The sequence below is a fragment of the Myiozetetes cayanensis genome, unplaced genomic scaffold (assembly GCF_022539395.1).
Source record: "Myiozetetes cayanensis isolate MyiCay16 unplaced genomic scaffold, myiCay2020 scf3, whole genome shotgun sequence".
Classification (NCBI taxonomy): Eukaryota; Metazoa; Chordata; class Aves; order Passeriformes; family Tyrannidae; genus Myiozetetes; species Myiozetetes cayanensis.
In genome coordinates this window covers 7145154-7249869 of record NW_026087521.1, presented here as the reverse complement: position 1 = coordinate 7249869, position 104716 = coordinate 7145154, and the positions used below count along the sequence as shown (strand labels likewise).

The following is a 104716-nucleotide window of genomic DNA, read 5'->3' as shown; positions in this document are numbered from 1 at the left end:
TAAGGCAGAAGCTGCTTATTCAGAGCCACCTCAAAGCTTCTCAGCAAGATAAACAGAAAAAACTGAGCATTGTGACTGCAAGAAGAAAGGGGTCAGGGCCAGGCTGGGTTGGTTTTGCACTAGGGAGGGGATGGGGTAGCAAATACACATCACACAGCTTTCTTTTGGCTTTTAGGTGCTGTTACAGGACCAACCTCACAGGACATGGTGAACCTTTGAGAATTCTTCCTGGTGAGATCCCCCTCTACAGATCCAGAGGACCAGCCAAAAGGCAGTGGCAGTTTGTGATCAACTGATCAACTCAATTCTTGTGTTTCCCTCGTTCCTGCTGCACCAATTCAGTGTGGGCACATCCAGCCAGGGATGTCACTGTACACTGTGGCACCAGGATAAGCCTGACCTTTTATTTCTGTTCCTGCCTCCTTACATGATTTACAAAGCAGAACAGTTCACAAGTCTTCAACAAGAAATAAAAACAAGGGGATTCAGTGGAAGAAGTACGCAAGGGGAAAGACTGACAGAACACCACGAAAGATAAGCAAGATAACACCACCAAAAATAACCCCGAGAGGGTTCTCTTGGGGCTGTCACTGAGAAGAGAAAGCTCTGGAGACAACTCATTGCAGCCTTCCAGTACCTAAAGGGGGTTCATAAATAGGCAATGTTTTACATGGGCAGCCAATAATAGCACAAGGGGGAATGGTTTTGAAGTAAAATTGGACATATTTAGATTAGATTTTAGGAAGAATACTTCAGTGTGAGGGTGGTGAGGGAGGGAGGTGAGTTTCCTGGAGAAGCTGTGGATGCCTCATCCCTGGAAGTGTTCAAGGCCAGGCTGGATGGGACTTTAAGCAACCTGGTCTCATAGAAGGTGTCCTAGCCCATAGCAGGGGAATTGGAACTAGAACATCTTTAAGGTTCCTTCCAACTCAAAACATTCTGTGATTCTATGATCATTCCTAGAATGTTACATTATCTGCAATAGCTATATTAAGTTATGTTTCGTGATATGGACCAACAACCAGCAGCATTCCTTGTCAAGGAGAAAATGTCATCCCCATTATGTGTCAGCACCAATTGTAGCTGCTTCTACTCTTACACTGAAGCATTTATGTTGACCATTGCTGGACAAGAGTCAACAACCACTGGCTCCTAAATGGCAACACCTGCTGCTATCTGAATATAATTATCTTGATTTTATGCATACTACTGGCTCTGGTAGGACAAATACTGTAAACCTTCCCCTTAACTAACAAAGAATCCCTGAACCCATTTTTCAAGACCAAAAGACAAATCCTTTCTTTGAACAAAGATGACAGATCATTGAAGCTACTCAGTAACTTCCCACTGTGGCTCTAAGGCACTTAATTTTCCCCAAACCTTAATCAATCGTATTATATATTACAAATGTCAACAACATAATCAGAGCCAAGCTCGAATCCATTCTTTGCTCATTTCCCCCCTAGCAAGCACTGCCAAATCTGAGACAATAAAGTTCTGCTAATTTACCAATAATTTATACAGAGAAACCCCTAAAATGGGCTTAATCCTCAAAGAGATTCAGTTGTTTGACTCCAGATTTCAAAGAAAAGCATGCAAATGCAGCGATAAAATGCATTCCGTTTAATCAAGTGAACACTTAACAGACTGATTCACATTGTTTTATGGCATCAAATAACAGTTTCTGATGTGATTCCATGTGGGAGAAAAGGGGGAGGTTGCTGTAAGTATATTTTGGCAGAGTAGTAGAAGAGGTCACAAACAACTGATTTCTTAATGAAGTGTTAAAGGCTTCCAAAATTCATCTTTTAAGGGAAAATGGAAACTTCTCTCTACTACAGCTTTAACAGAAAGAAAGGAATAGCAGAAGTCAGATAAAATATGCCAGTTTATACCTGCTTAATGGTTGGGAAATGCAATTTTCTTATTTAAAGGTAAATAAAGTCTACAGTATCGGTTTGCATCCCATTATGTCAGCACTGCACCAGATACACTATTAGATTGCCTGGGAGAATGTTCCATATCATGACAAACCATTTGGAAGCAGAGCTGAGAAGAGTCATACAGCAAAGTCTGTCACAGCTGTCAAAAAAATCCAGTGTATTTTATTTGGAAAATAAAATGGAAAAAGAAGGAAACCAAACTAACCCTTTTTAAGTCAAATTAAATATAGTTCATAAAAATTAAGGCATTTTTTGCATTACAGGGATTTAGGTGCAGTGATGAAAAAAGAAGTGGTGTTCTGGAGAATGAATTGTAATTTTTGCTTATTAAACATATGGACAGAGAAGGGAAAAAATTAAAAAAGATGTAGACAGATGCAGTTTGATGGCAGTGAAAAGCTCTACCCATCACTGCAGATCCGCAATGTTCAGGAAAGGCTGCAGTGCCACCAAACATCTCAAGTCCAAAATTTCAAATATATTTTCACTTTATTTTATGAATGTCCATCAGATATATATCTTTGATGCTACAACACACTAGTTGAATAAAAATCAACAACATAAAACCCCTCATCATAAAAGATCCAAGAAGTGAAATCCCAAAGCCATAACCATTTACTCTGTGAGCATATCATCTTTGACAACCATATATAAATGACATCATGACAACAAATACAATGTACAATAAGTGTGCAATGGTACAAAATATACAAAAAGGAATGTGTATTTAATATACATTCAACAATACCCCATAAAAATCTTTTTTTGGGAAAGTGAAGTGCCTTCTCAAGACCAACAGAAAATGTACACCACTTCAGTTAGGATGCCTGAAGTATGTCCCATCAAAAGAGTAAAGCGTGTGTTCTTTGATGGGAACTATAAAATAACTGAGCTAATAAAAAAAAAAAAAATCTAAACTTCATAAAATTTTTGTCCACATCTATAGTATAATAAAATATTTAGAGTGCAGAAAATTCAGTTTAATTTAAATTTTACTTAAAAGTGGGCCCTCTTTTATTGATAGATCTAGCTCAGTCATATAAAATCAAAAATCTATATTCCTTATAGTAAAAAGACCATTTCTACCCATGTGTCTTTTCTGGTTTTGATGCATTCCACAATTCACACAAATTTGCTGTAATGGAAATATGAGTCTGACCAGAGGTCAATACAAGAATCATTCTTCATTTTCTCCTGTCTCTATACAAGTCTTGCATAATTTTACTCAAATATTTTTTTGCCTAAGTTTCAGATTCCTTTGAGTTCAACCTCAATGGGAATTTCAGGAAATTATTACTGTGGATATCATGGAGGTCACATGCTTATAATGTGGCTGATTTTATGAAAAAGTCCACCTAGCCTCCAGTTTTTGAGGCACCATTTTGTGCCCTTCTTCCAAAACTGGTACTTGCACTGACAGCAGAAAGAATTTACATGCTGGGCTGGGCAAGTACATGACCCGTACTCAGCTCTGCTGGGCATCCATCCTCCTCCTTCCATGGGTCCAGGAGTAAAGGTGGCTGAGTATTTCTACTAAGCCTCCCAACTGACAAAGCTGATCTCTGATTTCCAAAAGTAGCAACTCCTCCTGTACCTCCACAGTTCAGGATTTGTTGGTTCACAACCCGGGAAAGGTGACATATATGCAGCCCAAGGGAGGACACTGGATCTGCCAAAAGGCTTGTCTTGAAAGGACAAGCTTTCACAGAGAGGGACAAGTGCAATTTGCACTGTAGGTACCACTTTACTTCTCTTTACAGAGTTTGAACCTGCTACTGCCTGTAAACCTGTGGGCCCACACCTACAATTCATACAACAGCAGTTAATACATCTAAATTTAATAGCACTAGGTTTTACCCCAACCCTGATGGCCATAACTTAGGCGTCAGAACGGGTTCAACTTGCAGGTGCAACACCATTCCTCTTGTAATAAAGGTCAACACAGATCATCTAGATCTCCAAAGCAATAGATCAAAAGTATTTTCCAAAGTTCAAAACTCACCTGAGGCTCATTCTGAGTACCATTCCCAATTTTGATTTTGAGAGAGACTCATAATTATGCTAGTAAGCGACTAGCAGGAGGTTGCAGGCCTCTCTGAAAATCATTTCTTGGGAATATGCGTAGGAGGAGAGAGAGGAAATGAAAGGTACCTATAAATCATATGGCATGCCTGAGCAATGCCCAGGTGAATGCAAAAAATTCGTGTTATTTGCAGTATGTGTATCTCTTCCTGAGTTGAATTTCATTCCCAGTATGGAATCCAAGCGTCTGCATTCTTTTTTTGGCAAGATACTCGATCACATGGTAAGGCAATCCAATTTTCTGGTTTGCTTCCTCTCTTCTTTCTTGCTAAATGGCTAAGCATTTCTCACCAAGATCACCATTACAATGTGTGCCAGAATATGTTTAAAATATGGTCCTGTAAAAATAGAAATTAGGTTTGTTTCTCTGAAGGCAGCATTAATTCTTCATATATTCTGTGATCTTGAAGATTTCAGCTGAACAGATTCAAAATTATCTTCCTTTTCCTGCAATAGAAAAGATAGGCTCTTATCAACTGGCACTCCTCAAATTCTTACCATCAGTTACCACAGTCACTTCTCTCTATATCCTTTGCCAAAAACTTTATTTTTACCACAGTTATTAAGTGCATAGTTTGACCCTTTAATACTTAATAACACTTCCAATTCTGTAAAAAACTTGCAAACTTAATAAAATTATGCTACAGATATTGTTCATGTTACTTATTTTAGAGGGTACATGGAAAGTTTACATTTCATACTCATAGTTTAGGGCAGGTAGTCAGAGCTGGGGAATTGCAAGATAATCATCTTTATGGTTATTATCACTTAATGTGTTTCCTACAATTAATAAAATGTTTGGAGCAAAATCTGTGACTGTGAACATCACAGCCTTGTTCTTGGATTCCAACCTCAGCTCCTCCTCTGGGAGGACAAAAACAGTCTACAAATCCTCTGCTATCTTAAAAATCAGGGTTGAGTTTTCTTTCTGTTTTCATTTGCTGGGTGACAGCCTAGGCCATCCGGTCAGCAGACATCAGGGTGAGAAATGTGGACATACACATTACTGCACATGTGACCAACCCAAAGGTCCAGGCAGAAGCAATGAATGAAGGAGCTCTAATAAAAGTACTCACTAGAAGATGCTGGTTCTTGCTTCACGTGCCCACCTTTTATACATGTTCATGTACACAAATAGTTTGGAAACTATGCAGAGCTAACTTAATAGTCTGATTTTTAAAGCCATTTCAGTCAGATCAGGACAGCCTGGTGAAGAGGTGAGAAAGAAGGGGAGAAATTGTCCTGTGCTAGTCTACTGCAGAGTATGTGTTCTGAAGAACCTGGTATTGTTATGCTGGAGGCAGCAGATGGAACTAGAACAGCCTCCAATCTGAAACAGGTTTGTAGTTCTTTAGCTTCCATATTCTCATTAAAAATAAGACACCCCTTTCTATATTACAGGCCTAGTCTCAGATTCCTTGGGTACTCAAAACAACTCATATCTTCATAACATGCTGGCAGAAATCCTGAAGCACGAACATAGAATTAGGATATTGCAGATTTTTCTTATATCTCATTTTACATTTCTCCTTTTTTTCTCCCGTTTTCCTCCATATATTTTTTCCATATTTGATGTGCATATGTAGCAGGAGATGAATTTCCTCATCTTTTGCATAAATGAAAAATGATGCCTATAACATTTGTTTTCAATAAATTTATATTAAATTCATGTTATCTGCAGGCATACAGGACACAGAGTTCAGTAAGCTAATGAGGTACTGGAAGCTGGGTTTGCCAGCTATGATTATCTAGCAGTAAAAAAGGAACAAGCTTAGAAACATCTGACAGGCTTGTTTAAAAAGGAGAGGATACTCAGGGAAACTGCTACAATGGATATAGGAACATTAAGAAACTCCAAATAGGCATTCAAGTTGTCTGAGTACTGAAATAACCAAGCTTACTTTAAAAAGGAAAAAAACCCACTTCTCACAGAATCACAGAATGATTCTATGAAGGGACCTTAAAGATCATCTCATTCCAACCTCCCTGCCATGGGCAGGGAAACCTCCCACTAGAACAGGTTGCTCAAATCTGCATCCAGCCTGGCCTCGAACACTTCCAGGGATGAGGCCACGTCTTCTATGGGCCTTCCAGAGCTTCTCTTGGCAACGTGTGCCAGTGCCCCATCACCCTCATAGTGAAGAATTTCTTAATGTAATAATATCCAACAATATCTAATCTAAACCAGGAGTGAGCCAGTCACTGGTGTTGCAAATAGAGTTAGCAAAACTTTTGCACTTATCAGGAGTCCCACAAAACATGACCCTCACCAGCAGCACTGCTCACTATGCTCAGCCACAGCCAGCCAAGGCACTTCTTGGACAAAAAACCAACATCAGTATTTCAAAGTTAGTCCCTGTAGGATTCAAAATGGAATCAACTTTTATTTTTGCAACATCACCAGAAAATTTGATGTGATTTGATTTTATTTACATTTTCAATATTCTCGATATTGAATTAAGATTTAATATTGAATTTCTGGCCCTTGCCACAAGGAACAATATTGATTTTGCAAGACAAATAGCCAGGCTAGGGTCAAAGGGAAGTTCTGCATATTGTCTGTGCAATGGTAACTTCTCCTAGGAGGGATATCTGGGGAGAAGGTAGAGTGGGAAGTGGACATGAGTCCAATAAAAAAAGTAAAAAAATGAAGAGAATAAGGGAAAAGAAAGGTAGCACGCAAGTTTTAATTACATTGCACTCAACCACAGAAAGAAAAAAAAAGAATACAAGAAAAAAATCTAAAATTCAACATTCTGAAATATTATTTGGACAATAAAGAAGGGTGTGATGTTTTAATATTAATTTTTATGATGACCTTTTAGGAGAACCTTCCTATGAAGGTTCTTCCTTTTAAGAAACTTTCCTAAGAAACTCACCTCAGCAAAACTCTTTGAAAGGGAAAATTTCATTCACCTTCATCCTGATTATATCAGATGCCTCAGCTGGACTCCCTTAAAGACAACGCTACCCTACCTATAGCACAGAATTCAAGCCATTTGGAACAAACACCAAAGTGCTTATGGGACCTACCGTGATGGTCTGGTCTTGCTCTTCTCAGAAATGTTCAAAGGACACCAAAGATTTTTGTGCTATCAATTCAGGCATGCAACAATCCACATCACATGTGCAACAGAAAAAAAATGCTTTTTGGTGTTGCTTCCCACTGAACTGGAGGAAGTTGTTGTATTGGGCAACAGTCTGAGTCTGATGCCTCCTCCTCAGCTTAATCCTTCTAATGGTTCTTGAGTCAGCCATGAAGGAAACCCAGGTGAGCTGCAAGAGCTGGTGGTGGCTGTGTTCCCAGGGTTAATTTTTAATATCTTTAATAGCTGTGTTTGCCTCAGCAATGCAGGTGTCTGGCAGGACTCTGGGTAGAGAGGTTCTCTCAACCATTAACTGCTCTTTTCAGGTATCACCCATACAATAAAAAATGCTACTGAAATCTCTCTATGGAGGAAGGAGCATTTACTCAATACCCTGCAACATTTATTAACTTTATCCAGACTGTGGATCTCAGCAGATCACTATGGACTGGATGAAGTGTCTGTGGGAGGCTGCACTAATGTGCAAATTACCATCACAGACTCATCACATCCAGTAATAAATACATGTAAGAATTATTTTTAGTATTAATATTAGAAATTACTACTCACCTTTGTTGCCAAGGATTTGAGCTTGCCCAGCAGTGACTGCTTATTTGAATATACTATTTCTTCTTCATTATCTTCTCCTTCCATTATAGCACAGCTGTCAGCAGCTGGCAGTTCACACTCTTTTGAGTTCGTTGTCATCACTAATTTGGAATATTTATACTCCAACCTGAAGATATAAAGCCAGACAGGCATAGATTTTTTTACAAATGTCCCACACTCAAAGTTTTTGTAATTTAGGTTATCTACCAGTCCTCCCACATAGTAATTTCTGAGGTGTTTACTGGAAATCAGATCCTTTTCAATCACTAAAAATATGTAATAACCAAAATAGTATTAACAATTCATCAAGCTCTTGTTCTCCAGATTAGTCCTCCATCCTTATAAAAGAACCATGTTTCCCCAAAAGACCACAATTAGGTCAAGAGGGCTTCTTGCATGAAGAGGTGAGACCTGTGTGCTGGTTGGGGCAACAACTAAAGTAGAACTAAGCAATATATAGTCAATAACCTTATTTTAACCCACCTGAAAGGGGATAGTTAGGCTAAAGATATCCTTTTAGCCTTCAGACCTTGAAAAATCCACATTGCTTCAGAACCTAAGGTCAACTTCCAACTCTCAGGTGTTAAAAATACAGTTAATTCCTATTGGGAAATTATGTCATAAAAATTTACTGTGGATTTTCTACACTTTCCTCATCACTGTAGGCAGAAGAAACATCAACTTGATGTATAAACAAGGATATATAAACAAGGATATAAACCATGAATCAACACGGTACTTGTCACTGATGCTGTCATAAGGTCAGATCCAGGAAAAGTCTTTCTGTTCACTCCATCAAGCTTTCAGCTTACTTTTATATGGAACACAATTTGCAGTACTTACTTCTGGTTCTTCTTCCAAAAATAGCAAGTCAAGGCTATGAGCAGAACAGCTGTGAAAGCACCAACACCAGCTCCAACTTTAAGCCAAAAATCTACTGTTTCACAAGTGCTGGTCTTTTTTTCTGGCAAGGAAACTCCTTTAATGCAATGCTTTGGTTCATTCCATACATACAAGGTTTCCTTTCAAACAGAAAACAGAAAACACCAAAAAGTGGGATGCTTGTAGGAAAACAGAGGACTACTTAGAGTTGCAGAAAACAAGCTGTTCTGAAGTAGAAAGGTCAAATAATTTTTCACTGAAAGCAAACCAAAATAGGTACTTCAGGTTTTCAGACTGTAGGTAAAGTTTTATTGTCTAATCAGTCATCCCCCTACTTGTGCCTGAAGGTTCAGGCATGGCAAAAAGATTTCCTCTTCTGTAGGGCTCTTCATGTGACACAATATGGGTTAGACAGCTATTGGGAATCAGTTGTACCTGCATTGGAGCTGGTGATCAATAGGAGAGTTTGAAGCTGTAGAGGGACTTCCTAATATTTGACTAGAGAATGCAGCAGTAAAACTATTGCAAGCAAGGTAGGATGAATTTATAAACTGAAATTCACAACCCTCTCCTAGCCTGCCCCTGATGTTTATGGCTACCGAGAATTGGACTCATTTGGGCACTCCATCCTTCATAAATAACTTGCCTGCATCTATGAATCTGTAGAGAGTTCACATCCTTACTCTCACAGCTGGTCAGCACAAGCCAGGTCTACTCCAGGAACCACACTGCCTTTGGCACAAACATTCCTGAGTCTCAACACAGCACCCCAGTGTGGTTGCACCCAGGCAGCTCAGAGCCTGGACTCTGCCTGCGCTGACACACCAGTCTGCCCACCAAATTTCAACAAAAGTCTGAGTTATACCCAAACAAACCCATGTGGAGACACGGGTCCTGTACCTGAAATCCTTTTTTGCAGGCTCCCTCAATCTCGTGGTAGTCTTGCTCTGTGCAGAGAGGACAAGCTTCTGCACTTTCCCAAACAAAGTAGAAAGTGCATCCATCGCAGGTGCCCGCAGGGCATGAGCTGGGAGGAGAGCAAAGCTTAGTGATCAGTTATTAAACACTCTGGGGTTTGCATTCTCACTTCACATTCTGCTGCTGAAGACTGGGAATGGGAAGTACAGGAAATGGGTAAACATCCATCAAGTCAGCAGATGGAAAAATCTGGGGAAGAATTTTCCCCAGTTTGTAAAATGCTTTTCTCAAGCAGATGTTGAGCTGTCAAAGGTCTAAAATATCAGTTCAGTTCCTGGCAGGGAGTGGTACTCATGCACAGAGGAGGGAAGGGAAGGAGAGGGGAGGGGAGGAGATGAAGATGAGGAAGAGGAGCAGAACTACAGCAGTGTTTCACCAGCATGGGCTAGCCCAGCACACACCTCTATCGCTGTTCTCCTGCACTGGGTGATGTTCCACATGAATGCTGCTATCTGGTTCCTGATATTGTTCTAATGATGCCTGGGTGATTTAGTCCATATGGAATGGACTTGTCCTGTCATGGTTAATTACTAGAAGGGTGTTCTCAAGTTAATGAAGAGATAACAGCTTCCCTTAGTCTAAGGAAAACTAATGGCCTATTTTGTATTCAGCTTGCAGAAGGAAGTTGTATTGGCAATGGCAGGACATTCACATAGCTTTTGTTATTGACAATCACATCAGGTCTAACCGCAGCAATGGCCAAAAGTCTGTGCAAGAAGCTCAGTTATGTAAATATGAAATATATTCATACCAGAAATGCATTTAAAATTATTTTGTTCTATATCATTTGGAAACCTGTTATCCTGATCTGAAGCACTGAAAAATCTCCAGCCATAGCAGCCCATTCTGGTTTATCCTGGTTTGAATACCTGACAACTCTCCTCTCTGGACTATGGAACGTTTTTCAAACTACATGGCAAGAGCACTGACAGACCTTTCTCCTCAAGTGCTTTCATCTTATACTGTAGCTTCCTGTGATACTAAACACTGTGTCTGAAGGATCAAGGAGTTACCTGCTGTATTATTTGACATGTATCAGGTACCTCACTGTGTGAAAACTGCTGTCTGACTGCTGAGCTAATCAAAGGGGGATAGGAAGAGAGAAGTCAACACAAACTGAGATAAGGTACATATGTCAGCTGTGTGTCATTTCTGCCCAGTCTCATACTTTTAAAAGCAAGATAGATTGTTCTTCCCTCACTACTGGTGAGTTATCACAGCCCACATCATGCTTAACCTGTGACATTAGGAGAACAGCTGGAGGATTTTCACACAGCAGCTGATAGGCAGTGGCTTATTGCCCAGTGTAGTTTGTAGTGTGTCAGGTCCCTCAGAAACTGAGTAAGTATCTCCCAAGGTGTTCAAACATCAATCAATCATCCATCACCTGTGAAGTAGATGCTGCTTTGCCTTCATTCAGCTGAGCATGGTTCCTCTGTCCCAAGAGAGACAGGGATCAAAGGATCCCACACTTCTCACACTTAGGAAGAGGACTTAGCTTTTGGGAAGGGGGATGAGTGATAGGGCTAACAGCAGATTTATGGTAACATCCAGACACCCTAAGATGGCCCTTGACAACCCAAGAGGAGGGTCATCACAGTTGAGGGGAACTTCTGAAGAATCACAAGGTGTTGTTAAAGAGTAATAGAATTAATTCTTTTAAATTAAAAATTAATTTTTTTCTCTGTAACTTCTCAGTATGCTTTAAGTTATGTTTATACAGGCATAAACAGGACTTTGGAAGAAAGACACTTTTTGAAGTCACTTGAATCAGAGAGAAGGGAAAAGGTCAGGCAAATTAAACACAATTGGTACAAGGGGGTTAGGATGCAAACTGGAGTGATGAGACACATAAATAAATACATCTCAAACTTTAACTAGGCAGAGTTCAGGGCTCACATAAGCATTGCCACTACTGTAGATCAAGGAAGAAAAACTACCTCTCAAACCCCTGACCAGGCAGTTCTAATCAGGAGGCCAAAGATTAAAATAAGGAACTGAAATAAAGGAGAAGTGAAGACGAGAAAACATCACTAAATTTTCTTTTGCCTTTAAGCTCAGAACAACCTGCCTGAGCTCTAATGTCTCTCATCACACAGACTAAACACAAATGAGTTTGTCTGCTGGGAGGTGATGGACACCCAGGAAAAACAAGTGAGACCTCCTGCATGGCTGATAAGGGCGACAGCATTCCTCACTGCTGTTAAAATTACCAATGAGTTTTATAAAGATTACCTGAGTAGCAAAGGTTTTTTGGCACTACCAAGATACAAACACTCAAGTACCTGGGCACAGAGAGCTCTCCTTGGCCTGGTTTGTTGGGGTTGCATCTCATTGTCACAACAGTTGCACGGCCATTTTCACAGGAGGTTGTCACTGTTGAAGACCTAATGTCAAACAAGAGGAGAAAAGTAACAAGTTTCCCACAGTAAATATGTGTTGCTCTTTCGTGGGTCTCTGTCCGTTCATGCAGAGCCAATACTGATGAAATAACCCTTTACCACAGCACTTTTGACTTTGTCAGCTGAAAAAATAAAGGAGAAACAGAAGCAGGGTAGGTTTCACCACTTCATCTAAATCTCAAAGTGCTCTGAGATGCCACTCAGGGAACTGCTCTGGTTCTCTAGCTAGTTTGAAATCTGCTGAGTCAAGGAATAAACTTTCCCACAAAGGAGAATAGAACAACTGAAAAAAAGAATTACAGGTGCTGTGGTTGGTGTGTTACTCTGCTGGAGAGCTTATGATGGCTCACTCCTCACCTGCTAATCTGAGAGCCACACTGTCCTGAACTACCCCAAGGAAAAGTGGATTTAAAAGATGGACCTTATTCCAGTGTGATAGAACTTGTAAGCCAGGTTCATAATACCCTCAAAGTGGGGTCATTGGTGTGGAGTAGTTCAGTTTGCAGAATCATAAATGTAATTTCACACATGCATGAAGTGCCGATATCCAAAATCCTACAGTCAGTTAAGATCTGTCACTAAAGCCAGCACAATCCAGAGAGCCAATCAGCAGGACAAATAGAGGTAAGTGCCTTAAGCTGAACAGCCCCAGGGGCTCCAGAGTCCCAGCTTAGAAAACTAATTGCCATGAAGACACCAGCGTGTAAACATCTGGACTGAGATGATCTTCATCATCTTCTCCACTTCACTCTTCTCCATTCTTTTTGTGGAGAAGAGTGAAGAATAGGAAAAGCATAGTAGTAACTGTGCATGTTCAAACAATTACTGTTAAACTTGATTGGTTCTTTTTGGTAGCATCAAAGTAAATGCAAACGAAAGTGAAAGAAAATATGCAAAGGGAAGTGGACATATCAAAGTCATATATGAGAAAATACGGAAAGAAACAGGACACTGGAAGTGGCTTCTGGATGAATCAGAGCTCTGGTATCACTTCCTACAGATCAAGGGTAATTCAGATTTGAGTAAACAGTGTTTGCCGACTTTATAAGATGTTCTTCAACATGCCAATCAATATCAGCCAGATCCTGATTAAAGTGGTAAAGTTGAATTACAGATCCCCCCTTACAGTTTTAATTTCCTTTAAACAAATGAAGAAATTTGACATAGCAGTAAACAGTATTTTTTACCTACTTGTAAAAGAAATGCACATCTGGTATTTTGCTTGGAGAGGGAGGAAACATATCTGCCTTTATGCTGATATTTTCCAGCATTGTTTCAACTGTAGCTCCTAAAATTTAAGGGGAAAAAAAAGGAGCAAACTAAGAATGGATCTTTGATCAGTTAACATGTAATATTTTCTCAGTCTGAAAGGTATATATAGCTCACTTAATAGTAATTAATGCTATTACTATACATTACAAACTTTCTTTTATTCTAACTAAACCTTGCAGATTTATGTGTTCTTCATACAGTCTGATTTGCTCACATAGACATAGCAAAACAAAAAAATTAGTAAAACACCAGTGTAATTATTTTTAGTCTTTCATGTTGATTTACAGCAGTCATTGGATATTAAAGAATCATAAAATAATGTAGGCTGGCAAAGGACTGCTGAAGATATCTGATCCAGCCACACAAAGCATTTACCTTGAATGTATAACCCTCACACATCATAGCCATGTAATGACTGAGCAATCTGCAGTACTGTGTGAGATCCTGCAATGTTTCAGAAGAGGGAGTTGTACAAATGGGAATGCATCCTTCTAGGGAGGTGAAAAATTGCTACAACAACAAGAGAAAGCAGTAGAAGTCAGAAACTGGTGGAAGGATGGGTGTCATGGTTTTGCTGGTTCTTGGAAACTAGGCAGGAATTTTTCCCTTCCCCCTGCCCACTGTGTGCAGGACAGTCAAGTGGGCACTTAAGGAGCACAAAAGAAGCTGCCTGCTGGTTAATGGCTCAGAATCTCGTCCCTGGGAAACGGGGGGAGGAGTTTGGGCTTACTGCAGAGGCTGGAACAAGGTTGGTGTGGAAGCACAGTGGGGTTTAGTTCTCAGCCTGGTTGCCAGCTGTGGATCCTACTCGGATTTTTTTCATCAGAGAGGAACTGTTTGGGAGTTCAGGAGTTCTTTTGGTTTTTTTTTTCTTTTTCTCTTCCCTGTTCCTGTTTGTTTCTTCCTTAGCAGTGGTTCTTGTGCACATCAAAGGGAGAAGGAAAACTATATAAACAAAATTCGACCAGCCGAACAGAGTGAGTTTTTTCCCATTAGAGAGGACTTTTTTTGTTGTTGTTGTTTCTCCTCTCCTCTCTCTCCCTTTTTCCCAGTGTGTGGGGGAAGGGAAATCCATTTTCAGTTTCTCCAACACATCCTGGAGGGTGCCACTCCACGTGAAAACGACCAGTGATTCCACAGCACCCCCTGCTGAACAGCATAAAGAACTGCAGGCTCTGCCTTTCCTGTGATCCAACAGCACCACCTGGTGACTGGCACAGGACACTACAAACTCTGCATCTCCGGTGATCCAACAATGCCCCCTGTTGACTGTGGTAAGAATTGTACCTAAGGGCGCAACTGAACTGTTTACTTTTTTCCTTTGCTTGTTTATTGGTTTGTTTTGAAGGTGTCCCTACAATGGGCAAGGACACCTTCCACTAGATCAGGTTGCTCAAGGCCGTATCCAACCTGGCCTTGAACACTTCCAGGGATGGGACATTCACAGCTTCTCTGGGAAATGTGTGACACTGCCTCACCATCCTCACAGTAAAGGATTTCTTCCTAATATCCAATCTAAAACTACCCTCTTTCAGTTTAAGGCTATTGCTCCTTGTTCTATCATTCCGTGCCCTTGTAACAAGTCCTCTTGTAACCCCTTTAGGTACTGAAAGGCACCCTAAGGTGTCCCTGGAGCCTTCTTTTATTCAGAATTAACAACTCCAGCTCTCTCAGCCTGTCTCCACAAGAGGGGTGATGCAGCTCTCTGATCATCTTTGTGGCCTCCTCTGGACTCACTTCAGCAATTCCACATCCTTCTTATGTTAGGAAAGACAAACTTCAACCATTCAAAAATATAGCAATCAATACAAAGAAAAGCCAGCAGAAGAGCTTGATATCTTTTCTCTGTATTAAGAAAAAAAGTCAGGAGTATCTCCTTGCTTTCCAAGACAATGACTTGAACACCTGATTCCTTCAGTGGCAGGAGAGGATATTGATATCTGCTTGGCATACCTGCTTATGAACTAGCAAACCCATACCTCGAAGTGACCTTTAACAGAGCTTTTAATGACAGTGAATTGTCAAAAGACTCATAGAGGGGAAATATGGTGACCCAAATTACAATGTAGCTATCAGCATGAGGCAAAATAATGGTAAATGAAAATGGGTTTCAGTCCATGGACAGGTACACAATGAGTGAAAGTCAACTCTTCAACAAATCTGTTCTCATCCCTTGAATGCTGATGAATTTGGTTGCTAAAAAAAATTATGTAAATTTATCAAGTATTTCACTAATTACCACATGAGATTCTAATTAAAAAGTTAGGAGTGTAATAGCAATTGAGTGCACATTCTGAATTAAAAACTATTTAGCTAAGTAATTAAAAAATTATCTGGCCATGGGAAACTGTCATGAAATGTGGTATGTCTCCAGGCTTCTCTAGGCATTGATATTGAAGTGCCAAAATGCAAGATTATTGGTAGGGGTCTGCCAGTAACTACATAGTCACTGTTGGTAAAGTGTGTAGATGAGATAAAGATTAAGAGGAACAATAACAAAATACAGAGCACTTGGTTCATTTGATAAGATGGTCCCAAACAAAACTAAATATATTTTAGTGAAGACAAGTGGAGCAAGGCAGGCAGGCTAGTCTTAAGGAAGAGAATTTTTCCTTTGGAAACTCTAACTCTGAAGAAAGATCCAGATCAGAACCAAGAAGCCATCATGAAATCCCTTGAGTCTGGAGAAAGAAGGACTCAGGGATTACAAAGACTGAAGTGATTTTTATTGCCATCATAGTGAATTAAATACTGGAATAGTGTTCCATTCTATGCTTTAAGAAAATAATAAAGGTTACAGAACTGTAGAAAGAGCCTCAAAATTATTCAGTTGCTAGAGATAAATACATGATAGTGAGAGACTTAGAAGAACTTGGTCTACTTAGTTTATCAGAAGAGCACACTGGGGATGGTGTGAGGATTCCAGTATACAAAATATTTCTTCAACAAAGAAAATGTGAGTGTGAAATGGAGAAGGAATAGCAAGAAGTAAGAGCTGAAAACTGAAGCCATGGAAAGTAAAATAGGAAACAAGTCTGCTTTAAAATCACACACAGAGACAGTCTTTGACTATTGGGAAAAAAATACCAGTGACTGTGGCAAAGCTTTTATTTCTGGCAGTCTTAAAAGTCCAGCTTGAATGCTCTTCCAAAGATGTGCTTTTGTCAAACATGAGATTCTGGGCTCAGTGCCAGGGAGAATGTACAAGCACTCAGTGCCTGTAATGGATAGGTGAGCAGACTAAATGACTTCATTGTCTAATCTGGCCTCACACTCTGGGAACTTGGGAGCCAGACCAGTGTAAGACTTAATGATGTGTGCGGCCCCATGCTGCCCCAAACCTCTTCCTTTCTTGACTAATTATGTCCCAACACCAGTTTCTTCTTCTGAAATTGCCCAAGTGGGGTCTTGGCATGGGCAGAAACACTTAAACTAATGTGACTACCACAGTCACTGGTCTTGCCCTGAGCAGGGTGGGCAGGAACCATGAAAGAAAACCCATGCTTTTTAATTACATTATCCAGATCTATGTGCTGAAGTTCTGTGCAGCATGGGACCCACCAGGCCAAGCTCAAGGAAGAGTGAGTATTATGGACGTGGAAAACAAATAATGGGGACAACCTTTAGTCTTCTCCTCCAGCCACCACCTGAACTGAAACATCAGTAGAACACAATGGCACCTGCAGGGATTTGCTTCACAGCTTATGAACCATCTGTAACTGAATCTCAGGCTGCTCCTTCACTCTTCTCCCAAGGTAATGCTGAGCCCAGAAAGAATTTACTCTGCAGCCCTAAATACATAAGAGTACATTCATGATAATAATACACAGAAGACAAACCATATACCTAAGAACCTGTCAGCAAGGCTGTTGGACTGCAGAGCCAGGGCTGTTCGGAAACCTTTGCTGTCTGACGGGATGATGGTGGACTGACAGACAAAAGCACCCACAAAATTGGAAAAATCTTCTGATTCTGCAACCATGTCCTTCAGAGTAACGTCTGTGATGTTGTCAGTGCAAATTGCCATCTTCTTCCCCTGTGGACAATCAGGAAAAAAAGGGGGAAGCTGTTGGTTGTTGATAAGATGTGAAAAAAGTTTGGGAAAGGAAAGATTGCAAACTTTCTGATTGCGAACAGGATGAGATTCATTACTTTACCTTATAACAACTTGATGTCTCTATGTGTCTGTCATAAGAGGGACAAATTGCAGCAATAAACTGTGCCATTGTGAAAGCTCTGATTAAAGCCTTGTACAGACTCAGAAACACAATGTCACCTCTGGCATGTGTCTTATCAGAAATCTGTGCTGTGGAGCACTCCTCTTAGTTTATCTTGACAGCACAGTGTTTACTTGCAGAGCATAATAAAATGGCTTGCAAAGGAAAACCCTATTTCCCTTCCCTTCAAATAATAGAATGTAGAATACCTCTTTATTTGGGATTTAATCCTGACAAAATATTTTCAAAGCACAAATACATGAAATCCCTAAACAGATATATAGCCTTCAAGGCTGTCTTAATGTCACATCTCGAGACCAGTGCTAGAATCAGAGCAACAGCAATGAAAGACAAATCACCAGACTCAGTTTTACTGACAAAATGTCAAGCACTCACCACCTAATCATGGTTGGTAGTACTGTAGTACCATCATAGTAATTTGGGAAAATTAAGACCAGATCCACAGGGGAGTCAGCATATCTGCACTTTTGTTGATCTAGTTGTCAGCAGCTCTAATCCAGGTGGTAGTTAAACACACATTCAAGCCTAAAAGTATGTAGAATGCTGTAAAGAAATGTGACTATTCATCTGTCTCAACTCATGCAAATCCTTTGGTACATGGGAAAAAGACTTCAGAACTTTACAGGGCTGAACATCAACGTAAACTACATGTGCTGGTTTTCATGGGACAATGCACAACACTGATACTGCTCTGAAAGGTCAATTTATGTATGTGACAACAAGCTCTGGTACAGTCCAAGCCCCAGAGATAGGTCTCTTGACTCTGGGACAGAGACTGTTTGATTCATCAACTAAACACATTTTTCTACCACTTTCAAAGGATGCTGGTCCAAGTCAGCACTGGGAACCTTGGCCACTGGCAGACAGCAGGATGGCCAGGGGCTCTGCTGACAACATCTCCAGTCAAGTCATGAGGGAAACATGGAAAGAAGTTGTCAGGTGATAGACTCAGGCTCTTCACTTGAGCTCCTTGGTGGCAGCACACAGAGGTCAGGGTTGTGACCCAAGTGACTTGAAGACACAAGAACTAAGAAAAGGCAGGGATGTGATACAGGTTTTCTTCTGAGAATTGTTTATGGCCTAAAACTTTGTAATCTCTGCTCTGGAAAATAATTCGGCTGCTCAAAAGTCTTCTTGCACTGCTAAGCAAGATCCAAAGGGAAGTGTTTGCACAGTGTTGGTTACAATTCAGCTGAAGGGGAGTCCTTGTCCTGCCTCAGTGTGACCCCAGATCATCAACACAGGCAACAAATTGGTTCATCCCCCCAGCTCTCAACACCAGCTGAGCTCACCTCATTCCCACACAGGCTGATGTTAAAGAAGTGGAAGAACTTGGTCCCTCGGGAAGTGAAGCTGGGTCCGCTCATCAACGAGCCCACCCGGCTGAGGTTGCTAAAATTGTAATTCAGGCTCTGGTTATCCTTGACATAGGACACCAGGCAGTCACTGAAGCAGGCAGTGTGGTCCTGTAAGGAAGGAGAGGCATCCATTAAAGAGCAGTAATGGAACAGCAGCAAACCATTCCTCTGGGAGTTAAAGCAAGCAGGTGCAGACAGGACTGCTTTCCTTGTTAAGGATGAAGGGCAACTCTGTCCTATTCCTCTAATTCATCTTTCCCTTGGGAGAATTCCCATTCCTGTTTCAGTCCCTTGCAATCACATATCAGGACTATAATGTTCCCCAAGCCTGTTTGTCCTGCTGTTTGCTGCATTAGCCAAGAAAATGTAGTTTCTTTCTTTGTTTTGTTCTGTATGCTTTCAGGATCCCAATGTTCCAGCTTAAAGCCCTGTAAACAGACCAGAACATGCCCTTGGTTACACTTGCATCTTGCAAAGGAAACACAACAAACAGTCCAAAACAGAAGGACTGTATATGAACCCAGCTGAAGTCAGGCAGAATATGAACAAATTGAAGCAGTTTTTCTAGTACCTGTGCAGCTCCTTGCATGTAATAAATGCTTACCCAGGCTTAAGGGCAATTTCACATAAGAAGAACTTGTTAGAGGTTTCCAAAGGCACAGACACATCATCCAGCAGAGAAAGTCCCTGAGTTTAAAACAGCAGGTGTCTGGGACAGTTTTAGGTGGAAGCAAGATATATGCTTGCCCTGTTTGTACATGTCCACAGCTCCTTGAAACAAACCCGTTTTTTGAGCTGATGTTGTCAATTTTATCTTATTACTGCATGTTTGCAAACAGAAATTAGACTAGTGACATCTCTGGAAGAGTGGGCTCACTGGTTATATCTATACTACACTGCTCACAAAGCACATACCTGTAGGAAAGCACTAAAAGTGGCCCTTTGAGGGTTTATAGCCCAAAAAACCCCTGTCTGCCCGTCACTCAGGAACACTCAGTTCCTGTACCTTGGTGCTCCTGCTGCCAGGCCCACAGGGGATGCAGGCCTCCCTGCCATAGACCTGGTGGATGGACAGGAAGGTGTTGGCCGGGCACTCCTTGCACTGGCTGGTCTCCTTCTCGATGTAGTGTCCCGGCGGGCAGGGCACGCAGGATGAGCCGGACTGCTCGGAGCCCAGAGCACAGGCCCGGCAGGAAGAGGCCACTCCATCCACTGCGTTGGTCACCGTGATGGAGTAGATCTTGGCCATGTCATTGATGAACTGTCTGCTCTGGAACGAGAGCCAAGGAAACCACCCTGGTGTCACCACACCATTGCGTTTGGACATAGATGGACAGACCTATCTATGCATCAGTTCAGGCATCAGCTTATCCATGGCTCTGTCCCTCCTCATGGATCTTTTATCCACAGCTGCCTCCCCAGGGCGGCTTTATGGTGAGAGCCGCTCACCCCTTACAGGAAGCCTGTGAGCTTCAACAGAGGGTGAGAGCCCTAGGGATGAGTGTCCAAGGAAAGCTGTGTTCTAAAGACCTGTATGTAAAGAAGTACTTACATCTTGGCCCTCATTTATTCTCTGAAAGGCCCAGGTGAAGGTGAAGGAAGCATTTTTGGAGATGATGTGAGTGTAGGATTGTTTTTCTTTACTTCTTTCCCATGATTCCACCACATTGGTATTTTTTCGATTAACATCCTATAAAATAGATATATTTTGAAAACAAACAAACAAAACACACACACACACAAAGTGTGGTCATAGTACACTAAACATCAGCATTTTATGATATAAAGATTAGTATATAAAAAGGACTTTACAATCACATTTAACAATTAATATAAGAGAGCAAACATACTTATTCTGTTTTCCACAACTGGCAAATTTTTAATTGAGAATGGGTGTCCATCTCAAAAGATGTTCTGATTCATATAAGAGCTAAGTTCAAAGTCCTGTAGTAGTTTATAGCCATTATGAGGACAAAATCAGCACAGTGGTTCTTTCAGATTTGAAATTTTGTTTGTAAAACAAAATGAATGTAAAACTTGCAGGCACAGGAGCACAGAAAGGGGAAGGCAAAAATTCAATGGTAAATTGTAGTTTCTGACATCTTCAGATACCCACTTTGATGGTGTCTCTTGTGAAACAGAACTAAGGCCAGTAATACAGCACCAAGATTTACATGACAAAACTCTGCTCAATCTATGTCTATATTTCTTATTCTCTATTGGCTTTAAACGTTCCAGTGAAAGATGCTTTTCCTTTAAAACAGATTCCTTTACATTAGCACTAAAGGCAGACTCTTAAATTACCACCTAATTTCCACTCAATTCTCTTTAAATTAAGAGCAGATTCCTCTAAAGAGCCACTAAACACAAAAAAGGACCAGCATCCCCTTTCACTGGAAGGGGCAAGGGAACTGTCACAGATCCAGTTACTTTCCTCAGCTGATGGGCTTTCAATAAGCAGACCATGAATGTAAGTAAAATGGTACTTTGCTTTCACAAACATCTGCCTGCTGCCCTACTGATCCCCCCAGGTCATTGATAGGATCAAGTCTAAACCTCCAAACTGTCCACTTCCCATCCCTCCATCCCACATCTTGATTTGTAGCTCTGTCACTAGAGGCCAACTCAACTGCACAAGAGACACTGATAATTTCATCGCTCGGTTTAACAGGAAAATTTGGCTCTTTAGTGTCCAATAACTTCTCTTAGAATAAACAGATAACCAGGAATGGTTCATAACTCACAGGGTGGAGGAATTTCTCTAGGTCATTCATTAAATCCTTCCTGCAAGGGCACTGCAGATACTAAACTAATGTCGTAGTTAATCTTAATCATAATAAACCAAGTGCAACTAATCACACCTATGTAGAGGTATTAGAGCGACATGTGGAATATCAGGCTCAGTCCTCAGTCATGGAGAAAGAGGTCTCACTTACTGCCATAAAGTACAGCACACAATCTGCTGAACAGATGGTCTCAAAAATAAAAGTAATCCGTCCTAGTTCTGCCCCAGTTGCTCCTGTCACTGATGTCGGAGGTCTGTTTAACAGAGAAGGAACAAAACATTTAAACAGTGCTCTCCAGACAGGCAGCAGTCAATCCTTCAAATTCCTTTTGGGATGTTGAAACTATCAAAGTCCTGTCACAGAAAGCCTGTCCTTGCAGAACAGCAGAGGGCAGGTTTCACAGTGGCTCTGCACTGGGTGTCAGGTGCAGCAGGGTCATTTTTTGAGTGTCTGAATTCTTTATTGTACAGTCCCCTCCTTCTAATGAGCACCCAAATTTGACCATATTTGTAGGGAGTTTCCTTATTAAAATGCATTGCATGTTTAAAGTGATTTTACACCATTGTAATTGCATCTACCCTCTGCTGATGGGGGATGCTTTTCAGGAGTTTCAACCAAATCAGAAGTATTCAGGGTGCTCTCCTTGTGAGGCCACACATTGAATACTGTGTCCAGTTTTTGGTCCCTCACTACAAGAAGGACATTGAGGTGCTGGAGCATGTCCAGAGAAGGGCAATGGAGCTGGTGAAGGGTATGGAGCACAAGCCTTATGAGGGGTGACTGAGGGAGCTGGGTTGTTCAGCCTGGAGAAAAGGAGGCTCAGGGGTGACCTTATCACTCTTTACAGCTGCCTGAAAGGGGGTTGTAGCCAGATGGGGGTTGGTTTCTTCTCTCAGGTAACAAGTGACAGAACCAGAGGAGATGTCCCCAGGTTGTGGCAGGGGAGGTTTAGACTAGATATAAGGAAAAATTTCTTCACTGCAGGGGTGGACAGGCATTTGAACAGGCTGCCCTGTGGTGGAATCACCATTCCTGGAAGTGTTCAAAAGGCATGTGGATGTGGCACTTGGGGACTTGGTTTAGTCCTAGGTTAATAGTTGGACTCAATGATCTTGGAGGTCTTTTCCAAACTTTATTATTTACCTTTAATTTAATTGCTGCTTGCCCATACTGTAAATTAAAAATCAGGGTTTGCTCAGTGGGTGTAAGAAGTCACCAACTCCTTCAGCTGAAATTCAGTGAAGGAAGGCTGATGTTCCTCTTGCCATACCTTACCTGTCTCATTATTTTACACCAGTCTGAGCTAGTAGTCTAATCTCACTCTTTTGACAGAGACACAACCACCTCACCCTGTCCAAGGGTTCAGGACAGAAGGGATATCCCATTCTCCTGCAGTGCCTGCATCTCCCCACTGGCTCCAGGGGAAGCACAGACTGTGCAGGCTGCCTGGAGCCACAGGGCAAAGTAATTTGAATTTCACTAAAATACTGCAAGGGCAGGCTCCAATATCCACCCCATGGCAGGTTTAGCTGGTTGCTTTGGAACAATTTAAAACCAGAGGGATAGGAGTATCTCTTCTCAGGTTCCAGACAACCAAATGTCTGGTATCGTAGAATGAAACAAACACTGCTAAAAACTAAAGTCTTACACACTCGTCTGCCTCAATGGACTGACTGGGCACTACTTGGAATAAAATCCAAGTTTCTTCTTGTCTCTCATTCATTACATTTTTCCATTTCAGAAAGGAAAACCCAGATAATTTCAGGGGTAGTGTCAAATAGGTGTAAGAGGCAGAGATATACAAGAAATATATGGAAAAAAAAAGAAAATAGTTCCTTACTTAAATCCCGGGATGTGCAGGTTCAAGATAAGATAGTCATTGTCAGAGCCTCCTGCCGCGCTCTGGATGTGATCACCAGCCACCTCCCAACCTTCATAGGACAGAAAAAGAACAAAATTTCAATAAATGGATAGCGAAAAGAATCTATGTTCCCATAATTTTTTAAGCAATTCAGTACTTCAGTGTATTTTAAAGATACCTGGTATAAACTATAGAGCAATATTATAATGCTTTTCAATGAAAAATTTTAGCAATTGTATGAACTGCTGATTATACAGGCAATTGTCACCTCTGAAATCAGCAAAGCAATTGCAATTCCCTGACCTGTGCTGTGCAGCTCAAGGTGGATGATCCATCTGATATCTTCCAGCCTTAAAACAGATGAATCAATGAATCCGTGTGCTAAATGTTAAGCATATACTTCAGTTCCCTTCTGCTCAACACACATAATTCAAAGCTCGAGTTACATCGGTCTGACACGGTGGATCAGACAGGAAAATCTGTCAGAGGAGGCTGGAGGTGGAAGAAGTCCCAAATGGGATCATTTTCACTGGTGAGCTGTGACTGCTCTCTGCTGCAATTTTAACACATGTGCAGGGAGAAAGCTCTGAGTGCTAAATGAACTGAATCACAGACTTTGATTAAGTTTTGCAAAAGAATTATGTATAAGCTTGATGAGCATAGTTGTAACAAAATGAGATAAGCTAGGGAGAAGTCAAACAGTGCTTTTTTCAATATGAAAGCATCTGAAGATACATTGAAGTCTATAGTGGGATAGGTCCTTGGCTGAGGGGACTTCACACAGGCTGCAATTCCTGCCCTCTTCTGGTGTACGAGAGATTTTTCATTTCTGTTTTGTGATACTGTGACATTGCTTCCTACAGGAAATTTCAAGCCTAGTGCAATTAAAGAAAAGGGGGGGAAACTGTGTTGTGAGTCATGCAGCAAAGAGCACACTCATTTTGATGGGTGCTCTGTTACAGCAGTGATCCATGCAGGAGAAAGGCAGGCACACAGCAACACAGGGAGCCGGACTCACCGTTCATGCCATCGCATTTCGAGTTGCCAACATTGAAGCAAGATGTCTTCATGTTGCCTGGCAGGATGTTCCACCACTTGTACTCAAACCCAAGGGCTGGTTCAGTCCCAGCAGGGCAGGCTTTGCACTCTGCAGGCCAAGAGGGCAGGAAAAGGATATCACATGGCCAAAGCTCATCTCAGTGTTTTAAAGAACATAGGTACTACTTTTTTATTCTCTGGTGCAAGTAATAACCAAAGAAAATAATTTAATTTTTTTGTAATTAAACAGTCAAAGACTTACGAGGACCAGAGGAGTGGAAATGAGACCAGCATTTTATAAATTGTAGATCATAAGTTCATTGTAAGTAATTAGCAGCTGCTCCCTAAAGCTACATTTCCTTTTTAATGGGTTCAGCTGAAGGTTTGATCATGCTGGTAAACAAGAATTCTCACTAAATGCTGTAAGGGACCACTGAGCTAATACATCTCAGAATCAACAAGCCAGAGTTTAGACTAGACAATGTTGTCAGGCTATGAATTTGACAGTGCTTATAATGAGGTTTTCACAGGAAAGAACTTGGCTTGGGCAGAAGAAGGGGTAAGGAGGAATTACTGACTGTAAAAATTCTGATTCCCTTCTCAGAATCCCTTAAAATAACTCTCAGGATGTTTATATCAGCAAAGAAATGAATCCAGAACACAGCAGGTCAACTTAGAGCAGCAATCCCTGATAAGAAAGGACTTCTGAGAGAAAACAGATATCCAGCTCCCTCTCTTCAATGTCATTTAACAAGTATTTTGTGCAAAATGGACTCTGGTTTGTGATGATGTATCATTTAAATAAGTCACATGCAATCAGACAACTGCTTTTGGGGACACATGCAATTGTTTTGCAGACTCCTACCCTGTGTCCCATCCGAAAATGTGCCTGGCGGGCAGGGAGTACAAGAAGATGAGGCATTGTTGTAGAAGCCAGGATTGCAGGGTGGACAGTCCTGCCTCTCTCCAGAAGGAGGTAGGGTCAATGCATCAGGGAGATCCTCTCTGCAGATCTTGGGTTCAATCCATTTGTACATGATCTGAGTCTGGAATGAGAAGACACTGAGCTCACACAGTGTGCCATGAAGATTTAGGACTAGATGCACCAAGGTCCCCCTTGTAAATTAAATCAGGGTTTTCCCAATGACTGAGGCCAAAACAAGACATTGTACATCCAGGACTATAAAGGGGAGGATGGATAAGGGAAACAGAAGTAATTGGGTTCATGGGAGATTCCAAGATATCAGACCTTAAGTACAAAACAAAAATGTGAAGCTTAAAATAATTACTACTGTTCATTCCTATTTAATTAGTAAATATCCCCATGGAGACATTTCTGAGGAAAGTCAGATAAATAATTCTAATGACTGCATAAGCAATCTCTGCATTTTTATTGTAATAACACAAAATACACCTTCTGCATCATAAATTGGGAAGGTATCTGTTAGAGAACACCACAAGTTCTTCATTTTTTCTCCATACTGACCTGTTCTTTGAAAAGTCCTCAATTTCTCTCCAACCATTTTTCAACCTACTAAGCAAATGCCAAAACCATGCAGGAGCTCTCCCAGCCCCCCTCCAGTCCCTCTGCATCACCTAAGGAGCCATTTATGAACACCAGCATGAGTCAGTCCATGGTGTTACCATACACAGCAGTATGGCCTCTCTGTCATCACCTCTCTATGAGGAGAGGCTTTAGGTGAAATCCATAACCTGTGAAGTTGGGTTTCAAATTTCATCTTGCTTTGGGTCTATCTCTGAAATATCTCTTTATATCTCAAGATGAAAATTAGTTGAATTGCATAACTGAGAAACCCATCTGGCAAGAGTTAAACCTGACCTCAGCTCTTGCTCTGGGTACTTCCACCCTTTGGTCCCAGCAGTGCAATCAGGGATCCTTAAGGCCAGCAGCTCAGGTAAGCAAGGTTTCACCTTATGAATTTGATCCAGACCCCCTGTCATCCTGGGCATTGAGCTGCTTGCGCTCAAGGTTAGCCCTCTGATAACACAGAGCACTTCAAGTAGTATCGATCCTCTTTGAAACTGTTTCAAAAAATAAGCTGGAAGGAGCTTCAGTTCAGACTCAGGCCTTGGCTCCTGGGAGCTGCAATTAAGCTGAGGGTTTCACACTTCATCCCTGCCTGTACTTCTTTGCAGCCCTGCCTGTACTTCTTTGCAGCCCTGCCTGTGCCAGGTAATGTACCCTGGCTGACCCACACACATCCTGGCAGTCCCATGGACACAGTGTCCCAGCTTCACATGGGTCGTGTCTCATCTCTATGGACTTGTTTGGCCACCTTGGCTCAGTTTGGCCACTGGATCTGCTTTGCCCACTTTGCTCAGGCACTGAAGGACTGCTCCTGCTGTCAGAGTGCCACCCGTTCCTATGGATCCAGCAGCCCAAAACCCAAACAGACTGCACACCACAGGAATCCTACTGTATCTGAGCAGGGAGAAGAGGGTCAGAGGGTCCCTGCAGCCATGGGGTGAGGATCTCTGACACTGAGGATGAAGCACTCAGCCTGGGATTTTGAAAGCAGCAGGTAGATGAAAAGTCAAGAGGAGTCAAGTGCCTAAATCTCCTGAGTCCCCTTCTACACGTGGAGTGGGACAGGAGGGAGACAACAATCTAATCTAACGTCCAGAGAAAATCCTGGCTTATTTTAGTAATCTATGGATCAGTAGGCTGGTTCTTTACAGCCACAGTTCACCTGAGATGGCCTGCACAGTCAGACCCTCTCACTGAGCTGCATCACATGGAGAGATGGATGGGGGGCATGGCAAACCTGGCCCAATTTTCAGAGCTTCAGAGCACTAAGCAGTGAGAGCCACGGAAAGGGTCAACAGTAGGAACCTATTTAGTGCCAGGGAGAGTTGGATCCCACAGAGCAGTGACAGGGTAATCTGCAGGAGGCTGCAATTAAAGCAGTACCTGGGGGTGTAGCAGCAAACACCACTGCTAATTTCTCAAGTCATTAGAGGCAGTTTACAGAGCACGAATCAGTGAGTCAAGACCAGGTTGCAGAGCCTTCCAGCTCTTGGGCTAAACAAACTGATGCTTCCTTATTAAAGCACTCAAGATCTCATCTGCGTTTTGGAACTGGCTGATCAGGAGACTCCAAAATACTCCATCCTGCTAGCAGATATAAGCCAGCAACATAGAGGTGCTAGGGATTTTTACTGCTTGCAATCCCATCCAGATCTAAGGGAGATGGGTAAGGAAAGAGGCAAAAGAGGACTGACCTTGTGTCCACACCTCTGTGAGCTTCTTATACCAGTAAACAGGAGTTTCTTCTCCAAATTCCACCAAAATTCCCACTTGATTGCTAGGACAAAGGGCAGGAAAGCTCCAAATCCAGGTTGCTCTACCAGCAGGTCCTTCTATGAGATGATATACCCATTGGACCTAAGATCTCTGGGTGAAACAATCTCCTGAGGGTCCAGGTGATATGAGGCATGGCAAGCACATCACCAGCAGCTAAGCTCTGCTGCTGAACACAAATACTCCCAGGCTGTGTATACAACATTATTTCAACAGATCACGGGCCCTTCCTCGACACTAAAACTAAGGGACATAACATCCATCATACCTATGCAGCCAAACACTCTTCCACTTGAAATAGGAATGGTCGTATCCAATGATCCTGTGCCCGGGCACTGCTGGGACAGGGCAAATTATCACAAGCTCAAAGTATGCCAGGAAAGATTGCTAACAACCAAAGAGCCAGGTTTATTCTGGGACAGTACTTAACCTCTGCTCCAACCAGCATGGAAGCATGAAGGTAGCACCAGTGACCCCGTCAGACTCATCACAAGTGCAAGGAGCTTATCATCTCACAACAACAGATCCCTTAAGCAGACCCATGACGGGCAGATTCTTACAGAGGGATAAAGGCTGGAGAGAAGGCAGCTAAAGGACAAACCCTAAGCCTCAGAGAGATTCAATGCTGGAAGTAAAATTGGGAAAGTAATTGGGAAAGGGATTCCTAGAAACCCTACCTTGTTTTCAAATTCCGAGGTAGCAGTAAGCTCAATGAGCATAAAAATAGTATCATGCCTTCTACTTACTTTTCCTTCCTTATCACATGGGGTATGGATCTGGAAAAAGTCTTTGCTTGTGCATGGAGGACGCTCTATACATGCGCTAGATCCCTCATCTAAAAAGAAAAGGTGACAAACAGGATATTAAACTATCAAATGATCCCTGGAAACAAACATAATGAGCTTAAAATATAGAGATTAAAATGAGTCAGCAGAAAAATACAAAACAAGAATGAAAAATCAAGCTCTTAATGGAGTCTGCATGAACATTCCCCCAAACTGAAGTGTCGGAAGAGGGAAAATACCAGCTATGCTTGTGCTGCCACAAAGAACTTCATTGATTCAGTATGCCCAGGGAGAATTATTAGGAAGAAGTTCTTTACTATGAGGGTGGTGACACACTAGAACAGCTTGCCCAGAGAAGGTGTGGATATCCCATCCCTGGAAACAATCAAAGCCAGATTGGATGGGGCTTGGAGCAACCTCGTCTAGAGGAAGATTCCCTGCCCATGGCAGGAGGGTTGGAACTAGATGATCTTTAAGGTCCCTTCCAACCCAAGCCATTCTATGAGTTACCAAAACCCTCACCCCAACCCTTCACCTTCAAGCAGTAATTTGTGCAGTTTGCCACCATGGGAATATGTTCTCACTTGATAAGGAACAAAATTACTCCAACCTGTTAGAAACTTCCTTACAGCACTGGCCCAGTTTTTCCTCTTCCCAGATATTTTTGCAATATTTCCTTTCCCACTGTGAGTACAGGCACATGCCCAAGCATTTGCCATAATCGGTGATAGTGGGTCCTATGTTTGGTAACTTATTCTTCAAGAAAACTACTACAAGGGAGAAAACTACTACAATGGAGAAAACTGAAGACATTTTGACAGTGAAGAATAGATTAAGACCATGTTATTTGATGGTCACCAGCTAACCATAGCTGGGAATGCAGAGGACTTTGGGACTAGGTTTTGCAACTGGCTCACCACACCTTCCAAGAATAGCCGAGGCAGGGACAAGCCCAGAGAGAGTATTTGGAAAGGACATTCCTCAAAACGTGTTAATTCTGAAGGAGTAATGAAGCAAATGCATGTCATCACCAACCAGTAACACAAGTTACCACGAGAGGGCACAGCATGACTGTTAAATCCTTCAGAAGAACTATTGCCTTCCAGGTCATAAAGATCTCCATCCCTTCATGTTAACGTGGATGACCTTAGCCAAGTTCGACTGTGGTCTGCTATGTATACGTACCCTCTGCATATTTTGGGAAGTCCCACGTTCATTTCCACCTTTCATATCAACTGGAGACTAAACTTAGTTGTTGTATACAACCACTCTCACACCTCAAACATCCGATGACCTCACGTACTCAGACCCTCCTGGTTTTGCTTAACCCCACTTGGTTTATGTACCTGCATAATACATTTCTTCTTTACACTTGGTGCACTCTTTAGCTCCTTTCTCAGAATAAGTATTTCGTGGGCACACCTGGCAGCCAGATGCACCTGGTTTGTCACTGAAGGTACCAGGCTTGCATGAAAAGCATTCAGACGTGTATGCAACTCCTGTAAATAAATTAAAACACTGAAAGAGAGAGGTACACTCCATAACTGCTGTCTACCTGCTCATGGGTGAGAGCAAGGCAGCTGCATAAAACAGCATAAAACCCACAGAATTTCACCACTTGATTAGACACTTTGGCTTTGCTGACTCATAATTTAGGTCTTTAATCTTTGCTCCTCAATGCAGGTCTGACCCACCTAGAAACCTTATATGACACTTCAAGTTTGATTACACTTAGAACAGGACTAAAAAAGCAACCCCAGATGAAATAAATAATGTAAATTATATTTAACTGTCAATGCTATGATATATATCCATTTATCATTGTTGAGAGGCTTACCAATAACCATAGTCTTTTTATACTACACTAGAGAAACCCTGCTTATTATTTTTCTCTTTCTATGTGCTAAGACAGTCTTCTCCACTAGACGGCGTCATTTACCAGATAAATTAATTTTTCAGCCTTTTCCTACCAGTGTGAAGTTTTGCTGTTTCTGCTCTTTAGAGGAGCAGACAGGGGACAAAGGACTACACAAATCTACTTCAATGCTGTAGGCACACCAGTAGAAATAGACTTGGCAAACACTATGAAGAAAGAGTGAGATAAGACCTAAAAGACAAATAACTCATACCTTCAATTGTGATGTTTTTCACCAGAACTGGTTTTACTACTTTGGAGCCCATGAGAATCCCTGTTGTTCTCCAGTATAATATATTGCTACCTGATTTCAGAGTTACCTGCAATAACACATGTGACAGTTATCAGACATCCCCTCATCAAGACATTGTTTTATTTCCCACTTCCACTACTCAGATTTCTTGCATCCTAGCAGTGATCCTGGCTTTTCCTAAGCTGCTTAGTGAGTCAAGAGGAAGTAGGGAGGTGCTGCACAGACATCTCTGAGGAGTGTCAAAGCAAGCTTTGTTAAAAAAGTTTCTCAACACCCAGTTTTACGGAAGAACACCAAGAGCTGTTTCTGACCTTGTTGTAAGCAGAATTTGGAAAACGCTGTTCCTGCCCTTATCCATCTACCCCCGGCACTCAGAAGCTTTTATCTCTAGCTCTATGTTCAGAGATAGTCAATCAGTTTGTTTTTAAAGCCTTGAGATACGCTTTCATAAAGAAACTCAGCATGACCCAGAGTTTAAAAATGCAGGCTCACAAGAGAGTTTTGTTTAGAGGCTTTAAAAATCAAGCTCTGCCTGCATCTAACACTACAGCATAGTGATCGATAAGCCAGGCATAAACCAGAGCTGTCCCCAGCAGCAATCCCAACCTTCCTGCTCATTTCTGACCCCAAAGAGCAGATGAAATGCAGAAAACAACCTGTTTTCCAGTTACCCTGGCCTACTTGTTTTTGTGGAGTGGTTCAGTAAGTGGCTGCACGCCTGTGCTGGCACGGGAAGGGTGGTGGCATCATGGTTGGGATGAGGGGCAGAAAGAAGGCAGAGAACTTCTTTCAGCAGCAGTGTTGGTGCCTTCTGCCTTCAACTCGCTTATGTAACTACAATGCCACTCTCATCAATAAAAACAGCAGGTTTACCAAGTCCCTACCTGTCCTGAAAAGCTGTATCACACCTACTAGCCCAGTACAAGATGCCTATTGCCAACACAGTGATACTGGCCTGAAGGTGCTGCATTTTCACACAAGAAGAGGGTTAAACTCTACCAGCATAAGAGTCCAGGATAATGTGATATATAGCAGTGCTGTACAGGTCTGGCATGACCATGATTTTTGTTCACCCAGGTTAAAGAGTTCAAAACTTCAGCAAAGTGAAAATACAGCCTATTGTATCTCCCACACCCAAGCAGCTACTACCCAAGGGGGCAGAGGAGAGCTGAGTTACCACAGGTAACTGGGATCATACTGAGCCAAACATTGTGTTGTGTGGGGTAGAGGCACCCGACATCAGCTCTGGTGCAGCAGGGCTCACTTGCTGAGAGCAGAGGCTGCAGCAACCAGAAGACTGAGCTCAGAGAAGCCACTGTGACAGGATTTTCAGCACTCAAAAAAACACTTAAGGAGCGCCAGAATCATCATCTCATCTGGCTCACTTGCCTACATTTCAGCCAGGCATCTCAACAACCTTCATAGCCAGGGAAGACACCTGCACACCTCAGATGATGAGCTCAGATGGCACCATCTCCCGTGAAGACTCTGTCTACACCCCTCAGCTCACCCAGGTCCATGTCCTGGCTTTGGATCTATGGCATAACTCATGACCCTCATCCCTCCTCACCCAGATCTCCAGCCACCCAATGTAACTTGCACTGGTCTTGCATCTGAGCAAAGAGGCACTGCCAACCAGAGCTGGCTCAGGAATATGGTTTTTCCTCCAGGAGGACAAGCAGACCGTGGACAATGAAGAGTATGCTGCTGCCTGTGCCCATAAAAGCCTTTTTCTTCTGGCATAATGTCACCTATGCTGGGCCTTTGCTGATATGGCTCTGTGAAAAAGAGTATGATGGTTCAGTAGAAGCCAGGCCTCAGCTAATGAGTTGGTCTATGCATGGTCTGTCATAAAGCAAACTCAGCCAGCTGGGTCATGGGCCAGCCAAAGGGCTCCTGATCCCAACATGGACAGGCTCATATCCGTGCTGCAGGAGCCGCCCTGGTGCTGCCAGCTTGTTTTTCAAATAGGTAAGTCCCCAGAGAGCAGAAGCTGGATGCAGTCCAGCTCTTCTGCACACACTTGAGAATAAAATCTGTCCTGCTTGTCCCCACGTACACATACCACGTCCACTGCTCTGCTGAGGGAATAATCTTGTGTTCTCGTGAGTAAACAACTGTTGTAGAAGATTTCAATTACAGCCGTGCAAAGTGACTGTGGCGTGTGGATTTGCATAAATCTATTTAACTTCATAAAGCACTTGATTCAAAGCCGAGGGAAATCAATACAAAGTCTTGCATCTATATCATTTGCTTTGGGATCAACCTCTTGGGGATCTCTGTGACTTTTCCCCTCAGTACTAGGGAAAGCTGTGCTTCTTCAAATGCATTCCCAGGAGCCAACCCGTTTGGTGTCTGCCCAGAGGAAATCACATACATTTATAAATGGAAAAGAAACTTCCTGAAACAATTTTTCGTACACTTACAGAATGAGAGCCCCACTCTCCGTTGTCTGTGAGCTTCACCCACTTGTCTGCTGTGGACTCCATCTCTTTGCACTGGTCATTTTGTATCTGATAATAAAAACACAAGATCAGTGACCACAATCAGGTGCATCTCTCTGTCAGCATAATGACTGATGGGAATTAAAAGACTCAGCTTTGTTCCTCTTGTCAACATATTTAGGACACCACCTGTGGCAAAATAAACTCCCAACTTTCAAAATCTGCTAAAGCTTAATAGTGCCTCCAGTGACCACCTCTGACATAGATGACAAAAAAAGCAGCAGGAGGAGAAGAACTCAGAGTTATCCTCTCACTGTCTGGTCAGACAAGAATGCTGAGCATTATATCTTGCCTGCTTCCTCCTTCTCCTGAGCCCACCAAGACTTAATTCTCTAAAATCCAGAGGCCATGGACTTCTAAGTCAGAGGGGAAGTAGGAATGGATGGGCCAAAGCTAGAAGAACTGCTTTCTCTGCAGCCAATATCTGCTGTGTCTTTGGTCCACTGCCACCTGACCTAGGGATGAGAGTAACATTATCAAGGGAGAGGCAATATGCCATGGAGAGTCTGTCCTGGCAGAAGTGTGAGATTGGTTGTCCCTCACCCAGGTCCAGGGCAGCTCAAAAGCCTTTCCTTACAGCAGCATTTGGGACACTTCTTTCTTCTTATAACTCTCTTCTCAGACGGAAAAGTCTCATGTCCCTTTGATGCATGAGATCACATACTCAGCTTTTATTGCACCAGGGAGAAAAGCCAATTCAACACTTTCAGACACTTGACCTAGAGTCAAGGATCCTCCTCAGAGCTGCTCCATGTCAAGTCTGAAGTTGCGTAACCCCACATCCTCCAAAGCATCTGTACGCTTAATCTCCACCTAGATCAACAGCACTGAGGAAAAGAGGTGAGAAGAAGCACCTGTGTAGAAGGTAGATCCCTAATTCTTTCGTGGAACATGAGCTACAGCATCTTTGTGTCATGGTTTCCATCTGCAAAAAGGAGGTAAGAATGTATAGTCTCTTCTCACCAGGTGTAAAGGGCGTCAATACGTAAGAAGAGCCAGAGAAGGGAAGATCATACACTTCACCATTTGCCACTGAAGTGCCACTGTCCAGAGCTAAAGCACCATTGTTAAATATATTTAAGCACAAAGACAAGCTGGGAGGGAAAAAAATTTGACTTTTCAGGAGTGTTAAATATGGTTTCCTTGAAATACCGAGGCTGACTAGGAATTTATGGGCAGTTCTATAATGGACTGCACCACTCTGCAGATGCTGCTTTTTGAACAGGGAATGATAAATTTAGAGGAGGTGAATGAATGGCATATGGATAAAAGCAATAACCAAAAAGCGACTTTCAAAGCCAGCACTCAGAGAAACAAAACATTTGCTCCATTGCAGGAGCAGATCTGTCAGTCAGTCAAGCAACTGGAGCTGGGATTCATAATCCTGGCACATTCATGTGACAACAGAGAGTATATTTGCTGCTTTCTCCCCATGAAAGAGGCAGGATAGTCTAATATAAAACTCAAATGGCTAAATAGCCTTGCCTGCACCATCTGTTATCAAAGTGCAATAGCAATCTATCACACTGATGTAGCAGCAAGAGGGTGCCTCCAATAGGTAATGTTTGTCCTCCTTTCCCAGTTCTACTAAGGGTAAGGATACTTTGTACTTTTCTCCAAACTTCACGAAATATTAACCAACATCAGCTAAGACTTCTCAGTCTTGTGAGGTACCATGAGCTATGTTTTTCAGGTAAAAAAACAGAGCTCGTCAGACAGATACAGAGGCAGTAACAGAGGAAACAAAATTTTCAGCCATCTCCCTCTCTGAATTGCCCTCCCATTACGTTTTTTTCTCTCCCAAATGACAGGTACAGGTGTCAGTGGAACCTTCCAAAGCATCTCAGTAAATTGGGGCATCTACACCACACTGCAGATACTGGTGCTGGGAACCCTACAGCTGCCTGGACCACAACCAGTCCATCCACGTGGGCAGAGCAGGATCTCCTTCCCCATTCTGGTCGCTGCTGATCAGACTGTTTTAGCAATCTGGGTGCAGCATGGTGCAAGCCCAGCCAGGCTGCTCCCAGTTCAGAGCTAATGATCTCCGTCCAGCCCCTTCGTTTCACAATGCAGATGCATCGTCAAAATCTAATTCCCAATTCCCACTGAAAGTCATCTGAACTTCTGCTTTTCTTTTCATCTTAATTACTAGGACACAAATTCACCTGAAATCAGAATTAAGGTTTCCACATACTACTACCCTGGAAGAAGTCTTTTTAAACACTAAGTCCCTTTTTGACATCTCAAGTCAAACACCCCCAAACTTGAAGCGTCTCTCACCAATAACTGTCTTGCAAAAGGCTGGACTAACTGGGGCAGTCATGACCCCTAATGGAAAAATCCCAGCGCATGGCAGACAGCATCAGTTCTGCCTGAGTTTTGAAGATGAGATAAATACCAGAAGACAGCATAAGTGACAGAAGGGGAAGAAGATTTTTTTATCTCGTTCAGCCATAACAAACTATGGGCATACAGGGGATGTAAAGGGAGGTAAAGCTGCTTCTAATGGTGTTTTTCTGGGTTGAATTCTTACAATGTAAGGTTGGATTCACCATATAAAAAGCCTTACAAAAAATTCAAAGAAGATGTTGTTGTCAATATACTGGTATTCGAAGAAGACAGAACCGGATTTCTTCAGGTGCACAGCGTAGATGAGGGAAACTGTACAATCATCCCTGTTCGACTCGATGTAATTCCCTCGAGGCGTCCATGAGGAGCTGATGAACATAAACAAAACAAACCTCAACTGAGATCACAGACTCTGAGGTGACTATTCTTACACTACCATACAAAAACATGTTACATAATAAAGAACCCAGAATGCCACAACAGCTAACTGCAGTGAATTTATAAATTTATTACTGGATTACCGTTTATTTTTCAACTCTAATAGATATAATAGATATAGTAATTGTATTTTATATCTGGTTTTATTTTTATATATTACATTAATAATATAAAATCTAATACTTTTCATTAAAACGGTGCATGTGAAAGAGTATGGTACAAAAAGTTGATGACCCAGCCTACATAAGAAAGGTTTATTATCCACTGGTTCAATACACCTTCAATTATACTCAGAAACAGCCTTCTGCAACCACCATGAGTCTCTAAATAGGCTGTAAAAGGACCTTTTAGCCACATTTACTATGTCAGGACCCTGGAGCTTTACAGCTACAAATAAGAGCACCTCCAGGCTGGTGGTAGACTGGCTAGCTGCTGATGAGCCCAAGGAGACCATGCCGACAGCAAAGAGATGGCTACAAAGTTCACCTCCCAGCCACTCTTGTTTGCCATTAGCAGGGCTGGTTACCCTCCGGGGAGCTTAGATGAGTCATTAAGCAGCTTTGTGCTGCTGAGCTGTCTCGGGTTTACCCACGGCTGTGTAACCCAAATGCAAACAGAACTTCTTACTTGTTGCAGCTGTCGGCCTTGTTCTCAGATGAGCCAACCGCCGTGTCCATGAAAGTCGCCACGTTGGAGAATCCTGCTGGCAACTCATCCCACTCATCAAATTTGATCCCACTGCCCAGTGAGTAGGTCCCCTCTGCACACTTGCTGCACACCTGGTTCTTCATCTCGAGGTACTCACCAGAGGCACAGGAGAAAGCTGGGGAGACAATCATTTACAACTTGTGAATGGATACATTAATCCTTGTTAATTTCCATTATTTTTCTGCCACTTGCTTAATTAAGATTGAACTGCCACTAAAGGCAACCAAACAGAATGCCCCGGTCCCAGGAACACAACAGCTGAACTACCAGCTATCAGCTGCAAAACTGAGATGTTCACCAGTTTTTATGTGAGATTGTTTTTCACTGATGTGGCAGCACTGAAACCAAATCCCAAATGATGGCTCCTGATTTGCAGCTTTTCTCTATTGGCAAAACAAGATTTTAGAATCAAAATCTCTCTTGACAGGCTCTGTCTAAAAGCACTTTGCAAAAATGAGGACTTATAATGCAGTTGTCCTCAGCCTTGCTCACCCAACCATTACACCTTGAGCTTAATTAAAATCACTGGTACCTGAGAGCCAGAAAGGACTTATCTCACCCACTTGTATGGCAGCTAAGAGGGATGTCTGCAGCGCACTGATGGTAATACAACACTACAAACCTTGGCTGAGAGTAACAGACCTAATCCGAGGATCTCTCCATGTTTCTGCTCACATGAACTGTATACAAAGCCTTGAACATCTTGCCTGGTAGACCAGGTGGTCTTGGAAAAGGTCACCCATGGGTCTTTGTCTAGCAGATGAGGATCTTTGACTGGGGGGACATTACATGCTGAGAAAATAACCACTGGCTGTCAGCATAGCAAAGACAGTTTTCAAAACCTGTGTAATTAGGGGAAGTATAATGAGAGGTATATTCACAAAATGTCTTTTTTACTGATGTCTCTAAAATTATTTCCTCCAAATAACTGCATGCCCCTTATCCCCCTGGTTACACCTCTGCCTGCCAAGGGAAGATCATTCTCATTATGTAGAAGAAACCTGGAGCAGCTGAATTCCTGTATGCCCAGAGCTCCCTGCCTGTGCCAGGAATCCTAACTCCTGCCTGGACACTCATTTCACTGGCAGGCCATCCCACTTGCCCCCAGTAAGTCCTCTTTGAGACTCAACATCCTGAATGGAGAACAAATGAGCACTTTCTGCAGCACATAGTACTTCCTACATTGCTTGCAGATTTTTAAATTTAACTCTGCCAGTCTAGCCAAAGCAGAATTCAGAGCAACACACACAACTCACATCCCAAGAAACAGTGGGTTTTCCTACTGTGTCACACATGCCACGTTGCACATTGACAGATATTTCATACACCCTCTTTGACAGACATAAACTCATTAGCCTGAGAAACTGCAGGATGAGACCAGACTGCCAGTCAAAGTGGTGAAATGGCCCAAAACAACTGACGCCAGCTGCAGTCCCAGCAAATGTGGTTACACAGATGTGTTGATGTTTATCTGCAGAAAAACTTCTTTGACTGTAAGTACTTTGATAAACTCATGGCTGCATAACACCATTTCCCATCTGAATCCAACCAACAGTTCAGGCTTCCATTTCTGTGCCAGGTCCTGCAGCATTTTCTCGTGTAATTGCCCTTGACGGGTGGCACTGGAAAGCAGATAAAAGGTCCATTTAATGGAAAGATCTGCCAAAGGGTCATTTTTCCCTGTTGCTCATACCAGCATACTCTGAATTTGAACCAGTGGACTTCAAGCCAACTGCTTTCTGAGCCTGTTGCTCACTGGTGAGTGGACCAAGAAGGAAAGTGGGCAGAACTCAGGCAGGGACAGGTGCTGGGGTGGGGATTCACAAGGAAATCCTGCTGCAATGGATTTTATGAAAGACTGACACAAAAACATCCACCCTCCCTGAGGGCAAATAGTTTTCTGTAGGCAGTGGCACATGATACAGCAGTACAGCTAACAACCCATCTGAGTAACTCTGGGACCTCAGCTCAAGCCACAGGATATACCTGCAGCTGGAGTCAGAAACAGCTTTCTCCAGAGACTCCGAGAAAACCAGTGAGCACTTTCCTGTGTGTCTGAAGTAAGGCCACACTTTGTACAGCTTTTCACCTTAAATATGTAAAGGTGTCCTGTCTCACTGCTTTTGCATTATTAATAAACCTTGATTTTTTCCTTTTGAAGAGTGCAGAGAAAAGCCATCAGGAAGGGAAGTAGAAAAGTGAGCTCTCTCCTGACATATTTGAATTTTTCAACAGTCTGAACATTTTTTTTAAAGAAAGCTAAATAGCAAAAATTAAGAGCACTGCTTACCCATTCCAGAATCGTGAATTTCAACTGAGTCAAGAACCATGAGCGATTCACTGCCATAATGAAGATGCAGAAGGCAGCAGAGCCTCCTATTTCATTGCAGTGAGGTTGAGCAGAGATAATTACTTTAACTGAACTAATACATTTTAACCCTTTTCAGACTGATCATTTGAGAGAAATAAAAGGGTATAAGAGACCAGACTGCCTGCCACACAGGACATGTCCTCCATCTCTCACCTTCCAGGAAAGAGATGAGCCTTTTTCTTATTCAGGTGGGGAATTACCTTCTTTCCCTCTTCTAAGAATTGTATTTATAAGGCAGCAGCATTTCCCATCAAAACACATCGGGGCTGCAAGCAAACTGGCTCTGAGCATGCCAGCTGCTTGCCAGGTTCAATTTGGGGCTGAACGTGGCTAATGGCAACACAAAACACTTTCGACATTGGAACAGATGCAACGTTTGGTCTCGTTCCAGGCGGTCGGGAGCGGCTGGAGGGGGATGGGGAGGAAATACAGCATGTGATGAGCATGGAGATGGTCTCACAGTGTCACACAACCTGGTCTTCTAGCAAGGAGACAAAAAAGCCAGGGTGAACCCTCTTTAGTCTAAGCAGCATCAGTTCAGGAGGTCATCCCAGCTGGAGATGGGCAGGTTATGGCTTTGTCCCCACAGTGGGTCAGAGGCACTTGTGGTGGGACAGGGCACAGACAGATGATCCATCTCCAGGCACTGGCACTTCGCCTTTTTTGTGGCTGCTCCATCTCACTAAGAGGTAGCTGAGCACAGGTGCAGCGCTGGTCAGTGACCACAGAAAACAGTTGACATTATTGCAGCTCTGCCGTGTATGTGGGGGTGACACACGCAGGATGCTGCCAACAGGAAGGACAGCATCACAACAGAGGAGGTTAAGGTGTGATGTGAAGTTTCAGGAATCTAAATCCTGTATTTTAGATGTGTGCTCTAATTTATCCTCCACTAAACTCTCCCTCTTGCTTCAGACTCCAGAGGACAAATTAGTTTCCTGTATAAGAGGTAGCCTTCATGATCAGCCCTAAACCCCTGAACCCATTTGTTTAGGCATTTGATACTTAATTTTCAGAGAACACAGCTCTGTTGAATAACTGGACATCACTATTCTTCTCCCTCTTTGACTGCAAACTTTATTATTACACCTTTCAATATTAGTTAGGGTGCTACACACTACACAGAGCAACACACACTGTGAAGACAGAATGTGATCTTCTTTCTTTCTGTGAAGAAAACTATGATTCATGCATGAAAAGGTTTCATGACTTGCCCCATCATTGATATTTTTGAAATTGGAAAAACATTTTCAGAAGCAGTTAAGAACAGCGTGACACACTGTGGTGTTGGATACCCTGATGCCTTCAGTAGATCTTTGGAGCTGATGCAACTATTGGTGATTCGTAGCTGTAGCTTCCTTACATAAATAGAGAGGGGGAAAAAATGCTGTGGTTTGTACAGGTGACCAGTCTTGCTCACAAAAAAGATGCTGTAAAGTACTGTTACCTAGACACTGCCACAGCAGCCACACACATTCATACACTCACGTGATAAAGCTGACACCAGATTCACTTCATAAAAAACTACCATGAGCTACAGAACTAATACCCACTGAAACCATTGTGTAAGTCTTGTCAAACGGGCCTCATTTCATTCTTTAAAAGGATTACAATCACTTGATAAAGGTGACGAGTGGGTGTAATAGACTTAGGGTTTCTAATGCAGTTAGCTGAGTTTTGCATGTCACTCTGATGAAGAAAGGTAGTGCTGCACAGTACCAGTAAGGCACATCTTAAAGGGATTGAGAACTGCCTGAGTAACAGATCTCAGGCAGGGCTGTCAATAGGAAACAGGGAGGAAGGGGGCAGTTCTGCCAGTCCAGGACTGAGTTTGATGGCTGCCCACACTTTTATCGATGATCTACAGGCAAATAAAACAGGAATGGCATTTAAGATTGTCAGGTGAGAGGCTTTTGCCAAGACTGAGTCCACTCAAAGTCAGTGTGTTTTAACAGAGTCAAAGGTAAAGACAAGCTGATGAAGGCAACGAGTGCCAGCCCTGCCTGCAGAGTGCTGAAACATGTCCTGCAGAGCACCAAGCCTGAGAATTGGAGTGGACCCACTATTCAAGAGCTTCCACTAGCAAGACATCCAAAAAAGGCACTAGTGAGATCTCTGGATATATTTAAAGGTGGAGGTAGAGATGTGTAGGACAAAACGTGTGTATTACAGGGAAGAAGATTGTTGCAGTACTGCATATAGTTGTGATTTGGCATTTTTGAGAAGTCAGTACAAAGCAAAAGGACTTTAAATGGTTTTTAAATTAGGGATAATGTCTTGCAGTGAGAGATCTAAAGTGCTTAGTCTATTTAGTTCATCACAAGAAGACTGAGAGTCAACTTGATTAATATATAAGCACCTCCAAGGGGAAGGAACACAGGATCCTGCTGCACTCTTTAATCAAGCAGAGAACTGCATAAGAAGAGCTACCTTCTGGAAGCTGAACCTAAACAAACTCAAATTGGAAATAACGCCCAGATTTTTAATAGGAAGAATGACTGATTGCTGGAACAATCTGTCATGGCATGTGATGGACCCTTTGTCTCTCAAGTGCTTCGTACCATAACTGGACACCATATGGAAGAAAAGCTCATGCCAAATACAAATTATCAGCCTCAGCATCAGCCTAGCTTGATGCATTTTAATGGCCTAGGAGGTCAAACTAGGAAATCTAATTAAACCCCCACCTCCTAAACTCTGTGAGTCAAGATCAGTGGTATCTTACCTCCCTCCTGGGACACACCACTGAAGATGTGGGGCATCCTGAAGGAGGAGCCCTGCCCACTGTGTAACCACTTCCAAGGAGTGCTTGCAATACATCACTTTGCAGATCTGACTGCACTTTACAATCACTTTGCAGACATGGAAACAGCTCCCCAGAGGGCAAAACAGACCACAAACAAGCTTGCCTCATTTGCCCTTTGACTGCAAGGCTCCAGGGTCACATTCTGTCTTTTAGTACAGCTGTGGCCCTCCTGGTGACTTAGGTGGACTGGGATCAATATTAGTTGGCACATTTCTTTTCTGGTAACTGACCCAAACAATCTCACATTGCTTAACTCTCTGATGCTGGGGGTCAGGATGGGATTATCATGAGCACAGCTGGACTAACAGAATAGATCTTCACATGTATACGGCTACTCAGTCCCTCCTGAGGTCTGAAACTTTCCTCTGGAGTGTTTTCTCATGTTGATTATCTCCCAGATACTGCCGTGCTGTGACAGAGATCGGAATATTTGAGATTTCACCAGAAGATTGACCAGATTTCAATATCCTTCATCTTATCTCAGTATCCTGCATCCTACAACACCAATTTATAATGTATTCAGTTGTCTTCCTCCCTTATGCAGCCCTGGCCACCCAGTCTTACCCCTTCCCTCATCTAGCTTCCCATCCCACACCAGTTGGAGCTGCTGCTTCTACCTCCATCACTCTTCCCAGCAGACATTTGTCTCCAGACATTTCTTACTTAACAATACCTAAAATTATTTTAGGTCTTCTGTTTATTCTGTTGCCAGTGAGCATGTGCACATTCACATGTATCCTGCGTCTCCGTGGATCTCGATGTATTACAATTTAAAAAAAAGACACAGGACTGGATTTTACCAGACTGTAACAACATTATGGGATAGCAATTGAGCAATTCTACATAAACCCATGAAAATACAAAGAAAAATAATCTCAAACACTGGTTTTCCATCTCTGCCCTCTCCAGTCCTATGTTGTTCATCCAAAGCCTCACCATCAAAGATTCAGATGAGATGCTGCCATCTCCTGAAGGCAGAGTCTGGGCTTAACTGTCTCAGCCTCCCATGGGCAGAGGTAAAAATTGTAGGTCAGAAAGGAAATATGAGGTTGGCAACATCAGGGAATTGTCCCTCTGAACAGCTGTTGTGTGACACATGGCAGAAGCCTGGAGGGGAAAATGTGGCCAAGGACAAGTACATAGAGGCTGTTCAGTGACACTGTGAGCCATCAGGGTCCACACAACGTGGATCCAAGGACCAACCAAAAAACAGAATGCGGAGAGATAAAAAAAAACAAAGCCAAAGGATGAGAGGAAATCATTGCTTCATTATTAATGTTTCCTATAATCTCGCCAGCTTCAGAATGTCTTCTGTGAATAATTTATACGAGGCTTCTCCAATAGACTGTGAATAATTGATGTTCGTTTTCTTCAGTCATTATATCCCAATGTGTTAGTAGGAACCAGACTGAATCTTAATTTAAGGAAAAAAAAGTCTGTCTAGGCTGTTTAGGTTTGAAATGTGATCACACTGAAGTCTGATATAACTTGTGAAAGAATACCTTGTGTGGAAGAAATCCTTCCTTTTCTTAAGAAGAAATAATTTCTCCTTTTATCCAAAAAATTATGAAACAGAGCAACGCTTTTTCCAGTTCACCTTTTTCCCAGCTGGCCTGGCATGTAGGACACTTTTATTATCACTTTACTGCATCATTTGGACACTGAAAGGTATGGATTTGGAGTAGGAATATCAATCAATTCATGGCAGTGGGGTGTAGAGTGGAGGAAGGTAGCCATCACCAAGGGGTTGGACAGCACATTTGCTGACAGGGTTTCAACAACCATCCTTGTGGCTCGGCATTGGACATGTCTGGAGAGTTGACCCAATACAACATGGCAGGAAACAGACCTCGAGGAGAGTGAGCAGCTCTCCAGGTCCTACTGACTCCATCAGGCATATTTTGATTACTCATCAGGCAAAGTCATTGGTACAAATGGCTTCTAGTGCCGTTTGATATGCCCTCTGCACACACACGAACACACAGTCCTTGCCTCTCGTCCTTCTACCAAGAGATAACAAATCTCAAGGTCTTGCCAGATGCTTCCCCATTGAAAGAGAGATCAGTGACTCAGACGAATCTCTCTTTAACTTATTTAATTACATCGTGTACACAAACAAGGTGAAGAATTCATCAAAAGACACTAAGGCCATTCTTTCTCTTGAGAGTCTCAATGCACACATCAACTTGCAGTTCCCAGTAACTCTTCTCCAGGAATTAAATTCTGTGGGTTCAGTGCAAACTCTTTAGCTTTTTTAACTATTTACCTAAAAGAATCTGTGCTTCAAAAAGCCAATAATGGGACTTGTTTTGCAAAGACAGTGTCGTGCTCGTGCACAGAGTAGAAATTCTGGATAAAATACCTGTAAAACTGGGGTATCTCTCAGGGTATCAGTCCACATTAGGAATACATCCACCTAGAAATGCCATGGCAAAATGTGTCCTCAAGCCTCAGACCAATGAGAAACCTAATGCCATCAATAAGACTGACCCACCTGACTTGAGTTAGGAACATGAATTAGCAAGGACAGGAACAAGAGGAACAGGAATAAACATCTGCTTGAGTGCTTTGCTAAATCACAGCCTTTTAACAGCAACTCTCAAACAGTGCCGTGCACGCCACTGCTGCCTGAACAGCTTTGCTACATGGCAGCCCTCCATTAATTCCTCAGCTTCACAGTGTTCCTCAGAGCAGCCTCTGCTGCTGTGTTCTAGTGCCCTCCATAGTGTGCTCTAGTGGGAGAGCCTTTCCTTTTTCTTTCAGAAAAGACATAAAAACTTTTCTTGGGATACAGAAAAACACAGGCAAAATTGAGTTGGCCAGTCCTGCAGGCCACGCACACAAAAGTGACCTATAAAAAGTGCCTATGACTTTAAAATCTATTTCTTGGACATCTCGCAGTTCACATCAGAGGAGGTTCCAGAGCCAGAGTTTTATTGTGTTTTTTACTATAAGACATCCTTAATAGTTTGGTAATACATGACAGGCCAAGGGTCAAACCTATAGCATATCAAGAAATCCTCAGATTCCCTGGATTTCCACTTTTTTTGTATTAGTTCTGAGAGAGCAACCTTCTACATATGACTCTTACATGTTGACAGGCATCTTCATGGAAGCCATATGACTGTTCAAAATAGAGGGGAGAAAAGAAGGTGTAAATCAAAATGAAGAAGGAGACCAGTATATACCTTTGAGTGAGCAATCTCAAGAACACAGGAATGAAAGGGGAGATCTTCTGCATATATTTTTTGAACATTGTCTCAAAATAGTACTTTCCCACAGCTCAGGATACCCAGAAGCATCAGTCACCATACATAAGTTTATCTATGTGCATGTGTCACATCTAAATGACACAGTTAAACAGCAGCAGCCACGAATAGCTTGACCTCATTGTTTCTTCCAAGGTGAATACCCAAAGAGAAGCAATGTCTGAATAACATTAAAAATGAAAAAAACCTTAGTATATCAAGGATGATGAAGAGAAGATCCAGTGCTTTCAAACCATGGTAAAAAAAAATGAGAATGAACACATGCTTGTCCTCAGAGCTATGCTGATCACCATACTTCCTCTCCTCAGTGCAAACAAAGAAATCCCAACTATTTCAAAGTCTGCTAATGAGACCAGAAGTAATCCTCAGTGAACATCAAACAAAAAAGGAGAAAAATCCTCTGACAATATGTTAGGATTCACATGTTTGCTTCAAGAGGCTGTAACTCTGAACTGACTTAAGCCCTATGAAAAATTGTTCTGACATGCATTCATATATGAGTAGAATGACACTTTGGTGATAATAACATTTTCTAATTACATAACAAACCCTTCTGAGATAATATAAACAAATGTGACTGTGTAATAACTAGCACCATTCTCATGGAAGTATTTGCATGTATATTCACATCTACATGTGCAATGATGCAAACATTTAAGAAACTGTTAAAACATATCATTGATATTTTCTTCAGCAGCTAAAATTTCAAAATCCTAAGTAACACTCCAGAAGAGCCAATTCTTTAGCACAAAGCCTACACAGAGTTTGCCTGAATGCAAATCTAGTTGACAATGAACAGATGTAAACTTTATGTCAGAAGGCTGTAACACAAGCACACAGGTTTTGCCAGACATGTAACATTCATTTTGTATTGTACATCTAAAGAGATATGTATGAGAATAGAAAATTTGCAGATGCCCACTGACCTCAGGGGAATTAGGAGCAGGCCCACTCCTTTCCTGACTGGGATACCCAACCTTACCAGGGACTGAGAGAACATCAAACTCAAAACCTTCTACTAAAGTTTTCTGTTATGAAAGCAGAACGTTTAAACTCCTGCAGATCACTTAAATTGCCTTAAAGTGTTATAAAACCTACAGACTTAAAAAGGTCATTTGCCCTAATTGTGTCTGCAATTAGCAGGAAGATCTATATCTCCTCCTGTGGTATCCTGGGAGCAGATTACACAAGTCAGAATACACAACAAACACAACTCAGCGGCAATAAACCAGGTCAAATATTGCTCTTAGGCCCCAGTAGAGCCCATTGTAATTAAGGCCAGTCTATTTTCTGCAGCCAGTGGAGCTTTTCACATGCTTGCCATGTGGTACAGACTCACAAAACTCACTTCTAAACTGAAACACATTTCTGATTTCAAAGGGGTTGGTCCCCCCTTAGTGGCATGAGGTAAAGGAGCACTTTACCGAGCAGAGCCATTAATAACTCCATGGCACCATACTTTCAATCATAGAATCACAGAATCATTAAGGTTGGAAAAGATCTCTAAAATCATCGAGTCCAACCATTAATGCAGCACTGGCAAGTCCACCACTAAACCATGATCCCAAGTGTCATATTTAGACCTTTTCTGAACACTTGCAGGGGTGGTGATTCCACCACCTCCCTGGTCAGCCTGTTCTAATAATTTGATCAAGTTATTTCATATTATCAATATTTTTTCTGTCTCCCTTCCTAAAAAATCTTCTTGATCATAATTATAATTGGCATTTGGATGGTAACTATAGCAGTGACTCTACCTGCGCTTTTTCCCCTTGAACATGGCAAATTCAACTCCTTTTAAAAATGCTCTATTATTCTCACTATAGTTCGTTTATGGACACAGACCACTGAAATGAACAGATATTTATGAGATAAAGTGCAATCTAGTCTTGCTTAGGATGACAAAAAAATTACCTATATTCTCTGGAATAAGAGTAAACATTCTAAAAGAATTTGAGGTCAAAATGTGAATCCTTTAAGCTCTTTTTGGTCACAAACTCTGCTGAGATAAGCATATCAGTGCCCGTGGGCACATCAAGGGCACACTCTGAACCAGGTATTTGGGCTGTACTTGAGTGAAGGAAGATGGAGAGGAAGGAAAGGAGACAGGGAAGGAATGAAGGCTCCAAATACAGACTTTTAATTTGAGTGTAAAACAAGCAGCATATGGTCAGGCTGGCAGAAAAGCCTGATGGTGGCCACCGGAACAGATTGCAGTGCAGTGTCAGCGGGAGCACGATGCCAAGTGCTGTTCCCACTGCCAAACCCCAAAAAGTCCCCATTAGGCACTGCCTACAGCCCCACACCAAAGCAGAGGGTTTCTAGAGATAACCAGCCATTAGGGGGTGCAGGGAAGGGCTTAGCCCAGAAAGCAAACTGCTCCCTTGGACTACCATCAATGTTTTCCATTTAAAAAGCCAAGCCACTGCCCTGATGGCAGTGATCCTTATCAGTTAAATTCCCTTCCTGTTATCAGACTCATGAGGAGATCAGAGGGAGATCTGTGGTAATTAAAAATGAAGGAGACCAAATTAGTAAAGCACATTCCCGACTGTCAAGAGTGATTCAGAGGTCTGGATTCTGCTGAGGGAGGTTCTCTGTCTGCCACCCCCGCCTCCATGTATGTTCCCTACCTCCAGAACAGTGCTGGGAAGATGCCTGGAGGGGACATTTTAAATGGGAAGCAGAGCTGAGCCACACAGAGTAGCTCTAGGAGTAATAAATATTGCCTTTTTCCTAGCCAAGATCTCTTCTGCACTTTTAATGTATCACTTCACAGGAACCCTTGCGACCGTGATGTGGCAGCATCAAAGATATGACTCAGTTCTGAACAAACACAAGCCTGAGAGATGTCACCAGGGAGTCTGGTGTGGCTGTGCCATGGCCTGTCCAGAGAAAGCGTGGCCTCATGGGCACTGAGCACTGAGGTATCACACCACGCTGCGTGGCAAAATGCAGGCTGACAACCTGATGCAGGGTCTGGAAGTGGTGATGGCTGCAGCCCCACAGAGCAAGGAGATGAGAAAAAAAGAAGGAAGTGAAATATAGAAAGGGGCATGTTGTCTCAGTGCCTTTCAACTGCAAAGCTGCTACTGCAGCTTCCCTCAAATATCTGGGACACTGCACTGCATGACACAAACATGTGTCATGTGAGGTTCCTTCCTTCTTGCCACCTACCACCTGGATAGGAGAGATGTGGAGGGCAGGGTAGTAGGAGGGGACAGTTGGTCATCCTGCTGCTCTGTACTCATGGCAAGATAAAGGCAAAAAAATCCCTTCTTCTAATAACCAGGTCACAAAGCAGTCAAAATATGACAGCCCTGTCTACTATGAACCCCATGACTATTTCTCAGAGGACCCTGTCTTCCCTGCAGGTAAACTTTTCTGATGAAGTTTTTGAAGAGTCAAAACAAAGGGCAGGATCCTGCCAGGTTTCGGAGACTGCGGCTGTTTCGGGGAGTGTTGGCAGTCATGCTCAGCGGGTCACAGTCAGCTGTGCTTTGCAGGTCAGCATGCTCTCCAAAATGCAGCAGAGCACAGAGGTATCCAGCATAATTTAAAATGGGTTCATTCAAATGAAATGCAGTAAAACACAGCATCCTGAAAATGAGGACATCTTAAGACACCAACTGAGCTCTGATGCCACAGTTCAATTGCTCCAGAAGGACTTGAGCTAACGTGTTTTTAGCAATCTCAAGTGTCTTTCCACTCCACTGGAGACCACAGTCTGGATGTATTTACAGAGATGGAGACATGTAACATATTGTTATACCATCCTTTGAATTCCTGGTTCAGGCACGACTTAAAGAGAATGACTGCTGAGCATTTGGAAGAAGGAGAGGTTGGCACAGTATTTTCAGGATTCAAAATTAATGACAGCCTGCACGTCAGTTCAGTTTTCAGGGAGCAGTAAAGATCAGTGGTAGATATTCTCAAGTGGCAGGCATTTCTGAGTAGATGAAAACAACTGCAAACATCAGCAGTGATGGCAGATACGTTCCCAAAAGAAACACTTTCTCATACAGATTTCCCCATATCTGATGTGTCCTAACAGCCACCAAGGACAACTGAGGGCTCTGCCAACCTCAAGAAGACAAAAAAAAAAAAAAAGCCATAAGATCTTGTACTGCTATACAACTGCAAATGCTCTAGAACTGCAACTGTTGTACAACTGCAACCCTCTCTTAAGAGCAGCGACATAGTTGGCTCTGGTATGTCTCGGACATAATAGATATTAATCAAGGCTTCTGAAGATAACAGATTTCTAATGTCAGAAATCATCCTACCTGGGGTAGTTGCACCCTGGACACTTGATTCTGCAGGCTGAAGGGCTGAAAGGGTTTCCTTGGGTATCCAAGGAAACTCCAGAACTCTACCAAATGCCATACGTCCTGGCATAGGGTAGGACTTAGAAGACATAGGAGAATCTGAAAAAAAATTGTAGAATGTCCAGAAAGACTCACCTCAGAGGACATGGCATAGTTATGGCATTTCTTAATAAACTTTGAGATAAAATAGCACTAGGCCTATGAGAGAAGGAAGACATCTCAAGGAGCCATTAATGTGAGATGTGTATGCAACCTCTGGCCAGGTTTGTAGCACAAATCTCACTCTGTACACAATCCACTGAGAACGTGAGTTGTAGCAGCCTCAGATGCAGAACCTTTTGTATTCCTCAGGCTGACGAAATTCAGGTTTTTAGTATAAGATGCCCTTCATCCAGCTGCTGTGTGGTCAGATGAGACAGAAGCCACCAGCTTAGAGAACATAATAAGTCAGTGAGGGGATATCTGCCTGTCAGCGTTTTCAACGCAACTCGTCATCAACAACAGATGCCCATGTGAAAAATCTAGAGAGCTGCAGGGCAGTCAGTTTTCAAAAACCACCTCTCCCGGCATATCCCACCCATTGAAGAATGGACTGTCAGCCAAACTCTTCACTGGTTCAAACACTTTGCAGTAAAAATCACCATGTCAGCAAAGCTGAATGGGAGAGGTGTTCCCAACACATTCCTGCAGTGATTGACTGCTGTTGACAGATGCGTGTTTTCAGGCTGAAAGATTGGTTGTTCTTTAAGCAAAAGGTGAAAGACTAAGAGATGAGAAACCTAAAATTACTTTTGCCATCAGAATATAGCCAGACAGCCCCTGAAGCCAGTTAATCTACTACAGACACAGGAAAAAAAAAAAAAAGTAGAACTACATTAACACCTCTGCACTCACAAGAGCCCAGAGAGATAAGATCTGAAGGTTACAGTAAAAAAGTCAAATATCTGGTTGCTTCTCAAACAAGCTGAATTTCCATGGGAATTAACAGCAACACTCCAAGGAGGAGAAGCATCTCCTGAGATGAGTTTTCCAGTGTATTTAACAGAATCCTGTACTTTGATGCATAATATCACACACCATATACTGGGAAAAGTTTTCACCTTATCGACCAGGGGGACAGGTGTTGAGAAGCCAGAAATTCATCTATTGTTATAAAACAGCTGAAATCTCATTGGAATTGATCTAAGACCAGAAAGACACACAAATAAGAGGAGATGAAGAGGGAAGTGCACCATTTGTCGAAGTCTGTAACAGAAAGTCCAGGAGAGTGTAATATTGCTGGATCTTAAACCATTTATCACAAGATTTAAGAGGAAATAATGTATGTCAGAAAAAATGAGTTATACCTATGTACTTCAGGGTACACCAAAAGTGGTTGTGCAGCAGAAGAAATAAAACTATCTGCTCCTTTACAGTACAGGCAGCAAAAAGTAATAGGTTTGAAGTATAACGAGAGATTCAACAGCAGAAAAATCTTTAGCAGGAAGGAAAATGAAAAGAACAAAATAGATGAGCAAATATCTGGAGAGCTTCTGGGCTCTTCATCACAAGAGATCCATGAAAACAGTCCAGCCAAACATCAGCTATGAATGACACAGTCACTGCCACTACACTTCTTTGGGCTGGAGGATGAATTATGGTATCACTAGAGGTGCTTCCCAGCTCTATATTTCTGTAATTGAAAAAGCACATCCTAAGGATATACAAAGATTCCACATTTAAAACCTCAGAAACTAAACCCAAATATCAGGAATGACACATTCTCAAATGATGAGAAAATAGGTCAGATATTAGGAAGAAATTTTTTTACAGAGAGATTAATCAGACACTGGAATGGGCTGCCCAGGGAGGTGGTGAATTCACTGTTCCTGGAGGTTTTTAAAATGAGACTGGATGTGGGACTTAGTTGCCATGGTCTGGTAACCATGGTGGTGTTGGATCAAGGGTTGGACTTGATGATCTTGGAGGTCTTTTCCAACCCAGTTGATTCTATGATGCTTGCAAGCAGTCAGAAACCTTCCAGTGATCTGCTAGAGAAAAATTTTATGTGCCTCACACTAGAACATATGTCATAAAGAAATGAACAATAAACCTTTAGAGGAGGAGTGGAGCTGAAAGGTTGTTGCCATTTTTCATTCTATTTGTCAGATGCGACAATTTATAGCCCCTGATACAAATTACTGCTAGGATCTACTGTGGAGAGAATTAGTAGAGCAAGGAAGTGTGATGGGAAAGAACATTCAGCCTGGGAAGCTACAAAACAGTGAGGGATGTGTTTGCAGAGCAGCAGTTCACTTATGTTCCCAGATGCAAAGGAGTATTTCAATGTTTTGGAAAAAAAAAAAAACGCAAAACCAAGTGATATGAAAACATTCCAAGTTGTTAAAAATAAATACATAAATAAATAACATGCAGGAACTTTGTCATGAAAATAACTCAGGCAAATAAGACATCTACCATTCCTTATGCATGCAGTTTATTAATTAGCTAAATGATGAAGGTAACAAGAATGTGGACACTATGCAAATATAATCTGACCACTCCTGGTCTCCATTTTTTGCCAATACAGCTACAAACGAACTGGAGAGCTACAGAACTTAAGAACAGGGCAGCTCAAGACAAGCAACCACATCTTTTCAAGGGGTGTTGTCATAGACATGCCTTGTCTGTGAATTAGCATACAAAGGTGCCTGTAGCAGACAATGAGCTGCACAGCTCCACTGCAAAGACAATCCCTGCTCCACAGCTCCAGGAGACAGGAGGATTGGAGGGGAAGGACTAACTCAGGGACACTCAGGACATCAGTGACGGAGCTAAGAAGCCCTACAAGGGTAAATAGCACAAAAAGCCAGTAACAGTCTGTAAAATGAAAAGGCACAACGTACTGCATTCCTTCCCTTTCACGGGGTCAGGTAGTCCAGAGCACTCCACTGACGGATTCGGGACAGCCACCCTCCATCTGGAGCCACTGCTGTCGCACTCTGTGTACTCGAAGTGGTAATCTGTCTGCAAGCAATTACAAAGAGTTTCAGTTTCATCATAACATTTGCATATTAAGCTCATTAATCAAGACTTGGGAGCAGCAAACTCAGTGATAATTAAACCAGAAAGGAAGTAGTTGTTGTGGAACATACTGTGCAGCGCTTCTGCCGCTTTGATGATCACCCTGTATCATCACAGAGCAAGCACAGAGCACACCAGGTGCTGTGCAGCACACATGCGAAGGCAGAAGGTGGGATTTGCAAAAGCGCTTGAGAGACAGGACACAGATTCCACTAGATTTTTTTTTCCCCTGTCTCTTAGAGCAGGATTGATCCCAAATTTCTGTGTCTGATCTACAGTAGCCGATGAGGCTTCTGCTTTGATTAATGGAGCAAGCCACACTCAGAGCACAAGTCATCCCAGGATAGGCTGGATGTCCAAGATGGTTGAGATGATTCACCTTCTGAGAGTGCCCTTCCTTATTCATCAATTTCAGAGGAAGCCCAAGGCAAATTAGGGGAGATAAACCCAGTATTGGGATACCTCTGAAAATGCCATCCAGTGCTAACTCTGAGGATTACCTCTAGTCAGAATAATGGTGGGAGGAGAGATCAGTCCCTGTGACCGAGATAAGGGCTGAGCAGACTAAATGAAAAGCAGTACAAAATTTCCTAGCATTGGCTAGGAAAGAATATTATTTGTCTTATTAATAGTATTGATTCATATCCCACATACAATCTAGACTCACATTTAACTACGTTTTTAGTTTTGTGCTTATGGCTCTGTTTTCAAATTCATAGCCCAGAATTTTACTATTAAAATAAATCTCAGCAACCTCTCATTCTTTAAGCAGCTTGCTATCAAGAAAGAGTTTGGGTGAAGCTGGCAGAAATGGTGATTATCTTTCTTTAGGGGGAACAGATCTATGTTAAAATGACACATCCTGGCAAGCTCCATGAGATGTCTTCATGTGAGCAAGGCCACCTCTAGCTCCCTTTGCAGTCAGTGAAAGGAAAACATTGTCCCTGTGCCTATTTTAGACACCTTCTGCAGAGGGGACAAGGAGATAATACATCCTAGAAACACTTCTTCCTCTCCACTGGCTACAGAGGGAAACTAGCCACTTAATTTGGACAGAGTCTTCTCCATTTCCTCAGAAGAACCCCACCTCTAACTCTGCACATCCCTTCATGGCCCATAAAAATAACACACAGAATCATGGGACTGAGGAAAACTTAGCCACAGGCTCGGTGTTTATGAAGCTTTGGGGCAGACTGGTGTGGTGGACCCATAAACTTTGGTTGGTTCCTTTCAATTTAACTGTCCTCTCCTGGCAGGGCTGGCCATGAACCAGGGAGTGGGGAGGCAGTGGACATGTCCACAGCCCAAGGCACAAGCAGAAGAGCTCTTTAGCTGCCATAGCTCACTCTCACTATGTTTACTTGTAGAAAAGCAAACAACACTGAGTTTAATACTTCTCCTACTGTTACCACAGCTCTCCTGAGACATTCAGATGTTAATAAAGTTCTACCTAAACATCATTGAAGCCTTTGCTATTTTGCATCCCAGTGCAAATAATAATCTGATTTCTCTGGAATTAATATTTTCATGGCTCAATAATTGTCTTTGTAGCGCAGTCGATGGTTCAGAGACCTAAGTCATAGCACAGTGGAAAGCAAAACTATTTGTCTCCAAAAATAAGAAAATCAAGGCAGTAGAAGATACTGTCAAACCCAGATCCACAAATGAAATATAACACGCTCCCAACTCTACAAATAAATTCAATTATAATGCATATTTCCCCCCTTTCATTTGATTATGCAATCTTCTAGGAATAGGAAAAAAACAAAAACAAAATAAAAAAACAGTCCTGGATCATCATGGTATGAAGTGTGCCTAAAAGGCAACCAGAATATATAAATGAAACAGCTGTAATAGATCCATCTCATAGTTCATATGACATAAGAGACATAAGAAAAAAAAATCTGTTAAATTAAATATACAAGAATGAAGAAAAGGAAAGGATATTGAAATACTCTGAATCTGACTCATGTTAAGATCCATTTTCCATCTAATATCAGGTCAAAAAAATTACAGAGAGCAGTTTGGTATCAACAGTCCAGGTTGCTCTCGTAGCCACCCTCTCAAAACACACTTTAGTGATGTCTAGCCAACATTCAATCCCTCTGCAGCCAGAATGGGTCTCCGAAGGGGTGCAGCTGTGAGGGACACATCATGCAGTGCAGAAACAATCCCTCTACTGGTTGGATATCTGTCAACTATCACTGGAGATTCAAAATTCAGGACAGTAACTAAAATTATGAAGGATAAATGTGTTCTTCTCTCCTTCCAAGCTCAGACAGATGAGTCAGGTTTCCATTCCTCCATGGAAATCTCTCCAGCTTTAAGCAGTCAAATCAGGTTTCTGTAGTGATGGACCCAACACATGCCCTTCCCTCTGACCACCCCATCCCTGTATGCAGCCATATCCACAAAGGAGTCACAAGACTCACAAATGTTGTACAGCAGAACTAGAGTTATCACACAGTCTCTTTCCATTACTTTTTTTCCCTGCTGTGCTCAGTTCCCTTCCAGAAGAGCAGAGGGGTTTTCTTCGTTTTTCATTTTCTATCTGACTTCTAACTCAGCTTTATGTCTGATAATGGTTCCATGGACTTGGTTGTTCCTGTGGTAATCAACTGTACTGAACACTCTTCAAATTAATTTTTGCCCTTGGTCACACACACACACACACACACACATACAGCTCCAAAAAGTTCTGCCAGCTACCAATGCTATAATCTTAGAATCACAGAACCACAGAACCACAGAATGGTTTGGGTTGCATGGGACCTTAAAGACCATCTTGTTCCAACCCCCCTGCATGGGCAGGGACACCTTCCACTAGACCAGGTTGCTCAAAACCCCATACAACGTGGCCTTGAACACTTCCAGGGATGATGAACCCAGAGTTTCTCTTGGCAACCTGCTCCAGAGCCTCTCTCCCTCACCCTCTCCCTCTCTTCTTCCCTTCTCTTTTTCTTCTTCTCCCTAGAAACTCTTTACCTACAAACTCTTTACCTCTTTACCTAGAAACTCTTTGTCACACAATAGTGATAGGACAAGTAGTAATGGGTTCAAACTGAAAGAAGAGAAATTGAGGTTAGACATACATAAGAAATTCTTTACTGTGACAGTGGGGAGGCACTGGCACAGATTGCCAAAGTTGCCCAGAGAAGCTGTGGATGCCCCGTACCTGGAAACATTCAACATTCAAGGCCAGGTTGGATGGGGCTTTGAGCAGCCCAATCCAGTAGAAGGTGTCCCTGCCCATGGCTCAGGGTTTGGCACAAGATGATCTTTAAAGTCCCTTCCAACCCAAACCATTGTATGGTTCTATGAAAAAAATGCTGAGGGCCCATCTGCATCCATCCTTTATAACCAGAATACATCTGTGCTGGATCACAGGCATGGCAGGAGCACAAACTTCAGCTGCACCACTGGCCAGCTTCAAATTAACCAGCACATGAATATAACTTCATGAGGCTCTGGTTCAGCTGAATGATCCGGCATCTCAAGCTGGCTTAGCAGCCAGGGTGATGTCCTCAGCAGCCAGTGTAGCTCAGGTCCATCCCTATGAGCTGGAAGCACGTCTTGACTGCAGCACCAGCACCTTCAAGCACACATGATGAAAGCTGGCCCTGGAAGCGCCCATTAACTCTGTCTTACTGGGCTCAGCGCTTCTTATCTGCATCAGGAATTTGAATTTCCAAATACAGAAGGCTGGCAGTGGAGCCTTCTCAGCACCGTGGGACACTTACACCACCTTTGCTTCTCATGGAAAAATGCCATTGAATTATGTTGGGATTGCTTCACAGAATCATAGAATGGCTGGGGTTGAAAGGGACTTTAAAGATCACCTAATTTCAAACCTCCCAATTGAGAAATTTCTTCACCCACCAGTTCTCTGAAATGAATTTCATGTCAAATCCATTGCCAGATGTTATGTGTTGCCAGCTACTACTCTGATTTTGTTTTCAATGTTTTTTCCCACTATCATCCAGACATGCAGTATCTATAAATTTGGCCACAGACCTGTTTTAATTTTAACTGTAATTCTGACCCTGTTTTAATTACTTTTCTGCACTTAGACATGATCTTCTAAACATGTCCCTCCCCTAGTTCAGCTCTTATTTCCTATAGCATTTCCTTTCTTATTTCTCGTAATTCCTAGGCTTTGGCAAAACTGGTTTGAATTTCTGATCCAGAAAGTAAGTTTCCATTGGAAAGTGTCTCTCAGGAAAAAATTAACAACATCCCATATAGGGTTAAGTTTGGAAAAAAAGTAGTTTTGTAAATGGAAAATTGATGCTGTTCCAAGAACAGGACCAAGAACTGCTCAGGATCAATATGTAGTCCTCAGCATTAAATTTCAAATGAAAGGTTAATAGTAACCTGAAAAATGCCACCAAAAAAATGAATGTGCATTTGCCTTACCCTGTGCTGAATTTTGCTTTATTGTTCTTGAAGAATTAGTGAAATCACACCTGCACTACTATGCAAAGCTGTTGTGAGAAACTCTCTGACGTACACACACTCTCTTTGAAGGGCACCGTGTACAAAAGCAATGCCCTTGTGTCAGCATATGACATCAGAGAGGTGGTGCACTGGTCACAGCTCTGCCAGGGGTAGGAAAAAGTGACAGAATTTTTCCAGTGTCCTATGTTCAGAAAGCATCAATATGGGATCAATGGTGTGTGTCTGCCACCCTCGCATGTGTCCTGTGCCAACCTCCAGCAGACACCTCCTGCCTCCCTGGGGACACCCACACCTCCTGCCCTGCAGCCCTGCTCCAGCTCCCAGCACACCATGAGCTGACAAAGCAACACCTCAGCAAGGCACGTCCTACCCACTGTGTCCTCCAGCTCCAATGCCCCCCCTTCTCATACAATCTTTGTCTACACTTTAAGTGGTACTGACTCCTCCTCCTTTCCCAGGTCCCCAGACCCACCCATGTAATGCCAGATGATTCCAGTGCAGACCTCTACATCTGAGCTAGGCATCTCATGGCCTTTACAACAGTTGGCTGACTGTTGTCAGCTGACTGACATTTCCAGGGCACAGAGCCTCTGTCTTAAAGTAAATGCCTATTTCACGGCATTTCTGAAACTCTACAAGTATTATTTTCCTCTCCACTGACTGGAGGGTTTTTTTCCAGACAATCCCCTGTAGAAATGAGCTTTTTCCATGGCACAGAGCAACACCCTCTTCAATGCCTTTCCTAATTTTCTACACCAGTTTTTTCATTCCTTTCTTTCACCTACATGGGAGATGCCTTGCACTCCTTCCCACTTAATCAGAACTGAAGAGCAGAGAAGGCACAAGTCCTTACAATCAGTTCCCAATGCACTGAACACTCGATCTGAGCAGAAGACATTGGAGGAAGCCCAGGAGCAATAAACATTTACCATATCTGTTGTGAAATACAATAGCAAGACTCTCCTGCAATTTAACAGCTTGCTCTACTCTTCCTATTTTCCAAGCACAGACATCACTGAGCTGAAAAAAAAAAATCTTCTGAGCAACCTGCCACAGTATTGGTAACCAGCAACTCTAAAGAGATCTGTCACTTAATCATTTTCTGAACTTGGACTCCTTGTTCCAGTGATACTTTTGCTTAACCCGATTAACTGCACCCAATGCTATTAAAAGATACCACTTGCCAAAAGGGGCATCCATAATCTTTACAGACCTATGTGCTGTCTATATTTACATGTACAACAGGGATTAGCTGTGCATTTATTTAAAAAAAAAACCTCCTCACAAACAAAAATCCCTTTAAGGAAAGAATGAATACAGGAAGAGATAAGAAGGGAATCCAACCTCACTGTGATCCCCCCAGACTAGTCACACTGAAAATGAGTCAACATTTTCACTTCCCTGCTACACCAAGACACGTTATCCCAAAAGACAGCAGCTGCAGAGACATGGCAAACTCCCAGCGTGGCTGTTTCCCATGTCTGGCATCCATAGCACTAACACACTCAGGGACTACGCTTTCAACACTTTGAGACTACTCCAGAGCTTTCAAGGGCTGTCTATCAGTCACTTCTACTTCAGGTTCTGAAAGAGGAGATGCAAGTTCCCATATCTCATTAGTTTTGGGCTTCTAGCCCTTCCTCCTCTTTTACCACGCTCATTATTTCCAATTATATGCCCAATATCCCTGCTGCCTCTCTGTGCTCATATCACCCCCAGCCCATGAGTGAGCAGCAGATCTGTCTGTCAGCAGGGCTCTGTGACATCACTCATTCAGACCTAATGCCCAGCTCTACACTTCTCCCCAACAAGATCACAGTCCTCTTTAATCTCCTTTGAAATTACTTATATCAGTGATTTTCAGCTGTAAACTTGAGCCAGGCTTCCTAAATCCCCAGATTCCTAAAGACATTTATGTTTATTCTGCCACATTTCTCTTTCTGGACTCCTAATTCATTTGTGGTTTTTTTGGCAGTGAGAATCCCAGCCCTAATTGCATTACTTAGAACTTCACAAGGCAGCTGCACGTATTCAGACTTTCTGAAAATCAGGCTATTTGCATCTTGAGCCTAATTCAAGCACTAGTTTTCAAGCACCAGAAGCTGAGGTTGGAACACTGCCAAAACCATCTGCAAATTAAAGATGAACTGAAGAGGTTTCCTGAATGAAAGCCAGAATTCAGCAAAAGTATATCATCAATATTTGCAAGGAATCAGAAAAAAATTATATTTTCTTTAAGTTTTTTATAACCTGTTTAAACATAATTACCAGGATTCTAACCCAAATGTGTTAAAACAAATGTCTAGTCCTACCCAGTGAACGAAGTGACCTGCAGTGGGCAGATCTCTGCAGAATGATGGGTGAAGTTCAGAGAGCCATGAGCAGCTCTGTTAGCAGGAGGAAGATGGAGACAACCCTTAGCAATATTTAGAAAAAAACAGCTGATGGAAAAGCGTTTGGATGAATATTGTGTCCCACTGGAAATGAGAAAGGTAGTGAGCTCTCATACTAACCAGGTCCAAGCACTTCCTTTGCCCTTGGTCAGCAGGCTGCAGCATGGGATGATAGCCGTGAGAGAGATGACCAGGAGCTGTTGCCAGCACATCTCAGATGTTCAGAGTAGGGCATGTGAACTGCATCCCTTTCTTTCCTCCACAGCTCCAGAGTCTGAACACACTCATTTCCACACAAGCACCTGAGGTTAGGTCGGACAGTCCTTCGTGTTCTACCTCTTCACCCAGCTGTGACTTGCTGGGCTGCCATTGCCATTCTGAATGCATTGCTGCAGCCTCTGAACAGCTTCCAGTCCATGAGGCTCCCACCTCTCCACTGAGCCTCCCAGGGATGCTTGTCATAGAAATCATGTGCTATTACTATGGCAGGGGTTTGAAGTAAGAGGTAACAGGGTTAGAAAGGCGTTTCAGAAGCCACTTAGTCCATCTTCTTGCCCCCCACACCTAAACCATTCCTGGCAGAGGTTTGTCAAACCTCTTAGAAAACCCTCAGTGATGGATATTGCACAGCTTTGCAGGGTAAAGCTCTTAGTTACTGGCCAGATAAAACGATGCTGATGTGCACAGACCATTCATCAGACAGCTAATGAAGCAGTTATCACAAGCAAGGAAGCTGAACACAAGAGATAGAAGAAATATGTGGGGATGGAGGGTTTATATGTTAAAAAGCACAGCCCCAGAGATACCATTTCAACATATAAAGAGGTTCAGAGAGCAGGGCTGGGGCAAAAGGTTGGCTGTGTCCTTCCAGGAAACTGCATTTACTGTGCTATACATCTGCTATATATTTATTATATGATTTGTTGAAGGCAGTTTGTTAAGTGCATTCCCATATAGCACATCAGCTGCATGAAACTACAGGGCTCTGCTCTGATCAGTGTCTCTTCTTGGCTGTCAGCCACCCTCACCCTGGGTGAAATCAGTGGAGATCTGCCCAGCCTCATGGAGCACAGGCCAGGTCAGAGACTGTCATCTTTCAGCAGAGACAGTGTGCTCTCTCACTCTGACATTTCTTCAGTCTTTGCCAAATCCCTTTCAGCAGCAGTCCAGTAATGACTAGGAGAGGTTTTATTATCATTATCTTATTTTTCCTTTCAGGGACCGTATTCAGTCTGAAAAGGTCAGGTCAGCCAGCAGCCTTTTGACTATGAAAAATTTATTTTTCTTTTAAATAAAACTTCACAAACAAGGTATGTGCAGCCTTACTCCAGCCATCTTTAAAAGTGTTTGGGATTATTTATTTTGCATTATTTATTATACTATTGCAACCTACAGAAATAAGTAGCTTTTAGTAAAACACTGGCTCTTTCATCCAGGGCCTTATCTGCTGCCCAGTTAAGCCAATAAAAGATATCCATTCACTTCAAAGGACAACAGGATCATGCACAGTCAACCAGACCATGTACTCATCACCCTGAGCATGAAATAACAGGGGATGGGCACTGCCATCCTTGCAAGTAAAACTCTAGAGAAAGCAAAGACTTTTCTACCTTTTAAGACAATCCCATTGAATTTCATAAAGGGAGATACCAAATACAGAATTCTACAGGATGGTAGAAAATGGCCCTCAAAAATATTATTTTCAGCCAGACAAACTATATTTGTGGAAGCATCGCCAGTGATGGCTTAATAAGTTAATAAGGGATACTGAGCACTATGCCTGACCCAAACCATGTTTTACTTCTTCCCTTGTGTCAGCTCTACAGCTCTACAGCTAAAAACCCTAATCTATCATGAAGTCATTTTTTCTCCTAGTTTTCAGCAGAACAGCTCCATGATCCAGTTCATTGCACACTGTGTCAGCACTGCTGTGGACACAGGAAAGAGTGGTGGCCGAGGTGGAAAGCTGGACAGAGGAAGAAAGTATTTTCAGTCAGGAATAGGATTGACTCTCCATGGTCATGGAGACTTAGACTGGGTTAAATTGATAGGGAAATGCTCCTTGATCCTAATGTCTCCTTTCCCAGCTTTCACAGCCATATTATTCAAGGTTTGGGTCTCTCAGGCACCACAGAACAGTTTAATGAATATGGAAATTAAAGCAGTCTCTAGGGATACACATCTCCACAGCCACTCAACAGAATTTCCAAGTGCATATTCTGATTCTTAACAACAAAGCCTTACAAATCTTCATAAAAGAGAGACTTTTTAATGTCAATCAGACCATAAAGTATCGGGAGTTAAGAGAATAAACTTTGTGCTTTAACTGCATCTTTGGTGAAATGCTGATTCCTGACTTAATACTTCTCACCCCTTGCTTTGCATAAAGCAATTTGCAGCAAGAACGATGATGATACAGGCTTGTGTGGTATCTTCAGATCTAAAATATTCTTTTCCTAAAGGAGAAAGTAGGAGTCAAACCCTCCCCTCCCTGCTCCATTGCCCCTCCCCATTTCTTGACTTCAATAATTTGGAGATGTGGGAGTAAAGGCTGTAGCACATGAGACAGAAGTAGCAAATGGCACTTTGTAAAAATGTCAGGAGATCTCAAATCCTTTGGTAAAAAGGATTAGGGCTCTTTTACAATGCACAGGCAGGTTAATACAGACCAGAGGCATAAGTCTTACTCCTTCATCAACGGCCGGCTTGCTGTGGACCCTCAAACATGTCTTCACTCACCTGCCCTGCAATTATAATCTTATTTTGCACACCTGGAGATGATACACTTCTCTACAAATTATTTGGGGAGCCAGACCACTTTTTAGTGTCTTACCTAATGTCAAATTATGAGACAAAGCAGGAGTGGAATCCAGAAGCTGAGTCCTTAAACAGATAATACTGCTAAATCTACACACAAAGGGCAAAACCACAAAACAGACTAAATTTACTAATGCAATTTCACAGCATCTTGCCCACGATCTGCATGGTTCAGAGGAATGAAAGGCTTGGAGCACTTATTTCTTTACATTTAAGACTCTGAAATAGACCAGTTACAAGTGCAACAAAGAGGACACTTTTGCCAGGATAGAGCTTGTAAAAACAAAAGGATAATAAACTGTTCTGTGTCTCTGACAGGTCATTCCACATATGACAGTTGCCAAAAGCTCCTACCAGAAAGAGGGCATAAGCTGTCAAATAGTATGGCACAGAAAACAGCAGAAGTTTCCCACTCTATTTCTCTACCAACATATCCCTGTCATCATCTGATGCTGACAGATCTCTGAGCTGAAGGGATACTGCCTGCAAGCATTTGCTTTTGGGCTCCACTGCCCAGGACTATGAAACACTGTGCTTTGGAGTATGTTGGGTTTAGAATAGGATGACAGAAAAATAAGAGAGGATCAAGGATCAGGAATAACATTTCAACACAACTCTCAGGTGGGACCTCCTACCAGGACTGCACTGAGGAGTTCCATCTCATCAGAAAACATTTTATAATATCCATCCCCATGTCTTCTACAATATCACCAAACTTTCTAGCTGAAAGTTAAAAAGTTAGCTGTCTCAAGGGCAACACAACTTTCTCAGGTCACAAATAAATTTAAATGATGGTATAAAACTGCCTGGCACATTTCCAACAGCCAGGATAGAAGAGAAATGAGAGAGACATGTCCAATATCCAGAGATTCCGCTGGGGGGAAAATCTGGTAGACATGATCAATTAATTCATTGTAATAAAGAGCACTGTAACCTGCTATCAATCATTTTTGTCCTATGCTTTGTATCACATGGATTTCTAATATATGCACATGTCAGAGAACTGGGAAGAATATTACTCAGTGAGTCTCTCAATTGGCTTTTTTAACTACAAATCATGCTATTATTTGTTAACAAGTCAGGGATGTGTTAACGATCTGATGACATTTCATTTATGACTTTTGTCTAGGTAGGGCCTCCAAGGTGCACTAAATACAAACAGATGAAAAAGCAGTCACCTTTAAGGAGTGTGTGGGCACGTACGCACCTGCCTGTGCATTTCCATACGCACACAGAGCAACTCACACAAGAATAGTTCTGTCATCGTTTAATCCACAGGCTCCATCTCTCCCTGGCTGATAAAATTTGGTGCAGCTCTGCTGTCTGCAGCAGAGCTGCATTGATTTACACCCACGGAGACTCAAGCTTCTTATTTATCTTCTAATGGGATGCCAAAAGGTTGTTACGGGTAACACACAGGTCTCGGGCGGAGTCTGGGGTCTCACCACTGCTCCATGAGATCCCCCCCAGCTGTGCAGCCAGAACCACAACTTCTTGTCTCTGCTCTCAAACCCTTCCAGCAATGACAGCTAATTAGGTGCCACAGAATTAACTTTCATCTTCCACCTGTGTGCTGGTGGTGACTAATTGCATTCATAGAACGAATCAGTAAGCAATTCCAAGCACGCCGGTAAATCCCACCACGGACCAACGTGAGGAGATGCTATAAGGAGCCAAAGAAGACGGTATTGACCTTGTCAGGACAGGGATGGCAAGGCCAACAGAGCAGGGACTTGATGTCTTTCCCTATGTTTGAAAAAAAACATGCTCTGGAAAAGAGTTCCTTTCATGACATAACATCTCGCTGCCGCTGGGGCACTGGGCATAAACACTGCTCCATTCCAGGGTCCCATCATGGTTACCCAGGGCATGGGCATGTCAGAGCAATGCCCACAGTGCTCTGAAGGAGGGCTGTGTCAAACTTCTGCCTTCTCTGGTCACTAACACCCACTGAAACCTTGAGGCTAAATCCATGGATGGATTTCCTCCTGGGATTTGACAAACCCATTTCTCTTATCCCCTCTCTTGGCATATGCTTTTATGTTGTGTTACATATCACTGAAGTGCTGGTGCTCTGGGAGGAATATTAGCATTAAATATAAATATAGGCATTACAACGAAAGCCATCTATTCCTTTCTGTTGATTACAAATCTATTCCCTTGCCCAGCACTACTCCAGCCTCGTGCTCTCTCCTGCAGCCTCTGTCTCTGTGGCACCCCAACAAACATGCACTTACACAAACTTGACTCCAATTAACCTCTACACAGAGATTCAAATCAGCCTGACAAGGGATTGTCAGTGGCAAGGAAACAAGTATCTGAGCTCCTGTGGTCTGTGGAGCTGGATAGAAAATATCCTGATGGACGCTGAGAGGGAAACACACCCTGGGGGAAGTGCAACTGCCCATTCATAGCACCCTGAGTGCTTTGGTGTGTGCTTCATGTGCTTCACCTCAGCTACGTGGAGACAAACCTGTGGCTCTGGTAAGATAAAAATCATGCTTCAAGGAAAGCACATGCTGCTCTGATTCAGAGTGGTTTCTAGCAGACTACCCTAACCTGGCCTGAGACAAGAGCTGGCTGGGATACAGGTGCCCCAGAAATACAGGAGGGACAACACACAACTCAGGACAAAGCAGAAAGGCATTCAGACCTGCACGATAAACCAGGAGTAAGCAAAGGCTCTTCCCTTTCCTTTAAGGACTGTGACCTGAAGCTCCAGCTGCAGTAATATTTCCCCACACACTCCACATAATTACTTTCCCACCTTTTGTTATTTTATTTCCTATTCCTATGCAGAATTCCCATGGGAAAAGGTCGCAAAAAATTTGGACAGAGACCTCCACTCTTTAGCAAGCGGAGCAGAAAAAACATTTTACAACCTTTTCCTGGGACAACCCTCTGCCCTCTCTCGTGACATCAGAGATGCCAGTGGGAATTTTCTGAGCCTTGTGTCTTCGCCAAGCCAGACCAGCCTCATCCTTCCAGCAAGGAGCAGGTGCCAGACTCCCCATCTTTTCCATGCCCCCTTGGCCACCCCACAGGGTGGGCTGCGTGGGGCGGTCAAGCTGTTTGGATCTGCCTTTGGATCTGTCCCAGGCAGTAACAATAGCTCAGGAAAGCCGTTTGCTCCCTCAGTTCCTTTTCAGGTAGCATGGAGCAACGGAGCCAAGTCCCGGCAAACAACAGTTCCATCAGCTGAGGCTCGAAATAGAAACAAGACCTCACTGACTGCCACAACAGAGCAACCACAGAAAGAGCTGCACGGGCTTGATTGCACGCAGAGCTAAAAGAGGTGTCATATTTGCTCCTGGGACTGCAGGATTCGCATATGACTCCCTCTGAGTTTATCAGTGTTTTCGTTGCACAAGGAAGTAAATAATAAGGAATTTACAGAAGGAAGGCTCAGGATCACTGCACTGCTCTGCGACAGATCCACAGTCACTCTCCACATCCTTGCCATACAGATGGGGAGGGAGCTGCTGCTGACAACCTAACACTAAAATGTACAGGAATCAGCCCAAAAGCACCAAAGGCAAAATTCAAAGCAAGTCTGAAATAATAAGAACAGAATAGACCTACAAAGCTGAGGCCTAGGTATGAGGGAAGATCACACTCCCTGCTCAAGTCAGTCTCCATTAAGCAAAAGTTTTCTCAGCATGCTGCAAGTTCAGCGCAGGAGCTCTGGACCAACTCACGACACACACACTTGACACCTGTCCAAAGCAGGATCTGTCTGCAGTGGTTCATATTCCCACCCTAACTGGAAACCTGGAAATTCTGAGGTAGTGGTGACACCCACTGAAATGGGTAAGAACATCCCCGATGTCCATACCTGCTCTGTACTGCTCTTCTCAGCTCTAGGTATAAGATCTGAAATAAGTGTCTATAAAAAAATCCTCTAATTCAGTGTTTAGCTTCCATCTGTTTCATTAGGACACAGAATACTGAAGCACAGCTTGGGTGATCTTTATCCTCAGAGCATCTTCCTGTCACAGAATCACAGACTGGTTTGGATTGGAAGCAACCTTAAAGACCATCTAGCTCCAACCTCCCTGACATGGGCAGGGGTGCCACACACTAGACCATGTTGATCAAAGCCCCATCCAGCCTGGCCTTGAACACTCCCAGGGAAGACAAGTGTTGTTATCCCAAATTTAATTCTGCACAAGAGCTCAGAACCAGGACATTTAGGTCCATGTTTGTAAAAGGTACACAAGAGCTTTGCTTCTGTCCAGGCACCTACTACTACAGCAGCTGGGCTCTTGACTAGCTTGGAGTCATGACCCGAGTGCTATGACAAGTGGCACACAAGAAAATCAAATGAACGTTTCCTGAGGGTTGAAAGACTGGATCAAACCCCTCCTGAAGAGCATTCTAAATCTGTAGTGTTGATCCTTCCTGAGAGACTGGTAGAAGGGAGCTGCTTTCACTGTGGAGGAAATCTTGCAGCAGCCCTCGCCATGGCAATCCCAACCAGCATCTCTGCGGGGCTTCAAAAAGCAGCAAAATAGGAACATTTAGCCCCATTTTTTGTCATTCTGCAAAGCTTTCTTGGTAATCCATCTGCTTTCTTGCCGAGGAAAGTTCATCACGTAAAATCAGGGTCGCAGGGCTCTCCAGACAATTAGGCAGGTAGTGCTGCTCAACATGCCTTTATTGAGCAAACAGGCTTCCCCCTCTGAAGGCAGCAGGTGCCTTTAACAGGCCCTTGTCATGTAAGCTGCTACTCCAGGCCACCAACACCATCCATCTTGTGTCAGCCAGCCTGACCGAGCCAGCACAAGGTTAACATAGTCAAGATACAAAAAACCAAAAATAATAATAATAATAATAATAATAATAATAATAATAATACACTGGAAGGTAACATGCATATAAAGCAGCTGATTTCCAAATCCTGTTAACTCTGCATTTCTCAGGCTAACACTGGCATGGGTTCCCACAGCATCCTCCCACAACACTGTCCACGCTGGGGTTTGTAAGCTCTGAAGTTTTAAGCAAGACTCAGCGTTCAAAGAGGGACAAGTGGAAATCAATACATGTCATATGGGCATCACGTGCTTGTAACTTGAACTGGGCAACCAAATACATTCTTAATTGGCTCTGAAAATCAGAATTAAGCACTAGCCACAGCGTGATTACATTTCCATTTTTCTCCATGAACTGTGCCTGTTTCAACAGTATCAAATCTGCCCTGAGTTGGAAGTTTTCTGTCCTCATTTAAACAAGTTTAAATGTCTCTTTTCACTGTTCAAGGAAAGAGGTAGGGCCTCCAGAGCATGGTACATGTCATCTCAGAGGAATTCCTGCCTCCTGAGACTCTTTAAGATGAAACCACTCAGGATGTCAAGTCATTCGCTCTAAAGGCTGGAAGGAGAGAGGGGAGAAAAGAGGAGTGTTTGAGTTGCTGGGTTTTCTCAGTTGAAAAGCAAAGGATATTTCATTCTGAAATATCCATGCAATAGGAGATGACTTGCTTTCCAGCTATAATTGCCCTTGTCAAAATGCATTAGAAAACATTCCTTTTAAAGTGGAAGACTTCAAATCCCACCCAGCACAATTGCTCCTAAGAAAAAAAGAAAATAGAAACAACAAAACCAACCCAGCAAACATTTCTCCTCATTTAAAATGCAGCAAACTTCATATTTTGTAAAGACTCAGAATAGAACAACATTGCAATCCACATAGTTGTTCCACTTGCACGTGAGCTGGAGAAAACTGAGCCAAAGCTTTGTCGTGTTAGATGGAGACACCATCAACACTAATTCATCCTAACACCCAGTGCAGAGATAACCCCAACCTACATGACTTAAGGGTCTCCTGCAGCACTCAGGGAGACTCCAGGGATGGAACAGCCCTGACAAAGTCACTCCATGCCTTCCCAACCTACTGCTTTGCACGTGCCTTTCTCTGTGCAATGTCCTACAATATTTATTCAAAACCTGTCACACACCATACAAGTGTCTGCCTAATGCCATAATTCAATGTTTGTAATGAAACATTGTAATTATGCTGCTCATCTCGACTACAGCAAATCAATATACAACTATGCACCGTCAAGCACAGAGACAGAGAAATAATTATGAATCCTCTACCACTGGCTGAGTATTTCACACACATATGGGCAAGCACAGAACTGAAAGCAGCAAATCTCAATTACAGCTTTTCATAGAATCACAGAATCATAGAATCAATCAGGTTGGAAAAGACCTCTGAGATCATCAAGTCCAAACCTTGATCCAACACTGCTGTGGTTACCAGACCATGGCACTCAGTGCCACATCTGGTCTCATCTTAAAAACCTCCAGGGACAGTGAATTCACCACCTCTCAGGGCAGGCCATTCCAATGCCTGATCACTCTTTCTGTGAAGAATTTCTTCCTAATATCCAGCCTAAACCTCCCCTGGCAGAGCTTAAGCCCATGCCATCTTGTCCTACTGTTGATTGCCTGGGAGAAGAGACCGATCCCCACCTGGCTACAACCTCCTCTCAGGGAGTTGTAGAGAGTGATGAGGTCAACCCTGAGCCTCCTCCAGGATAAACAACCCCAGCTCCCTCAGCCACACCTCACAGGACTTGTGCTCGAGTCCCTTTACCAATCTCATTGCTCTTCTCTGGACCTGCTCCAGTACTTCAATATCCTTCCTGAATTGGAGGAGCCCAGAACTGGACACACTTTCTACCCACCTGATACCTCAGGAAGCACTGGAAAATCCAATACAAGAGATGACAAAGTCAGTAAATCCTCCCGGGGGTTTCCTGCAGGAAATAACCTGGTGGTTCTGCAGGAAACCCCCAGTAAAAATACTGGGTGTTTCCTGTAGAAGAAATAACTTTCCATCCATGGGATCCACAAAGAGAAGGAATAAAGTGCTAAATCAAATCCTCAATGAGCAACCCTTGACTACCTAATTCACTGTTGCCTCTGTGTCAGTCTCTTATGAAGATCTGTGACCATTTGAAGCTGTTTTACTTCTGAAAGCCTTCACCTCCAGCCTCTACAAAAGCTTTCCTACTTAAAGTCTGAAACATATATTTAAAAATACATAAGCACAGGCGGTAAGCAAATGTCACGTGTCATCAGATTATCTCAATAGGAATGAGGTTGCTTCCCTTTCTAGAAGAGTCATTCACTCTTCTCTCTTGTCCTTTTCTGTGAGAGATGCTTGAGTGAAGCAAACTGCTACAGCCAAGTTTCATATCCCAGCAAAACTGTTGTCTCTGATGGAAAACCCTGAGAAGCAGTGAGCCACAGCTGCTCTGTCAGGCGCCATTATGATGAAGGATTACCAGCACAGGCCATCTGCCTTAAACTGGGGGTTTGCTTGGCTTTTTGTTATTTGTTGGTTTGTTTTTTTTTACTGTATGATGCTGCAGTAAGTCAGGACAAAATTAAACCCAGGAGTGACCAATCCCCTTGGGGCTTAGTTGCCTCTGGAGCACCACTATCCCCACTCCCCCATACAGGGAAGATAAAATAAAAAACCACCCTGACCTGGTGATTTATGAACGATGATTCAGCACAGTACAAACTGAGCAGCCGCTGCGTCCTCGTTAGAAACATAAACAGTGTCACACCGAAAGGAGGCCTAAATCAATAGCCACGGCTTGGGCTGCATTAATTCCAAATCCCTTTCTCTGTGCAAATACATTACAGTGATTCACGGAGACAGCCTCAAAGAAATAAGTGCCTCTGTGTTATTACACAGCAAAATGTTGGGTGCTTGGGAGTCATCTGGGTAGACAGATGATAGCATTAGTGATTTAATTGACCCTTACGGATAAAAATGCATATGAGGAATGGCAGGACTGATCAGCAAGCAACAGCCTGTGCAGAAGCCAGGCCAGACAACAGCAGAGGAGGAGCTCTAAGAGGTTTTTCCCTTGCTGGCAGAGCAACACAGCTGTTTGCTTGGTGTGAAAACCATGATCAGGAAGCAGGGTTGTTGAGGGATGCAGACGGGTTCAGGCTTGGTAAGGCATGAACATCCTGTGGGAATGGCCCAGTTCTGTCCATGGCAAGGGCCACATCCTCCTTGTGGAGACCACAGGGACATATGATAGCAGTGGTGGGTGATGGGTGCCCTGTAGAGTGGTTTAAAGCTGGGAAGCTTTAAAATCTGCTTTTAAACCACCTTTTAAAGCTGTTTTAAATCTTTGGGTTTAAAGCTGGGAATCACTTTAAGGTGAAGGAAGCACCTGGTGAAGAGGCACAGCCTGACAGGGCAAATCACAGAGGTGCAACTAAAACCCACCCTCTTGTGAGTTTGGGAGGTGCTTCACCAAACCTTACCACTGCAATGGAGTGAGCATCCCACTTACAGAAAGGACAGGGAAAATGTTGTTCACTGCTTGAGAGGGGTGATAAATGGACAGTGGAGGATAATGGTGCACATCCTGACACCTTTTGTTCTCCACCATTCATTACAGCTGTGCAATGAAAGCCAGAGTGCTGCAGACAGACAGAAAAGTCCCATCCTCATCATCCCTTGCCCACAAACAACTTATAAGCACCAGTGATTTGGTCCTGCCTGCAGCCCCAGGGCTGCCAGGAGCCACACACCAGCACACTGGCTCTCACTGTCAGCAATATCAAGTGGAGAAACACTCCGAAGAGCCAGGACCTAAATTTTGTAGTCAGTCATGAGTGTAACTGGACCATTAAACACCATTTTCCATCTTGCACAGAGACTAAGTCTCAATATTTTGAAATGATAATGATGCAGCTGAATAGCAGCTGTTTGCATGGTGCCATTGCACTTACAAACTCAGTGTGGTTTTTAAAGAAGCAAAAATGATGCAGATGATGCTACCAGGCACATAACAAAGTTCCAACTATGTTTTTCTTCTACAACTACATGCAACCCAAATCCTAAGCTATATCATGTTAGATGATGATAGACAGAAGCAGAAGTCAGCTTTTTGGGGTTTTTCTTTGCCTGTGGGAAACTCATTGCCAAGCAAGGTCCCACCTTTGGGTTGGTGGTGAAAAACCTGCAGCCTGCAAGGCACAGCTGACCATCCACACAATTTAGAATATTTCCCCTCACAAATACTTCACCCACCTGGGTCCTTGGTAGTAACAGAGCTCCCACACTGGTAAATCACCCAAAGACAGCCTGTAGAGTGCAGAACATGAACTAGCAGCTGAACTCCTAAATCTCTGCTGGTGTTTGGCAACAAGCAGAGAGCAACATGGTTGGCAAAGCAAGGCTTAACTGATGTTACAGGCTGTGTCTCAGTGTAAAGGGTGAGATGGTTTGGAGGCTTGGAGACAGATACATATGGAGCTAGGGAACATGACCTGTGTCGTGTATGCTTGGCTGTATGCAGAGCTAAAAAGGAAGACTTTGCCCGCAGAGCTGGGTCACAGAGGTCACAGAGAACTGGAGGACTGTACAGGCTCTAGGAGAAGGTTGCTTAGACATTTAGGGAGTTTGCAGTGCAATTACTTGTGTCTGCAGCTCATGGATTTAATACAACCCTAGCTGGGTGGATGGGAGAGGAAAATTTCTGATATAATTCAGCAATCTTAAAAGTACAAAGGTTTTCTAGTACTCACATGAAAGTAAAGTTTGTACTTTTACCTAAAAGGATCTCACATATAATTCTTTCTGTTACAAATGGCCTCATTATTCAATATTGCAATTCACATAACCATAATCCTTTCATCCCAAGGGAAAAAAAAAAAGTGCTCTCTTATAAGCTTGTTCAGTCACAGGCTTGCCATAAAGTCACAATGAACCAGAGTGAATTCATGAAAATTACCTAAACAGCTAAAAAACTATTTTTCATTAGCAGAATTTATGCAGGAAAGAAATGGAACCATGGACTTTTTGTGATCTCAAACCCTACTAAAATTCATGGAATGCATAAGAGTTCTGAACCCCCGGAGCTCAGGTTGGAGGGTAGATGCAGAAAGATGGGGCAGGGGAGGGAGTCTGTGCTCCCTATTTTAGAGAAAAAACAAATTGGCAGCAATTAAACAATTTACATTTCCAAAGTTAAGGCAGAGATGATTCTAAAATAAGATTATGATATATGAAGAAAATGTCAAAGATAGCAGCTTTGGTGTATCTTCCTCAGGTGAATAACGTACTTATCTTAGCAAAGGCCATGAGTTTCTAGGGAAAACTCTTTTTGATTTAGACCAAGCTTTCATGAATACCCACACATGTGAGAGAGAAAAGGCTTGTCTTAGAAAGGATTAACTCCTCAGGCCAAGCAAGCTTTAACACGTGACTAAGGATTCTCTGAAGATTTATGTAGCCATGAAAGGGGAAATAATAAAAAAAAAAAAAAACCAAAAAAAAATCCAACAAACAAACATCAACTGGCTTTTGAAGGCCAGTAGGCACCACAGATGAATTAGGTTGCCTAATGCTTGGTTAAGATGTGTACCCTCAGGCAATCAGTCTCTATTAAATAGATTATATTCAGCACAAACACAGCACATTTGTAAGCTTAAAGCTAAGAGGTTACACATGAAAAGACAGAAAATAAATTGTTCTGGGAATAGGAGCAGGAGGAAATCTAGAGGAAAAAAATAACTGTTTTTAAACTTAGGAAAGGAGGCGCTTAGTATTTGCCAGAGACAAGGATCACCCCGCAAAGAACGTCTTCTTACTCCATAAATACATCCAGGATATACAGATTCTCTCCTGTTCTTCTACCAGAGCAGGGAATACAATGATGGCAGGTCTCAGGAAGGTGTTCTCCCAGGGCCACAGGACCCCAAAAAGCTCCTGCTGCTCCTGAAATGCTCCAGACCACAGCAGGGCAAATTTCTTGTCCAGGAGGGCCTCATCTGGCCTTATACCATGGCAGAAGATCTGGCTTGGAAGGTCAGCACTTATGGACAGGAACTGCCTGGGAGTTTCTAGTTGGAAAATTGCTCTTTGGAAAAGCATCAGTTTCCTGAGAGATTTTGTGGGAAGCAACCACATTATTGTAAACTGTTCAAACTGAACCATTCTAGAAAATCTTTATTGCCCTCGTGTTGTCATTAGTCATTTTATATATAGATTATCCACTTTTTCACTCAAATGGTACAGAATACTTTAACCTCCAAGTAGACAAACTCAACATTTAGCCTGTAGTCTTTTTCAGATTTCTTTTGCCACTTTTTAGTTAAAAATGAAGCTTGGCTTCCATATTAAACTGGAGCGTGTTTCTTCTGAGCTTTTGCTGAGCAGAAGAACAGCTGGTTCCAGAGAAGTTCAGCTTTTAACTGACTCAGAAAAGGGCCACCATTCAAATCCACTAAATCAGTAACTATCTTTCAACCAATTTCAAGCAGGCCAATCCAAAAAAAACCAAAAAAATTCTCCCTCAGGACCAAACCATACAATACACCAAACTCTCTTCACTTCCACACTGTAATAAATCTGCACCCTTTAAAAAATGAAACTCTGAAAGGGTGCCTGGGATTTGATCCACAAAGTCCTCCTGCCACTTGGGATTTGGCACTCCCATCAATTAGTAAGAAAAAAAATGTAATATGATCTGTCAACAGAGAAACTCTTTGATAAAACATGTGTTATTTGTTTCTCCAGTGGCTGGAAGAGTCCTCTGCTTTGCTGGAGAAGCAGCTCACACTTTGCTATTTTCTGTCTGACTGCATTTGCCACATTTCTGAAGTCCTAAGTAAGACAAATTGAGCAGAGCAAAGTTGACAGCTTTGTGAACCAGTAAATCTAGTGTGGACAAAGACATTAACAGAGAGAAGGAAAAATCTCTTTCTAAAAGGAAAGTTCTCCACACAGAAAAAAATATTTTAAAAGCAGGTCCGAAGAGGACAAACCACGCAGCTGAGATTTCAGCTGGGCTTTCCACAGAGTTGGAGTCACAGAGAAAACAGAGCAGATTGCCCCGAAATGTGGTGGACTTTGTCTGCTGATGCAGAAATTGGTAATCAATAGCCACCTGTATCTGCCACTTTGGTGCTCTGTATCCCAGAAACCTGGGGTGGAGATGGCATCCCACCATCGGAGGGGCTCACACCACACGTGCCCAGCCACGTGCCATGAGGATGTCACTCCTTACGAGCCCCTTGGCTGGCACATAGTGCTGTTAATGTCAACAGCAGTTTATGTCAACATATGGGGATCAAGATGTAGCTGCAACGACCATCAGCTGAAAAGTGACAAGTATGAGGAAGGTTGTCCAAACATTTATAGCAGCCCTCCAGAATCAGCATCACAGGGAACTGTGAAAAAAACTGGTGCAAAAGGGAAAGGGCTGCACCACCTGTAACTCTGTGTGATGTTGAGTGTGCCCTGAACTCACCAAGAAACCAGAAGTCCTTCCAAGCCCCAGCCTGCTTTCCTTCCTACTGTAACCTCGTGCCCACTGAAACACTGAGCAAATGGGTATCAATGTGGCATTAGTAAGGGACAAGAGGAATGTGAGCCCCAGGAGATCAGCATTACGGTGCCTGGGACAGGGATGTCCACACCTGGCGGACAAAAGTAAAGCGACCAATGAGACACAGCTCTCCTCACCGTACCCCAGAAGAACCAGCTCCAAGGGGAATCACATAACTGAAGCAAGAGGAGGGGAGAAAGCTCCATTGCCATTCACCATTTCCAAAATGCCCTGGTGAAAAGGTTTAGTTACAAGGTGATCTTCATTGATGGCACAGTATTTTTATGCTCAAAATCATAAAAGTCTTCAGGTCTATCGCCCAACCTTACTCCTTTGTTTAGCTGTGTGTATAGTCATACGCAGCATGACTAGACAGCAAAACCAGAATGAAGATGAGGTTTAATATAGACTGGAACTGCTTATACATCCTTGTAACTTTACTGTATTTTAGTCTTACAGCATCTTATGACACTGTTGCAAAGCCAGCCATAAAAAGAGCAGCTCTGTGTTTTCATTGTGAAGAAGCTAAAACACAGCTCAGAAATGAGAGCACTGGCTGTAAGTGAGAGATGGATGGAGAGAAGGGCACAGAGCAGTTCAAGAAACCTCTGAATTCAGAGGAGAAACTTCTCCAGCCTTCAGCACGCTTGGAATCCATCCTCCTTCAGTAGAAGCTGAGGGAGATTTGCATTTCAGACATTTTTAAAATTAAAACCCAAAAATATTTGCTTCAGAGCTCAAAACTGTCCTAGAGTTCAGCTGAGGAGACAAGCTTTCTCATCCCTTATTGACTTCAAGAACAACTTCAACGCTTCTTAGGATTGCCACACTGCAATTTGCAAATATCTATGATTTTCCAGGCTCCTACTCCAACTTGGCTTCACTGACAGTTTCTTATCAGTTTCCTGTTAGCAGTAAGAGTTTCCTTCCTCGCATTTCCCTAATGTGATTTCTTTTTAACTCCAAAGTACGATTCAATAACCAAATAATAATTGCATTCCTTTAGCTTGACTTTAATAAAGTCTTGTACAAGTTGGAGAGAAAATTATAAATTCCCAACTTGTATCATGTCAGACTAAAGATCCTATTTGGACTGGTGAAAAGTGTTCCCTAAACCAAGAGTCGATTGTTTACTGAAATTAAGGGTATTTATATATAGCACACTCGTACATTAAAAACAAAGTCAATGCTCTGTGAATGTAATGCTCCAAGAAAGCAACAAGAGATCCCAATGTATTTCACAGGTTCAATATAAATATGAAGGTTTCACCCCACATCTAGAAACTTCTGTTCATTTAAATCCTTCTGATTGTCACCAAGTTATCCTTCAGCATTACACAATTGGTTGCCAATATTTGTCTTTATCTTCCTTGCCTGTGTTCTCTTTCCTTAAACAAACTACTTGCTCTATTTTGATAACTCCTATCTACAATAACAGTCTGTAAAATGACCCCTCGTGCATTTACATCCAACTTCACAAAACTGAATTTCTGCTCCAGAGAGAAAGCAGTGAAAAATGTTAAATTGCAAAGATTTCTGCAGCTCTCTTGATTAAAAGACATTTCTTTGGTCCAAAGTCACCCTGCTATATCTTTACTGAAGCTACAGCTTAACATAGTGCTTTTTTTCCTAGAACATGCATTCTTCAGAGGAAACTACTAAGTCAAACTCAGTATCAAAATGTAATTTCATTTGCACCATTGAAGTCGATGGACTTTCTTTACAGCTTGATTCAACAGCACATTTCAAAGAAAAAAGGGGGAAAAAGAATACCATAAGCTTATGAATAGCAAAAATCTTCCCCAGCTTCCTTCAGGATTGATTCTCAAGGTTAATTGGTCTTTTATGTACAGATGACTTGCAGGAGCTGGCTCTTTACCTCTGTAAAGTTCAGTTCATAAAATCATTTCTAAACCAGCCTGCGCTACAGGAGGGGAAGAAGCACAGGGCTAGTACAGAAAGGAGATAAATTAAAGGACTGTAAGGAGAAGGAAGAAAAAACTAAGGTGGAGGCAGAAGGTAAGGTCATTGGTGCCAAATAGGAGGTAGGGGGTTGTTTTAACTGTAAGGGATACATTAGAAATGTGTTAGCTACCATGTTATACATTCACAGAGTAAACTAGGTAAATGCAGATAATATTGCAGCATGGTTACATCAAGTCAACGGAACATATCACATTCGGGCTTGTTTTCATCTTACAATACTGAACATTAAGCTTTTTGTTTGTTTGTTTTGTGGGGGTTTTTTCAGCCTTTTTCTCTTTTTCTGGGCAGTGGACAAAGGCAGCAGGTAGAACAGTCTCATCAGCTGCAAAACACAACATCCTCACAGGAACTAGGCTGCATTTTCCTGATTAATTTAATGATCCTGAAACCTAAACACTGCCTATAATTGGCCCTTCATCTCCACTGCTGTGAGAGGCAGGCTCATTAAAGTGTCTCAGGCTTCAGACACTGCCGGGAGCTGTGTGTCAGGAGGGGACAAAGCTTTCAGCCCTCAAGCAGCCTTAGCAACACGGGGTGCCATCAGAGGTGGACCTAAATGATTCACTCTTCATGCCAGTCACGGCAGGCTGCCTGCTCCCTGGATCATACAGGTGCTCACACAGGTGCTTTGATAAGGCAACGTGAAAAAGAGTCAGAAGCTGTGTCAAGATTGTTTTGATAATTGTCTGTGCAGGTAACCTGCATTTGCAAGGGTTTTTAAAAGCCAGCAGCATCATCAGCACTGTCCCTCAGGACACCTGTATTTGATTTGGTCTAAATTTGGTCTAAATCCACCCCAGTTTCCCAGGAAAATATTTTTATATCACGCCTTTGCTCCCCAGCGAAAAAGAAGCCTCTTGGAAAGCCTCCACTGTTGCCCCCACAGGATGCAGAGACAGACCCAGGAGTTCAGGAGCCAGTCCCAGTCACCACAGTCATCTCAAATCGGTCACCCTGATAGCAGTGAGATGTCCTCATCTCATCCTGTTGGTATTCCAGGCAGCTCAGCTTCAACTCAGCGCTCAGGGGGCCATAAAGAGCAGAATGAAACTGTAGTCACATTTTCTCTCTCCATTACAACCACTTACAATCTATTTGAATTTGAATTGAATTTTTGAATTTAATTTGAGCTGAGTTGGAATCAAATTTGAATTTTAATTGGACTTTTCCATAAGCTGTTTATTTACACCCTTCATCACTGGTATCTTCTATTATTCCCTCAGGAAAAGCCACTGCAAGACAGACTAACACTTTGTCACAAAACTGATCTTTTTCACTACACTAAATATCATCTGTTATATGACACCCTTTATCCCTGTATCTCTTTAGAAATTCCTTATTTCCAGGTTTCTGCCCTCTACTGAATATGTCTTTTAGATTATTTTATTACAGATACTTGAATTATTTAGTGGAAGTAATTTTTACTCCTTTCTCTACGAAGCCATTAGAAAGTAATTTTTAAATTATTGCTAGATATTAGCTATCATGTGGGAACTGAGTCATTTAGGAGATCATTCCCACCTGCAGTTACACAGTAGAGCACTCCAGCATGTGTTGACATTTCTGTACCACTCATTTAAACCCAAAATACAGAGTATTCTCATATCCAGCCCAATCTTAGAACTTAGTGTGTATCTGTAAGGAACTGATTGATCAGAGGCCAGGACCTACATACTCTCTTATCAGTTGCATGTCTTGATATGTGTTGGATCATTTAGAGGAGGGATGCAACTTTTAAATTATGAAACATGTCCATGGACAAAACTCTGTCTAAGTGCCCAGGAACAGTCTTTAAAAGACATGTAGGAAAGAATTAGATTTCCATTGCAAATTTGGTCAGATTTGGCTCAGTCTCCTTCTGAGAAAAGCACTACCAGTCTGCTGCTAAGACACATTGAATCAATTCACCACATATGGCCAACCCTTTCTCTTGCACAGAAACCAAGAAAAGCTTCATGTCTTTTTTTTTTTTTTTTTTTTGTGTACACCTAAAATACTAAAGGAATATAAAGCAAACACTGAGGGTGTAAAAATAATTTATTAGATGCTCTGTCACTAAGTTACACATTTAGCAATCAAATATCTCCATGCCATGAATTATTCCTTTTTCCTCAGTATTTCCTATACCTACCAGTTTAGTACCATCTACACAGTTTCTGAGGACAGTTAAACCTGCCCTTATCAAAGGAAACGCTAAATAAAAATGCTTTTTTGCTCTGTGAACTGCTATGAATCTCTGTCTGGACAGGTCGTTGCTTTGTTTAAAGTTCCTCAGCCACTTATCAATGCCTGAGACAGGATTCAAAGCACAGGCTGAATTTGTTTTATGAGGGGTTTTCAATGCAGTGTGATAGCAAGTGCTCTGTCACAGGACACATAAATAATGTGAGCTGTAGTCACCCTCATCTACTGATTTGTCTCTATCAGAAAAAGCAATGAAATTTGTCTGACATCATTTGTTCCAGCGAAATCCATGATTTTGCTATTTGAGGGGGTAATGGTTTTCTCTCCTCCATTATTCATTACACTGTTTGAGTCAAGTTTATGGGCCAGTGATAGCCAAGGCTGTCTTTCTGTGAAAAACAGTAAGCATCATTTTTTTCACATTTCTCAGAATTTTCCATTACTCCTTATCACACCAAATTCTTCATATACATTAACTGAATGTTTGTTCTCTAGATTCAAATCATCCTTCCAATTATTGCACAAGCTCTTGCTACTTGCTAATTATTTTCCATAAAGAGTATTTCATGAGTGAGTATGCTTTCATCATAAAACACATAAGACATTATCAGTAATGGAGTTAGTGTAAAGCAAACATTATTCTTTCTTCTCTAGGAGTCTAAAACCTCTCTCCATTTCTTTGATATATTTTGGCCAACCTCACCTATTTTATTTAATATATATAATTCCTCATTTTTGTTTGCTATTTTTCCTGCATTAGTCAGAGATGTTGTCATCTGGTTGTTTACTTGTCTCACAGCAGATATTTTTGTCCCCACTGTTTTGATAATCCAATCACTTTCATTATGACCAGCATGATTAGTGGATCAGGTTCTGCAGTCTAGTTTTGCTCTGGTCAATCTTATTCATTTATTTATTTATTTATAAGAAGAAGAATTTCCAAGTCTTGTTGAGTACCCAGCTTATAGGGAAGCAGACCTTTGTTGCTATCAGCTGCATGTTGCTACAATCCATATCAAAAGTTCATTGAATTAGATCACCAGATAAAACTCAGTAAATTTTAAAAGGAGCATCACTCAGGCTGCAAACTCTATTCAAGCCATTTCCACCCTATAGTGCACCACATAAAATGCATTGCTACCTGAAGAAAATTCATATGCAGCTGCCTGGGAAAAGTTGGAAGCATTAATACTGCTTGAACTTGAGTAGCTTTCTTAGTCGTGGCTTTTCTATTAGACACTTGTGGGAAATAGTTTCACAATATCCCTGTCTGTCTGCATTATTTTATCCTCCTAAAGAAATTATGACTACTGAAATTAGCAGACTTGGGCTATCAAATCCATCCAAGTCCTCATCACTGGCTTACACATTGTTACTTATGCCAAGAATGCACATAGCTTCCAGGCTACTGGCTACTTTCTGCTAACCTAATCCAAGTAAAATTACAACGGGAATTTTTGAAGGAAACAATTTCTTGAGTCACGTTTCCTAAAATGATGAAACTACGGAGCAGTGTCGATTGCCCACAACATCATCTACTCGTTAAGTCTGAATCTGTGCCTTCCCCTTAGAAGCAGCATCTTCCCTTCAGCACCGTGCGCTTCATTAGGGCCGTACAGAGCCAGACATTATGACTAATGGCCTCTACTCCAGCAAGTCATCCCACTGACTTGAGAGAAATTACCCATGTGAGCCAGAGTTGCCAAAAAACACCATTTGTCATCAACTGATGCTTTCAAACATATTAATCTTCCTACAGCTGCTCCTTTTTAAAAATGGTCGGAAGGTTTACTGCTGGTGAAAAACTGGGTTGTCCAGCAAAGTCTGACAACCCAAAGGTTCTGGACACCCCTTTGGCCATGTAAAAGAGTGGGAAGCCATGTGGAAAGGTCTGTCAATAGCACACTGGGTCTGAGCATTCCCAGGTTAATATGAACAGATCTTTTCCTAAGTGTTCTGGTCCCCGGGTGACATTTAACACTAAATGTTAGTGCCCTGCTCCAGTGCTTCTATCCTGGAACTGAAGATACAGCATCTGCAGCATCCACCCTCCCAGAGCCATGCTGCCTGGAGATAGGGAATGGAAACCATATCCCAGAAAAACACAGCCTTTTCCATGAATTCAAGAGTGGTTTTTTTAAGGTAAGCAGGACTGGCAGAATTAATCCTTACCCTCTCTGTACTTTCCTCAACTCTTCCTACTGGACAGTTTTTGCATGCTGCCTTGCTTTTATCTGCAACACCATCCAAGAAGACACAGGAGGAACATGTTCACCCCCAAAGTCATTCAGAAACTGAATTTGCTGTTGAGAATTTAATTACAGATAGCAATTGATGCAGCAAACTGAGAAGTGACCAAATGTGAAACGGGTGTAAGTGGAAAGCATAGGCATGGTACAGCAGTGCATCTCATCCTACACATTACATTTCACTTTATAACATACAGAGATGATATTATACCACATAAAAAGAATGTGCTTTAATTAACAATAAATGACTGCTTAGGCTGACAAAATATAATGGGTATTTTAATCAAATTTTATCATCTCCTCCAAAGCATTTTTTCTACAAAGCTGGGTACACTATGCTAGCTTAAACATGATATTCACTAATTAAAATGTATTAACATTTTCCAAGCACACATTATCCTTTATGTACAAGAGCCATTTCTAGTCCCAGAAAAGATCATTTTACCTTGACATTTCTAATTAAAAGAAAAACATTGCTCACATATAAATAATAAATGAGAGTGCAGATGCTCTTATCTGCGTGGCAGAAGGGAATAGGGAATTACTCATGAGTATGTATCCAAATGAAACTATTAGACCTGTCCATAACATGCACATCTGGGTACTATAACAACTAGAGTCACTGACTCATTTTCCACCCATTTTTCTCCAATATTCCATCTAATTAATTGCATGATTTTCTTTTTCTTACTGAGGAGTCCTGTGATGACTAGTACAATGAAAATGTACATGTAAGAATGAATGCTGTAAGTAGTTTGGGTGGTCACCTTAAGCTGGATATTAGTTGCACTGTTTTCCCTGAACATGAGAAACTGCTATAAACAATTGTAATCAGAGATTACCATCATTTCACCAGCTTGATTACTCAAAGTGGTATAGAAGAGTGAGTCAGGACTGTGACTCTGCATTAAATGTGTGGGAGAGCTGAAGATAACTGGCTTATAAGCATCCTAAGTTTCACTCCCCTGGATATTTCACAGCACAGGCTTTGGCTTTGCATTAGGAAAAGTCATGTTCATTCATGTTAAGAGCAAACCCTGGGAATAAAGCTTATAGCTCCTCATCCTCCTTCTGCCGCCAGCTTGAGCTGTTATGTGGCTTTGAAAGTACCACTGGGCCACCCACTTAACTCTCTGCATCTCTAATACCTTAAAAGCACAGTTTGATAAAGCACTTTTCCACAAGACATGGGTATTACAAGGTATGATCATACGTACACACACAGTCTTGTCAGTGTCCACCTGTGCTAGTGACTAAGGGCTGCAGCACACTGTGTGATGCAATGTGGAAAACTTGGAAGGGAGGCACAATTATTTATAGGCTGCTTAACTTGCAGGCAGTAAAGCAGGTTTCATCCCCATCCATCACCCCATACGGTCAGGGAAGACAAATAGCTGCAAAACCTAAGCCATGCACCTAAATGTTGTGATAGTTGTACAATATATAAAAGGATGCAGAAGTTTTAAGGTTGTTTAAGTGAACGTGCTTCCAAAACGGCTTTTTTAACCCTTTGTGCAAACTCACCCTTCTTCTTCCTAAGGTTCCTCAGTCTTAGTTCTCTACCTTTGACATGTCTGAGAGATAACTGAAAGCTTATCTATTGGTTGTTAACCCTTTGTTATCATTGGCTGGTTGTAAGACCTCCTGAACTCCCAGTGGTCACTTTGTAATCCCCCCAAGAGCTGTTTAAGTCGCTACCCAGAACAGTAAACTCTCTCAGCCTCTCTCCTTGCTGCTGCTGTCCTGTGGTCTCTGCAGGGGCCATGGACACCTCGTGATGGTGGGAGGGGAGGGAGCACCTCCCCCTCCAGGACTAGAGGTAAAAGGGAAAAGCCTCCAGCTTGGGGTCCCCCTCCGTATCCCCCTTCAACATTTGTCACCTAAATAAAAAAATTCAGGTGCAGATCCCAACTCTCCTGACTGCACTGGGAGCTTGGTTTCCCCTGGACATTCAGTGGTCTGAATTGGTCCTGCTGCTCTTGGAATCATGACGACAGCTCATGTGCCCACCGTGGCTGCAGCCGCCTGCCCACAGCAAGTCAGCTCCCGCTCCCATGGGTGAGCACCTTCCCAACAGCAACAGAGGGAGCTGGAGCAAAGCAGAAAACAGCACAGTGTGCTTCTCATGGAAAATTAACTTTCCTTGTTCCTAAGAAATGTTGCTTGTAAAACACTGACATTATTTAACACCATTTCGATCAGTCTTACTGATTGGAAAGTTGTTAAGGCAGCAATTTAGGCTTAGTCACAGATGGGTATAATTAAAACTTCACTGTGGATTCACGTAAGTATCCAAAGCACTTCTCATCGAATGCTCGTTCTTGTTTTGGATTATGGAGTCCAGCACCTCCCTCTTAATTTACTCGGACAGGGTCAGCATTTATATCCAACTTTGTGTGAGTCCTTTCCCTCCTCACAGGCCATGTCAGCATGGGGAAGGGGAGGCAACACTGATGCATCCTCATATCTCCTCAAAATAATTAGCTCAAAGACCTAGAGATTGATTCAAAAGGCAACATCCAATAATGGAGAGAGAATAAACCATCATTAAGCCGCCAGTTTCAGTAGCACATCATTTAATCCTAAAGGCAAAATAACAACAAACAAGAGAACAATTTCCTCTATCATTTTATTTTATTACTTCTCCAGCAACAGAGAACAGGACCAGATTTACCACTGCTAACTAACTCTGTTACTTTGGGAATAAAAGGCAAGCACTGTGCTGCCCTGCATAGGAGGCTGAGAAACTGAGACGTCAATTTTTCTCTTTTGTAGAATTAGAGGAAGAAATTACATCAGGCCATAACATTGAGTGAAAATAACAGCTTTGACACTGAAAGTGCCCAAAGGCAGGAAAATGCTGCCCAATTCTAGAGGTGAAACATTTGAGATAAAACAGATCATAATAATTAGAGACAAAGACCTCAAGACTGTCAGCGTGTCTTGAAAAGCACAGTTAATTAATCCCCTGAAGAGGAGGTGAGAGGTATAAAGTTACTACCTATCCCCTAGCTCAGGGAACATTAGGGCTGTTTTATGACAGACATTCCAAGAGAAGGTTCTAAGGAGACCTTATAGCACCTTCCACTACCTAAAGGGGATCTACAAGTGAGGAGCTTTCCACAAAGGCATTGGAGGATTCAGTGCTCAGTCTCATCACCACTGAGATCCCCATCTCTCAAGCCCTGTTTCATGGCTCCAACCCAGGCCTCAGTGCAGACTTTCATGTTACAGTTTTGGAAACCATGAAACAGATGAAAAAACATAGATAAGACATTCAGAAAACAGTCAAAGTCCACTCTCATTTCCATCAGTAGCAGAAATTCCACCCATTTCAGTGGAAACTAAACTAGACCAACATCAAACCCTTTGTAAAACCCTTTCCCCTTCCACCTCCATGGGACTCAAGATGTCATTTCTTTCCATCATAAAGAAATCCACAATAATCAAGCCAAATAAATGGTCCTGAGGAAACTCCAAACCTTGTTTTGACAGCGTGCTGGAAAGATGCAGTTTTGCAGGTGGAGCAGGAGAGAGGTCCAGGATGGTTCTACTCTCACATGGGCAGAGATCTCAGCACAAGCAGGAGCCCTGGAGTGACTCATATCACCAGCACAGCCCAGGAGCATGGGAATATTGATATGCCGAGGGATCAAGTGGCCATTTTCCAGAAACAAATGGGAACGATCCTCTCTGAGCTGCAACCGGTATGTATAAACTTGCAGCTACTATTATTTTTCACCTGTAAAATAAGGCTAGAAGATGACAGTGGCTGCAGGAGAACATGTATAGCTTACTGTGAGGCATTGGAATATTGCAAACTGGGGTCCCCACCACAGACAATCAAAAACTGGTTTCCCATACAGTCTACAATCCTTTAAGTTTTTTCTCCAATAGCACCAAAATTCATTAATTTTTTTTTAACTTAATTTTGAATGCAATTCAATGAATATTTGTCAGGAGCAATTACATAGATCCGCCCTTTGCAAAAATGGCAAAGACCTTCTGCTCCTAAGCACAGTGGGTCACACACTATGTTGGATGTCACTGAGGTCAATGAACAAAGTTATACTCTCCACATCTGCTACTCAGCCCAGCTCACTCCCTTTCCTCCCCTCTCCCACGCACAGGATGACCAGCTCATGTCACACCTCCTTCCCCTGCACCAACTTCAGTGAACCAGCACAGCTCTCACGTTTTTAAACTCAGATTGGAGAGGGGCCGGCAGAGAGATGGAGATGCCCTTTCTAGCCAGTACAGCTGCAGCTTGCAAACCTCACAACCCTTTCTGTGATAACCAGTGCCTTGTAATCCAGCAGCATTTGTTGGATTAATGCAAAGAAACTTCATGAGCAGGAAAACATAAGGAGCTGCCTAGTTAGAAGAATATAGAATATATAAACTAATTTAGTTTATAATATAAATTTTTATAATTTTGGTGCAAAAAAAAAAAAGCCCAGCCAATCTCCAGCCAGCCCGCCTCCAGGACAAGGGAGCTGTTCAAATGCTGCAATGGGCTGCCCTACCCATCCCCATCTCCTCCTTCTATACAGCCTTGCACCTGCCAGGACATGATGTTATGTATCCATTTCTCACTTGTCAATGTTTCACCACACATTTAGCAACTGTTCTTTCCAATTCCTGGGGATACATCTAATGTTTTGCTAACCTTTGCTAACCTGAGATGTGTCAATTTGCCTTTCAGGATTCCCAGTACCAACCCTTTGTATTTCTGATACACACTCATTCACTTACAGTGCTTAAGTCACCCGGGGTCTTGCACTTTCTGATCCAGAGGACCTTTCTCAAAGGTTTTACTGTCTAAATACCACATTGTATTTGATTCTAAGGCCAGATTTTACCATTTCTGGCCTTAAATAACAGCTGCTTTGGAGTAGGTCAGCTACTTTGACACTGGCATTGTCTTTGGTGTGCAGAAAAGAAACTGGATACAATCATTTTCTCACAGAAGTCTTTAAAGTCTTTAAAACACTTTACCCTTTGTAAAAAGATGTTGAATGCAATAAGCCACAGGCAGACCTCGCTGGTAACAGACTTGTCAGTGGCTTTCTGTAGGGTAGCGACATGTCATCTGCAGTCTCTGTGAACTGTAACACCCAGCACTTACAGAGCTTTTCATCCTCATAGAGCTCTACAAATGTGAAAAGAGCCCAACAGATAGTTCAGAGCCTTACCTCTTGAAAATTAACCTCTATGAAGCTGAATTCACTGTTACTAAATTCCTCTCACTTCTCCATTTTCTTCCCAGGAGTGTGTCAGTGAAAGTCCCTGGCACGAGGAAAGCAAATACTAAACCTTTCAACATGGGATGGCAACTCCTGCACCCAGTGAGAGGACAGGGCCAGAGGGCATGTCCCATCACACCACACCCAGTTTAGTTTCAGCTCTCCAAGGGCCAAAGCGTGTTCTTGAAAGCACTCACACAGTGTCCACACATCACAGCCTTTATACACCTCCAAATCATGACTTCTCCAGCTCCCTAATACTGACACTGTCCCCCTGCCACCGTTGCCAGACAAACGGCAGCAGAAGAGGGATGGATTCACCTCATCCAGTTTCAGTCGTCTACATGGTGGGAGTTCTTGTGTGGGCAAGAAGCACATGCAGAGGGTGGACTAGGACAGGCAGGATAGAATGGGATGCAGGTTGAAGGTGGCAGTGCTGAATTCCACTTCACACACTGAGAGAAGCCCAACAACTCAAATTCTAAAAAAAAACCCAAACCCATGCTATTGCACATATGAATTCAGATTAGGGGGTTATTTAACAGAAAATTTGACCATTACATTCTGAACAGGCAAAAGTGGTTGACCCTTTCAAATGCTCCTTTGAAAGCTTGCTCCACACCTTAACTACCCCACAATTAGCCCTTAATTGCCCTATAACATTTTGGTTTCATCTCAGTTGACCAACCTTTCTTCTCAGGGAGTTCTTCGGTGTCATTTACCCAGACTGGAGTTTAATTCACAAGCAAAGTAAAAACCACAATTATTCCTTTCATGACGTAAATTTCCTTTCTCCGCCACAGCCATCATGTCCCTTTCTTATGAGAGCAGGAGGGATATGACACTGCTGACCAAGGCAATGCAACATGAAACTATCCTGAAGAGCCAATCTGTATAAAGCTTCACAGTTCCCACCAGCAAGTTCCAATGGAGCCTAGAAAATGGGCAAGTTTAACATGATATTACATGTGGAGTTTCTAACCCTTCAGTCCCAAAACCTAAGAAATTCACCTGCAAATCCCTCCTGCTTCTGAAAAAATATTGATTGGGAAATCATAATTTTTCAGTGAGCTCCTAAATCTTCTGAAAAAAAAAAAGTCAGGTTAAAGAGAAAATTGAAGTAAAGAACATGGTGGTAAAGGACGTTTATACATATATTTATCTTCATTGCCCTGATGTTATTGAGTCATCCAGCCTTTTAGTCACCCATCAAGAATATTTGGACAGATTTAATCCCATTCCATAAATTGAATATTTTTCCATTAACTGCAACGAGATTTCCATGAGGTTTTGTAATTTTTCCTCCTATATTTACAACCAAATAAATGTAGTTTGTCAAACTGAGAATGACTTTTATTACACATGGCAACTGTTCTGTACTATTCATGACACAAAAGTCTTACAGTATAAAATTTATCCACAATGAGTTGTTATTTTGCTCTGAGGTTTTTTTATTGCATAAATTTAAATCCACACATAAGAATATTTTAAGTTTAATAAGCACACACAACTTGCTATGTGGCTAAACTTTTTCAGTGATACTTCTAATATCTGTTGTGATTTTGCACTACTCTACAAATATTCACCCCACTGACTCATATCACTTTGCTCCCACACTGCAAGAATCAGCCTCTTCAGGAGGTACAAGATCCCTGTTTTTCCATCCTTTTCAATGATAATGCCTTTTCCTGAGGTTCTGTCTTCCAAAGCAGGAATGCTTACTTTAATACTTAATGTAAGTATTTAAAAATAACATTTTTCCACTTGTTCTTGTTTGTTAAAAGAGTTTTTCGGGTCACTGAATGTACAAGTTTGTAGTGGAGAAGAGGGTCACAGTGGCACTGGGCACATCTTTACCTCAACCCCAGAAGACCAACCCCTTAAATGCCTCTCTGAAGTTGGCTCTCAGGGCTTAAATCTGCAATTATTGAAGTCAACTAGAATGAAAGATCAAGCATTAACAGCGATGTCAGGCTTAAGGAAAAAATGTCAGGTTTAATGGCAAAATTCACAGTCTCATGAAGGCCCATCAAAGTAGCATTAATGGGCTACAGTTTTTTATCTATCAATATTTAAGCATTCTATGCATAGCTTAAGTAGTTGCTTTGATAACTACGAGGAACCTATCCCCTAACCCCTCCTTTATATCAATTTAAAAAAAAAAAAAAGATAGAAAGAGGTGTAATTCCACATACTTTTGATTTAATACTATTTTCCTTCCCACACTGTCATAAATTCCTACCTATAAAACTGTAAAGGAGAAAACACTCTAAATCCTCGTGTTTTGTTGCTTGATATTCACCAGCGTGAGCACAAAGCAACCAAGAGCCTTGCAGAAGGAACAACGACACAGTCCAGGTGACACATTTGTGAGGAGATCTCCACATCCCACTTCAGCCAGGAGCTGCAGGCGGCACCCATGGGGACAAGTGAAGGGTCTTCCAAGACCACCCTCATGATGACACTCCTCTGTGTTCCCCAGGGCGAGGAAGGCTTTGAGCAGTTGTGTTCCCCAAAGTGCTCTGAGACTCCGGATGCTCCCGGACGGACGGTGCCCGGCTGGCTGGGTGCCCCTCTCCTGCTCTCTGCCACACTAACAGAGCAGCCCCCAGACAGACTGGCAGAGAACTGTTTGCACAAGGTCACTTCCACACTCACAAACCAGCTCCCCTTTTCAGCAAAGTAAATATTAGCGCCTGTTATTCACAAACATCAACTGCACCGCACGCCTCACGCAAACATTGGGTGCATACGGACGCTAGATAAGCCACCCACACGCTGTATCTCAGCACAGCACACTCCAATTCACACACCCTGGCACCATGCAATAAGCCAAAATGTTCTCCTAGAGCGAGATTCGTGTTTCTCTGCCAATATGGTGAGGCTTTTTATTCAGAGCTACTCAGTTATTACTGTCGAGAAGGCCTGACAGTATCAAAGCTGATCACAGTTCTAATTATAACTTTTAATATGCTGGATTTTATTCATTCCTCCTCCTTTTCAACCTTGATGTTTTATTCCCAGCTATTCAAGGCTTAAGACTCGTAAATTAAATGAGAAGCTTCTATTTTTTTTTCAGTATGGATGTTGCTGACTGTTGCCTATTCAGAAGAAAATCTGTGCAGAAGGAGTTCAGGGTATAACTATTTAATAGTCCAGAAGCAAATCCCAAGAAGGCAATTACCTAAGGTACCTATAGCATCCCAAATGGCTTTAATTAAGCCACTGCAAAAATTGCTTAACTTTAGTTCATGAAGGATTCAAGGCCATCAAGGTCAGGTAGAATGGGGCCCCGAGCAACCTGGTTCAGTGAAAGGTGTCCCTGCTCCTGGTAGGGGGTTGAAACTGGATGATCTTTAAGGTCCCTTCCAAGCCAAACTATTCTATGATTCTGTGCTCAGGAGATGGACAGCAAGGAGATGAGCTAATTCCCTCAAAGTGAGTGAGCAGACCCAGGCAGCCTGTACTAAACAGATGTACAAGCTTTCCCCAGGTTTCCCTTGGGCACTCAGTTTTCCATCTCCCAAGACAACCTTTTCCTTTTTATTTCTGCTCCTTGTCCTCTTTCTGAACCCCAACACCAACACTGCGCCAAATTTAAGCAGTTCCTTAAGCACCAGCCAAATAAACTCACTTCTTTTCATGCCTTGTCATGTCCTTTCTTTATCAGATACAAGACAAGATGATAAATTTGGGTCCTTTTTTTATATTCTCAAAATAAAGGACATGGGAAAAGTCTCACTTTGGGTGCTCCTGAGACGTGTAGAATCAAAAAACTAGAGCTACATCAGACATAAAACAGCTGAGTGGAGTAAAATAATCTGAGCTGATAACTTCAGTGAGGAAAATATATCTTTGTACTTGAGAAAAATGAACCAGATGGAGCAAATGTTAATGTTCAATATTATAGTATATTTGTCTACAAGGCTCCTCCAATCTGAGTGAACAATTTAGCTCAAAATTAATATTTTTAGGCATGTGCAAGTGCATTCAAGAGCTTGTGCATCTCCTTCTGTACAGCCACTTCCTCACTGAGCCACTGCTCTAAACCAGGTTTAACTTCTGCAATTACAGTATCCATGGGGAAAATACATCTTCAAGGATTCAGTTCACTAACTATTGCCAAACTGTCTGCCTCATCCTCACAGTGCTCCCAGCAGGTTCATGTAGAGGAATATAAAGGTAATAAAGTTTTACAAGTTGACAAGTTTAATCCTGTGAGGACCTGAACTATGGCCAGATTTAATCATCTGAGGAACCAGCATGGCCCATGCCACTGCATTTCCCCTCCAGTAACTCTACAGCAGCATCCTGTCCAATCTGCTACGCCAATTCCACTTTAAAAAGCATATAAAAGGACATCATCAGTTAAGTCTTAAAAAGTCTGCAGAACGTATACAGAATAAAAGAAGTATTTCCATGAAAACCCACAAAAGACAGCATGAAATAAGCACCAGACTGACTTAACATTTAAATATTCCTAAAGAACACAGGTCAACACATTTTTTCAACATTGCACCTAAAGGAAAATCTTCAATTTACTGGAAGCAAGAGATTTAAATTCAATAATATATCTCAGTTATGTCAGAGTATTGGCTCTTCAATACACAGAATTCCCTGACCTTAATCCAGCATGGTATTTAAGCATCAACTTCATCTTAAATAAGGCATTCATTTTCAAACTTCAGAGGAATTATTCATGTGCTTAAAAGCAGGCACATGCACGAGCATTTTGGAAAGCTTCTGCTCTGCCCCTCTGTTGTTGGCTATCAGTTTCCATTAGGTGTAAGAATTTTTCACACCAGGCAGCAGAAAAATATTAGAAAAGGAACACTGTTATTAGAGGGAAGTCCGGGTGATGCTCACTCATCTGATCTTGTATCATTTTTCTGCCCTGTCACCTCCTCTACAATTTCGTACCAAACGCATTTGCTCCACGTTTTTCTTTCTCTTGAGAGATGTTACTTTACGAAAAAACACCCACTATCTATTTGGCTTGCACAGGGTAGGATGTGAAAAACCCATCCCTCACTTCCTTGTCACTGGTGACCAAGGTCTGTGTGCTCACAGTGTGTTCCTCACTCACCCCATAGAGATGGATGAGTTTGGCTCAATTCTGAGCTCAGCTTTTCCCCTTCAGACTTTGACTTCCTCAGAAGCTGAGTTTTAGGTACAGCCAGGGAGAGAAACGGTGAAAAAGACCTTTAATGTGGAAGGGACTGGTACCCCCATACAAAGTCCCCTCTACCAATATATAAAGCCTCCAAAAAAGAGAGAGATAAGAGCTACAAGTATTAGTCACTTTTGTGTCAATGCAAGTGATTTGCACTAGAACTTGAGCTCCCAGAATTGGAACCAAAGTGGTCACCATTGACAGAAAACGTGCTTATAGCCAGGAGTTTGTTACACTTACAGATAATATTACTTATAATATTATATTACACTAATGTATAACACATATAATATTACAAAGTACTGATTCTGAAAATGTGGAAAAGATATGCTTCTTTCTCTGAACCTAATAAATAAAAATAATTTTATTGACTTTAAGCTTTGCAAAAGCTGCATTTACTTATCTAAAGATTGTTGCCAGGTTCTGCATCTTACAAATATGAATTTTACTCAGAATTCTTCTCTGCAGCAAAAAAAAAAAATTGCAAAACCAAAACCCACCAGAAAGACTATAAACTGTTTCCTTCTGCCATTTGTTGTTTTTCAGTGGATGCTTTTCTGCCAATATCATGCAGCATTTTATTTGTTTGCTGACTAGATGGCTGAGTATTTTCAAACAGGAAGGAAAAAAAAAGCAACTCATAGCAAATAAGACCTTTTCTTTACAATTTTTAGCTGAATCTTTGTTGATATTCAACTTTGGAAGTGTTACATGGTTTTGTGAATATACCATTTTGAAAGGAAAAAAAAGACAAAAAAGAGACTGATGACACCTGTAACACCAGAGGGGAATTATATTTAGCTCTGGAACTTCTGCCTGTCTTGTAACCACTTGTCCCAGGATAGAATCATGCCCTTTGTGAGTACTTAATTGTCTTATGTGTCTGAAATAACCCTGTTCATTGAACAAAGCAACATCTTAAATCACAGCCTGACAAGAAAAATATGTAACCCTATATACTTATGAGGAAACCTCATCCAATATTGCCCTCCTGGGCTATCTCCAAGCCCACAGAGTCCATCTCCACTGCAAGAATAACTAATAAATAAAACCAAGGAGAAACTAGCAGCCCAAGGCAGCCTGATGTAAGTAAATGATGGAGAAAACACATCTTAGATTTAACTTGGCCATGAGCTGTATTCAGCTTCTGGACTCTTTTCTGTATTCATGGTGTTAACTCCAGTTAAAATGACCTCCAGTAAGAGGGTCTAGCAAAGACCTACTCAGTGCACAATTCTTCTGAAGTCCAGATTTACCCATGGGGCTAGGGCAGCTTCTTAGGCAGCTACAAATCCAAGTTTGTTAGAATTTCTAGCAGCCAGATAGCGCCTGGAGCTACAAGTTTCCCTCTTGCATCAAACCAAGCCTAGGTGAAGTATGAGCTGGGGGTGAGAGCAGTAGGCAGAGTTTTGTCTGTAGCCCCATTAAACCCTCTACCAGGGACAGGGTAATTTGTGATTGCAGGGGCTGAATCAGCCAAATCAATCGGCAGCAACTCATCAGCCCATGGACTGGGGGAAAGGCAGGAGAAGGGAGAGATCAGAGTTTTGCTCAGGCAGAGTCCCTCAGCTGTCCCTTGCTATCGACTGCACCCACCACGTACGATCCAGTCTAGGACACGAATAAAGAAATGCATTCATAGCTGGTTTAGCCTGCCTGGGCAATGCAGTCAGCCTGTAACCATGCACACTGGAAGGCATCAGGAATTGTGCACCTGCCTTTTTGCCCTGCAAAACTAAATCCAAATGCAAGGCCTAGCCCATTTGACAAACAGCTGCAATGCATTACAAGCTGATCATTACAGGCAAGCTTATATATGAGTGTGTATGGTGTATGTATATGCGTGTGTATATATATATATATTTATCTCCTGCATATATAATAGACAGAGATTTACTCTGGCATGAGCTTGATGTTATTTATTCCCTGGATAGGAAGGGACTCTGCTGTGTGATAATGCACCTTTGGTAGGAAGCTGCTACAAGACAAAAACAATTAAACTCTTTATTCACAAACAGTTCACAAGAACTCTGGACCAAGACTGTGCTCCTGCTGCATTCCCCTTTTAATTCAGCAGATCAGAGGCAAAGATTTAGGTCCCTTCTCCAGTGTAATTAGGTCACTGCAGAGAGCTACCTGCACCACTGTGATGTCCCAGCCTTAGCAAAACACTCTCACCCCTGCAGCTTATAGAGTGCTGCAAAGTGACCTTGTAGTTTGTGTAACAGCCAATGTACCTCAGTTACAGTGGAGATTGATTCCACTGATGATTCCTTATTTTACTTTAAATAAGTAAAAGTTGAGCATCTGCCTGGCAAAAGCCAGCATCCCTCTGTAGCCAGCGGAAGAAAATGGGCACATTCAGCAGAAAAATCACACCACCCTTTCAGGATGGTAAAAATTAGTCTTGACAAATTGACATTTAAAGTTATACAGTTAAAAGTGAGGTAAGTCCTCTTCATGGTAGGAAATGCTGGTTCTGCCCTAGGCTCAGCTACATCCACACCATCAGGATCTCATGCTTGGACTATGTATGGATCAGTGGAGCAAGGTTTCTCTTCACACTGATTTTCTGCTGTCCTGAAGAAGTATGAGGGTGCTATGTGTCCTTCTAACATGGTTAATATTCAAGTAACTGTACCCATTATAGTCATGCCATGACAAAACTGCCTTCACTGCTATCACTTCCTTACTACGGGAATACTGTGGATTCATCCAGAGCTTTTATTGCAGTGTCCCATACCATATCAGCTTCCATGGCCAAATCCCTGCCAAGGAGCACATGACAAACTTGAGTGTGATCTGAACGACTCAAGGACCAGCGTTCTTTAGGTCTGTCCTGTTTAGCAGGCTGGAGACTGCCTGTAAGAGCAGGACATCACCCCAGTAATTTACTTTTATTTTTAGCATGTGTGGTGCCCAATGAGGCAGTTCCAGGTCTTACCATCAGACTACCTACAGTGTAAATGCTAAATTTAAATAATGGAAAAGTTTGTTAATCAAATTGTACTTTCAGTAACAGCCACATAAAGCCTTCCAAAACCTTGACTCAGGCATCATTGCTTCCACCCCATCAAATTCATTCGACCTATTTAAGTGCCACAGGACCTTAAAACACTATACAGTTTAACTCCACTTCATTTAACTTTACAGATTTTCAAAGTTCACATTTTTCACTTTTCTCTGCAATACTGAGGATCCAGCTTACCCTTTCTTTCCCCCACCTTTTACAAGGGAAGTTGTGATTCCTCCATAATCACATGATTAGGCTTTAAGGAAATCTCTTCCCTTGTTTAGCAAAGCAGTGCAAGAGATTAGCAGGTCAGTATCTCAATCTCCAGTACTGTAAACCAGCTGCTTTTTTGTTGTTGTTGTTATTTAAAAGCTGGAACTAAAAAACAACGGCTTCTCGTTGAAGCCACCAAACATTTAAGTAGGGTTGGCTTTTAATGCTGTTAAAAATACTGCAAACCAAAAAGACACAGGAATTGATTGGTTTTTACATTATGCCTCCTCTTAGCTGGGGTGAATGTGTGATCGTTGATCACAGCTATTTCAGTAGTAGTGCAGGGCTTAGTGTTGAACTATTTGTGAAACCTGGTCTGTGTATCCCCAAAAGGATGTCTTGACACTAACAGGACATGTTGGTTTGGTGCAGGCGTGAGCAATGCCTCAGGATCCACTTTCTCTCTCTGCTCAGAGACTAACATAAAGAACAATGGGCTTCCATCTAAAAAACAAGAAAATTCAGAGTTCTGGTGTTTTCTAGATTCAGCATTAAAATGAGGCTTTAATAAAGTTATCCTGCCTGGTCTTCTGGAAGAGCAGAATGTTGGCCTGGGTTCAGCTGTTACTTGAGCAACTCTAGGGGTGACAGCCATTCCCCTACTAATCAGGACACTTGACATTCATCACAAGGAGAGACAACCTGCTCATCAGCAGGTCTGCAGGTGAAGAAAGGTGCAGCATGATGAGCTGAATCATTTCTCCACTCCAATTCTACCATGCAGCCTTCCCCCAGCATCCCTGAGATGAACATCAGCTCATAGTCCCTCCAGGCAAACATGAATCCTGCTATAAAGAAGGCTGGTTAGGGCCCCTCATTCTTTCCTTTCAAGAGAAGTCTGAATTTTTAAAAAATTGGATTAAATAAGACCAAACAAAAGAGAGAAGAAAAGAACTGTCTTGGGAAATCTTCCTTTACTTCATTTGCTTTAAGGAACCACAGAGCTGGAGATAAAAAGCAGCTTACCAGAAACAAGCAGCATTTGATCAGCACTGTTGACCTGCCAGCAGGAGGGAGCCATGGATATAAAAGCCTGGGAAAAATCAGCAGTCATCCATTCCTGATGCAGATCTCTCAAAAGACGCGGCACCACCCCATGTGTGTATAAAACACGACCAGCCTGTGTGAAGATCTTCCTTTGAGAAACTTCAGAGAGGAAGTACAAAACCAGAAGGATTTCGCACACCACAAGAAACGCTGTGGGAAATTAACACTTTAAGCATCAACAGCTGAGGTCTGCATCACCTTTACCCTTCAGTTTGCTGCTAAAAGTCACCATCCTAGTGCATTTCAGTTTTCTGTGACAGTAAGATCAATTTAGACTCTGATTTCTCTGCTATTAAATGTATGCTGTGTTTTATGAATCCAGCAGCAATTATGTTAACGGCAACTTCAGGTTTTGCACTCCCCATCACTTCTCCTTCTAGCTTGGTTATCTAATGCAATTCAATTTTCTGACCACATTCCTTACACCAAAAACACCTCTAAGCACGATCAAGTCAGTTCCAACCTCAGAGGGAAAGTTCAGCCTTTCCCCAAAGCAGGTTTTCTTCATCAAATTGGATTATAAGATTAGCACTAGTAACCCACATTGGTAATTATCATACAGAAAATAGCTTTTCTGACTGGGTCTACCCTGGTAACTAGAAGAGGGTCAGGGATCTGTCCACACTCATGGACTGGCTCATGCTGTTTACAGGAGTATCTTCTCCTGACGCTCCTCTTCTCGGCAGGATGGGCACATCCTTTTAACCAATCCCAAACACCTTGAGCCGCTTTCCTGTAAATTGTCGCTGGAAAATATTTGTACCCCTGCCATGGAACAAAATCTAACTAAATGAAAATTGAGCTACCCAGGATTGTCACCACCAAATAATACAGTTCCTATCACTTTTTGTAGGTACTTTCCAATAGTCTTCAAGTATCACCGTAAACCATCTCTGTTATGTGTTGTATGTCTTGACCGCAAAACACGAACAGGTAAGAGAGGTTAATCCTGTATCAGCAAGGGAAAATGAGATGAGTGGTTTGTCTTCTCTTTCTGGCAGTAAAAATTCACTGTCAAAGAAATTTTCTAGTTGGGAATAGCCCGTCATCTGGAATTATTATTCCTTTAATTGAAAACATATCTTACAGCCAGCAAAGAGACGGCACTTGCATCTCTGAAGCCAGAGCACAGCAAAGACCAGCAATCCAGGTCCTTCACACCTTTAACACATATCTCTTGTTTTCTTGTTCCTACATCAGGAAATACAATCCCCTTGCCATTATTTCAGTGTAAATCCAGACTAGCTCTACCTGACCAAAATTTTATGGTCTAGAAATAAAATAAGTGGAGACCAGACTTGTGCCTTTGAGTGGGTCCCAAAGCCTCCTGTACCACTTCTATCCCTCCAGAGACTAAACACGAAGTCATCTCTGCCACTCACCCAGCTAAACACTCAACACTCACCCTTTCCTTTTTTCTTTTCTTTCTTCTTCTTTTATCTTCCTTTTTTTTTTAGCAGGTGAGTTTTCAGCCGAATCAGCATTTGCTCTGACTCAGCACAGTGGCAGGATCAGCAGCACCAACACAGGGGAGCTAGCAGCTCATCTGCACATGTCGTCCTAGATCATCTTAAATCAGCTCTGAGCCTGTGTCCCAAGTGCACAGAGATTACTGTCTGGCACTATTTATCAAAGAGACTATCACAATGTTTGTGATTATTTTGTGAAGGTCATCATTAGATTTGGCTAGTGTTTTGTAATTGAAAGGGTTTTGTTTGTTTGTTTGTTTTAAAACATAGTTTTCAATAAAAAAATGGGGGGGGGGAGGAGGAGGGTTAACTATTTCTCTCCTTCAAAACCAGAGGTTTTCATTCTCAAAAGACTGCAAACCAAAATGTTTCCACTACTAGCAGTCAAAATCTGAACGTATTTTCAAGTCCAGGATAAGCACTAAAGTATTAGCAAGAGGTGGGGGAGGGATACTCTTTTCTAAGTAGGTGTAAGACTTAGGGAAGATATAGCCATGCCAGAGGAAAGCATGGGACCTTCACAGCAGCAGCCCCTAGAAAAACCTTGGCAATGTCTGGGAGACGTGAGGGACCTGTTCCCAAACACTGTTTCGTTCCTATCTCAAGTATGAGGCATTCAAGGCTACCTTTCTTTTTACCAACCCTTATCTGTTCTCCACTTTCTAATTTTTTCTTCTATTTAGCTGGTGCTTGCTCCTTCCTTCAGCAGACATTGACTGCAACCTCCACATATGACATGAGGAAGCCAGTTGCCCACAAACTAAGCCCTGCAGGCCTGAGAACCTCCTGGCTCTGCCTCCCTGGTCCTTGAAGGCAGTGGGAGCCCAGCCAACATCTTCACTGAACACAGAGTCAGGCTTGCAGCAAAGGTTTCCTTCATGTGATTCGAGCGTTTCTGACCCAGGCCATCATCTGGCATAAAGCATAAAGCAGTGCACAGTACTGCTAAAGCTTTCCCAACCAACACCTAGTGGAAAATGTGGCCTGGAGGAGGGAGCTGACAGCCCAAATCACTGCATAAACCTGGCTTGCTGATGGTCCTCACTCCACCATGCATGGATGGGTCAGGAATCCCAACAGAGCTTACATCCTCACTCAACCCAAGCTATCTCACACTATGGAGAAAAAAAGGGATGGGGAAAAAAAAAAAAAAAGAAAAAAGAAAAACATGGACTTCTTTATAGATGTTAAATCTCATCCTGAATGATCGAGTGATGCTTGATGGTGGGAGAAATGCAATCTTGTGTTGGTTTAATGGCTACTTCTCTTTTGAGTTTATGGTCTGTTACAGCAGTTCCACCATGACAAATTTTCTTATTCTTGAATCATTATAGCCATGGCTCACTATCCAGTTTTCATGCCAGCATCTGTCTTCCTTCTCAGGTTTAAATTTCTGACATCTCACCAGTTTCTCCTGTGCTTCTCTCCCACTCCCCACCCTGGTCTGCCTCAGTGCTTCGGTGGGGATTCTTTCTGCTCTGGTACCTGTGTCTCAGCATCTGTCTCCTCACCTTTTCTGCACATGTTTACATCCATCAACTTTATTGTCAGCAGTTTTATAGCATGGTTTTTGCTCCTCTTTCCTCATCTTTATGACCCTCCATCACCATGGAAAATGGAAGCTATACATTTCTCTTTTCCCCACAAAGACACAAATCTGCGTAGCAAGAGGTGACAAAAATAATATGGTCTGTCTAGGAATCTTTCCACAGCCTCTTCTGCTGACTATGAGCTGTTCATAGATTAAGAGTCTAAGATCTTTCAGGGTGGTTAGAAATCAAGGAATACAACACTGAATCACCCCAGCAGCTCTTTTGCCAAAATAGCCAGTGCAGATGCCTTACAGAAAGGGACAAGGGTACCAATAAGGGACAGCAAGAAAGTCATCTCAGGAAAATTCTTCCAAAATGTTTAACAGTGAGCTAATCTCTTCAGAGATTTTTAAGGCCAGCAGAGACTAAATGAACCTCAGAGATCAAGAAGTCCCAAGCTGTTTACAATTGCATAAAAATAACCAAGGATTACCTTTTAACGGTAATAACATTTAGCCTTTCAAGTGCACAAAAATCTTTTTTATTTCTGTCTCATCCTAAAGATTTGCATCTCGTTACTTTTCTCTACCCCATGCATTAATGCATATTCTTCTTTCTTTTCCTCCATCAAGCTATTCCCTGCTTACCTAGAGAGCACCACCTTTTGCTGTGATCACTGTACGCTCATTAACCAGCTATGGAACAAACTAAACCTTCACGGTCCCTAAGTACTAATGATAAGGCTCAGAACCACTCTGACATGTTTGATTCTTTTCTTTCTTTTTAGTTACACATCCAAATTTTTTCACCATCAGCACATGAGATGCCCCTGCAGAGCCATCCACAATGACCCCAAACCTTTTTTTAAGCAGGTACAGTTCACTTATGACATAAGAGTGTTTCAGATACTCAGATTCCTTCCAGCAGACATCCCTGTTGCTCCTGCCATGTATATTTGGAGACAGACATGCTGGCTTATGTAACAACCTTCCAAGGCTGGCATGTATCTCCCCTCTACCCATGGAAAGGCATCATTTCACCTTGCTTCCCAGGTTGCTTAGCTCAGTACCTAGTATCTTGATTTAATATAGTAATATACTTAAAATACTTCACACTTAATTTAGACACACCCTATTGTTCATTATGAAAACTGGCACCATTTCAACACACCTAATCCACCATGCCTGACCTAATTTCAAGTTCATGCTTCCCCTTCTTTATTAAGACTTCCTTACCTTTGCCTTGCAAGTGATTTTCTAAAAGACTGTTTCATTTTACAATTATATAATTTTTGTCTTTTCCAGAAGTATTTTAGCAGACTAGTACAAAAATACTTTCCCTTAAATAAAGCATTTAGCAATACCCTTTCATTTACCTGTTTACTGAAACAGCAGGTAAACCATGCAATGTATCAGAATCACATTTATTACCAATATCAAAGTCATGTGTTTGTTCTCAATCTGCATAGTAATTGAGAGTCAAACAGTGATATGAAAGAAAACATCTTTGCCAGCAGCTTGGACACTGCATATTTCTCTTTGCAAGCAATTTGGCTGAATGGGAGGTAAGAGAAGAGTCTCTCAGCGGTTTTGGTTTGGTTGATTTTTTGGTTGATTTTTGGAGGTTTTGGGGAGGAGGGGGTTGCTTTTTTTTTTATGATTCCAAAAACAACATAGGGAAAGGAAAGAGGAAATGCAGAAAAGACCCAATTAGGCTGAGTATCAGATAAAATGTCCTAAAAGCAAAATCTGCTTGGATTTGGGTGAATCTCTGGGGGGAAGCTGAAGAGGACTCATTCAACTGGGAAAGTTTAGAAAAAGCACCAAACACTGGAACATAAGATGTAACAAAGATTGTCCCTGCAGCAGCAGGAAGACAGGCATAAATATCTGATTGTTTCCAGCATAACAGCCAAATGTGTATTTAATGGCAGTGAAAAACACAGGTGTCATCAATTCTGCTCAAAGTCATAATTTATGCAACACATGAAACCTTTGCATGGGGACTCCAATCATCATTGCCATAGCAGAAAGAATTCACCAAGACATTCTACCACTGTCCTAATTTGAGTTACCAAGTCACCAGAGGCACAGAGTAGGACCGTGGGTCTCCCCAGGTTCTGCACCCAGAGGTACCCTGGCCATCCAAGCTGAGCCTGCCTCCAACTCTTGGAGATTCCCATGGCTCGCTTTCAGATTAGCTGCTGGCACTGGAGAGCTCAGGGAGAGCTCACGATGCGAATGGTCATCACAGCCTGGACTGAACACTGTTACATCAGAACCTTATGGCTGTATCAATTTACTCCAAAAACTCATGGGAACATTCATTCAAGCTGCCTGTACGTTTGGTTTGCAGCACAAACACACCTTTCCTAAATCCAGTGTGCTGAACTACTACAGCCCCTGACAAACAAAGCCAATGACAAAAAGGCTTCTGGAAAGTGACATTGTTACACATTATTATTTTTACTGCCTATGTAATCAGAGCACCACGGAGCCTCGGGTATAGCCAGAGATCCCACTGCTCCAGATGCTGTACCGGTGCAGAAATCTCACAGGCTGGCAGATATCTGTATTCTCATAACAGTGAGGGAACAGAAAAACAAGCTGTCAAGAAAGGAGGGGGAAAAGTTCCGATAAAGGAAAGATGCCCTTTAGATTGAAAATTAACTACCTGCTAGTGCATTAAGCCTTGTGCTTCTCAAACCTTTTGGGTATAAAACAACAAGGCATCTACTAAGTCTTTAAAGGACTGCAACACCCTCTGACAGCCTGTGCTTTCTTATTGCACAACTTCATCCCCTGTCGAGTCTGCCCGGACCAGAGTCAATCACCCTGGGAGCTCCCGTGATTTTAATGGCAATACACCCAGATCATTCAAATTGGGCTGAACTAGGACAAACGGCAAAGTTTTGAACCTAACACATAATAGCCATGTTTTTGTGAACTATTAACTTCCATTCTTCCCTTCTGTAAATCAGCTCATCTGCTATCCTGTTTCTTTGCAAGCTCTTTTTTTTTTTTTTCTCTCTCTCTCCATCCTGACATGTTTGTAATTATATTTCCTGGGACATACAGTTGCATGGCTGCACACACACACCGGCACAACTAATGCCCAGCTTTTTGACCATATGAGTGAGGGCTGACTCTGTCTCAAATAGTATTAAAATGAAGTAAAACAACATTTTCCATCCCTCTGAAAGGAAAGAAAAAGCACTCGGGTCCAGGTCCAGAGGGATACAGGAGTGGGTCTCAGGAGAGAATTTGTACACCTAAAGCCCGGTATGTGATGCTCAAAATGCCATGTCTCTGCTTCTGGTACCTCTGCATGGATTCAGCTGTCTGTCACCTTTAACAATCTGCAGAGGTTCATTTTTTGAAGCAAAGACCTTAGAAGAAGATCTGTTTCCCTTCACTAGCCAAAAAGGGAGAAAGTAATTTAAAGCAAGTGGCTGCATAACTCCCCCTCTCTGAGGATGACCAATATTTAGAAGAAATATGCCCAAAACAAACATTGATTTGCTTATCGCACATGTCCCCCTACTGCAAGATTTCCCACGCTAGACTAGCACTGAGCTCTGTAAGACAAAAACGTGGATTCCACAGGTAAAGAGGGACTATTCCCCGGGTCAGGGATGCCCTCTTTCGCCACAGGTAGGAGACACGGGCTTCTGCACCCTCAGGAGAGGATATCCCATACTGCAATAGCCTCCAAGCATGGATCAAGACCCCTCACCAGCCGAGTGCTCCCCGCTGGCTGCAGTCACCCACCCCCAATCCATCTGAGAATATACAAAGTAGCTCTTGCTAAACGGTGCAACTGCAATATGAGAGGTGGGGAAGCTCTGTTCCCGGAGCATCCTCGGAGTGGGTAGAAGGAAGGTGGTACCCAGCCCTCACCCCTACAGCCGGTTTAAAACGTTGGAAAGACCCACTTGCTCTTTAAGAGCAGCAGAGAGGATTTCCCTGCTTGGAGGAGTGAGGATGGAAAACCTGGAATAGAGCTTCATGAAGCCCTGGTCCCCTCCGACTGGGATTCTCCGGGGACACGCGGGGCTGCGCATCCCTGTCCGCTCGCCTCAGAGCCCGCATCCCGCACAGCGGTGCGGAGCGCCCCTGCTGCGAACGTACCGAGTCCCTCCTGGTTCGGGCTCTGACAGCAGGAGGGAGGCAGAAAGTTTCTCTCCCCATGTCACACACACGGCTCAGCCCAGGACACCCCGAGCTGACACGGGGAGGGGTGCAGGACAGCTTCACACACCATCCCTCCTTTACTCTCCCCCTTTGCGCTGATATAACACTGTATTTTTTAAAAACAAGGAGGCCAGCCGCGTCACCCTGGTTTGGAGGGGGGATTCTGATATTTCCGTGCACCGGAGGGAGCAGCGACAACCGGGAGGGGATCGCGACCGACGGCCAAGTGGGACGCTCTAGCGTGAGAGGGGGGCTTGGACGCCCCACAGAGTTCCCCCCCCTGCACGGCGGTGGAGGGTCCTTCCCCGTGGGTCTGACCCCTCTATCGTCCCACGAACAACCTTGGGGGGACCAGCAAGAACCGTCAACACCCCCTTCCTGGGGTGCCACCCTCCTCCCGAACCGGTGCAAACCCTCCCCCCCCGCCCTTACGAATAGGGAAAGCCCCAAGAGGAGGAGGAAAATCTCACCTCTTCACAGGGCGGCAGCTGCAGGGCGGCCGCCTGCCAGCCCAGCAGCCAGCAGCACACCCAGGCGCTGCCCGCGTACCCTCGCTCCGCTCCGGCCCGCCGCATCCTCTGCATCCTCAGCAGCAGCATCCTCCTCCTCCCCCGCCGCGGAGCGCCCGCGCACCCCTTCCCGGGAGCGGGGGGGTGGTGGCGGTGGGAATCACCGCGCCCTGCTCCTGCCGGACACGTCGGAGCCCCGGCCGCGGGCTGCCCCTGGCCCTGCTCCCCGCCTGCAGCCGGGCATAACCCTGGCGCTGCACGGACAGAGCGGCCCCGCCGCCCGCCCGCCCCGGCAGCCGGCACCGCCAGAGCCGGGAGGAGGGGCCGGCAGCGGGGGGAGGAGGAGGAGGAGAGCGAGGAAGGCCGGCGGCGCAGGCGCACGCTGCCGAGGCTGGTCCAGCCCCGGCGTGGCGAAGGGAGCGCGGAGCATCCTCCGGCTGCATCTCGCCAGCCCCAAAAAGCTCCGAGGTGGGAGGGAAACCCGGCAGGCACCACCGGGAGCCTGGGCCGTGCTGCGGAGCACGGCAGCACCTCCCGGCTGCAGCTCCCGGCCCCAAAGGCTGCGGGGTGGGAGCGGCACTGGAGGGTGGAATTCGGCCCTGCATCCCCCGCCGAACTCTGCCTGGCTACTGGCACCCCCGCTCCCATCCCTGCCCGTGGCAGCGCCAGGCGGTGAGAGCTGTTTGTACCCTCATCCCTGCTCCTCCGAGGATGTCCGAGCCCCTCCTCGAGAAAGGATCTCACCAGGCGAGATGTACGCTGGACAGTTCAGCTGCTGGCCAGAGCGCGGCAGCGACTCTGTCCCGTGAGATGGGAAAGCAGCTTATTCGTGGCCTGACCCAAATCATTATTATCCCCAGAATTATGTACATTTCTCCCTCGGTGGTTGCCTTTCAGTTCGGATTTTGTCTCCCCTTCCCCAGCAATATCCAACAACTCATTCCTAATGAAGTGTGTGACTGCCCCAGGCACTGGCTGTCCTCTGCCTCCCTGGCATCTCTGCCAAACCTGCTCACTTCCCTGCTCCCTCCTGGGTCTTTCTTCCTTTCTGCCTATTCTTATCTAACCAGCAAGACCCAGCACAGATACAGGGCTCCTCGTGGCTAGCACAGGATGTTCCTGTCCCTATTGATCTACCTTTTCAAATTCCAATAC

General features: G+C 42.8%; 1 protein-coding gene across 1 annotated transcript; it reads right to left on the bottom strand.

Annotated features, from left to right (window-relative positions):
- Positions 1-1608: 1608 nt before the first annotated feature.
- Positions 1609-103782, bottom strand: ELAPOR2 (endosome-lysosome associated apoptosis and autophagy regulator family member 2). The gene is made up of 22 exons (XM_050324884.1): positions 103523-103782; positions 52472-52592; positions 36732-36927; positions 35887-36034; positions 33237-33323; positions 30772-30877; positions 29989-30141; positions 28604-28692; positions 25401-25581; positions 24516-24644; positions 23477-23567; positions 21787-21889; positions 20403-20540; positions 19857-20120; positions 18785-18958; positions 17101-17290; positions 13174-13270; positions 11866-11967; positions 9503-9629; positions 8564-8742; positions 7682-7847; positions 1609-4472 (listed from the first exon to the last, which is right to left on the bottom strand). The coding sequence occupies exons 1-22, from the start codon at positions 103649-103651 to the stop codon at positions 4413-4415; spliced, it is 3030 nt and encodes a 1009-aa protein (XP_050180841.1). The 5' UTR covers positions 103652-103782; the 3' UTR covers positions 1609-4412.
- Positions 103783-104716: the final 934 nt, after the last annotated feature.

What these genes read in the sequence shown, in the direction of transcription:
- ELAPOR2 (XM_050324884.1), bottom strand. Translation starts at nt 103,651, where the DNA reads ATGCTGCTGCTGAGGATGCAGAGGATGCGGCGGGCCGGAGCGGAGCGA. An exon ending in CGTGAAAGGGAAGGAATGCA is followed by an intron (nt 36,928 to 52,471) that starts GTACGTTGTGCC and finishes TTGTCTCCCCAG; the next exon opens with CTTTCTCCTGTGCCTCTGGT. An exon ending in GAATAAATGAGGGCCAAGAT is followed by an intron (nt 20,121 to 20,402) that starts GTAAGTACTTCT and finishes CTCTCGTTCCAG; the next exon opens with AGCAGACAGTTCATCAATGA.